Source organism: Salvelinus namaycush, chromosome 35 (genome assembly GCF_016432855.1).
Source record: "Salvelinus namaycush isolate Seneca chromosome 35, SaNama_1.0, whole genome shotgun sequence".
Taxonomy (NCBI): Eukaryota; Metazoa; Chordata; class Actinopteri; order Salmoniformes; family Salmonidae; genus Salvelinus; species Salvelinus namaycush.
Window position 1 is genome coordinate 29827336 of NC_052341.1, and position 128812 is coordinate 29956147.

The 128812-nt window shown below is 42.4% G+C and overlaps 5 protein-coding genes across 5 annotated transcripts; all 5 read right to left on the minus strand.

Moving 5' to 3' along the window:
* Nucleotides 1–6099: 6099 nt before the first annotated feature.
* On the minus strand, nt 6100–31554 carry LOC120029974 (anthrax toxin receptor 1-like). The gene is made up of 18 exons (XM_038975288.1): nt 30908–31554; nt 23097–23168; nt 21274–21345; nt 20967–21048; nt 20830–20860; nt 20639–20712; nt 20468–20536; nt 19352–19432; nt 19053–19113; nt 17756–17854; nt 17240–17309; nt 15782–15860; nt 15145–15240; nt 14752–14790; nt 12406–12504; nt 12048–12215; nt 11769–11849; nt 6100–8696 (listed from the first exon to the last, which is right to left on the minus strand). The coding sequence occupies exons 1-18, from the start codon at nt 31063–31065 to the stop codon at nt 8421–8423; spliced, it is 1707 nt and encodes a 568-aa protein (XP_038831216.1). The 5' UTR covers nt 31066–31554; the 3' UTR covers nt 6100–8420.
* Nucleotides 31555–35940: 4386 nt separating this feature from the next.
* Nucleotides 35941–42811, minus strand: LOC120029679 (retinol-binding protein 3-like). Its single transcript, XM_038974954.1, has 5 exons — nt 40154–42811; nt 37149–37463; nt 36763–36953; nt 36408–36550; nt 35941–36269 (listed from the first exon to the last, which is right to left on the minus strand). Exons 1-5 carry the CDS (start codon nt 42809–42811, stop codon nt 35941–35943), a joined length of 3636 nt encoding a protein of 1211 aa, XP_038830882.1.
* Nucleotides 42812–44758: 1947 nt separating this feature from the next.
* LOC120029820 (growth/differentiation factor 2-like) lies at nt 44759–48521 on the minus strand. Its single transcript, XM_038975106.1, has 2 exons — nt 48035–48521; nt 44759–47857 (listed from the first exon to the last, which is right to left on the minus strand). The coding sequence occupies exons 1-2, from the start codon at nt 48372–48374 to the stop codon at nt 46956–46958; spliced, it is 1242 nt and encodes a 413-aa protein (XP_038831034.1). The 5' UTR covers nt 48375–48521; the 3' UTR covers nt 44759–46955.
* A 3393-nt stretch (nt 48522–51914) lies between these two features.
* Nucleotides 51915–54430, minus strand: LOC120029313 (growth/differentiation factor 10-like). The gene is made up of 3 exons (XM_038974533.1): nt 54122–54430; nt 52531–53435; nt 51915–52301 (listed from the first exon to the last, which is right to left on the minus strand). Exons 1-3 carry the CDS (start codon nt 54378–54380, stop codon nt 52110–52112), a joined length of 1356 nt encoding a protein of 451 aa, XP_038830461.1. The 5' UTR covers nt 54381–54430; the 3' UTR covers nt 51915–52109.
* A 43087-nt stretch (nt 54431–97517) lies between these two features.
* LOC120029680 (tyrosine-protein phosphatase non-receptor type 13-like) lies at nt 97518–128241 on the minus strand. Its single transcript, XM_038974955.1, has 25 exons — nt 128121–128241; nt 127679–127842; nt 126883–127128; nt 126440–126591; nt 126090–126270; nt 125937–126008; nt 125454–125628; nt 125152–125287; nt 124870–125008; nt 123492–123644; nt 120991–121176; nt 116412–116571; nt 113627–113843; nt 111671–111780; nt 111498–111575; nt 111274–111381; nt 110773–110889; nt 110126–110304; nt 109755–109856; nt 108195–108288; nt 107126–107211; nt 101951–102152; nt 101499–101716; nt 100912–100978; nt 97518–97555 (listed from the first exon to the last, which is right to left on the minus strand). The coding sequence occupies exons 1-25, from the start codon at nt 128239–128241 to the stop codon at nt 97518–97520; spliced, it is 3501 nt and encodes a 1166-aa protein (XP_038830883.1).
* Between the last annotated feature and the right edge of the window lie 571 nt (nt 128242–128812).

The following is a 128812-nucleotide window of genomic DNA, read 5'->3' on the forward strand; positions in this document are numbered from 1 at the left end:
CAAGCCTTAGAAAGTTGGTTGCAATTTCAGTTTAATCCACCTGAAAAGACAGAACAAATAATTCAACAAATATTGTGGTTAAACTCAAATATACTAATTGATAAAAAACATATGTTTCTATAAAATATTTTTAAAATGAATAATCTTTGTAAATTACATCATAAATAGAACTGGTGGAGTTATGTCACACATGCAGCTAACACAGACATATGGAAATGTCTGCTCTCCCCAAAATTACAGCCAACTAATTGCAGCAGTACCCCAAAAATGGAAGAGGCAAGTGCAAGGGGAAAAAGTAAGGCCCTGTATTAAAGACCAAAAATTGTTAAAGAAATTGTGATAAATAAAAATGTATACCAGTTTCATTTAAGGACTATATAAATTGCAAAATAGTTGGGAAGAGATTTTCAATATACTGATTTCATGGCACATAGTCTATGAATTGACACGCAAAACGACGCCGGATTCAAAACTTCAAGTTAATATACAAAATTCTTGCAACCAATAGAATGTTATATATATGGGGGATACAATCTTCCCAGCTCTGCAGATCACTTATTTTGGTACTGTCCATATGTAGCTCGTTTTCGGTCACAGGTCCTGGAATGGCTGAAGAATTGCAACATTTACCTAGAACTAACGCTGCAGATAGCAATACTGGGTGATTTGAAAAGTCATAGTCAATCGATCAATAATATAATAATTATTTTAGCAAAAATGTTTATCTTTAATTTACAATCTGTAGAAGCTATGAGAATAGAAAGGTTCAGTACTATTCTGAAGCATCACAGCACAATTGAAAAATATATGGCAAATAGAAATCCAAAATGGATGGTGTTAAGAGATAGATGGGAGAGGTTGAATGGAGCTGAAGGGTGGGACAAATAACAAGATAACCAATGTAAAACATACAGGATCTGTAAAATGTATGTAGCTTTTGAAATTTTGTCAAATAGCACAGTTACAAATAGAAATTAAACTGGATGGACATCAGAAATAGAGGAAGGCCAGGACGAAAAAAACAAAAAAAACAACAACATATAACTATTGTAAAATAGATTGTGTCTGTATAATGTGTATAAGATGTATAATCTGAAGGTAGAAGCCTAAGTGTTATTGTTTATTAGTTTACTCCAATTGGGAGAGGGGTGGTAGGGTTTGCGGGGAATAATAAAAGTATATTTTTAAAAAGTATGTATGTATGTGTATGTGTATGTGTATGTGTATGTGTATGTGTATATATATGTGTATATGTATATATATACAGTTGAAGTCGGAAGTTTACATACACTTAGGTTGGAGTCATTAAAACTCGTTTTTCATCCACTCCACAAATTTCTTGTTCACAAACTATAGTTTTGGCAAGTCGGTTAGGACATCTACTTTGTGCATGACACAAGTAATTTTTCCAAAAAACTGTTTACAGACAGATTATTTCACTTATAATTCACTGGATCACTATTCCAGTGGGTCAGACATACATTAAGTTGACTATGCCTTTTAACAGCTTGGAAAATTCCAGAAAATGATGTCATGGCTTTAGAAGCTTCTGATAGGCTAACTGACATAATTTGAGTCAATTGGAGGTGTACCTGTGGATGTATTTCAAGGCCTACCTTCAAACTCTTTGCTTGACATCATGGGAAAATCAAAAGAAATCAGCCAAGACCTCAGAAAAAAAATGTTGGACCTCCACAAGTCTGGTTTACATTTAACATTTAAGTCATTTAGCAGACGCTCTTATCCATTGTGTCTTCCAACGCCCCTGGGATAATGTACATTTGCTGAAGCATTATGACAACTCAGCGACACAATGGTAGGGATTAAATGAGCTGGGCTTGGGTCATTGATAAGTCATTGTCTTATCATTGTGAAATGCTGCAACCTGGTCTCAGAGCCTTTCGTATTATTCTGTATTTAATTCCGTGTCACTCCAGTTAGTTTGATATGTTACGTTTCGTATGGTATGTATTAATTTGTGGATGTCCATCGGCCGTTTCGTATGATATGTTAGGAATTACAATTTGCATTATATGTTACGCATTTGCAAAACGTATGAAATGTTATGAATTCTAGCTAGGTGGCTAATGTTAGCTAGGTTAGGGGTTAGGGTTAAGTTTAGGAGTTAGGTTAAAGGGTTTAAGGTTAGGGTTATGGGAAGAGTTAGCTATAAGGGTTAAGGTTAGGGTAAGGGATAGCTAAAATGGTTACGATTGGGGGAAGGGTTAGCTAACATGCTAAGTAGTTGCAAAGTAGCTAAAATGTAGTAAATAGTTAAAAAGTTGCTAATTGGCCTCCCGGGTGGCGCAGTGGTCTAGGGCACTGCATCGCAGTGCTAGCTGCGCCACCAGAGTCTCTGGGTTCGCGCCCAGGCTCTGTCGCAGCCGGCCGCGACCGGGAGGTCCGTGGGGCGACGCACAATTGGCCTAGCGTCGTCTGGGTTAGGGAGGGTTTGGCCGGTAGGGATATCCTTGTCTCATCGCGCTCCAGCGACTCCTGTGGCGGGACGGGCGCAGTGCGCGCTAGCCAAGGGGGCCAGGTGCACGGTGTTTCCTCCGACACATTGGTGCGGCTGGCTTCCGGGTTGGAGGTGCGCTGTGTTAAGAAGCAGTGCGGCTTGGTTGGGTTGTGCTTCGGAGGACGCGTGGCTTTCGACCTTCGTCTCTCCCGAGCCCGTACGGGAGTTGTAGCGATGAGACAAGATAGTAATTACTAGCGATTGGATACCATGAAAATTGGGGAGAAAAGGGGATAAAATGTATTTAAAAAAAATAAAAATAAATTTAAAAAAAGTTGCTAATTAGCAAAAATACTAAAGTTGTCAGTGATAAGATTTGGACCAGCAACCTTTGGGTTGCTAGAAGTTTGCATTATACACCCACCCATCCATCCACCCTACTTTTGTGTTTGCCTTAAGTAAACATCTGTCTCATGTAACCATACCAAATCAAATCAAATTGTATTGGCCACATACACATATTTAGCAGATGTTATTGTGGGTGTAGCGAAAAGCTTATGTTCCTAGTTCTAACAGTGCAGTAGTATCTAACAATTCACAACAATATACAAATCTAAAAGTAAAAGAATAGATTGTAACATATCATACTAATTTGAGTGTCCCGGATTAGGGCTGTTGCGGTGACCGTATTACTGCCGCACTGGCTGTCAGGAGTCATGAAGGCCGTCAAATTCCACGTGACTGTTTAGTCATGGTAATTAGGCTTCTCCAAACTCTGATGCTGCTGATGATCATTAGTAGCCTACAAAACTTGCTAACTGCCTGCTACTCAGCACTCTACTGTCCCTCTAATCACTCTGACATCAATGGAAAATCTAATCAAACACTTCATGAGAGCCCATGAGCTCATGTTGCGTAAAATTTCTATAAGCTATGCAATTGCATGAGAAAACAGAGTGATGGCCTCTATTAAAAAGAGGAGGTTCCAATCAGCTTTCTATAAGCTAGGTCTACTATATTTATTTCTCAACTTTCCTAATATTAAGCACATTGTTTATCTTTACAACAGGAGTATAGCCTACCTGGCTGGAATGAAAATGAACCACTGGAAAAGTGTCCTCCATTCGCTATTTAAGTGCATAGATGACATGTATTTTTTCCACTGCCCCTGTTTCGAGACAGGTCCATGATAATGGTCCGTTCTAAATCAAAACACATTTCACAAAGATATTATTTTGTATATGTAAAGACAAGAAGATTAAATCAAGAATAGTCTGATGGGTGACAATATTAGCCTATCACTTGTGAATTATATATTATTACTTGTAAATGATGTCCAGCATCAGGCAAGAAACAATGCCTTTTTTTCCTTCGACTTTTTCCGAATCATAGTCGCACACCTCATGTAGCCTAGCCCATAGGCCTATATGTTTTGATAAGGTTTGTATCACAACTAAACTAGCCAAATAACTTCTTAAAATGAAGCACATTAATATGCTTTACAAGGGGTGTAGAGCTTAACTGGCATACATAAGCAGCGAGGGAGTTTCAAATTTGGGGAAGATCATTTTCACCATAAAAATGCACCTTTATAATAACATGCATAATCGCATTTGCGGTCACTTTTGACAATGGTGTTTTCCCGTTAATGGAACATTCATGCATATTGCCTACTGCCATGTGCACATTGCTGTGCGGTTAATGTGAAGAAATAGCCTAATAGTTTATTAACATTTAAAGTTAAACGTTCTGATCTGTTGCGTGAGCTACATTGTATTTTTGATGCTAGTATTCATTTGGGATCTATCGCTTCCCACAACTGTCCAAGACTATGTTTGGAATATTTATTTATTGCGCAGAATCGAATAGGTAAATTTTTGTACAATGGGGGATAGTAGATTGACATAGGCTAGCGCTTTTGCTGTTCGTTAGGCATACTCATCTTGTTGGGTTATGAAAACTAAATGTGGACAGTTCTTCCAATATCTTCAATATGCACCTCGGAATTGGATAAGGACGCGCTCAGTTGTGTCTCCGATATGTCTGTCTTCACTTGTGGCCTGTGAGAAAAAACGAGTGGGAGGTGCTTCAGAGTGCAGCACTCAGGGAGAAGGGCACAACACAGCACCCTGGGCCAAGGGCTCAACGGCCACTGGCTGCAAAAGGCATGGATCTTTTTTGGGTGCATTACGGCCACACAAAGGGGATGCCGTTGTGAAATGTGAGGCATTATCAAGAGCTTGTCAAATTGTGAATGAGAGACTAGTAAAGTGTGTATAGCTTGCGCAAAAAAAAGCAGAGTTCATGCTTTTCAAGCAACTTTTTTCAAATAATCTCTAGAGTCGTATCATGCAGCCTTAGAATGTATTAAAAATCAAAACATATAGCCCAATGTTTGTAGAACAACTAAATTAAGCATATAGGAGTACCTATTTATTTGTTAATCGCTCAACACAGAATAGCCGCATGTGCGCACTCCCTCAAATGATCCTTTGTATTTTATTCAGCTTTGTTCAATTGTATTCTACATACTATGAAATAATACAAAATAATGCCACGGAATTCTAAGCAATTCTTGTCTGCTAAATTAACTAGTGTAGCCCACATCCATAGCCAGATCAGGACATAACATAAGGACAATTCAGAGTATGCTATTCTGTTCTTCTGAAATAGACTACATTTTCTTCATATCATGCTTCTTTAGACCTATCTCAAAGTCTGCATCAGTGGCTTGTAGGCTATGTGTGGAAGCCAGGAGATACTAAATGTGTTTATGTTCATTAACGTCAATTACCGTGAGACCGACAGTTATTTGCTTGACAATCACCAGCTGGCGAAAATTTGTGACTGCCACAGCCCTATCCCGGATTTACATTTACTATGTTACGTCTAGTCTATGAGACCAGGCTGAGTGACCACAACACCATATCGTGGCAAAGTGGATCATACTGAAGCTGCTGAAAGTGTGTGTGTATGTGTGTGTGCGTGTGCACTTGTGCACGTGTTTGTGTTGTCTCCTATCCAAATGTACTAGGTGGAGCAGCAAAGAAGAAACTCGAACGTGTGAAAAAGGGGTCAGTGAGTGCTCCTTTTACAACACAGAGCCCCTCCTCATTCACATAATATGAAGGCTTGCTGCGTTGAATTGGATTTACGTAGAGTTTGGCACAGTCTGAATATTACCCTAGGTGTTTCATTTGTCTGGGGTGAGATAATATCTGTGCTTACATACAGCATCGTGGTGCATTACGATTCTTGTAACAGTGTAATAAACATAGAGATCCTATTAAATGTAATATTCTAATGACTAATTCTATGGTAATAAAATGTATTGTGCTCACAATGCCCTCAGTAGAAGACATTGTTAAAACAAGTGGCTGGCGTATTGATGGTGTATTAGTAACAAAGTTCTAAATGTGTTTTTCCTCCATGGTGGTGCTGCCCCTGAGCTCCCCTGTCCGTGAGGTGAGGAGGCCAGCTACAGCCACCCTCCAGACGCTAGCCCAGGTGGATAGCTCTCCCTTCCACCCCATCATAGACAGGCTGCTGAAGACCACCGAGGAGCTCACCACTGGCCCAACTCACCTCAGATAGGTCAGACACACACACACACACAAAAACAACCCATTAGTTTCATATAAAAGCTTGAAAGTCAACCTTTATTAATACTGTAAAAAAAAAAAAAAACATGTCAAAAAAGAGAATCTTAAGACGTCTTTCCATACTTGTTTCAGTACTCCCATTAATACATGAAAAACAATGGTTAACATGTAAAAGAATGGTTAACATTTAGCGCAGGGGTGTCAAAAATATGGCCAGCGGGCCATTTTATACTTTAAAATCACAAAAACAAAATCGAAATAGTATAAACATTATAATGGACCAGCGTGCTAATAATCACTGAAATGAAAGCTATACAGAAAGGGAGCGTAGGAAATTCTAAAAACTATGGGTAGAGGACTATTTTTTGCAAATTTCAACGAGGCCCTCCGGACCTCGTTGAAGACCGAATGCGGCCCCTGGGGGCAAAATTAGTTTGACACCCCTCATTTAGCTTCTCAGAGCTTTCTCTCAGGAGAACACAGCCCCACAATGGTCCCGATGATCATTCTGAAGCATAGAGACAAAAACGCACCAGGGACTACATAATAATGAGGTCTATTAACGTTGTTGCTCGCTCCTCTTACTATGCCATTGCTTGAGTGGGATGATGTTCAAATAAAGGGCCATAAATCCAGTCATACAAATGGAGGATGTTCATCATTGTCAAAAAGTAGAACTATATTATTACACTTGGGTGCCATAGAGCTTTATTTGTGTCGTACCAATAAAAACAAACTAAATGCATGCACCTCTCTTAATCATCATCATCATCATCATCATCCTGAACAGCTTTCAGCAGTGCTACACAATATCAAAGGAATATAGTAACACAATGGTATTATAGGTCATAATCGAATGAAGTACATTATACAAAGAGAGTAGAAAAATCTAAGTAGAACAATTCTGAAAGGTACCGTGTGTGATAAGCATATAATAGTATTCCTCAACCTTTGTCTGTACCAAGGACCGGCATGCTATGGACTTCCTCCTTTGAGGGCTTGATTTAAATCAGTGTTGGTTCATGGACACATCACTGAAATGTCATGTGCCTTTTGATACAGGACAGTTGCACTTAGGAGGGCAATAATTCCATGACCTAGTGCCGGATTATAGACCAATGGGGTTGAGAAACACTGCCATATGAAGTTGCGCGAATAGGTGTTTGTTTACATGCACAGGGTCCATCTTTGTCAGTGGACACCTTTGTCGTATTCAAGTACGCTCCTCTAGGTCTTTGGGGTTAATAAATTAGAGATGTGGTGAACTGCCCTGCAGTTGCAATGTGATTGTGATTCAATAAAAAAAAAGGCAAACAATACAATGTATAAAAGTAAAGTACAGTTTTGAGACTGTAAAAAATGGATGAGAGCCAATGACCTGACTTTAGCTGTTTTGTTAGAGGTTCATGATTCAAAAGTGATTTAAAAAACTAACAATATAAAAAATGATGCTATATCTGAACTGCATTCAATGTTGACAGATACCAATATCAACTTAGATAAACCTGGGTTCATCCTTAGAGATAATCACCAACAATTAAAAAAAAAAAAATGCAACATTTTTACGCTAACAAATCTCTTACGCTACGCCTATATATGATTCTCAACTAACTCATTCAGGGGATGTAACAAAAAATATCAAGGTGTTTGTGCGCCTCATTTTCGGCAGACCATGTGCTCCTATCCTGAGAGAGTATACTGTATAAGCAGAAATCTTACGTGTTCAGTCCATATAAAAAGTGTCCCAGTGTCAACTTATGCTTATACGCTTATGGCTTCCGGCAACACTACCAAACGGGAGTAATTAAAATGGGTTTCTTGAACGGAATATGGAATAACCCACATGGGCTAAAACTGGCTTTCTCAGTCTGTGTAAACTTATTTGGACATGAGAAACAAATATTAAACTTAATCACACCAGTGCCATGTTTTGTTGACCCCCTAAAAAAAATTGCCCTTTCAAATCTTCCAATTTACAAAATAGAGATGTAAAAAGATACATCTAAAAATGTACAAAAGGGAGAGATGAAAAAAGCTCCAAATTCTACATCATCTAGATTGGTTTGATAGCAAAATCCAATCCTTGTGGTTGAAAGTAAATCGACTCAGAGATGACTAAAGTTACATAGTCTCACTCTACTGTCGCCTTGCCACTAACGATCATAACATACTCAGTAGGTGATCAAATAATTTCATCCATTGCAGTATGTTTCTTTCTATGACTACATATTTTGCTGTCCAGCAACAAACCATAATGTCTCCTGCTAATTTCACCCCAACTCCAATAAATACTGTGCTTCTTTTCGGGTTGAGGGAGCATCTTTGGCAATGTGGACTATTTCTTTATTGGAGTGGGGTCCCTAATTTGATTTCATGGTCTGCTGTTTGGGCAGGGTGGGGGGCGTGTGGGAGGGGGGGCAGGGAGGACCTGGGGGGGTGCGGGAGGGGGGTGGCCCTGGGGGCAGCTGGGTGACGGGCGGCGCTCGCGGCGGCGGGCTGGTCTGTGGTGGCGGCGCTGTAGTGGGGCTGATCAGGGGACGGTAGTCCGAAGCGGGAGGTGGGCTATGGGCCCGGGGAGGTGCCTTGGCTGCTGCCGCTGCCTCGTCCTTCACCCGGGTGAAGTTGATGCATCGACCCTGAGGGGAAAGAGACAGTAACATCAGATTACACGGGGATCAATGTCCTAAAAGTCAGGAGGTATACAGGACGCCATTAAGCTACAGTAAAGACATAACTCAGATTACATTGTAACCCCCCTCCCTGACATGATCCAGCCCCTCTCCCACGTACAGCACACAGGTGTCTAACTCCCATCTAGGCTAACACCTCTGAGCCCAGCTGACCCCATGGTCATGGGACGGTCACTACCCTTTCTGTCTGTTCCAACCAGGACCAGCTGGCTGGACGGTTACCCATCAGCCTCTGCTGTGACCCCCTTACGCCCTCTTCCCAGTCCAATGTTCTGTTCCAATGTACTGTTGCCAATGAAACTGTGGCTGCTTTCCAAAAACTCCATGTTGTTTATAGCACCATATGGAGAATGAGAGAGAGAAAAATAGATAAAGGGGGGAGAGAGACAGAGGATTGGTAGGGGGAGAGAGACAGAGGATTGGTAGGGGGGAGATCTGAGTTCTTGAGACAAATAAGTTGATTTTGTTGATAAACTTTTGCTCTCTATTCTCATCCACAGCAGCTACATAGTTTAAACCCCCACCAGCCACCACAGTGGCCTCTTACTGTGAACTCTCGTGGTTTATGGCCTAACTCAGACTCATGCCCTTACTGGAAAGACAACCCAGTAAGCCTTTTTCCATCCCCCACGCAGATAGGCAGGCATGGACTTACTAGGGTATACTGTAGGACTGTAGAGGCATTTAACATTATGCAAACACACAAACACTGAGTGACCGCATCGGCAAAAAAATCAAAAACAACCGAGGACACATTCCATTCATCCTGACTTGTAAATTATGCATCAAGGAGAGAAAAAAACAGAAATCCTCTGGTAACCAAACACTGTCTCCTCAAATCCACTCGAAGTCTCTGACATTCCTTCCAGTCAATAACAGGATGAGAACAAGAGAGGGATGTTGAACATAAAATCAAAATAGCCTTTCATTCTCTGCAGACCCTTTGAGAGGTTCATTTCAGCTACCTTTCTGCGAGTACTTCACATTGAACCAGTGTGGTTCGAGACATTGAACCAGAAACTTACAACACAAAGGCAAGACAAAGAATGTCCTTCGAACCTCCTTTTTCCAATGTCTGCCATTAAACCCAGATGTCATAAAACAGACTAGCCAGGGCTGCTTCAGAAGGGTTCGTGTCCCCGCTGATCGAGACGACTCTTGCGGTTGTCTCCGCTGCCTATTACCTCATGCCCTTCGCAGTGCAAACTCTCCATCAGGGGAGACATTAAATCAAAGCCTCTAGTTTAACCTCAAGAGTCAATCTGCTCGAGCACGTGATGTTTTACATAGGAGCTCGCGAAGAAGTCGGAGAGTAGTTGGAGGCAAATAGCTGAGGTCCAAATAGCTGAGGTCCCTAGGACTAGGGCTACACACAGAGGGAGATGACTAAACCAGACTAAGCACGCTAATCATACCCTGTACACTATACTGCACTCAACCTAAACTAAGCAAACAGGGAGAGGGTCTGTGTCCAAAACCAGCACAGAGAATCCCATAGTGGAGTGGGAGAGGAAGATGGAGCGAGGGGTGTGTAGAGAGGGAGAAGACTGACGGAAGGGTCAAAGAGAATGAGAAATAAAAGAGGAACAGATGGTGCCTTTCTGTTTTTCAGTGTCGTGGAGTTACATAGCTACATGAGTCGTATTCAGAGAGGATGCATTGACTAGGGGACATAGCAGCTCCATTGTGGACGGATGAAATCAAAGGAAACTAGGGATTGAACTGTAAAGGCTTTCAGCCAAGGCTTCTCTCAATAGTGCCATTCAGGATACAGGCGTCGTCATAGCAATCTGCATGGTAATAAAATGCAACATAGCAACAGACTGAATATGTCTGTCAGGCATCCAGATCGGACCTTGGCCAAATGGGTCCAATGGAACACACAAGGCCTGTGCATATGCTGTGAACGCCAATATGGCCTGTGTGTGTATGTGTCTGTGTGTGAGAGGGAGAAAGAGAGAGAGGGAGTATGAGTGGGAATGATAAGAGCTGTGTTAGCAGCTAGCATGGCCTAGGGGACAGACATGCTGAAAAGTCAGTAAGACAGTTTAATGGTTCTCCTCAGGTCACAATTTACACAGGAAAGAACTTGCCTGCCTTGTATTCGTTTCCATTCCCCCTAAAAAAAACAAGATTACACCAGTACCAGTAGGCCTGCCTGGGAATTTTTCTGCTCCTTCGTAACAGACCGCAAATTACTTGAGTAGGCGACGCCATTACACGGAAACACTTCCTCTGGAATAAGCAATGCGTCATGTTTAACCTTTTGCACGTGGTGATCGTTAAAAGTTTTCCTGGGTCAAACCCTTTGAACAAAGTATCGACATCTATTTGGCCGGGAGAATTCTTTGAAATTTGAAGGAAGCCAATCATTAGCATAAGCATCATTGTTCCTCTTTGCGGTCGAAAGCTTATTTTCTGTGTTGTTGTTGAGAGCTTATCTGGCAGTACTTCACTTCTTCTCAGTTCATATATTTGGCTGAGAGAACACTCTTTAAAATGTGGAATTCCATTTAAAAAGGGTTATTTTCTGCAAATAACGCATGATTTTAACTGGCACCTGGAGAGGTGCCACCTCAGCAGGCTAGCTGCAGATCTAGAAGGAAAGAAAGGAGAGGGCTATGGGATAAAGAGTCTCATATAGCCCAGCCCTCCAAGTGCATATCTAGAGCAAAAACTACCTTCAACCAACCCCAAGCCAAACTCCAATCTCAGTTTTGATATAAAGGGGCAGTATGGCAGTTCAAACATGTGCCCGATCAGAAAGTAGTTAAAGTCGAGGTTTATAAAACATAAAGAAGATCTGTCTGGAGCGCGTCCACAGCTTTGATTTATTTTCTTTTTATGGCAGCGGCTGATTTGAAGTAGGTTTTTGGGCTCTGCCTTATCATGAATTTTGGCACTGCAGGGGCAGTGTCGGCCACTGCACGGGCATTTTTTTAGGGAAGTGTAGGGCTGTATGATGAGGGATAGGGCTAAGGCTGGGCTCCCATGGTGTTTTAAGGCTTTAGTACTCACATGATCTCCTGGCTGAGGCCGCATGAGAGAAACCTGGTCGTAACCGCGGCGAAACAGGGCCCAAATGGCGTCCAGTTTACCCTGCAAACAAAGGGAGGGAGACATGGCTATAGTGAATACTGTCAAAAATGTTTCCTGTGTAAAGTGTACATGGCCAATATGTAATTTCATACTACACACAGTACCCTATTATACATGTATAGGTAGAGAGGAAGAGAGTGTATAAACTAGTCTGAGAAAGAAAGGTAGAAAGGAAAGAGAAGAAGAGAGTGTTTTTACCTGTATGGGGGTGTACCACTTCCTGTCTGTGGCTGGCTTCCTGTTGTGGGCCTTCTTGGGCTTGGGCTCGTACGGCTCAAACTCCTGCTCTGGCATTTTCACCACCGCGTTCTTGGGCTTCTCCAGCTTAGCCCCCTCCTCGGTTGAACCCTTCCCTCCCCAGCGTACCTGTAGGAGTGGAACAAAGATGGGGTATGACCTACTGTACCTGTGGAAGTGGGCCTACAGTACATACTACACACAGGCGGTGAGGTAGAGTCTAGAATAAAGTTCCAACTCATGTGTTTGTGAGGAAATATGGGAGATAAAGATGGACATTTATTTGGGTGTAACTGTAAAGTGATTAGATCCACCTCACCTCCATTCTTTTGATTCCTCCGACTCCTCTTCCACCATAGTAGGATGCATCCACGGTTGGCCACTTCTTCTTGGGCATGCCATCTTCATCATCTGATTCCTGGCAGACAGAAAAGATGGGAGTAAATAATTTACTTCCAAGCAAGTGTTCGATATGCCTAGGGCTCTATTTTCTGCTGGTGTTAAGTCGGAGCTACTGTCAAAATCACGATCTTAACTTTGACTTGTAAAAGCCAGGGTTCTGCTATTTTCCAACCCTGGCGCGAGGGTTGGTAATTTACCTGTCTTACATTAGCTCGCTTGCGCTAAGGTGGGATGGGTGGAAATATTTTAGGCGTGTCTTTAAAAACGTTCGCTTACGTACCAATTTTAAGCAGAGCTAGTGGTGATATTTCAGATTCACCAAAAGCTGGACTTAGCGATAACACAATTGGTTATAGCATGGGGATGATGATGGGGATGATGTTTTTGCGGTGTTGAGAGGTCTTGGTTTTGCGCCAGACATAGCGTTTTTCTTGATGGCAAAAAAGCTCAATTCTAATCTCATCTGACCAGAGTACCTTCTTCCATATGTTTGGGCAGTCTCCCACATGCCTTTTGGAGAACAATTTAAGCAATGAAAAACAGCAAAAGACAATTATTCCCCCTCCCCCAAACTTTATAGTTGGCACTATGCATTGGGACAGGTAGCATTTTCCTGGCATGTGCCAACCCCGGATTAGTCCATCGGACTGCCAGATGGTGAAGCGTGATTCATCACTCCAGAGAACACGTTTCCACTGCTCCAGTCCAATGGTGGCGAGCTTTACACCACTCCAATCGACGCTTGGCATTGCACATGGTGATCTTAGGCTAGTGTGTGGCTACTCAGCCATGGAAACCCATTTCATGAAGCTCCCGACAAACAGTTCTTGTGCTGACTTTGGTTCCAGAGGCAGTTTGGACCTCGGTAGTGATGGTTGCAAACGAGGACAGACGATTTTTACGCGCTACGCGCTTCAGCACTCGGTGGTCCCGTTCTGTGAGCTTGCGTGGCCTACCACTTTGCGGCTGAGACGCTGTTGCTCCTAGACATTTCCACTTTACAATAACAGCACTTACAGTTGCCCGGTGCAGCTCTAGCAGGGCAGAAATATGACGAACTGAGTTGTCAGAAAGGTGGCATCCTATGACGTTGCCACGTTGAAACGTCACTGAGCTCTTTCTGTAAGGACATTCTACTGCCAATGTTTGTCTATGGAGATTGCATGTTCAATTGTCCATGGCTCGAACATGCAGTGCATTTTCGAAAGGCGAATACAATGTGTGTAGAAAAATATTTCTATGTTAAAGCCAATAAAAAAAACTAGACTGGCTACATGTTTGCTGTAACTAGGCCTATTGTATGGTTATTGTATACTATTTAATACAGTGGATATGACAAGCATCCATGCCTCCTGCCCCAAGAGTCCTTAGGCCTACACACTATGCTCACAGTATGCTCATGGAACGAGAGATGCGATGTATGATATCATGCTTCTGACCCGATCCTAAATGTGTTTTTCCCCCGTTTAATTTGATTATAAACCAAACTTATTGGAAAGATTCCACCGTCCATGAGTTTGTGTTGAGAATGTACATGGCTGGAATGCAATGCAATTCCATCTGCTATTTCTGGGGAAGTTCAAATATGATCTGTGAGATGGTTCCATGATGTTTAGAAAACATTCCAATTGGGAGTATAATGGTGAGCGGACGTTCCCCATTTCTCTTCATATTGGATCTTTGTCCAGTTCCTGTGAAAAGTTTGGATGTGCGTAAAACCCTCCATAGTCTAAGTTGCCTTGTCTGTACAATACTCCCACAGGGAGCAATGATGGCGCCTGTAACTGTTTAGACTATTTAAAACAATTGTTTTATATTTGTATATTTGTATATTTTTGCAAGACTCAAGCTGTTTCCCCTATCCAGCTGTTCCATTCTCCGTGTAGCCTGCTGCTAGAATGGACGGTATCGCTCAAGACGCAACAAAATTGAATATGACATTGTGGATCAAGTTCGGAATTACAACATTTCATGTGTTCCAACATCTAAAGTCCTGCATCACTATATTGAGAGCTTTTCTGTTTCTAAAATGACGTATTTGGGTGTTTTTGGAGCATTTGTTCATGTCCCTGTCCTGTCCTGAGTCCCTGTATTGCACAAGGAGATGAGGAAGTGACTTGCTGGTTGGCCTAAGTCTGTCAAAAAACAAGTGGAATCGCAAAAAAAGTGTCTGGACCCTTTCTATAACATGCCTGCAATTTAACATAAAAAAATAGAGATTTGGTTGTGAAAGAACTAAATGCGCCTTCAAGGGCTGACTTACTGGCTCTGGAGGGGGTGCTGGAGGAGGCTCTTTGATCACCTAGACAGGAAGTTCAGGGTGGAAAGTCACATTAATATTAATTGTTGACAGTAACTAAGTGGTCACATCAGGTGTTCATTATCATTCCCTGGCATTTGTCATTTATCATCTGAATGAACTGCAAAACTGACAAAGAAATTGTTACACACTTTTAAAGTCATATCTAGTATATTCTGGTAACACTCTTACACAAACAATAACAACATCATTTGCATTACATTGAACCAGGTTACTTTTAAAGGGTTATTAAATCATTCAAATGGCAGTTACTCTGCTAAATGGTCTAGTCTATACAGTATAATATAACATGTGGCCCATAATTGCCATCATATTGAACCAATTTTTGATGGTTACCACTGTGCAGCAGAGGGGCCAGAACCACCACATGAACAGCATTGCCATCAACAGGAACAGAACCAGAAGAGTGATGAGAAGAATGGTACCATCAAACTGCCAAGGGAGATAAGAGTCATCGTTAAGACAGGGTTAGGACCCCCAGATACACAGACCAGGAAGACTGATGAGAGATGAGAGAAGTTGAGGAGAGGTCTCAAGATCTAAATAGGGTTCCTATTAGAGCCTATAGATTGTGGATGGGATGTGGTGGTGCTTTTATTTTGTGGGTGAGCGGAGTGCTGGTTAAAATCCCTCTGACGTGGGGGGCTTTTGGGTGGATCATTGCTGAAGCCCCTGTGGTTTGGCTCCAGATAGAACACCAGACAGAGCAGAGAAAGAAAAGAAGAAGAAGGAAACTTACTCAAGCAAAACAGGAGCCCTCTGATTTTTTATTTATTTATTTATTTTAATAAATGCCCCACAACAAGATTAAGAGGAGGAAAAATTAGGCAGAAATGAGAAACTGAAAAAGATTAAAGATAGAACCCCAAAAATAAAAGCAATTCTGGAAATAGGATAATTGTTTCCCAACATAAGACAATTTCTAGTGAGTTTTTGAGTAGTAGTTGTAATGTGATTGGAAGAGCATACTTACACACTCTGTGGTGGTGATGTGCACAGAGCTAGTGATGAACGACAGGCCTTCATTCATGCTCACTTGTAGATAAACAACCCTGAAACACAAAAACACACATGGTTTCAATACAGGATACGCAAATGGAAGCAAATGATGCTAGTTAGGACTTGCTTGGACAAGACAGCTGATTGGCAAAATGGCACCGTTGTACAGTGCCACACAAAAAGAGCTTTGCGCCCAACAAACAAACAGGCTATTATTGCTCGGACGTGTTATTACATGTCTGAGACTAAGTAGGGCATCGGCACTGGCATCAAAGTTGGTTAAACCCTTTGTCAGCCAAGACAAGTTTGACCTTGCCCGGTGAAAAAGAATCGATGCCCATATCACATCTCTTTTTCTTCCTATCTCCAAAAACTACTGCCAGTACCTTTCGCTTCGGGGCGCAAAACAATTCTAGCCAGGAAAACATATCAAACCTCAATGATAAAAAAAAAAAAAACACATTTTGAATTCCACACATTTTTTCTAGGGGTGCAAAGCACGTAGACTGATCAAGAGGGTATGCGAACTAGGCCATTTTTGACTGATAAAGCCTCTTCGGGTTTGACTGTCTGGAGTCGGGTATGTGGTTTAAGTTCATGTGCACGCATACCTCAGTGCCAGCAAACAGCTTCTTATCCCTTAAAGAAGTAACGATCAGAGGAAAAATATGGACAGTTGGACTTGGGCCATGTTCACATTTTGTAGAGATGTGAGTATGTTTGTGCGTGTGTGTGAGGGAAGGGTGATACATTTGACCATCGGGTGCTAACTGCCAAATTACTCTACTGATGAAGAGAAGATGACAGAAGAGGAGAAAAAAATAAGGAAAAAAATATGGCAGAGAGAGAGAGAGAGAGAGAGAGAGAGAGAGAGAGAGAGAGAGAGACAGAGAGAGAGAGAGAGAGAGAGAGAGAGAGAGAGAGACAGAGAGACAGAGGAGTCCCTGTAGCTGGGTGAAGGGAGAGGAGAAGGTAGAAGGCTGGAGGGAGAGGGTAGAGGACAGGAGAGAGGTAAGCAGGGAGGGGAGAAATTAGTGGAATGTGGTGATAAAAAAAAGAGACTCTAAAGTGGTTTGTTGATTTAGAAACGAAGCCAGCTGATGGATGATGGGTGTGTCTGTTGTTAGGATTAAGGGGCAACCTTAACACCGTCCTCATTATGAATACACAGGGCTCTAACCAATGAGGATCTAAACGAGTGCTCATCGTCATATAGAGAGAATAGAGGAGGAGTGGACTGTGGCCCTGACAGGGATCGTAAAGACACCCTAATGCACGGCAGGCTTCTTCTGGGTCTCTCCCTCTGTTAGTGTGTTTGTTTGCGAGGGCTGGAGAGTGATCGGCTAGACATGTGGTTAAGAAGCAACACACTCTCATCCTACAGGGATGGCTTGGAGCATTTTAAAACGGATGTTAAAAAAAAGTTACTCACTGCCCAACTTCATCTATAACCGGAGCTGTACACAGCAGGAACGTGTCTTCGATATCCACAGGCTTCTCATCTGGGGAGAGAGCCCAACACTTTTGTCAGCGGTTTCCTTAAATAACTTAAGTTTCTTCAATCACCTATAGTACTTCATGCATGTTACAGCTGAAAATACACATTAGTGTAAAAACACATGGTAAGCCTACAGTGTTTTAAAGGTAATTATAAACTGGGTGGTTCGAGCCCTGAATGCTGATTGGCTGACAGCCGTGGTATATCAGACCATATACCATGGGTATGACAAAACATTTATTTTTACTGCTCTAATTACGTTGCTAACCAGTTAATAATAGCAATAAGGCACCTTGGGGGTTTGTGGTATATGGCCAATATACCACGGCTAAGGGCTGTATCCAGGCACTCCGCGTTGCGTCATGGATAAGAACAGCCCTTAGCCATGGTATATTGGCCATATACCACACCCCCTCAGGCATTATTGCGTAAATGTAACCAGGTACTCACTAATTGTGAGGGTGTCATTGACTTTAAAGCTGCATAACACCTGCTCTATATTTCTGGCGTGAAGGAAACCATTTCCTCTCACCACCACCTGGAAACTCTCTGGAAATAAAAGACAACAGCTTTAGTGTAGGAAAAATAGTACAGATACATACATACATCATAGGCTATCAGACATTACACAATTATGTTGGATAGCATACAAGATTAGGTAGATTGGCTTGGCAACATTGGTTAAATAATACAGAAAACATACTTAGGAAACATACTGCAGGTCATATGGGACTTGTGTCTCTCGATTGGGAAAAAAGTCATTTATCAAATTGACTTCCATTTGGCAGGCCAGGATAAATTCCATTTAGAGACGCTCTCATAACAAGATCCCCAATACGATATACTCCATTAGCACCAATGGGGATTCCTGTCTGTTGGTGTCATTAGATTGATCAGACTCCTATGCAAGTCAGCTGGTTGGCTTGGCTAGCTAGCTAGTTAGCTATCTGGCTAGCTGTTTTGTTTTGACCGCTGGAGCTTAAGGAAGCAAGCAAGCCCAAAGTAAGAGGACAGCAGAGGTCTGTGTGGAGATGATAGAGGCTTGTTGGGAGGACTACAGGGCTACTCTGATCTGTTGCCGACGTGTAGTGGGTTTTCTGGCGCCCTAAACTCTAGAGGCTGCCGGGGGCATTACTCAGGTGGGTGCTGCATGTTGGTGGTGGTCAAGGAGTAGCTGGCTAGCTACCAACGGAGACCTTGCTGCAGGGTGCCCTGTTCAACGGCTCTAAACCAGTACTTCCTTATTCTGAAAGGACCTGTCTTGACTGACCACGGCTCCTGAGGCTTCTCCCTGGCTGTGACAATGATACTCCCTCCCTCCCTCACGATGACAATAAACTATTTCTAATAAACGATTTCTTCATTTGTTTATTTAGTTATATTTACATATGGACTGAACGCTATAATTCAGCTCTTGACTGCCAATGTTGTACACTATGACTGACAATAAACTAAACCTTAAATATAATAATTCATTAGGCAACAAATTGATAAAAAACGAAGTGAAACAGGGAGGGACTCCCTGAATATGTCCAATAAGAAACGCTTGTTTAAGTTTTCCATTGCATAATGTGTGCTACGTTTTACTACGGTGTGCACTAATGAATACGTGCCAGCTGAGCCCCAGTCAGAGGGAAGGGCACTGGCACCAGCTTGGCCCCTTAATGAAATTAACACAGCACTTAAGCAATGACAGGGAACTAGCATTGACTGGCATTGATCTGCTTTGTTCCTATAGGGACCCCACCTCCTGCACAAACACTGGAGGGCTCTGCAGCTAAAATCTCAATACAGGACTTCTTGATGATCTGGAGAAGGAGAATAAGGAGATGAATTGAGTTTTGTAGGTTAATATTAGCTACAATTAACTCATAGCTTGTCAAGATTCTTTGTCAAAATAAACAGGTAAATCAAATTTGAGACATTCAGTAGCTGTAGATTACAACATCTTTGTGTATTTTGTCTTTTCATCTTTATTTTATCTTTCTTTGAAGGTATGTCTTGTGAAACAGGACTGTCTCTCCTTTCTGTCCAAGGTTTATTTACCGAGTCGATCACTCCTCGCAGGGCTACGAATCCGCCCATCACAGGAAACACATGCTCGATGGTGTCTGCTATGGTGGCCAGCTATAGGAGGAAGGAGAGAGCAGATTTATTTACACAGGCCCAGTGCTTCCTCCTAGCTCACATCTCAGGAACCAGAGAGAGACACATATTATTTACATCATGACCCATTCTCTTCAGCGAAGAGTTCAGTGAACACTTGATTTAAGAATTATATTGTATCTCTATAGTCGTAGAAGAAAGGTGCTATCTAGAATCTGAACGGATTCTTCGGCTGTCCCCATAAGAGAACCCTTTTTGATTCCAGGTAGAACCCTTTTGGGTTCCATATACAACCGTTTCCACAGAGAGTTCTACATGGAACCCAAACGGGCTCTACCTAGAACCAAAAAGGGTTCTACCTGGAACCAAAAAGGTTATCCTATGGGGAATGCTGAAGAAACCTTTTGGAACCCTTTTTTTAAAGAGTGTATGGCTCCATCTTTCTCTACATGCATGACCAGGTTAGGGGGAGAATAACAGTACAATGACTGGCACACTAAGCACAATCAGGTACAATCCTAATGTACAAACGACATTGGACAGATGCCTAAACTACTGTGCCTTGACAGGTATGGTATATACAGGTATGGTATATACAGGTATAGTATATGCAGGTATAGTACAGTATATTATGTCCAGGCATTTTGTGAAAGTCAATCTGGGTGGTAGAATGAGTCATAGGGCCAATCAGGTTTCAAATCCAGTTTCACACTGCATGACTCTGAAACATTCTTCTTAGCTAATATGTTAATCGTTTGCATGCTAGTCAAATCGCCTAATTTCTCTATCACTAACGCGCAGCCTGGGATATAAGTAGCCCTACCAACCTCACAAGCAAGCTCAGGTTCAAGGTAGGTAGATACAATTACAGGATACATAGTCTACAAACGGGTTACTAAAAATGAATAGCACATATTGTAATCATTGTATTGAAAGAATATTGAGTGAGTAGTACTGCATGTAATTATGTACTTTTTGTTTTAATAACAGGTTCCTAAATGTGTTTTCACAGGGGAAGAGGACATGCATCTGTTTCACTGCAAACTAAATCGTTACCTGTGTCTCGTTGAAGTCTTTTACTCCCACACAGTACACCATAGCTCCTAGAGATCGGCTTCTCTCCGCCTGTTTGTTAAAAAAACAAGAATCAACCCCAGAGAACATGTTTTTACATTGTCTTTCCTTTACATCAACAGGAAGGTGAACGCTATAATCCTATTTGAATACCTCCTGTTGTGCAGTGACGAGTTGGTGTTCGTTCAGCTCCCCATCAGTCAAGGCAATGATAACACTTGCTGTTCCTGTAACGGAGAGGTCAATCAATGGTATGACTCGACATTGCAGAAGTACAGAAGAAAATGGAGTGATTTTTTTAAATTTAGGTCTAGATGTAGTGACGGACGTCATTGGATGCTTACCAAAGTTTTCATGGTGTATCTGCTCATTTGCCTGAAAAGAGAAGACAATATTATTCTTATTCATCTGTTTAAAAAAAATGTTTAACAGGTAAATAACGTGTGATAAAGTAAGAACCCAGTCAGAAGAAGATATGTACCCTTTGCAAGCCCAGGTGCATGAAGGTGTCTCCACCTGGTATCTCTCTCTTCAACACATCCAATCCTTTTCTTATCTCCACCCTGACAAACAACACAGACCACAAATCGCGTGTCATTGAAAATGTCCTCGGCTGGTCTTTAAAATGTCCTTGCCGAGTAGAAACAGATCAAAGTGTAGAGGGCTTCATAACTTTCTTCTGTTTCAAAGTCCTCATACACGACAATGGATGAGTCCCAAATGGCACTGTGTTCCCTGTAAAGGGAATAATGTACCATTTGGGGTGCACCCCAACATTTTTTGTGTACCTGTTTTCTGTCAGTGTCATGAGAGTGGTTCCTCTGGATGAGAACACAATAAAGGACATTCTCAACATGGGGCTGTAAAACAACACAAACAACAGGGTTAGATATACTGTACGCTTTTGGCGCCATTTTCCTTTTGTCGAGCGTCAAAGAGGCCATACTATGTCTGAACACAACCGATAAACAAACAACAAACTATAGGGACCACACACTCCAAACCATTTATTTCACTGATTTATTGTGATATGCAAGCATGTGTTTTGACATCAAAAAGTCCCTAGCATGAGAACAACCTTGTCCATCAGAGGAGGTTGGTGGGAAGAGCTATACGAGGACGGGCACATTATAGTGGCTGTAATAAAAAGACATAGAATGGTATCAAACACATCAAACATAAGGAAACCAAGTTTGACTCCAATTGATTCCATTCCGGCCATTACTATGAGCTCCTCCCACCAGCCTCCTCTGATGTCCATACATCTAAGCATAAGTCCAAATTCTCTCGTGTGGTGAGTTCTGTCCTATTGTTTGTGTACGTGCCACGTTAACAAGGGTTCAGGACCCCGTTTCTTCAGACAAATACATACATTGAAGTGAGCATGTTGCGTGCAATACTACAGCACGTTCAAAGTCAATTCCATGGTTTCAGCTGTTGTTTTCGAGACTATGGTAATGATGCAAAACCATGCCGACCAAACTGAGGTAGCAAACTATCTACATTAGATGGCCATATTTGTCTCCCAGCTTGGAACCTCTCGACCTGCCATTATGTTCATGCCATTACAGCGGTGGGATGGTATAAGCAGCATATGCAACAAAATATTTTGCTGTGCGATCTGGAGTTTTAGTTTGGGGGCAGCAGTGCGACTAGAATCAAATCCAAGAAGAAACGTCATGCATAACAATATTTATCCGCAACCCTCCATCACACTGTTCACGACACAAACTGTTCACACTCTTCTTGTTGGCGGAGAGAAATCGCTGCAGGTTTAAAGCTTATTTCCTGCAATTCTATTTGTTTTGCATAGGGGATGGATCCTTTTCTTATTTTTTTTTGCCATTTTCAAGCTAATTTCCTGCAATTGTACACTTTTTTGCCATGTCATATGTGTGTTCATGTGATATTTGAGTGACAAACATTACAACAAAGTCAATGAGCAAAACAAATGTTAGCTGACATGGGCTAGTTGATCTGGACATTTCTGACAAGTTATAAATAGCTCTCTAAGGTCTTCAATGACGGACTTGACAAGAGGAAAACTGCTGACGCATTACCCAATTTACAAATTGCACCTTGTGCATTCTACGATTACAAATTTCAGGAGTAAGTTGAAAGCCGGACTGAGTTCCTTTTTTATGGTGGGACCACTGGTGTAGATCAGCATGTTTGTGCAATGACTACTTAAATGTGATTAGGATCCTCTGGGGAACACTGACCAACACGTTGGTTCCTACCCTTTCATAACTCCTAGCTGGGTTTTTTATTTGTTGTCATGCCAAACAACACAGTCATTCTATTTCTATGATTCCAACAGTTCACCCAAGTGTTTTGGCGTATATTGCAAGTCAAATCACAATTTTGGGTTGAAAAATCTCAATGTGTCTTTTTCAGCCCTACTAATAACCGTGGTAACTTTACCAGTATATGCAAACATCTGGTGGCACAAAAAGAAAGTCAAAGTTAGATCTTCTTCAGGAGATGTACCTGTACTTCAAAAGTAAGTAGGATTCATATAGGCTCCATATAGGCTATATCTCAATCCATTTAAAAATCTATATTTCTTTCAATACATGATATTGAAAATATCTTTCTGATGTTCTCTTACCTGATAAACTTTTCAGCTAGATGCTCCACAAATGAGTAGATTTCTATCCAGTGGTTTTTGACACTGCCAGATCTTAGAAAGAAAGAATAACAGATGAATACTTACATCGTATGAATTACTGTTGTTTAAAACCACACTTCACACATTTCCTACGTTTATCCAACACCTCCTAGTAAAGAAATTGTATGCAAAATATAAAGTGAACACACACAATCCTAGCATAGATATTATTATTAAGCGGACTGGCCTTACAATGTGTCACGGACAACCTCCATTGACGCAAACTAACTCCATGCGTTAGGGAAAAGGAGGAAAGTAGGTTAGGACACATCTGAGGACCAGTCATGACTAATTTAGCAAACTGCCCAGCTCAACTCCCATGGGACTGAGGAAACAACCTCCCTGAGGGACCACGGTGAAGAGCTTCATTTCCTCTCAGACCCACGTGTGAATGGAAGGAAGAGACCTGGCTGGGGGTTGTGGCGGTGACTCGTTACTGAAGGATATAAAACATGGGAAATAAGCTAATTTGTTGAACTGAACCAAACCACAGCCCTGTTAGCGGATGGCTGAAGCAGTAGCTTGAAATAGGACAAAGCTGCTGACGAAGCCGCACATGGATGTCACGTAGTTCTAATCTGGAGCCAGACATAACATTAATTTGTTTCCCAGTTTAGTCTCCGTACTGGTTTCCTGGCGTATATTTTGGTTGTTGTTGTGTAGGATAAGCATACATGATATACTTGGCAGATAGAGAGTTGTGTATATTATTTTCTAAGCTATCTCCCTCCCTTGTTCTTGTTTTTTCCTCCGACAAACTTCCTGTTTGTCCAGCACATCAAGGCATTGCATCCGTCTGAATCAATGCACCCTGTGAGGGCAAGACTTTTCAAACTAAACAAACCTTACCCAAATAAAACTTGTGGGGGGGGGAGTCCAGCTAACGTCTCATTGGATGTTCAACAAATGTGTTGAATAAACAAGTGTTCATCTGACATGGCATGAACACACACAGTTGGATTGGCCCTGACTTGATGGAAGAGACAGTCTGTCGGGGATGCAGTTTGTTTCATTACAAGGGGGAAATACTGCAACTCAAAATGGCTTCTTTCATGTAATGTACAGTCATATAGGGATAGTGTTTCAGTGTTTTTCTAAGACGGGTTAAGCTAAGAACTCCCGCCTTAGATATTTTTTGCATTACGATGGATATTATTTGTGTTGGACAAGAGTGTTCTCTGAGGTACCAGGCAGTCGTGGGATTGGAGCCTGGCTTGCAGTTTCCTCACCTGTATAAACAGCATTAGGAAAGGAAGTGGGCTATTTTCTTGTAAGATCCTCGTTGAAAATGTTTTGTGGTACTTCTTCTTTGATCTAATTTTAATAGACTGAGTCAAACCATTACAGCTCAAAGGTTTGGGTTTTGTTCATGTAAAATGTTTTGGAAGTTGTTAACCCAAGCTTCAACAGCTTTATTGACTAAAATGATTAAGGCCTTGACAACAGGAGTTGGAGATTATATCATAAAATGACTGAGTATTTGTTTCCTTTTCCTAGTGTGTTATACAATTGATAGATCCTCTGACTATACTCATATATATATATATGAGACAGAGAGAGAAAGAGAGAGAGAGAGAGAGAGAGAGAGAGAGAAAGACAGAGAGAGAGAGAGAGAGAGAGAGATCGGGGTAACATTAGGACAACTGGGATAATTAAAGCAACGTGTTGCTTTTTTATTCATGTCATCTGCTGGGGGGGAAGCAGAAAAGATCCTTCAAAGATCTTCAGTCCAGTGCCTTGTCTGTCAGCCCAAACAAGTGACAAGAGGCCAAAATAGATCAGCATCATCAAATTCGAGGGACCGGTGGGGTCGGTGCTCTAACCAACTCCTTTAAAACGGTCCTGGGGAACAACAAGATAACTGATGCTACACGACTTTTAAAGTCCTAACATCGCGGAGACATTAGGCGACCATCTTTCCCTGTCATTTTTTTGTCTTGGCGGTGGTGTGCACACGAAACGATGTGGCACCGCCGGGGGGTCACAAACTATGAGATTCTTCACTTGGTCGTGACGATTCTTGATACCACACTGTCTCGCTAAAACGAGGATGTGATGTGATAGCTGGAACGAGCTGTGGCTCAAAGCAGCTTCATAAACGTTTTCAGTCAAACATTCATGCTTGCCATACAGAGTTGAAATATCTAGCCCAATACATTTGGAATTGAATGACATTGTGTGTAAAGACCTTGTCAGAGATGTAACGATTTGACACTTTGGCAAGTACAAATGCATACCAGTGATGATCATGGCTCCTGCTCGAGAGTATACATTCTGGGTGATGCGATACAATGCATCATCTCACTGGCTCCTTCTCTGGAGAGCTCTCATTGGCTATATAAAAAATAATCTATATAGTTTACCTTTATTTAACTAGGCAAGTCAGTAAAGAACAAATTCTTATTTTCAATGACAGCCTAGGAACTGTCAGTTAACTGCCTTGTTAAGGGGCAGAACAACAGATTTTTACCTTGTCAGCTCAGGGATTTGATCTTGCAACCTTTACAGTTACAAGTCCAACGCTCTAACCACTTGGCTACCTGCTGATCACCGTTCTCAAAGTCTTGTCGTTGCATATCTCACACTACAAGAGCATTGCAGATTTTGTGCCCATCAAACATGTTTGAAAATATCTGGACATCTGGGACTGCTCAAAAATGGGATCGGTAGCCCTGAGATTGCGTCTCTGAGGGCTACTCGGGACGCCCGCGCGCCCCAAGTAGGCAACGACATGGGGATTTTGTCTCCAATCTCAAAAACTTGTCTGGGACAGCTAAATTGGGGCCAAAGCCGCGTGGTGTACACCCAGCTTGACAGGCTATGGTCTTAAGGCCACAAGCAACAACTACGTCTCTAGTTTTCTAGGGCATATTTGATTTGATTGCTTTAGCTCTACCGTTACCAAACACCTCATGGCACTCGGGGAGGCAACATGGACCATTAACATCTAGCAATGCTAAACAGACCATGTCAGGACTGCGCTAGATGTCAGAGAAAGTATTCATTATTTTAAACACATATAAGCCCGGACGACCCAGAGTAAATATATTTTATTTTTTCAATCAAGCCTTTCTTTAGGCTGACTGTGTGAAAACGCACTGCTAGAAGCAGCAAAATGAAGTGAGTCAGGGAGAGAGAGAGAGAGTGTGAGACAAACAGACAGAGAAGGTTCAGTCGGTCTGGGCCAGGGGTCTAGCCTATTACATGTGGGGGAAAAAGCTCCATCAGACCAGGCGCTCAGTAAAGGCGATGGGCTCTGCTCTCACGCGTGTTGAGAGGAAAACCCAACACCATGAAGCTAGTGTCACATTCCAGATGGGCCTGCTGCATGGTAAGAACCACCCCAGTCTGCGACCAATTAACTGACTACGCATAGGGATTTGTACGGAGAACCCACTAACCTACTTTTAGCTTGAGGCCTACTTGCTGTGTACTAGGTAGGCCCCCATCTGCAATCTTTATTTTCTCTGTCCTACTCTCTCTTTTTCTTGGATATTTTGTCTCTCTCTTTCTTTTCAAAATGTTCTCTGGGTGCAATATTTTCTTGTCTAAATAAATGACTGCCATTCAATGACTGCCATTCCTTTAAAATGTCTGTCTCACTCGGGTCCCTCAACACACTCGGAATTCTAGACGGTATGATAACATTTAACAAGGCACTTATTCCTGCAAAACAAATGTGCCAAAAGCTACTTCTAGCACTTTATGGAGACCAAAGCAGCACCATGGTCCTGAATAGATAAAACAGCACATTCCACAATGGGAAGGTTTTGACATACTGTATTTCAATTATTTATAGACTTCAGCTGTAGTCCGGTTGGCTTGGACTTTTAAATTACCATGACTTAACATCCAACTTCAATGTCGGCCTGTAAGGAGAACAAGAATGACGAAGACTTGAAAAGGAGGAGAAAATGGCTGCTATATGCAGCGACCATTGGGAAAACACAAGTGCCAAACATAACTGTTTCCATTTGTCCCTATCGCTTGATCAGAAAACAATGGGTCGTTCCATATGAATTCAATCACTTTCTGATCGCACGCACCCCTTTTGAACAGAACCTTCCATACATGGTAGAAGTGGTCAGAAAGTGACTTTTTGGAACTGAATGCCAAAACATTCTGGAGATAGAGGTGCTCAAAGTTGACCCATTTTGCATACCCAACCCTACCATTAGACCTCCATGTCTTCATCACTGGAAAAGATAAACGGTTGAGTTTGATATCATTTGAAAGCTTACAAACTATTTTAAAATATCTTAAGATTTGTTTTATATAAATGAACAATTATGCAATCTTTTAATCTTCAACAGCAATTATGTAAAAATGTGTAAACTCAGATTTGTCTTATTTTCACATATGTTCTAGTTTAGACCCTCATTTACATAATCTGAGATGTTTGTGTTGTATCTTCCATTGGTTGAGACACAGCATAACTCTTGAATACAGGGTGGGTGTCATTTGATCCATAGAAAGAGAATTAATAGAATGGACCTATACCTTCAGGTCACTGCAATTTAGCTGGTACACCATTTCAATTTCAAATTTAACTTCCAATTACAACCAAAAAGATGGCCGCCGGTCTACACACTGTCGAATGTCAGCTTGAATGGGAATGTCTAATCTAGTATCTATATTTCTATGATTTCAATTGGTTTCCTATGGAAGATTGAAAGTATAATTTAAAACAGATATTCCCACTCAAATGCACATTAAGACTAGCTGTCGCCATTGGCGTCGGCTAATGGGAAACCTAATAAAATACCCCGCAAAATAAAAACATTCTCTGATGTGTGAACATTCAACCATCTTTGTCAATTTTATACACATTTTAGTACATTTATCAAACAAAACATGACTGACACCCACCCTGTATTCAAGAGTACGCCGAGTCTCAACCGATGGTGGGCACAACACAAACAACTCTGATGATGCAAAATAGGGTCTAAGCTACAACATACCGTATATGAGCATGAAAAAAATAAGAGTTTGTGTTTTTACATAATTGGCTTTATAGGTAAAAAAAAAAAAAGATACATTTGTATTTTAAAAACATTTTGGTTCAATAAATTATTGTAACGGCAGTCTACTTCGTCCTCCTCCTCAGACGAGGAGAGGCGAGAAGGATCAGAGGACCAATGTGCAGCGTGGTAATTAGACATAATGAAATTTAATAGACAAAACAAAAACACTATACAAACTGACAAAACACACTAACCGTCACAGTCCTTGCTGGTGCAGACAAAACACAAAGACAGGAAACAACCACCCACAATCCCCAACACAAAACAAGCCACCTATATATGATTCTCAATCAGGGACAACGATTGACAGCTGTCTCTGATTGAGAACCATATCAGGCTGAACATAGAAACAGACGAACTAGACACACAACATAGAATTCCCACCCAGCTCACGTCCTGACCAACACTAAACAAGCAAAACACATAAGAACTCTGGTCAGGACGTTACAATTATAAAATACTTTGACAACCCTCTGTAAGCTTCAAATGATATCATATGGATATCTAATGGTAGGGTTGGGTATGCAAAACGGGTCAAACTTTGAGGACCTCTATCTCCTGAATGTTTTGACATTCAGGTAAAAAATGGTCCCTTTCTGACTACTTCTACCGTGGGTAAACATGCATGGAAGGTTTTGTTCAAATCAAAAGGGCTGAAAGTGATCAAAATCTTATGGAAACCACCCTGATATCTGTGGAAAAAAATCTGCTAGAGCACCAGAGCTTCTAGCATCATGATCTTGTTTCCTATAAACGGTGAATGTCCCATGGGCCAGTGTTTTTGCGTCCTACAAGTGGTAAATGCGGGTGTGCCAGTCACAAGTAGCCTAAGTGAGGACAAGGAAGTTATTTTAGCAGACCAAAGGTACAACTAGGTTGTTTCCCCATACCATCTGATGAGAATTAGCTACAGTGGTAGGTAGGAGTGTGTTTTGAGGATCTTTATTGTGCAGAACATCTGGCATCAGTACCAGTCTGTGGTGATAGAAACATGCCTAAAACAATCCCTTTGTGTTGTGTTCCTTACAAAACAGCAGGATAGGGCCTACCAGTCTGATTCAGCACAAACTCATACCTCTGTAGGCCTATGGTACACCACAACATAGGACAGCTTAAAGTTGGTTCTCTTTGATCCACCATCCATTTGGACCCCGACAATAATGATACATGATATCCACATGGTCCATTTTCCTTTATTCAGTGACCACTTGGCTGGGGGAGATTTTTCCATAAACTAGTCGTGAAGCCTAAAAGGACTAATATTCAAAGAAACTCGAGTCCAAGTTGCTGTAGACTAGTTGTAGCCCTATGCAGCATGACAAGAGGCAGGAGTTTTTTCCCTGACCTGGAGAAAAAAACTATTGGTCCTGTAGAATATACAGTCAATAAGGCACAGAGTTCTTCCATCTCAGGAAAAACTCCAGACCCTAAGCATGACTCAGTAGCCAAGCCACTGTACAGAGGGCTATATCCTGTTAACCTCCATACATCCTGTTAACGTTAATCTTAGGTCTGTGCATCTAATAAACAGCTCAGGCCTGAGGGATGAGGGGATGTCCATAATGAGCATTCGTTTGAAGTCAGGAACCTCAAACAGTGGCACCAACATCCACAACCAGGGCCACAATATATCAAGGTTTAATCATACATCTACTATGAGTTGTGTTTATAAATGACATTCTATCTAAAATATGCTTCAATCTGATCTGATCTATTACATAAAGGCGCTAGGCTTAGGCTATAGCAGGACAGAAAGGTCTCTATAGTCTACTTTTCTCTCCTGAGACAGTGAGAGAGGCCTGCTGCTGGTCTAGCGTAAGATGTTGGAACCACAAAGATTTTTCCTATGTGGGTGGAAAGGAGGAAATGCATGAATTGGTCACTCTATGAAAACTATACTCCTGAATGTTAGTTGTAGGTAGTCATGTACAGACCGTACAGACTGTGTCTTATTCCCCATTCTTTAATGTGAAAAAGTAAGTAGTGGACCTTGTAAAGATACCCGCGGGCATGCACAGACGTGCATCCCCCATTAGGACAGAAGGAATAAAAAAAGATACAGAGAAGTTTATGATCACTTGTACTGCTTATTCAGCTAACGCTTCGAACACACCGACAGCAACTCGCGCAAATTAGTACACAACATCATCTGGATATGTATGCAACAAAAGTTCAACATTCACCCTGTGCTACCGTTTCTGTCAAGCCGTCTACGCACACCGAACGCACTGCAAATGCCTTTGCAACGCTGCAAGGCAAACGCAAGCGTTTCATTGGAAATGAATGTAATTCTGGTGTACCAAAATGCAATGACGATGTCGGTGTGTTCGATACTGCATCACCACGCACACGCACACGCACACACACACTACTGCCTGTTGATTAATAACTTAATGAATTTATCAAGTTAATTTGTGAGCAGCCTATATAGATTATTTATCCCTGCCTTGTGCAAAAAAAGAGAGGTCAGACTATACAGAAACAGCTGTAACAGCTGGAATAAATGATTTACATTACTCATTATTTGTAAGTGCATTAACAGTCTGCAACGTCGTAAAAACACTAAAACGTTTGTATTTTAACTTTTTACTTTACTTAAACAGTGTAGGCTATGCTATTGGCATATGTGTGTAACCAGAGAAGTTTGGCATCTCAATATAACGGTATCTTGGGTTTATTTAGCCTATGCAGTATAATAATGAATATGGCATTTCGATAGTAACTTACTTGTCAAGCACAAAATACAAGTCGAAAGCCCCTTGACATGTACTTTCCTCCTCTTCTTTATCGACTTGCTCTGGTTCAGCATTTACGGATGCTAAAGTGAACATAAAGAATCCAAGGAAAAGTAGGACGAGAGACATTTTCACCAAAAACCTCGCCATTGTTCCCCACGAAAATGTAAATTCCTTCAAAAGCTCAATTGGAAAAAGTCAATGCCGTCTCACATCCCCAAAAGTGTTTGAATTACTTCTCTAGGCAGAGATGCCCATAACAAAACAACACACGGTCAAAGCTGTCGAGATTGTTGTTGCACTCAGTTTCCAAACATTACTGACTGCCTCCCCCCTGGCAATTATTGGATGGGCGATGAGGCCAGAAATACCATAAAGCTTACGGCACTTTGTTCTCCTCGGAAAAAATATAAAATAATTTGTTCAGAGTGATTTTACTATCCGATATAGACATATAATCCTTTCATATTCGTATTTAAAAAAAATATATAGTGTAGTAGGCCTATTTGATAAACAAATACAAATGTTTCATTGCGTTAGAATATATGTGGATAATTCACAAAATGCACGTTTCCTGTCAAATTGTCAAAACGAGTTTTAGTTAAAAAAGCAAAATGGAGACTGGCAATGCAAAGCAATGTTAAGAACTGGGAGCTTGGGACAAACTTGGCTGAAATGAACCAGGTTTCATATTTCTGCTAGGAGAGAAAAAAAAAATCCACCTTGCGCCTCCCTCTCAAGAGGCTAACTTTGGAAAACAGGCATGAAAACAGCCATGGACAAAGAAGTGATGAGCTGAGCATCCACTGATGTAGTTATAGAAAAATCCCATCTGTCTTGAATGTTGTTGTAGCCTAATAACTCAACTTGGCAATACAAATTTAGATTAACCACCGAAATCATTACGTATGCCTACTTTGTATTTATTTGATAAACAAATCTCATTGCTATTTCCTAATTAGGCATGTCATCCTAGCGTGAGCCAACCAACGCCTGGCTAGGCTCGTGCACCAGACAATTTCTCATGAGCCTGAAAGATCAGGCTATAATACACACCGGACCTAACCTTGCGACATATTTATGGCAGATAATTTTTTATCCTTGTCATATGAAGAGAAAAAATGAAGAGAAATGATAGATACAAATGTATCGGTGCTCATTGGCCATTGGACATAAACATTACACAACAAATTGGAAATCGCAAAATGATGAGTGCTTTGGAAGGAATCAGTGACAGTGGCTGTGTGGTCCCACATCTGGGATTAAGGGGCTCTTTTCCAAGTTTAAATGATTAACATTCAACATTGGCCATGCTCAGAACTGCGAAACTTGACTTCAGTGAGTTCAAGACAACTGGGATGTAATATGCCAGGGAGATAGGTATACTGTAGCTAAGAAAGTCATAGTAAGTGTATGTTGTGTAGTAAAATGTTAGTAGCCCATGTGCCTCACCCTAATTATTTGGTCTATTTACCCCTCTTAATTTATCCTACTGTTCTGACTTGGTGGTGCACATGTAGCCATTAACCTGTTTTAGAGAAATGTAATCATCGAATATTGTAAGAGCTTTCATTGTCTGCTTATATGCCCCCTTAATTTATCCTACGGTTCTGTCTTGGTGTACAGGGAGAACACTGTAAGAACGGCCCATGTTCTGAATTCTGTTGCTGTACATTTTAAAAGTGCTAAACAAATAGTTTTATTGTCTACATCTGTCCTAGCTCGCTCATTAATGTCTTAATTGAAATTACTGATTGCCTCTTATCCGCTTGTCGTCCCCTTATGCCATAGTTTGTAAATCTCAATCGTCAGTAGAAACCACATTTGTTTAAGCAAGTCAGCCATATCAGCTATGTTTTTTAAAAAGGCATTAAATGAGACTGAATGGAATGTTTCGCAGCCAGACAAGGCTCCGCTGATAGCCAGGTGTAGCAGTGGTAAGATGTTGGGACTGCTGTTGGGACAGATTTATGTAGGCCATTTGTGGGCACCGTTTGTCACCATTGTAGTGCAAATAATGTGTTGTTTAGGGCTGTGTTGTATAGTGGCTTTGCTGGCATGCATCCCACATCCCACTCGCCACTGAATCTACCTCACCTGTAGTCTCGCATGACCATCCATTCAAGGCTAGCCTACCCATAGCCTAATGCTGGGAAGGGCTGTGGCAAAGGTCAGTATTTTAATTGAGGGCTCTCTACCAGGCAGCCCACCCATTAGGGCGTTAGGGGCAACACCCCACAAAAATATATATACATTAAATAATGGATTATGTTTAAAATTCTCATTAAAGTGTGGTAAATGTGTACATTTTCCTGTTTCCAAAATATATTGTTTAAACCAAGCTGTTCAGTTACTTACTACTCTGCCCCTCAGTGACTGCCAGCAGTAGCCCCGCCTCCGTGGGCACATAGGCCATGCGAACGTTGCTTGGATTGTTTCTTCGGCTATTCGCGCCAGACCAGTAGCGGATTTAGGTATAGGCGACATGGGCAGCCGCCCAATGCGGCATTTTACCGGGGGCGGCACGGGGCACCCGCACAAAAAAAAAACGGAATGGTGACATTTGCGCGATCGGTTTTCTATTGCTCATCTGCACGTCACGTCAATGATATCACGTGTGGGGACTGTGGGTCAATTAACCTTGTCGGAGTGGGCGCCCTGATTCTAGGTACAAGCTAGAACCGCCACTGCGCCAGACTATTTGTGCCAGACGGCAAACTTCTGCACGTGAGACTAGCTCTGCTTTATCAGGTACAGATGGCGCTAAAGCAAAATGCAAATTGTAATGAACTTCTAAATAAATACTCATAACAGTCATGGGCGCCTGGGACCTGATCAACCGTACAACTACATCCAACAATAGTCGAAGAACAGGGGTCTACAATAGCTAGAGTTTGAAAACATGGCATCATATTTCTGTCATGCTGTTCTGTTGACAACTCCAACCACCTCACTCCCCCGGTATTTAGCAAATCAGCTGCCGCCACTGCTCTCTAATTTGACCACTTTGCTGCTTTGCATACTTTTATTTCAGCATATATGCCCACAATGTTAGATGCATAATTGATGTATACTTCTCTAGACAAACAAAGTCAATTTTTTTTGTTCAGGATAAAATCTTACTCACTGTACGTTAGGCTAATTATACTGTTTTCAAACACCAGCAGCCATCCCCCGCATTATCTTTAAGCATTATTCTTCACTAAGTCGTAACCCTTGTTTACTTGCCCTACCAGTTAATTACCACGTTGGAATGAAGTGCCTATATAATTGACATGCAATTACACAGTTAGAATGACATGCAATTGCTGGGACTGTAATGAACACACACCATGCTGATTTGCGCATTCTTATCTTCTCTCAGTTGCCTACTGGAGGTTCTCAGTGTAAATATTGAAGAGCCAAGCAGGTAGGAGCTGTGTGTCCACAGTATTTAAGCCATTGCCAGCAAGCTGAGGCAGGTGCCACATGAGTCAGCTGTAAATCAAAGCTACGCCTCCAGACACAAGCAAAGCAAGCGTTATCAAATGAAAGTGATGACTGCAGGAAAACTGGACCTATGATAACATGTTTTTCTCCATAATATCTCTCAATTCTCCCACACAGCACGCACGCACGCACACACAGCTAAGCTAAAGCTACTGTTTGTGGTCTGTGATCAGCCTCATTAGGAGTAAATCCTAATGGCTGGGACCCCCTGCCCCTCACGCAGCACGTGTTCATGTACAGTTATTCCCTTACTTATTGGATCCTGTTTAATCCTTGTGTTTTGAAAGTACAGGTCTTGCGTCTGCCAAAAGCTGGCCCGCTCACTGGATATCCACTCTCAGTGACCAGTATCTGTGTGCCTCTGAGATGTTACAGCTTAATTTCTGTTAGAAATGAGCTGCACTGCTATCTTCTGGAAAGAGACGAAGGGAGTACGTTGTATTGTATTGTATTGACTGAACCTCCTCTAACAGAATACTAATCGACTATGTTTGTGATAACAGGCCAAGTTGAAACTGTAGGAAGAAATCAGAATGGTTAAGTGTTACTTGAATTGAGAAACTTGCTCTGGGAAGGTCTACAATTCTAATCTGAATGAATAGTTGTACTGAAATGTTTTTGCTGCAGGGCTGAAATATAGTTTATCTCACTGGTCTGTGTAACAATGGGTGGGATTGATTCCATTTGAGGTGTTAGTGTGTTGAATTTAGGAAATCTGGTTGGATTTGTAGTTATTCCATTGTTGGGCAAAACGTGTTTGGTGTTATATAATATAATAAGCTGCTTTGCTTTCTTGATCCACTTCTAACCTCTGATCCACAACATAGATACTTATTCTTGTGTTCCCAATGTCTTTATTGTGTCCCACCATTGGCATTTATGCAACCCAAATTGCCTCACATGGCAAGTCACTATGTATGGACACAACACTTCTTCCCGTACACAGCAAAAAGACCCTGCATCAAATTTGAGAATGCACCCCCAACAGACAGAACAATTTGTTTGTAAAGGTCCTAAAAATGCTACTCGAAAATACATAAGAATATCAGAGGAAAATAAAATATGTTTCAGCATTTGATTCAATGCACCTTTCTAAACTAGTGTCGGCTTTCATGTTCTTGCGCAATTTACAATTCACGTTATTTTGGACAGACAAAAATGGAAGCTGCTTTGACAAATCTTAGCACCCAAGGCCAAGGGCTAGTGGATCAGCAACACACACACATTCGTAGTTTATGAACCACTTCTTTAAGAGTCACATTTCAGTATAGCATTTCTTAAATCCTTCTACAATCACAGTAGTTTTCATAAGTAAAAACTGTAAGTAAAAACCATCACAATCCGGTTCATAATCTCTCACATATTCTTGCAAAATGAGAACACTACAACAGGCTACAGAAAGAGGGCTTAGGTGCAGAGGCGGGCTCCCTAGAGTTGGTCAATGAAGTGTATTGAACTGTACCCTAAATACTTTGCTCCTCTGAGAACATAAGATCTTAAACCCCCTTTGGCTGCCAACTTCCCCGGTCAGGGAGTTCACTTCTTTGCGCCGGCGAAGTGCTTGTTGAGGATGCCCTTGGCAGTGTCCAGGGCTGCCTCGGCTGGCACAGGGATGTGAGGGGCGACCCCAGCCCCCTCCCATGCGGGGCCCTGGGTTGTGTCTGAATGGGTGGTGGGGATGCTCAGGAACACTTCACTCTCGCCCACACGGAAGGTCTCAGGGGGGTGGGAGGCGCCGTTGGTGGTCTCGCCCACGATCATGGCCCGGCCATGCTTCTTCATGATGTAGACGAACTCCTCTGCGGCGCCGGCCGTGGCCCCGCTGGTCAGGATGATCAGGCTCTTCTTGGTGCCGTACCTTGCACCTGAGAAAGAAGACGAGTCATTTTTATCCCTGACATTTTTTTATTCTGCTGACAGCCCACAATTTTATTCTGCTTTATCCAAATTGATAAACTCATTATACAGTAGCCTACACATGATGAAACTGGGAAGTTTATTACCAGTGAGCTCAGGCAGAGACCACAGCTCCTTAGTGGTGCCAGACGGTCTGTCGTACAGTTTGTCCAGCAAGACCTGCTTGTCTGCATCAAAAAAGTAGGAGCAGAAGCCTGCAATGGCAGTGGTGGGTCCGCCCACGTTGTTCCTGCAAAAACAAATTTTCTAACTCAATTCAATATGAAAAATGAACATTTAGGAAATAAAACCTTTCCATATGGTTCAACTGTCCCAATTTACCCCCAACTAAATGGTAAGCCACTCTCTAACTCTGTTCATTTTAGTGAACCTAAATATGTTTCCGGTAGTTGCTATGCTCATAGTTTGAGCTTTGATTTTCACTATGAAGAGAAGTCCTACCTGAGATCAACAATCAGAGCATCGGTGTTAACAACTTTGTTCCACACATGCTCCACGATGATTTGGGCAATGGCCTGAACCTCTTCGAAGTCACCAAACATGTCAAAGCGCAGGTAACCAATGTTGTTCTCAAACAGATCCGTGTGGAATGAGACCTTGATCAGCTCAATAAACATCTCTGGAGATGGGTTCTGAAATCAACATAAATGTCTCAAAAATATTCCCCATAATTGATATGCAATGTTATTCTATTGAAGGTATACTGAATTCAACAGACAATTATTTTAGGCAAATATTCATTTAAAAAAAGTTATCTTGATTCACATAAAAGTATTCTCAATAGCTAAATGTATTACATAGGCTACAATTCAACATTCATTTCTTACCATTGGTGGCAGGGCTGGGATGTTGTGGGTGGTCTTCAGGCATTTGTCTCCGGACAGTGTCATGAGGTCAGCGGAGAGTTTTGCCTCCAGCTCCACCTTTGAAGATATCAAGTTGTAGTCACCGCTCGCTGCCGCCAGCTTCTCTGCAACGTCCGCTCCCACATTCTCAAAGGCGTAGTTGTCGGCCACCAGAGCGCCAGTAGCCTCAAGAATGGCAGGGACCTCGGCACGGAGGTTTATGATCTTAATGGCAGCGGCCAGGGCGTCTTCAGCATCGACCTCAACATCGGGCGTCACGCCGACGACCTCCCAGGACTTCCCCGTGATGGGGTTGATGGACTTAGCCGAGGGCACTGTGACATAGAAGTCGGTGTCCCCAACCTTGATCTTTTCGATTTTCACGGACCCGCCAGCGGTTTTCTCCCCGACGATGGTGGCCCTATTAAGGTTCTTCAGACAATAGGCGACGTCCTCTGCAATTCCCTTGGTGTTTGCACTAGTCAGGATGACAAGAGGCTTTTTTGTTCCGTACCTCTCCCCCAGCAGTGTGGGCATGGACCACATCTCGGTGGTGGTGTCGGTGGGACGGTCGTACACACTGTCGATGTGAATCAGAGGTTCGGCATCAGTGAAATAAGACACAATGTATGGGATGCCCGACAGATCCCCGCTGCCTGTGTAGCGAAGGTCAAAGATCAGAGCGGACGTGGGCAGGATCTTGTTCCAGACCAGCTCTAGGAGGAGGGTGCCAATCTTGTCGGCCAACTCCTCCCCGATGATGTGGTCGATCCTCAGGTAGCCGATGTTGCCCTCCAGGACCTCCAGCTTAATGGAGCTCTGGAGCACACCGATGAGCTGGTCTGGGGGCAGGGGTGGCAAGGCAGGGGCCACCGCTGGGACGTAGTTGGGCTCATGGGAGATGACCAGCCGGGTGTCATTGATGGTGCTCTGGACCCCGCCGGTCAGGATGGAGGCGAGAGTGTCGGGGTCGGGAATGCTGAGGATCTCTGTGTTGCTGCTCGCAGCGTCAATGGCCTCCTGCATGCCAGCCAGTTTCTCCGGGGAGCAGTAGTTGTCCAGGAGAATTTTAGCCATGCTGACAATCAGGTCGGGTGCGAAAGCGCTGTGGACAGCAACATTGCTGAGGACCAGCACCGATGCCAACAAGAGGAGAGACGTTGCCATCTTGGTGGGTTTCTAGATAGCAGTAAACCACAGTAGTAGCCACTCTGCGGTGGAACGTCCGTTTGCAAAGTGGTCCTTGATCAAATGAGACCTTTTTCCTGAAAGGTTTCTGTTAACACACACATAAGAGGATTTTCCTCACAATAAACCTTTAATCTTATTATCTTGAGTGCTTTGGTAAGACAATAACAGGCCAACAATGTAGGTGCAATATATTGCCCAAGATATAGATATATATTTGTTGCTATGCGTGTAAGGTAAGGTTTAACTAGACACAAATATCCGTTGAGATGATGCTTGGTGGAAATATTCACATCATCATAAATGTGTTATACATTTGTGCATATTTTTCATTTGATGAATAAGGCTCACTGATTGTAGATCAGCGTTAATTAAATAGATCAGTGTTTTCTAAATGAATTATTATTTTGTTTCTACCTTAAAATCCGGCCTTCTGTTGGTCAGCTAGTTGATGTGAAATGTAATGTTACCTGGGACTGTATCTTTTGACAAAAGGTCCTTATGCCATACTCATAATCTCTCACTCGTGCTGCACATGATCAATCAGCATTATACTTAGAACATAGAATTTATTATTAAGAACATAGGATTTCAAATAGTCAAGCCATCCACCCCCTCCTCTCTCTTAACGTGCCGTTGGCTGACCCTAAGCATTATGGTCTGTAAATATCACATTGAACTCTAAATAGTTCCGTCTCGGGTAATAATAACTCACAGGTTTATTCAACAGTTTATTCAACAAGTGTTGATTAGAAATGGAATAAAACTTACCAGCAAGCAATAACATTTGCCATATAGTTAGATTCAACCTACTACACCAGTATAAATTAGATAATGGGTGTTCCTCTTTTGAAGCTATATTGGCCTCTATTTGGTCATGACACTATTCGCAATCAGTTGATATTGATGTCATTGATGCTATTACACAGTAGGAGAACTGAGCACAGTAGTTCACTACAGGTTTGTATGGGTAATGCTCCCTCTACTGACTGTCTGAAGACTCTTCTACATTATGGCAATATGATGTTTTACTCGCAACATGACAAATGACATGACTTGACAAATGATAAATGCATTAACAGATTAATATAGAAAGTATGAAGTATTTGCATTAATCAGATGAAATACATGATGATAGTATAATGAAATGAAATGAAATATTAACCCTTTCTCCTCACACATATTTAGGCCAACACAAATGTAGCCCGGGGAGATGAAAGAAAAAAAGACATTTAGATATTCATGAAATATGAACAAGAGGATTTATTTGTACATTTCTCATACAAAATGACGCACGGGGATTTTGGTAAAATTCATCGAAGGCAACTAATTTCATCCCAGACCTGCAACAGTCAAGGATCTGTTTATGAAATTATTTTATAACCATGTCTAAAAAGAAAGCTTTCATAAGGTGCCTTAAGGATTACTAATGTGCAATCTACTATTTAAATACTTTCAATAAGAGAACCAAAATGTAGTCCTGTTTTCTGTCAACCTTATTTTGAAAATATATTTTTTACAAACTTCGGGGTGGTTATGTTATACCACAGATATGTCAGATTTCTGAAAAATAATTATAATAAATAACATTTCTGTAAGAAATCACACACGACAAAAAACATAATTCACAAATACAGGACAAACAAAGTAAACATTTACAGGAAAGTGAAACAATAACATGACCATTATTTCCCTTGATCTCGCTTTAAAAGCCTGGCTGCAATGATTCTCTGTGCAACACTCAGAGCATCCTTAGCCTGGGCAGCAACGTGTGGCTCGACCCCGGAAACACTCCACACTTTCCCAGTAACAGCACTCAAGACCACCTGGTTAGGTATGGAGACATACAGGATACTGTTCCCGATCTGGTAGGTGGCACTGGACAGGGACCCTCCGATGGTCGGCTCCCCGATCACTGTCGCCCTGTTAAGGTCCTTCATGGTCCGCGTGAACGCCTCGGCAGCCGACCCCGTCATGTGACTAGTAAGGATGTAGATGTCCTTGGTGGAGCCGTACCTCTGACCCTGGATTTGAGGCAGGGTCATGACCTCGGTCATGGTGGTTGTGGAGCGATCAAATACGGTGTAGAGGTGCCTCAGGGGCTCAGCATCGAAGAAGTAGGTGCAGAGGAGTGGGATGGCTGTGGAGTAACCACCTGTGTTGTATCTCATGTCGATGATCATTGTGTCCGTGTTCACCAGCTTGCTCCACACCAGTTTAATCAGCTCAGGGCCGATGGCTCTCATCACTTCTATGTCTGCCATCATGTCGAACCTGAAGTAGCCCACGTTCCCGGGCATCACCTCGATCTTGAACAGCGCGTCTATGATGTAACCCACCTCCTCAGCTGTTGGGATTTTTGGCATGTCATGCAGAGTCTCGGGTTCGATGTCGCAGTAGAATACGTGCAGCCGGTGGTCACCTGATGTCTCCTGGAGGTCAGTTGTCAGTTGGGATGCCAGAGACTCGTAGTCCACCACCGATCGATACGAGCCCTCGGCCCATTTGACGAGCAGCACTCTGCTGACCTTGTTGGCGACCTCAGGGATGGCGTAGTGTACTTCCAGGAGCTCCCCCGTCCCCTCCACCAGTGAGCGAACCTCCCTGTGAAACTCTATGATCTCATGGGTGTGGTCAACGGCCTCCTCAGCAAGCACTATGGCGTCGGGGACCACGCCTCCGCCTAGCCAACACTCCCCGTTGTTGTCTATGATGTTTATGAAGGGGACGGTGATGACAATGTCCGTGTCTTCCACCTGGAAGGACTTGGAGTGCATCAGGGTCCCGGATGTGATTTCCCCGATGAGGGTGCCACGGTGCAGAGACTGCATTAGATAAGCAAATTCCTCCCCAGCACCAGCGGTATAGTAACTAGTCAGGATGTACACTCCCCGTTTAGACCCATAGGGTGGGCCTGGGAGGCCGGAAAGCGTGTTGAACTCAGTGGTGGTGTTCTGGATCCTGTCGTATATGGTGAAGAAGTGGAACTGTTGTGACGGGTCTTGGAGGAAGGAGAGCAGGATGCCCATGGAAGCTGAGGACCCACCTGTGTTGTATCGCAGATCGATGATGAGGTTCTCTGTGTCTTTGAGGGGCTCCCAGATTTTTAGGGCAATCTGCTCTCCCAATATGGCCATCACTGACACATCTCCAAACTTGTCAAAGCGGAGATAACCAGTGTTTCCAGTTAAGATGCGTACTTTGAAGACTGTATCCACCAGGTTCGTGAGAAATGCTGGATCGTTTGGTATGTTCTCAGGTTCAAAGTCTTCCTCAATGATAACCGGGGGATCTTGGGTCAGTTTGATCATCAGACGAGGGTCCTCTGACACAGACTGCAGTTCGTAGTTGATTTTATTCGCCAGGTCCTCCTCTGAAATGACAGAAAAGAAATCGGTGGATTCCAGATGTTGAAGGAGAGCCGGTACTCTGTCTGTGAATGAGTAGTACTGCCTGATGATGTCAGAGACACTCTGGACGGCGTTTGGAATGGCACTCCTGACAGCCAGTAGATTTTTGGCATTGGCAACAGCCTCCTTGGCATTGATATTTACAGAGGGAGATACTCCACTCACTTCCCAGCTTTGGCCTGTTATTGGGTTCACTGACCTGGCCACAGGAACTGTGATGTAGAAACCAGAATCTCCTATTCTTATCTTCTGCACTTTCACTGACCCCCCGGCTGACCTCTCTCCAACAATTATAGCCCTGTTCAAATGCTTCAGAGTGTAGGCGATTGCCTCAGCCGCACCCATAGTACGCTTACTGGTTAATACGATGAGGTCTTTTCTCTTTCCATACCTCTCTCCCATGATAGATGACATAGTCCATAGCTCCTTAGTGGTGTTGGAGGGACGATCAAACACAGTGTCAATGTGAATGAGAGGTTCTGGGTCGGAGAAGTAGGAGATGATGAAAGGGACTCCGTCCAGCTCCCCAGCTGTGCTGTAGCGCAGATCAAAGATTAACGAGGAGGCGTGCGTGACTTTGGTCCAGATGTTCTCCCGGAGCAGCGGGCCAAGCTTGGCTGCAGTCTCCTCCCCTATAATCCGGTCGATCCTCAGGTAGCCGACATTGTTCTCAAGGACCTCCAGCTTCACAGAGTTTCTGACCAGCCGGATGAGCTGCTCCATGGGAAGAGATGGGAGAGCCGGCGGCATCACTGGGACAAAGTTTGGCTCGAAGGACACAGTCAGCCGAGGGTCATTGAGTGCACCCTGCACGCCAGCCGTCAGCACAGATGCTAAGGTCTTGCGGTCAGATATTTTGAGGATTTCTCCGCTGTTGATGGCTTGCTGAATGGCCTCCTGCATCCCGACTAGATTCTCAGGGAAGCAGTAGTTGTCGAGGAGAATTTTCGCCATATCCAGCACCAGAGCTGGCTGGAAAGAAGAGCTGGAGTAGAGAACATGGCAAAAAAGCACCAGCAACACTTGTGAGAACCGACCTACTGCCATTATTGTGGAGAATGTTATATTTGATCTGTGTTATCCTGCTTTGTGGTCCATTCATTGAGAGGGACGGTCCTTTGTCAGGAGAGAATGTTTTCACCAGCGGGTTTCGGACAACAACAACGACATAAGAGGCTTCTGTTCTCAATAAACCTTTAATCGTATTATCTGCGGTGCATCCGCCAGACAAGCACAGACAAGAAATTCTCAAATTGGAGATGTTACATCGAAGGTATTATGAAGTAGGTATTTGGGTATGCCAGTACCTTTTCTACTTTTACTGTATTTAATTTGTTGTATTACCGTAAAGAAAGAGGCTTCTGTCTGGATGTATTTAGTTTAAGGCATCAATTCAAATAAAAAACCTTCGCATCCCATATTCTTTATTAGAATTTCTATGAAATGCTCTACCATGTCATACACATTTTCTTGAAAAAAAAGGATGAGATGGAGAAAATAGATTAGAGAAGATTATAGAGGTAAAATACTACCTGATTAGTATGAAAGCCCCATGTGAAACTCACAGTCAGTTATACGGCAGTGTGGTTCGGCCAGGTGGAGATAAGGTTCAGGCTTTATGAGGTCATGTCTGGGGCGAGTGGATGAGATGATTACACAGTTTGTGTTCACGTGTGTACATGTGACAAACTGCCCTGAACACGGGATTTAGGATGAAAACCAAAGATTTAGCAGAAATGATTATAAACATGAACATGGACTACCATTAGTTTGAAAATACTTACAGTATATATTCACCATTTACATTTTTTACTCACTGATTTTAATGACATTTCCACTGTGTTCATTTATGTTGGAATATAATTTAAGGTTGAGTGAGTTCAAAACGGAAATTTAAAGCCATGCTAATACAAGCCTTACAACACTGGGAATTTTTACAACACATAATTACACAACTACATATCATGTAATGCTGCAGTGCAGTATGTACGTTAATCTCACGTTAACTTCTAATACCCAGTCTTACATAAGCCCGTCTGGTGATTCTTTGTGACCAATCAGGACCTGGAATCTCATTTTAAGACTCCACTCCCGGTGCATTGCTCACTGCGTCATTTAAGAGGGCATGTTTGGCACTGATATGGATAGAGGGGAGGTCATCAGGGGGAGGAACTCATTTAGGCAATTGTGGTCTCGGTTAATTAGGCTAAAATCAGACGTCACGTAGTATTTTAATGGAAATGTGGTATATATTATATTTATTTGTTTTTATTGTCAAGCGGTGATGTGTCTACATCCAGACTTTTTCATCCCCTCCTGACAAACATTAGCTTCATTAGGAGGGGACCCATCACCTCTGATTAGAATACATTGATGTGCGTTGACCATCGATAGACATCGCATCATTGTGTCTTTCCCATTATGGCGTTTGTAAGATCACGGGCAGCGCCATTTTGAAGTAGTCCATTTTCTTTTTCTACGAAGGGTGCATAATGCCACCTGGAGTGTGTTGTTTGAACAACTATAAAGCCAAGGTTGGCGCTTTACTGCCACCTGCAGTTATGGAATGTTTGCACAATTCATTGGCTGATCCTTCCTGGTGACCTGGATGGAATTATGTGATCCTTCCTAAACCCATAGGAAGTCCCACACAGTTGACTACTTCAAAATGGTGGAAGTCCTCAATGGTGCTGCCCATGCTAAAATTGACTTTTGAGCACCGGAGTCCTTTATCTACCACTATGGTATTGACTAATGTGTGACCTGTTCACAACTGAAATATGGTCTGGTTTTGATATGTTGGGATCAACATGTACTGAATACTAATACGTGTGTGCAGTATTTGTTTTCAATAACTACAAAGATATTCAAAAGAACAGACAATGAATGAAGGAGTAAGATATATAAGAAACAAATAATACATTCAAACCAATTCCTTACTTTATAGAACAATTATACATTCAAATGAATACACAGTTACAAAAAGAGAGTCAGTTTTAAGTTTTATGAATGTGTTGAGACAACTGTTTATTGTTCACCTGTAGAGTGCGCTCTTTACACATTATTCAATGAAGAACTTCCCCAAAAGTTGAACTTTATAAATGCACATTGAATATTCATATAGTACAACTGCAGCACAGAAATGCACTGTTATGTAATAGTACAACCTTTACCTATAATCCACAATCTCTGACTCTAATATGAAACTAATGAGAACAATCCATATTTAATTCAAAGCAATAATTTAGAAGTCATAATCAGAAATTCCCTGCTATAAAAATACTTCAAAATCTAATTCCATAAAACTTGTAGAGCAAGATAGTCCTCATAGCCAACTAATAAATAAACAACATTATGTACAAACTCTTTAGATATCATGATAATTTTGTTATAGATATCAAACTATAGATGCACACAGACTTAATACAGATGTAGGATCTTAATTTGAGCCAGTTTGCTACAGCAGGAAAATAATCCTGCAGCAACAAGAAATGTGAATTATTATGTGGATTGTATTATAATTATTGCTACATTTTTCGTTCGGGCAAATCAAGTCTGAAATGTCAAAGAGGAAATTACAAACTTTAGAATCCTTTTAAAAACTCAAATACACTACAAGTTTGCATTTCCTGCCGTGCAGGAAAATCCTCAGCAACAAAAGAATGATCAAACTAGAAAAGTGCATTTCCTGAAGAAAATGTGATGTGCATGCTAGCTGGTGAAGGATTGATTGACTGATACAATAGCGTGAACATGTGAATGTTGGTTTGGTGTATCTAGCTTGAACAGTTCAAGAGTTACTGTTGGTAGGTTATTTTATGTAAATGTATGCAAATGTACATAGTTATAGTTAAAAAATAAATAAATAATTGAAGTTAGGATAGCGTGAACATGTGAATGTTTGTTTGGTGCCTATAGCTTGAACAGTTGAGGAGTTACTTTTGGTGAGTTATTTTATGCAAATGTGCGCACATATTTATCGTTATGAACGTTTTTAAGAATTGCAAGTTAGGATAGCCTGAACATCTAAATGTTGCTTCGGTATTTATAGCTTGAACAGTTTAAGACTTACTGTTGGGGAGTTATTTTATTCACATTTATTCAGTCATAGTTGATACATGTGTTAAAGAATTTGAAGTTAGGATAGCCTGAACATGTGAAAGTAGGTTTAGAGTCTCTAGCTTGAATGGCTGAAGAGTTACTGTTGGTTGATTATTTTATGCTATTTTATGCAAATGTTTATATTTATAGTTTATACAAGATTTTCAGAATTTAAAGTTAGGATAGACTGAACATGAGAAAGTTGTTTTGGTGTCTCTAGCTTGAACGGTTCAAGAGTTACTGTTGGTGAGTTATTTTATGCAAATGAATGCACATGTATATAGTTATAATTGATACAAGTTTTTAAGTATCTGAAATTAGGATAGCCCAAACATGTGGACGTTGGTTTGGTGCCTCTAGATGAAATGGTTCAAGAGTTACTGTCAGTGGGTTATTTTATGTCAACGTATGCACATTTATATAGTTATCCTTGATTACGATTTGAAAGAATGTGAAGTTACAATAGCCTGAACATGTGACAGTTGGTTTAGTGTCTCTAACTTGTACTGTTCAAGAGTTACTGTCGGTGAGTTATTTTATGCTAATTTATGCAAATGTTTATCGTTCTAGTTTGATTAAAGTTTTAAAGAATCTGAAATTAGAATAGTCTGGAAATGTGAATGTTGGTTTGGTGTCTCCAGCTTGAACGTTTCAAGAGTTATTGTTGGTGAGTTATTTTATGCTAATGGTGGCCGGTCTGTTGGGGCAGTCTGCACATTGGGACGTTGGTTTCGTGTTAATAGCTTAAGTCGTTTAAGCGTCTGAGAGAACAGAATAAATTAAATAATAATAATAATATGAGTATGTAAGAAATCTAGAGTTGTGTATTGCTTTGCATGCGCCCCTAATTAAGATCCTACATCTGTAGATCCAATTTATGATCTATATTTTTTTCTAAAACCCTAATAATAATAATGATAATGCTCAGAAATAATTTATAAATATTGTATCATAGGCTTTATTGCTATTCTAGACAGACTGTGCATTTGCTGAACATATACTCAATAAAATAACTCAAATGCATCTTACAACAGAACTGTACAGATTTACAGTAAGGGTTAAAGGGGACCACCATGGCTGTTACCTCTCACTACCTACATCCACACTCTGCCACCTTCATCTCCTCGTACGGGTGTCGTATAGTGATGACACCATTCTCCTGGTACATGACCGTGATGGGGTCCAGTTTTGTGGGAACGCAACACGCCATGTTGGCTTTTTTGGGGTTCTTGAGATTGACCAGGGTTTGGATGAGAGCGTGTTTGGAAGGGGTCATGTCGTCAGTCAGGGGGTAGTAACACACCCCTCTACACTCAAAGGCGTCATACTCAGGGGGCGCTACGATCCACTGGTCCCAGCCGATATCTTTGAAGTTGACTCGCATGGAGGTCCGTCGGCAGTAGTTGGTGTCCGCCTGCCTCTTCCGCCTGGGGTGTAAGTCCAAGGGGATCTCATTGTAGTCGGTCCCTTGCCAGTCGCTCCCTGAGAAGAGTGTCTCTTCCTCATGAACTATCATCTCCCTCAGCTCCTTCTTGGCCTCTCTCTTCCTGCTCCCCAGGTCGTCAGAGAAGACGATCAAAGCAGCTGCCGTGTTATCCCTCACACCCACACCCACGCTCACGTCCAAACCTCCGCCTTTGAAAGGCCCACAGTCCCACCTGTCGACTACCACTTCAAACTCACTGGCCCCGCGGTCCGACTTGACCCAATTCTGGATGGCAGTGGTCACTTCAAAAGTTTCCCAAGAGTGATGGGTCCCAATGACCTCTTTCCCATCCACAAGGTGGACAATGGCCTTGTTCCCTTTATACTCCACTTCATAGACCTTTATGGAAGCCCCGATCCCATTGATAGAGGTTGAGGTTGTCCTGTTATCCAGCAGGGTGAACAGCCTGAGTTCTGCCATGGTGACCTCTTCGTGATTTGGGACAGTTACATTGAACAGAAGTCTGTGTTTTGACTTGGTGCCATTTTTTTCAGAGTGACTGACATCTGCAAAATTGGGCAAAAGGCGAACATAGTTTCATATTTGATATCGCTTATTTGTATCAAAAGCCTTAGGTGCACACAGGCTTAATAAGCATACATAATACAGTGTCTATGTATGAAACTGTTGTGATCATTGATAAAATCCCCCCAAATTCATGTTTGACTTGCCTATGTACATACCTTGAACGGTGAAGCTGCGAATTACATCAGAACGAGGCATCGAGGACGCGTCGGAGGCATACTTGTTGTACAGTTCAATCATGAACGGCGGCGGGTATATCTTGCCGTGCTCCTGTGGGACATCGGATAAATTGAGTTTCCTCAGAAACTCTTCCTTCATGGTTCCCAGAAAGCTGTGTAACCTGTCCTCCTCTTCGACCAGGTCCTGCTCGGAAGTCTCAGGGAAGCCCCCGCGATCTTCACTTTGGAGGACATCGTTCAGTGGCTTGCACCGACAGGAGCCCGTGGACACCAGCAAACTCAGACACATCTGGAAGAGGAAACGCCTTGAGCACCGCATCTTCGGATCAGATCCTTCCCAATCGACACGCTTTACCTTCCCAGTTCCCACTATGTATTTAAAACTGACTTTGGGTGACAATCTGTTGAAATTGAGATTCTTCTACGCTAGGGCTATGGTTCTGGGGGTCCGCTCCCATGCTCCAGAGTAAACAGTAGCCTCATGTCAACCAAAATAGTAGCACGGCCATTCTTATCTCGACCATTGATGTCTTGTTTGAGGCTTTGTTATCGTTAGAGGGCTTGAAGTTAATGAAGATTCTGTAAACATTTGCAGACACACTGCGATAATGAGAGAGACGCTGGAAATTGTGGGGCTACTGAAAAACACTTTACTAAATTCTTCCCTCTTGCTTCCCACATGTTGGTCAAAGCTCAGGCCAACGGAAATCAAATTGTATATGTTCGGAAAAGGCAGTGAAATACATATCAGGGTTGGGGAATAACTGATTCACATGTAATCTGAATATTTAAAAAACTGTAACTGTAATGAATTACATTACCAGCTAAAATATTGTAATCAGATTACAGATACTTTTGAAAAACTAGATTATTGCTTCTTGGATTACTACTGAATTTAGAAACGATAAAAATAATTGATGACACCTTTCTGTTTTCTCAATGACATTCTTTTCAGCAATGAAAAAAGGTGCAAGTTTAAGTTTGCTCCATCTGAGCGAGTCTGGGCACAAATCAGAAACCACTATAACGATACAACAAATTCATTTGATGGATCCTTTTTGCCTTATTTGAATGCCTCTTAAGGGGAAAGTAATCTAAAAGTATTCTGATTACGTTACTGAGGTTGGGTAATCCCAAAGTTATATTACCGATTACAATTTTGGACCAGTAACTAGTAATTGTAACGGATTGCATTTAGAAAGTAACCTACCCAACCCTGTACATAGTAAGACTAGTTCATCTTTCAGATACATAAGCAATATAGATATCATACTTGTTCAACAGAGAAAACAGTAACAAATGCACTTTTCAATTTTAGTTACAGGTTAAATTGGTAGCACTGAATGAATCAAGCTGCATCATTCTATGTTGGGTAGAACACCTTCTTCATCACCAGTATGTCATACAGTGGCTAGGATCCAGTGTCGTCGTGGGGGGTACATCAGAGGCAAATGTGTCTGAGGACGTTGGCCTAAGTCAGGGCATTCCTCCCACCCCTCCCAAAAAAACAGAGTAAAGACCATTGAAATATCCTCTGACATACATTTTCCAATGCATTGGAAAATGAAGGGACTTTCTTAACCTGTCTGAAATGAGTAACACATTCCTATCTCCTAAACATTCCCAGAGCAGCCTTTAATTCTAATATTAGCCTATTGACTAAAACTGTAACTATGTAGGATGCTCTTTATGTACCATCATAAGATGATGATACACAAAGAGGACTCGGGCCAACATCATCCTAAAATGATTACAACCACACACAATCGTCCATGTTTTTCATTATACAAACTATACTTTATGTTCTATTCAGTTTATTTCCATTTAAGTTTACAGTCAATCTAGGCAATATTTTTGGCAATTTAAGCACAAACGATAAAAAACGGACATATTCACAATTCAATTAGTTTTTCTCAATCGCTTTGGCTCAATTCTCGAACGAGTTCGAGATCAAATCTCTGAACAATTAGTTTCTTGTTCACACCAGATTTGAATTTCCTTTTCATTTAAGCAAATTGCACGTGTTTTGGCACATGTGTGCAAAAGAATAAGTACAATTGTCTACAATTTGCACAATTACTACATGCACATGGCTGATCATGGCTGATCAAAACTGACGAGTCGATTCTCAGTGAAACTGTCATACTCTTCACAGCTTCTAATCATTCTTTCATCGTGTGAGCCATCACATGCAAAATTATCCATTGAATTATCAAAATCTGAGACATACATGTACATTCCATAAATATCTATGACATGGAATGTTTGTGATATCTGCTAAAGTGGAAAATTACCTGCCAGGCCAACAAGAGTGACAGAATGTCCACCAAGAAGATGGGAACTTGTAGTGTGACGTACTGTGAGGAGGTACAATTGATTGTTTTTTACAGAACTACCGCAGGTTTTTTCATTGTTGTTGTGGGTTTACATTTTTTGTTGTTGCATGGATGTCATTTTGTGTCAAATTTTCTGTTCACTATGTTTGACTTTATATGTAAATATGTAAAAATGGACATGCAAATGTGAATTGTCTGTTTACATGTAACACATTGCTACAAAAATAAATGTACTGTATACATACAAATGTGCATATTCTTTTTCTGTGTACTACGGTATTGTACAGTATTGACTTTTGCCAGTAAACTTTTATCTACTGTTGAGATCGGCATCTAAAAAACTCAGTGTGATACACAATAGCATTCAGCTAGACAAAACTGACATTATTGTATATTATATTAAGCAGTCAGTGTCTACAAAAAAGTAGAACAAAACTGAAATGTGTCTATAACAAACATTTCCAGGGTTGACTGTCATGGTGAGAAAACATCTCAACATTTTGACCAGTACGGCTCACCCGATGACATTTTCTTCTCATTTTGGTGGCATTGGCCAATTCACTGACGCAGTAATTAGGTTTTGAAGCATGAATTAAACATTTTGGGTGAGTTACTACATTTTGCAGACATGCAATAGAGTTGTGATGTCCCATAAAACAGTTGTGACAATTGCACTTACAGTTTAGAGAATGTTAAGACGGTTTCAGAAAATGAGCCAAAGCGATTGGGAAAAACTGTAATGGGGAAATAGAAGTTACATAGCACAGTATTCTCAACACCTTGTGGTAGTTTTACATGAATCAACTGTACATACAGTATGATGTTGAAAATGTTGGATGTAATAATTGTGCACTAGTGGTGTATTGTTTCATCAATAACATCAAAACAATAAATCTTAGGTCCACATCTTCAAATGGCAATTTTGTAACTATTTTCTATTTCAAAACAGCAGGTGGCAGCAATGTGCTGCGTATCTCCCTTTCCTTTGAAAATGATGACAGCGGATCCCTAATTCAAACTAATGCAAACGTTACATTTGATATTCCACAGTGAGTACCTAAAAGATGACCACAGTATGCATACAGTCAGAAAACGATATGGAATTATTTATTAAAATAGTACAATCTCTCATGCATTAACCATTTATTTTAGCAGATTATTTCAAACAACTAGTGAACACTACATAAACGACAGGCAAAGCATAGTTTAAGATTCCATCAATTATTTACAAAAAAGTCCCATTTAGTTGTATTAGTTACAAGATTATTTACAGAGGTTGAGCTTTTGAGTCTGGTGCCGTATGAAGACTTGAGTCCAATAGTCTAAGTGCAGTATATGGCAATAGGGTCCAGTATTTGAGTTACTCTGGAGTCTGGGTATAGATCAAGAGCCAGCTCTGGATGGCTGAAGGCTTGGAACTGACAGTTAGTCATACAGTCCCCAATTCACCTACAGTTGAGCTGCTGAATGACAAAGATAAATTCTGTGTGAATCACACTCATCTGAGGGTCAGACATATCGTTTCTCTGCATCCCACCACCCATAAACCCTTATCTACAATCCACATCTCCCTCCATGGCGGGTTCATCCATTGTAGTCTCATCCAAAGATGTATTTCCTTTTTACTATCCTGACTGAATGTCTCTCCTGCTCCACTCTGTCCGATTCATTGTAATCTGTTTTATGCATTATGCATTGAGGCTCTTTCCCGGGTGGTTCTACCGGCAGCCACAGGTCTCCACAGACATGTTGGGGTAAACCTTCAGCACCATGTTCCGGCTGGGGTCCAGGAAGAGAACACTCAGAGAGCTCATCCTGTCCGGAACACAGCAGGGCTCCGGAATGCCGGGAACGATTCCCACCGCCCTCACAATGCTCTGGATGGTGGCATGGTTCGAGGGCCGGATAACCTGGGAGCCAGAGAGGGAAAGAAGCTGGAGTTGAGAGGGATTCTCTTTCACAAGGAAATATGAGGATGACATCACATTTGTCAGGCATGTATTTAATACAGCATACCCTGTATGCAGTATCATCCGATTAATCAAATCAATTTCAAGCATACTTTCAAGACAATGGAACATTTTATTGACTAAATAAATACTACACGACACACTGAAGTAAAACACGACACCAACTTACCTTTGGAATAGGAAATCTGCAGGTGCCCGCACAGTAGTAGGCATCGAAGGCTTTTGGGGCTAACACCCACTCGCTCCAGCCGATGTCTGCAAAGTCCACTCTCAGGTAGCGTCGCGCGCAGACCCTGGGCTCACTCCACTGTCTCCTGCGAGCCTTTTTCATGGTCCTCTCGTCAAAGCTCAGCACCTGGGGCTTATTCAAGCCGTCACTGCTGTCCTGGCCTTGCTTTCGCCCATCTTTCATTGAGGGCTTAATCTTGGGAACAAAATAAGTGCTCTCCCATAGTTCATGGTTCTTCAGGGTGTGAAACTGGACTTCGGGCAGGTCATTGTTCTGTATTTGGTCCAGGGGGGACACTGCTTCTCTTTTCAGCCTGGAGGCTGGAGGAGATGCATTGGGGGACCGGGTGGGCTCCTCGCCTGAAGGGAAAGGCCCGTACCTCTGCAAGGTCATGGCCACGCTGTTGGGCTCAGATATGGACATGTCGTTGGCATACACCAGGACGTATGGTAGGCTGGCTGGAGAGAGGCGCTCCTGGCTCCTCTGGGGCCTTACCCCAAAGTCAAACTCTGCAGAGATGAGGAGCTCTCCCAGGACGTGGGCCTCTTTGACTACACCGGAGACTTCCCTTGTCTGCCAGGACCCTCTCCTGGGAGGGGGCAGGGTGACGTTGCCCAGCGGGGAGGCAAAGGCAGAGTTCGGGGACGTTCCTCGGAAGAGGAGCTGGGACGGGGGAAGCTGCTGGAGGTGCTGGATGCGACAGGAAGCGTTTCGGGAGCGCCGGCAGATCCAGGGCCGGTGGCGGGGACGCTGGTCCAGGAAGTGGAATGTGGCGGACAGGATGACCTCCGACTCCTGGATGGTTGACAGGTTGAAATGGAACCACACGCTGTTCGCGGAGACTCCTGCAAAGAAAAGAAAGACATGATCATGTGTGTCGACAGCATTTTTAATTCTACACGTTCTTTTCCAACATGTAGCCTACTCTCAACAGCCGTTCTGCAACCGCAATGCCATAAAAGCCACGCATGATTATCTGTGGGTGAAATATCATCACATACAATAGGCTACAGTGCAATCATTATGGCATGATTACACTGATTGCAATACACACGATTTTGACTACCATAAACAATATTCTTAATGTCATCCCTTGACTCCCACTACTGTTTGAAAGATACAAATTGCCTCTGAATAGGTCTCAGCCATATGGAAATGCTTAGGAGAGCACGGAATAGAGTTTTCCGTGTGCCTTTAATAGTGTCTGAGTGAGTGTCATAATAGGCCCTTGTCTAACATCTCATGAATATTAACAGTAGCCCATACTCTCTGATCACAGTGAGCCTATACCCAAACGGTGACAGGGCATAGGGGTGCTTAAATTAAAAAACATACAATAGCCCAACTTAATTATTATTAACTTTTTGCTCTTGCAAAATGATGTTTATGTCACTTTGTATGGTTCCAAGGCTATTCTAGCTGCTGCGTTCGAAGAACCCTGCCTACAGCTGTCAGCAGCCCAACACGTTCATTTTAGGTGTGATATTATAGTGTCATGCAGTACAATATAAACATGTTGGAGAACACTCACCTGGAATAGCTTTAAAACTTCTCACGGTATTTCCGTCTCGATGGCGGTGAGGCTCCTTACTGTACTTTTCATAGAGTTTGAACATATTGATTGAGACCATGTCCCGCGATGCGGTTTCGCGCGCGGAAGACTGATCCGTAGCTTGTTCGATATTGCTGTCGTGCTGCGTCATGTCGGATGGCTCCACGGATGAAATTTTCCCGATACTGGAATTTAAAAATAATAACAAATGCACCAGAGGTAATAACATCTTTGCCATATTTTCGATGCAAAACGCGTTATTCCATCAAGTTAGTTCTTTCTTTAGTATTTGAATGTGACAAAATGTGAGAAAAGTCGTCCACAGTTTGATCTGCAGTGTAATTCCAGGATGCGCTTGATTAGTGTTATCCTTTTACTCATATGTAGATGGGAGTTAAGTGTTTAAAAAAGGTCAATCGTTTGACAGGCACACTTCACAGCTTATAGCTCCACACTTGTTTAATACTACTAGAGAGACCAGGGGATAGCCTACTGCTTTAGCAGTGACAGACGGTGACGCTTTGGAGCGCTCAGCCAACGAGAGGCAAGCCCACAAATCTTCCACATTGTAGAATTAGAATCTACTTTACGCGTAGAGAACAGGCTACTCAGACGAATGGTGCTCGTTTAATAAAGTTAGACCAAAGCTAAATCAATGTCTGCAAGATCCCATATAATGATAATAGTCTACATAACAGAACCGAATATAATAGCATAGTATATGTCAGGGGTCTTCAACCTTTTCTTTCTCAGGTACTAAGGCAAACCAGCGACCCAGGACCCCATCATACGTTAGCAAAAAAAAAAGGTTTTCACATATCATTCAACAGGTGAATGATAATGTCAAAGAGAAGTAATCAACATTTTAAAATTAGTAGATTTGGTATACAGTTTTTAATTATTTTGATCTCCTCACATTATGATTGGAAGAGGATGTGTAAACTCTAACATAGCTTATTAGATAGAAAGGTAATCTGCATGGTTAAAGGCCCAGTACAGTCAAAAACGTGATTTCATGTGTTTTATATATAGTTCCACACTATGAGGTTGGGATAATATTGTGAAATTGTGAAAATTATGATAATGCCCTTTTAGTGTAAGAGCTATTTGAAAATCACCTGCAATTTCAGTCTGTTTTGGTGGGATTGAGTTTTTACCTTCCATGGGGTAAATGACTTAATAGACCAATAAGAAAAAGAGTTCCAAACCTATTGGTCAATAACAGCAAATGTTTCGTTTTCCCTCCCCACTCCCAGATAGTCCTTGCAAAATTCTTGCTTGAGAAATTGCTGTTTGCTAAGAAGCTATTTTTTGTTTTCATTTCAATTGAAAACAATCACAGAAAGGTATTCATTGTTACCCAGAAATGATTTGCTATTGAGGTAAAAACGGATGCACTGGACCTTTAAACACATGGCTAGAAAGTAAGGAACTTGTCTGTCAGCCCTGAATTAAAGACCAACTCCGCCTGTGCCTGGAGTTTAAAGTGCTTTAGAGTTCAGAACATTGCAAGTATGACAACAGGAATTATGATTTAATTGTTGGGTTTTTGCATGTTGATTTTTTTGGCATCTCTTTTTCTTTAATTGAAAAGGTTTCATGGGGCAAATATAAAGCATTTGTTACACTCTAGTCTAAACCTAATTTTGACTGTGTAAACTGTCTATTTCCTTCCCTTTTAGATAACCATAAGCATGATGATCACATAATGACTAGGGTACAGGGCACTCCCTTTGTAGTCCAGAGTTGCATGAAAAATTTATGTTTCGGTGGTTGGCTGATATGTCAAAATATGTCTCTGTTCCTGGTCTCTCCAGCCAACCATGTGATTTTTAAGACATTTTTTAGAGGTACTCTTGTTTTTCTTCCATGTCATTCTTTCATGGCCCCTTGGTCAGAGGGGCCTGCTTGGAGCCTCCTGGGTTTCTGAGGTCTTGATGTCTAGTTAACGGCAAGACAATGCGGACCCTGTGAGAGAGGTGGTGACAGCCTGGCTACTGGGGTCAGTGAGCCATTAAAATACCTTCTACTGGCCCGACGGGAATCACAGGGGCCTTTCACACCACGCTTTACATGTCCCGCAACAGCACTAAAGGCCCCTGCTCCTGAAGCCCATACTAAAGCAATGATTGTCTTAAGCTTATCAGTACATAGCCAAAGCAAGATCGTATCAGCCTCAGCCGCCGGGATGTGAGGAAATCATGGTAGACCCTTCCCATTACCAGAGAGCCACCCATAATTATTTTATATGAGTCAGAGTCCCAATATCAATTGATTACTGTTGTCTCACTCTAAGCTCTTGTGTTCCTTAGTTGGTCATCGTTTCAGACGTAGCCTATCAACAGAGGCAGAGCATTTTCAAATCAGTACAACAGACACTGCACAAGGCCAATGACCCTCACACATAAGACCATTTAAGAAATGCCATCCTATATGACATCATGCATGCATGAATCACCTCTGGTAGAGAGATGAAATAGGGGGAGAGAAGAATATGCTCTCATTCACAGAATATCTGCCTGGGGCGCTCATCAAGGAGTAAAAGACAGCGAGTCCACCATGTTGCTTTTGGCCCGGACACCACTCTCCCCTTGACTTGTTTTCTTACTGCTGGCTTGGACTAAATGACCACTCTGACTGATTTGGTCATGGATGTCCAAGGCCCATGAAAACCCCTCCATTTACCCATCTGATCCCTGCCAAGATGTTCATGTGTGATCACACAGCCCCTCACCAGACTGGGTCCTCTGCCATACCTCCCTCATTGAGACACAGAAAGAGAAGAGTTTACATCAATGTCCTCCTTCTGAGAAAAACAGACAGGAAGACAGACAGCCTCCTCTTCCAGAGAGATATCCGGGAACATCTCCTGCATTTGCATAACAGCACACATAGCCATCAACGCCAACAGAAGATGGAATGTCTCCTGGAAAGGAAATGTTATGACAAATTTATGGCCCAAATCCCAGCAAATTTCTGGATTTACGGGGAAGATGTGATATCCGAGTGGGGTTGGCGTAGTTTATCCTCCCCACTCTCCACCTGGGCTGTTAGCTGACAGAATCATCACATCAGGTTGTATTTCTGCAGGCCTTGTCTCATCCAGCCAGTCCTCTCAGAAATCTTAGTTCTGAATAGAGGCCTGACCCAGTTCCATGACCTGTCAGAGCTCAGTATGAAAAGTGAGTCATTTATCATTGGAGTTCAGACATTTGGGTTGAGTAACAAAGGTAATGAGCTGCTCTCAGCAGTGCGAGCAGCCCTGTGTTATTTCTGCAAAAAAAAAATATATATATTTTCTTCTCCAAGATACAAAATTAGACTTGTTCTCTGACCGCTTAGGAATGTTAGCAAAGTTATCTTTGCCTCAAAGTTATCTTTGCTTTCATTCTTCTCAGGAATAATTGACTGTAGATGGGGGAAATCCCTAAGCACAAAAGGCAGAGAAAGAAACCATACTCTTGAATCAAGATTACAGCCACTCATTAGATGGTTTAATTTCTAAAGCTCATTTTTCTAGTCCCCAAGTTATCTTTATGCCTTGATATACAGTCTGCACTGCAGTATATTTGCCAAAACACAACGAGTACAATAAAACACGAACACTAACACAATTGACCCCATGAACTCTTACCATTGCAACGTCATACTGTACACACAATCATTTGAGATTGAGAAGTTATTATCAAGTGATGATCACTTTCCTGAACATGAACTCATTGCTTTGATTACTTAAAGCATGTTTTAATTGACTTGTTAGTGATTCCTCATGTGAGATGCCTATCTGAAAACAAGCAAGCCTGATGTGTTTGGGCACTTTTGAAAAATGGACCATGATATTGAGTTACAACCATTATTCACATTTGGAAGCTTCTGTTTGGAAGACACGTTGAGTTTGGCTAAGAAACAGCTGCCTGGTCCCTCTTGTTTATGCCTGCGATGAGTCGACGAAAGCACGATTGGTCATAGAGCGTTGTATTCCATCCGCATGGTTATCAATCACTTCAAGGGCTCCCAAACATGAAGGCCATTTTCCCATCATCATTCAGTCGGTGAGACCATTACAATCCACGTTAATGCACCAAACGGACTGATGACTGGCACCGCTCTCTCGCCTCCCGTCCGCACCATTTCTTTCGACTGTCTATAAATCACTCCATAATGCCGTGATTTTGGCCCTGTGCAATTATGATGTGATTTGCCCTTAAGCCCTTTTTTCATGATACAGTATGTCAGTGCTCAGACACACATGCTTCGGATATAGTGTGTAACTTACCAGCCAGTTTAAAAGTTGTGCCTCACTCCTCTCCCCTCCACCCCCTTTTTTCATGAGAGAGAATGGAATTAGCTCGGTGTATTTCAGACACTTTTCTGGCCAAGGATATTGTTTTCCTTGGCCTCACACAGTAAGTCTGCTATTATGGTCCTTTTTCATGTCTATAAATGGATTATTTTCATGGATCCAAACGGGAATGCTTGATTTTAGCCGGGATTTAAGAGGATACTGTACTCTGTTAGGGGCCCGGATTTGCTACCCGTATTCTCGTAGTGCTTTACTTTGATCGATTATTACCGTATTTGCCAAATTGTTCAGAAATGCACCTCCAAAGCTCTGGAGAAAGTAACATTTAGCTGAGGTCTGGTGACCTACAGGGGAGATGAGAAATGTTAGCTTAGTGTAGATATCCTGTTCTTCAGAGAGGGAGAGAGAGGGAATGAAAGAAAGACAAAGAGAGCAATAAATGGAAAGAAAAAGAAAGTTGAAGAGAGACACAGTAAATATAATATGGAACGAATCCGAGGGAAAGAATGAGAGAGAGCACCCACACCAACTATCCAGCAAGCCAGCCAGCCAGCCCAGCCAGGTCACCTTTGATACAAGTCAGTATTCAACGTCCATCCATGTCTGAGGACGTCTGGAAATGACATGGAAACCGGCTACAAGAGGTAAGAGTGAGTGCTGTTACCTTCAAGTAGGTAAGCATCTGCCTCTGGTGCCAAAGGTTGCACATTCGAATCCAGTGATGCTGGATGCTTAACCTTAAGTTTTCGGAGTTGATGCCTAAACTTAACCCAAACTTTAAAAATTCAGAGTTAATGCCTAAACTTGACCTTAAACACTTTGAAATTTGACATTTGGAGCAACTTCAAAATGTGATGTTTGAGAAACATGGATTGAACGTCTAATTCTGACGTTAGACTGTGAGAGCTTGTTGGCCGGCCAGCCAGCTGCAGCCCTGCTCTGCTCTGTGTGCCTGTTACTGACGTGATTTCCCCTCTGACAGCTGTGAGTGCTGGGCCCCCTGCACCAGGGCAGCTTTGATCTCTGCCTCTCTGTCACTCAACGTTAGTTACCCTTCAGGATGGAGACAGTCTCTCTCCCTCTCTCCCAATGCCCCAACTCTCCACACACTGAGCATTCTGCAGCCAGATTCGGCTACTGCTGCAAGTCAATATTTTTGTTAATACCACTGATATCGTTCATGTGATTTGAGTATTGAGTCCATTGGTCATGTAGTTTTTAACTGTATCCCAAGCAGATATGACATACTTAGTGACTCTTTGGAACATGTTTCTTGAATGTGTGACGAAGGTCTGACTGTGTGTTGGGAACACTCATATTTGGGTGCACACTTGTGAGTAGAGTGTCAAGGTACAGTAGCATAATTTGGTGAAAGATGGACCAAAAAGCTTTCAGCTGTGTTTTGCATTGGCTATGGTAAGATAGCCATCCATTGGAACCAACTGGTGTCTTTACTTCTAAGGGAACCAATTAACTCTCAGTCTCAGTGACTCAACCAAAACCTCACATATGTACACACAACAAAACTCTTGTCAACCGGCCAACATTTACTGCACTGGGGCTAATTTCAGGTTTCGTCTGACTTATTTTTCTAATTACAGCCTCCGCAGAGCATGCTCTCGCTACATTGCCAGGAACGATCATCTAGCCCCAATATGAACCTTTGACATCGAATATCTTGAACACATAATGAGCACGGTTGTCTGCTGCGTTCAACAGAAAAATCCCGCACCTCACAAACCACTTTCTTTTAAGTTCCCTGTCTCTCTTTTGGTCTATGTTGAGTGAAGTCAGTCAAAAAAGACACAGCCAAACACCATTCACTCAGATATTCAATTCCACTTCATGAAATTGCCTTGGGTGGTAGGGGACTCAATTGCAATGTGTCATTTCAATTCATTTCAATGTCTTTCATGTCACGAGCAGGAAACAATAAAGTTTGCGAAATGGTTGGCTTCCATTTAGCAACATTTAACTGGACTTCTACGATATATGATTTAACCATCAACATATGTTTACTTCTTCCAATGCGGGGGCCCGCGCTGTAACTGAAGAATGTGTTTTTCAGATCAACCATCAAATGTAACCCTCTTGGTGTGAAAAGCACCTCACAAAAGCGCATAGTGCTTTGACAGCATTGGGGCGGGTGGTTGGGTATTAGGGGGGGGCTATAGATTGTATGGACGGCAGTAATCCCATTGGCTCTGCGACTCAGCAGGGGAAGCATTGCCTGGATTAAAAACGTTGTTGAGAACGTAAAAAAAAAGGTAACCTAGAACAAATATTGTTAGAGAAAGTCCCATGTGAGACAATAAGCCTTCATTGCGTGGCCTCCTCCCACCCATGTCACACTGTATACTTCTGGTGTGACATCATTCACTGTGGGTCGTCCCTTTAGTCCAGGCTCGGACAAAAGAAAATAGGAGATTTTATTATGAATCCGTTAAATATACTTACAGTATATACTTGTGGTAATTTAATTTATTCATCCATACCACGTTTTGTTGCCACTGAAAGACTCTCATACAAGTGGTTGGGGTTACTAAAGAGAGCAGCAGATCTGAAAAGAGAGGAAGGTGTTTATTAGAAGTTTGTCGAAGTTAACAAATGTAAAAAGTTTCAGGCAGTACAAATAAACGAACATGTGGACGTCTACAATATGTAGTACTGCATTTTGTTTTCAAACACGTTACAATTATTACTCGATAATTGATGTTATTATAAACTGTACTGTACCTGGTACCGTAGAGACAATCTGTTCCTGCTTTGACTCAAAGCCCAGCCTCAGAGCTCGATAGTAGTGGAAGCGATTACACAGACTGAAATACATCAGTAGATGGCCCATGACACACACTGTGTGACTCCACGGCACATCTCTCACCAGCGTTCACCTCCAGCGTCTAGACACATTCAACACATTCTCCTTCTACCTGCCTGCACTTCAATGAGGCCTTTTGAATCCGGGGGCCAATAAAAGCACACACACACAGCCAGGTTGGGGAGAAGGGAGAGGGAATGAAGGGGAGGTTGGGGGATCTGGTGGTTGAACTCTGCAGCCTCCGGATATTCAGATCCAGATTCATTGGGTCAGTAAAATACAGTCCTCAACAGGATAAATGGAGCTTCAACCCTCAACAGATATGTTAGATTATCACTACCGGGGGGATAAACCCAGACGACCGGGTTCGAGTTCGCAATGTCAGTGTTTGTAATTCAAACTGCCTGAGTTATGATGAAGCATCTCTGGACTGTTTCCACATGGTTGATTTTCTTTTTCTGTCGGTTGATTTAATGTTGATATGTGATATTTATATTCTTGTGTTTTTGACGTTTTTAGTTATTTCGAGGAACAACAGGGGAACCCACCTGCACCAAAAAAAGAATTGATTCATTTAGTAACCTAGTTTTATCACTGAGATTAGTGTGTGTCCTAATTGCACTATGCGATCAAGTTAATAGATGATACGGGCCAAGCGGAACAATTCTCCATCCCCAGAACGGATCATGCACTGCTTTTTTTCATCATGAAAGTTTTATGCGTGGAAAAATAACACGCTGGAAACCCAAGCGCTCAATTTAGAAAAAAAAGCTAAACAAAAGGCTTCTGTTGTTACTAAATCAACGTTAATTTGCGACTTGGCAGCCCCTACTTTAAGGAAGCCTGTGGTAAAAGGGTATTTCTTTCACATTGCTATCTGATGTCCTGGGTGTATTTTGTGTGATCATCTGGCATGGCTTTGTAGATTTGAAATCAAGCCGGAATTACTTTCTTGAAAGATGTCATTACATACAGTACCAGTCAAAAGTTTGGACACACCTACTCATTCAAGGGTTTGTCTTTATTTGTACCATTTTCTACATTGTACAATTAGTGAAGACATCAAAACTATGAAACAACACATATGGAATCATGTAGTAACCAAAAAAGTGTTAAACAAATCTAAATATATTTTATATTTGAGATTCTTCAAAGTAGTCACCCTTTGCCTGATGACAGCTTTGCACACTCTTGCCATTCTCTCAACCAGCTTCATGAGGTAGTCTCCTGGAATGCATTTCAAATAACAGGTGTGGCTTAATTCGTGGAATTTCTTTCCTTCTTAATGCGTTTGAGCCAAATTTGAGATTTTTTGTTCCAACCGCCGTGTCTTTGTGAGACGCAGAGTAAGTGAACGGATTATCTCCTTATGTGTGGTTCCCACCGTGAAGCATGGAGGAGGAGGTGTGATGGTGTGGGGGTGCTTTGCTGGTGACACTGTCTGTGATTTATTTAGAATTCAAGGCACACTTAACCAGCATGGCTACCACAGTATTCTGCAGCGATACACCATCCCATCTGGTTTGTGCTTAGTGGGACTATCATTTGTTTTCAACAGGACAATGACCCAACAAACCTCCAAGCTGTGTAAGGGCTATTTGACCAAGAAGGAGAGTGATGGAGTGCTGCATCAGATGACCTGGCCTCCACAATCACCCGGCCTCAACCCAATTTAGATGGTTTGGGATGAGTTGGACCGCAGAGTGAAGGAAAAGCATCCAACAAGTGCTCAGCATATGTGGGAACTCCTTCAAGACTGTTGGAAAAACATTCGTCATGAAGGTTGAGAGAATGCCAAGAGTGTGCAAAGCTGTCATCAAGGCAAAGGGTGTCTACTTTGAAGAATCTAATATATGAAATATATTTAGATTTGTTGAACACTTTTTTGGTTACTACATGATTCCATATGTGTTATTTCATAGTTTTTATATATTCACTATTATTCTACAATGTAGAAAATAGTAAAAATAAAGACAAACCCTTGAATGAGTAGGTGTGTCCAAACTTTTGACTGGTACTGTATGTCTAACAGTAGATTTCTGTGTATCCAATTGCAAAAATAACAGTGAAGCATAGTTAAACCTTTGTCTAGCAGTTACTACATCTGAAATTCCGCCTCTGAATCTAAATCTAAGCACAGATCAACTGTTCAGAGAGAGAGGGAGAAAGAGAGAAGGAGAACGAGAGAGGCAGAGGAAAATGGTACGCTTCAAAAGAAAGGCATTCCTGCCTATTCTCTCAGCTTCTAAAATGAAATGAAAAATTCCAGCCCTCGGTGTTGATAAAGACAATGTTTTTCTAAGACTTGCTGTGTTGAGCTGCTTTATGTTTGTCTCTGTGGCAACAGGCCCATTTGAGGCTGTAAGGCTAAGATATTAGAAACAGGCGAAGACCCAGAAACCAGGCCCGTTTAGGGTTTGGAGTGAATACATCATGCAAGCACATCTGACACGGTGTTGATGACTCCATGTGACTTGTTAACTGGTCCTGAACGTCCTGAAAGTCACCTGAGCACTATTACAGGCTATTCCTGTAACTGTGCGTACATGAAACCAGGCCTTGACTTGATACCATGAGCAATCTGAGAGGCACCACATTTGTCATCATTTGGTCTGACATTAATATGTCTAAATGCATCACTGACATGTGTTCCCTGTCTGAACTCTGACCCTGTCTGTGTAGTGTACAATTACTGTATCTTTATGTGTTTTGTGTTTTGTGTGTGTGTGTGTGTGTGTGTGTGTGTGTGTGTGTGTGTGTGTGTGTGTGTGTGTGTGTGTGTGTGTGTGTGTGTGTGTGTGTGTGTGTGTGTGTGTGTGTGTGTGAGAGAGAGAGAGACAGAGTATATAGACAGAGTAAAAGAGAGAGACAGTAGGTGCTATGGGTTTATAGAGTAGTCCAACAGATTGGACAATAGACACAGGATCATATTAGTTCACACTCCACTTCAGAGAGAGCAGACGGCTATGATTTTCTTCGAACCAAACTGCCATTGCCAGAAGGAGGAAATAGGACTTTTCTGGCACATCAGATAATTGACTTATTACTGAGGTACTGTATGTCATGCAACTCAAGATCAAATAAAAACATTGCTGCCTTACATTGTGTCAGCATGCCATCATTGTAACATAAAATCAACATGTGGATTGAAAGTGTTTTCTTGGGAACCAGATAGAGTGTTATTGTTCCATTAGGGCAACATTTGATTTGAAAATCAAACTTATCTTGTACAGTTGGTGTAAATGTGAGCATTCTCAATTCAGTCTGAAAAGGTCCCGCTGGGCACAGATGTCAATTCAACGTCTATTCCACGTTGGTTCAACGTGATTTCGTTCAAGTGACGTGGAAACAACGTTGATTCAACCAGTGTGTGCCCGGTGGGGTGTTCAAATCGACTCAACAACACACACACCATAGCTTATTAGCCTTCCTTCATCAGGTGGTTTCCAAAGGGTTTTTATAGAAGTCTGGATGAAGCCTAAGCAAACGCATGGCTTGTAAAATAAGACCTCAATGTGTGCGTGTTTATGTTTGCTGTGCATGTGTGCTTGAATGTGTGTGCTTGTATATGTAGTTCTTAAGAAAGGAAAACGTTTCCGGCTCTAGACCTGCATTTAATTGAACACTCAACATCATTGGCAAGTGAAACCAAGCCAAACGAAAATGAGCTGCAATTCATAGAATAAAAAATAAAAAAAACTCTGTAATTGATTGAAGCCTGCACTTGATTACATCAAATAATGAGAATTGTTTTATCAACCTTATTTTTTACGAGCAACTGGTAGCTGAACAAATAACTCTCTCGGAGGGTAGGCTCGCTACATGGGCCAACCTCTGGCATAGTGAAATCTGAATAATTACACATTCTTCAAATAGGCACATTCTTCTTTTCTCCTCTCCCCTGCAACTCTTCACGGGGTTCTTAGTGTACAAGAGAACTATCCAGTGCATTTGGAAAGTATACAGAAACCTTGGCTTTTTCCACATTTTGTTACGTTACAGCCTTATTCTATAAATTATTTAATTGTTTTTTTTTCTCATCAATCTACACAAAATTCCCCATAATGACCAAGCAAAAAATAAAAAATAAAGAAAACTGAAATAACACATTTACGTAAGTATTTAGACCCTTTACTAAGTACTTTGTTGAAGCACCTTTGGCAGCGATTACAGAATTATTGAGTATGATGCTACAAGCTTGGCACACCTGTATTTGGGGAGTTTCTTCCATTCTTCTATGCAGATCCTCTCAAGCTCGGTCAGGTTAGGGGCGGCAGGGGGCGGCAGGGTAGCCTAGTGGTTAGAGCGTTGGGCTAGTAACCGAAAGGTTGCAAGTTCAAATCCCCGAGCTGACAAGGTACAAATCTGTCGTTCTGCCCCTGAACAAGGCAGTTAACCCACTGTTCCTAGGCCGTCATTGAAAAATAAGAGTTTGTTCTTAACTGACTTGCCTAGTTAAAAAAAAAAAAAAAAAAAAAGGTTAAATGTAAGTCGCTCTGGATAAGAGCGTCTGCTAAATGACTTAAATGTAAATGTTAGATGGGAAGCGTTGCTGCACAGCTATTTTCAGGTCTCTCCAGAGATGTTCGATCGGGTTCAAGTCCGGGCTCTGGCTGGGCAACTCAAGGACATTCAGAGACTTGGCACGAAGCAACTCCTGCATTGCCTTGGCTGTGTGCTTAGGGTTGTTGTCCTGTTGGAAGGTGAACCTTTGCCCCAGTCTGAGGTCCTGAGGGCTCTGGAGCAGGTTTTCATCAAGGATCTCTCTGTACTTTGCTCTGCTCATCTTTACCTCGATCCTGACTAGTCTCCCAGTCTCTGCCGCTGAAAAACATCCCCACTGCGTAATACTTCCACCTCCATGCTTCACCGTAGGGATGATGATGATTTCCTCCAGACGTGCTGCTTGGCATTCAGGCCACAGAGTTCAATCTTGGTTACATCAGACCAGAGAATCTTGTTTCTCATGGTCTGAGAGTCCTTTAGGTCCCTGTTGGCAAACTCCAAGTGGCTGTCATGTGCCTTTCACTGAGGAGTGGCTGTCTGGCCACTCTACCATAAAGGCCTGATTGGTGGAGTGCTGCAGAGATGGTTGTCTATCTGGAAGGTTCTCTCATCTCCACAGATGAACTCTTGAGGTCTCTCAGTCTATCAGGTACTTGCTCACCTCAATGACCAAGGCCCTTCTCCCCCGATTGCGCACTTTATCTTTATCTTTACTCTTAGGAAGAGTCTTGGTGGATCCAAGACTTCCGTTTAAGAATGATGGATGCCACTGTGTTCTTGGGGACCTTCAATGCTGCAGAAATGTTTTGGTACCCTTCCCCAGATCTGTTCCTCGACACAATCCTGTCTCGAATATCTACAGGCAATTCCTTCGACCTCATGGCTTGGTTGTTGCTGTGACATGCACTGTCAACTGTGGGACCTTATATAGACAGGTGTGTGCCTTTCCAAATCATGTCCAGTGAATTTAATTTACCACAGGTGGACTCCAATCAAGTTGTAGAAACATCTCAAGGATGATCAGTGGAAACAAGATGTACCTGAGCTCAACGTTGAGTCTCATAGCAAATGCTCTGAATAATTTTTTATTTGTAATAAATGTGCAAATATTTATAAAAAACAGTTTTTGCTTCATAATTTGTAAAAAGTCAAGGGGTCTGAATACTTTTACAGTACCTGGTGAAATAATGATTAATAAACAACTCTAAGGGGGGCCCTATAAAATCTGTGATTTCTTTCCCCAAATTATGTTTCATATTTTGCAAAATTATGTATTTTCAGTTTTTTGGGGGGGGGTCTGGAAAAAAGCGAACACAATTAGATTTTTGAGTGTACTTCCCTTTTTAATTTCTTATCTGGCCCTTAAATTGAAGTCTAGCGAGTGAGGAATATGCCATTTTATGCAACAGGTGGGTCTAATCATGAATGCTGACTGGTTAAAACTGCATTCTAGCCGGTGTCTATTCCAAAAGTTACCACCGGATAAATCTATGACGTTAAAATGCCTATTTACTCTGTTCCATCTGACTGCGCAATCCACTGTCTCTTCAGCCCAGCCAGGCACTTCATAAACTTGATCTCCACTATAAAAAGCATCTAGACATTATCTCACATTTCTTTCAGACTAACATTTATTTTTCAACAGCGGAGATTTGTGTAAACCTTGCTATCTGTCTCTCTGACATTTGCAACAATGTTTCAATATTCAAATTCGATCTCCAGCTGTCCCATAGCAATGAACGTGTCAGGAGTTGGGATGAGACAGACAGGCAGGCAACGTCAATATTTACAAGGAAATGTCAATTGAAAAAAGGTAAAAATAAAAGAAAGTGTAGCTAGTTTGCAGTCTTTCTAGCTTCAGTTTGAAGTGACTTGTGTTAGCTATGTTGTTGGCTAGCTCCTCTGAACAACAGTGTCCTGATGAGAGAGCACATTTCCTATGCCAGACAAAATCGCGCCTCATTAGCTCATTGTTCTGGATGTATCCAAATAAATGTCAATAGAAAACAGTTTAAACAAATGCAAATGCAGCGACTTTGCTGTTATTCTGGCTGCACTTTTTGATGTGACTTTAAGTTAGCTGTAGTTGGCTAGCTAGAAAGCAAGGGATAAGAACGTTGCCAGCCAGTACGGCTATGGAACATTTAGAACGAACATCGGGGTCGTGTCCATAGATACAGAACAAAAAGACTGAACGACTGGGTCTATCTCTAGCAACCGAACCGATAGAACGAACGACAATCCGGCTTGGGTAGCAACCCTAGATTTGTATCGAACATCTATGTTGTGGAAGGATGAAATAGTATGAATAAACTCATCAAAATAACATTTTGTATAAAATTATATCAACCATTATTTGAATTTGTTGTTAACCCGTTGTATAAAAGTGATAATGCCCTTGAAGCCGGTGTTTGGAGGATACATTGTTGTTAGCGGTGAGCGGTTTCCTTCCTCTCCGGCAACTGAGTTAGGAAGCATGCCTGTATTTTTGTAGTGACTGGGTGTATTGATAAACCATCCAAAGTGTAATTAATAACTTCACCATGCGCAAAGGTATATTCAATGTCTGCTTTTACCCATCTACCATAGTTGGCCTTCTTTGCGAGGTATTGAAAAACCTATCTGGTCTTTGGTTGAATCTGTGTTTGAAATTCACTGCCCGACTGAGGGACCTTACAGATAATTCTATGTGTGGGGTACAGAGATGAGGTAGTCATTCAAAAATCTGGTTATTGCACACAGAGTGAGTCCATGCAACTTATTATGTGACTTGTTAAAGCAAGTTTTTACTTCTAAACGTATTTAGGCTTGCCATAACAAAGGGGTTGAATACTTATTGACTCAAAACATTTCAGATTTTGAGTTTTTATTAATTTGTAAACATTTTGAAAAACATAATTCTACTTTGACATTATGGGGGATTGTGTGTAGGCCAGTGACAATAAAATCTCAATTTAATCCATTTAAAATTCAGGCTGTAAAACAACAAAATGTGGAAAATGTCAAGGGGTGTGAATACTTTCTGAAGGAACTGTATATATTTTCACACTATGAGGTTGGAATAATACTGTGAAATTGTGAAAATGATAATAATGCCCTTTTAGTGTAAGAACTGTTTGAAACAACTGACTGAAATTTCAACCTGTTTTGGTGGGATGGAGTTTTGGCCTGCCTGGTGACATCACCAGGTGGTAAATTAGTCACTAGACCAATAAGAAAGAGAGGGTTTCAAATCTCTCTGCCAATAACAGCTAATTTTCTGTTTTCAGCTCCCAACTAAGACCACTCCCAGACAGTCCTAGCAAAATTCTTGGTTTCAAAATTGGTCTTTGCTAATAAGATATTTTTGATTATTTTTGACCATTTTAATTGAAAACAATCAATACGGTACTTAGTTCTTACTCAGAAATGATTTGATATTGAGATAAAAATGGATGGTTTGGACCTTTTGGCGAAGTAGAGGGTAAACAAGCCAGATAATTATAAAGTTTCTCAGTTAACTACTTATCTCTTGTCCGCTACACTGTAGACACAACTTTCCACAACAGTATTGTCCACTTTGTGATAACCACAGAAAGAAACCCAGCAACATACATTCATATATTGAAGTAAATGACGGTAATAGAAAGCCTAAACTGTGTTGATTAGCTTTACAGCAGTGCAGTAGTGAGTGTTTGGTATAGTGTGTGGCTGTATAGCTGGAACAGTGGGTCTTTGTTTGCAGACAGAATAGTTCTCCCTATGGGTTCACCACAGGATCCCAGCTCTCACAGGCACAGGGAAACTATACATTGGAGTTCCTGCCCTCCTATGAATGTTTTATTAGCTCGGGGAGTGAGTCTAAAAAACCCACCCTCAACACACACACACACACACACACACACACCGTCTTCAAACTTAATGAGTGGCGCCTGACCGTAGCATCTAATGCTTTAGTTGACTTGTGAGGGTGAGGGAAGGGGCGCGGGAGTTGGATAGGGAGAGGTGTGAATCATGCTTACCTCAAACCCACCACTCTTCATTCATTGACTTAGCTATGTAATTTATGTCAATGGAGGAAGTCATTCGCTCTCACCATGGAAATACATAGTGCTCTCACTGCTATGGAAATACAGTTGATCAAAATGAAACTGTAGGACAAAGAGTTTTTTTCTCCAAAAAGAGGTCTCAAATCCAAGTAATATCCCAGATGCAAGGTTAAGAACTGGAATCTCTTCATTCGTTGGCCTCTGTGCCATGAAGTATGGCTCTTGATCTGTACAGCTTTATGACTTGAGATCTTATTAAAGTGTTATAATTACTTTCCAGAGTGCTCAGCCTGGCCTCAGAGCCATGCGAAACATACATGACGTATTTCTGAGCACCTCCAAGATGTATGATACCTACTAATGGTCTAGTTACTTTAGACAGAGACTAAAGTAGGGAGGTAATTCGGGGAGGATGGGTGGGCATAATCCGCGACCGTCTAGCAATCCCAAGGTTGCATATTAATGTCGCGTCTGGGACAACTGTAGCATTTTAGCTAATCCTTCCCCTAACCCTTATTCTAAACTTAACCCAATTTACCCTACCTGCTACAAATCTTAATTTGACCCTTTTCATCGCAGGAAGAAAATAATCCTGCAGCAGGGGAATTTGAATGTCTGAAGAAATATTTAAAATCGCCACCAGGGGGCAGCTGAAAGAGGTGTTTGTATACAATGCAGTACTGTACCAAGTGGCGTGTATTCATGGATGCCAAGGAAAGCCAGGCTTCCCCCCAAAAATGTGCCAAGAAACATAGAGTTGAAGTCGGAAGTTTACATGCACTTTTGCCAAATACATTTAAACTCAGTTTTTCACAATTACTGACATTTAATCCTAGTAAAAATTCCCTGTCTTAGGTCAGTTAGGATCACCACTTTATTTTAAGAATGTGAAATGTCAGAATAATAGTAGAGAGAATGATTTATTTCAGCTTTTATTTCTTTCATCACATTCCCAGTGGGTCACACTCAATTAGTATTTGGTAGCATTGCCTTTAAATAGTTTAACTTGGGTCAAACGTTTCGGGTAGCCTTCCACAAGCTTCCCACAATAAGTTGGGTGAATTTTGGCCCATTCCTCCTGACAGAGCTGGTGTAACTGAGTCAAGTTTGTAGGCCTCCTTGCTCGCACACACCTTTTCAGTTCTGCCCAAAACATTTCTATAGGATTGAGGTCAGGGCTTTGTGATGGCCACTCCAATACCTTGACTTTGTTGTCCTTAAGCCATTTTGCCACAACTTTGGAAGTATGCTTGGGGTCATTGTCCATTTGGAAGACCCATTTGCGACCAAGCTTTAACTTTCTGACTGATGTCTTGAGATGTTGCTTCAATACATCCACATAATTTTCCTCCCTCATGATGCCATCTATTTTGTGAAGTGCACCAGTACCTCCTGCAGCAAAGCACTACCACAACATGATGCTGCTACCCCCGTGCTTCACGGTTGGGATGGTGTTCTTCGGCTTGCAAGCCTCCCCCTTTTCCTTAAAACATAACGATGGTCATTATGGCCAAACAGTTCTATTTTGGTTTCATCAGACCAGAGGAAATTTCTCCAAAAAGTATGATCTTTGTCCCCATGTGCAGTTGCAAACCATAGTCTGGCTTTTTTATGGTGGTTTTGTAGTAGTGGCTTCTTCCTTGCTGAGCGGCCTTTCAGGTTATGTCGATATGGAACTCGTTTTACTGTGGATATAAATACTTTTGTACCTGATTCCTACAGCATCTTCACATCTTTGCTGTTGTTTTGGGATTGATTTGCACTTTTCGCACCAAAGGACGTTCATCTCTAGGAGACAGAACGCGTCTCCTTCCTGAGCGGTATGACGGCTGCGTGGTCCATGGTGTTCATACTTGTGTACTATTGTTTATACAGATGGACGTGGTACCTTCAGACGTTTGGAAATTGCTCCCAAGGATGAACCAGACTTGTGGAGGTCTACAATTTTTTTTCTGAGGTCTTGGCTGATTTTTTTTGATTTTCCCATGATGTCAAGCAAAGAGGTACTGAGTTTGAAGGTAGCCCTTGAAATACATCCACAGGTACACCTCCAATAGACTCACATGATGTCAATTAGCCCATCAGAAGCTTCTAAAGCCCTGACATAATTTTCTGGAATTTTCCAAGCTGTTTAAAGGCACAGTCAACTCAGTGTATGTTAACTTCTGACCCACTGGAATAGTGATACAGTGAATTATAAGTGAAATAATCTGTCTGGTAACAATTGTTAGGAAAAATTACTTGTGTCATGCACAAAGTAGATGTCCCATCCGACTTGCCAAAACTATAGTTTGTTAACAAGTAATTTGTGGAGTGGTTGAAAAATTAGTTTTAATGACTCCAACCTAAGTGTATGTAAACTTCCAACTTCAACTGTATCACGGTCGCAAGGCATATAAACTAATAGGTTATAAAGAAAACAACCCCACCTGTTTTGAGGCAAAAATCATTTGCAATTTTTTTAAATGCATTATATATGATTTTTTTGGGGGGGTGGGTCTTGTCTGTTTTGCATGTTATTTTGACATTAATACGTGTCACATATCAGTTTGCAAACAATGTAAAAAAAATAAGAATATATAATTGAGTTAATAAATCCGCATACAAATATGGTTCTTGAGTAAGGCAGCTCCGAAATGCAGGTGTTTCAGTGCTAGCTCAGTGCTTTCTGTGTTGGTGGGACAAGCCAGCAGAAAATACGGAGCGTTGCACTGTGATTAGCTCAGTGTCCGGTCAGTCATGGGGACACTACGTCACTGCCAAGCCTAAGGGTAGTCCTAAACAATTCTAACCCTTTGGGTGCTGCTACAGAGTTACATTAGAAGTGCCCATCCAAGAAGGCTCAAGGTCATTGGCACAGATAAAATGACATCAAATCACGTTATATGTACAGTAGCTTTGATTGGACTGATGTCAACATCACACTTTCAAAATCTTAGCTAGCAGTCATCATTGTGAATCAGGTCGACAATCTACTGGCAAATCCTTTTTAATCGTTGTCATATAATTAATAATAATTAAGAGAAATTATACCCCTCTTAATCACGCCTACTGTTCTGACTTGGTGGTGAACATGTAGCCTATAACCTGTTTTAAAGAAATTTAATCATTGAATATTGTAAGAGCTTTCATTGTCTGCTTATATGCCCCATTTATTTATCATACTGTTCTGACTTGGTGTACAGGGAGAACACTATAAGAACAGCCCATGTTCTGAATTCTGTCGCTTTACATTTCAAAAGTGCTAAACAAATAGTTATATTGATTACGTCCGTCCTAGTTCCCTCATTAATGTCTTAATCGAAATTACGGATTGCCTCTTATCCGCTTGTCGTCCCCTTATGCCATAGTTTGTACATCTCAATTGTCATTAGAAACCACATTTGTTTAAGCAAGTCAGCCATATCAGATATGTTTTTTTAAAAGGCATGAATTTTTTGAACTGATTGAACTGTTTCTCTGCCAGACAAGGCTCTGCTGATAGCCAGGTGTAGCAGTGGTAAGATGTTGGGACTGCTGTTGGGACAGCTTTCTGTAGGCCCTAACAGTTTGTGGGCACTGTTTGTCACCGTTATAGTCCAAGTAATGTATTGTTTAGTGTTGTGTTGTGGCTTTGCTGGCATGCATCTCCACCAAGATTTACATGCTAAAATCGCCACTAGTTGTAATAAATTATGGCATTTTTTTCTGGCTTGGATCCTCAGTGATTTTACCCAGGCAACGCTACTGACCGTACATAGATTGTACCTTAGACTGCAGGTCCACTGGGCACCAGTTCAAGTAGCCTATCTAGGCTACGTGCAGGCTACAGCGCGTCCATTGTGCATTCTTATGTGGATTATAATAAATGTACATTTGTCGCGGGTATATGTATTTTTTGTTAGGGCGAATCAGTATTTTTAGATCAATTGTTTTATTATACAGTATGTTCAAAGAATAGGCAGAATACATTTTTGGTGGCTTCATTGCCTGTGTGGTCCAACGGTTGCAGCCGCTGTCAGCATGGGTTCAAATCCGTCCGACTGCACATTGACTCACCCTCCCCCTGTCTTCCTTGTCTTTACAACACTGTTCTCTGCAATAGAAGCTCCAAAATGATGAAAGGAGTGGGACTGCCCAAATAATAAATCATTGGGCAAATAAACAATACAAGGTAGGCTAAATTGATTCATAGAACATGCACAGACCTAGCAAGCAACAATAGATGCTTTGCTAACTGATTCCAACATTGAAAGATAAAATAAACAAAGGAATAAAAACATTAACTCTATATGCTGAGATTCAGGTCTGAGATTTTGAGGTGGAAACTTCAGAGGACTTTTAGGTATTCTACGAAAAATGTCACTTTTGATTCAAGCACTGAATGAGTAGAGGAGTTACACCATCACACTGTTAATTTTTCAATTATTTTAATCCTACATTAGGCCCCAAGTTAATTGCATTTATTTCAATGTTTTCAAGAAGTAAAATAATTTAGCCTGATAACTTACACATCAGGGTCTCAGCTCAACAAAATCGTCTTTGGATAGGGTCAAATGAATAAAGATCGTGACAGCTTTACAAAGTGAAATATTATAGCCACACAATAAAGGCTTTCAATCCACAACAAGGATGACTTCAAATGCCTGAATCAAACTGAAAGTACAGTAGGTTTATGCATAACAGTTTAGCAATGGAATTCTCAGCTACAGTAAATCCCATCCACACCAAAGACCATAACTATATTGACAAATTATACATAGCCTAGCTATAAAACGTGGGTGAGCATCCACACTGGATGAAAGTTTATCGCTTTACAGTAGGCCTACATCTGTCAATCAACTAATGGCCCAAATCAGCTCATCAACTCAGCCAGGGAAACACAAACAGTAGGCTATTAACGGTTCTCAAACCGTTCATTATGCAACGTTATACAACGGGTGGGTCTAATCATGAATGCGGATTTGTTAAAACCGCATTCCAGCTCGTGTCTATTCCAAAAGTTACCACCGGATAAATCTATGACGTTAAAATGCCTATTTACTCTGTTCCATCTGACTGCGCAATCCACTGTCTCTTCAGCCCAGCCAGGCACTTCATAAACTTGATCTCCACTATAAAAAGCACCTAGACATTATCTCACCTTTCTTTAAACCGCGGAGATTTGTATAAAACTTGCTGTCTGTCTCTCCGACATTTGCAACATTGTTTCAATATTCAAATTCGATCTCCAGCTGTCCCATAGTAATGAACGTGTCGGCAGTCGGGACGAGACAGACAGGCAGGCAACGTTTCTCAGCCAGTCGAAATCATGAATCAGCTGGCATCAATTTATGGATATATACAAAGAAATGTCAACTGAAAAAAGGTAAAACTAAACAAAATGCAGCTAGTTTGCAGTCTTTCGAGCTTCAGTTTGAACTGATTGTGTTAGATGTGTTGTTGGCTAGCTCCTGATGAGTTAGCACATTTTCTATGCCAGGTGAAATTGCGCCTCATTAGCTTATTGTTATGGATGTATCCAAATAAATGTCACTAGAAAACAGCTTAAACAAATGCATATGCTGCTACTTTGCTGTTATTCTGGCTGCACTTTTTGACGTGAATGTAAATTAACCGTAGTTGGCTAGCTAGCAAGCAAGGGATAAGAACGTTGCCAGATAGTATGGAAATGGACATTTAGATCAAACGATGCGGTCGCGCCGATAAATACAGAACAAAAAGACTGAACGACTTCATCTCGGGCATAACACCAGTGCCAATATATCCTCCAAACGGCATTATCACTTAAATGGAAAAGCCAACGGGTAGCCTAAAGAATGTATTGGAATATATGCAAATAAGAAGGGGCCTATTGTAACCATTGATGGCACTAGATTATATCCAGCTGATGTCTCGTTAAATCATCAATACACGCTAAATTCCCCTGCACAGCTGATCTCAATTGCAACTATTATTGGTCATCTCATTACCGCTTCCTAAAAGATGATGTTGGTGTTACCTTAGTCCGGAATGCTACGAAATTCTTTCAAGATATGTTCGCTCACTATTTGGTATTATCATCAGAAAAACCGACTAAGGGCGATTTATCTATTTGACAAACGTTCTGTACAATTGAAATAAAGTATTTCCTTGTTTACCCTGGCAAATCTACTATGAATGGAAACTAATGTTGGTGTAGCCTATTGTTATTATTGAATTTGTTTCCTATTTATGTTATCCATTAAATACAACTGTCTTTAAAATAGAAGTGTCTGGTATGGCCATTTCTTAACAAGATCAGGGGTAAAACATCCCTGGACTGGCCATATTTGGAATGTGTATCTAAATCAAGTCAATCTGGGGATTTAGTTATTTGTGCCAGAACAGTACGGGCCTGGATCAAACCCACACCGACATAGTAGGCCTATATGTTCATCCTGAAGGCAGCGATCCTAGACCACCCCAGGCCACGTTTTGAACTCAATTTTAACAGTTCATCTGTAATCTTAGGTTTGCTAGTAAACAATGTGCTCTTTTTCTCTTACATATACTGTAGACCTCAAAAACTCATGGGCTGCGTTTTTTGCGTGTTTTTGTGTTTTTCAAATCAGTCGCTTTCTTTCATGTGCCATTGCGCTCCATTCCATAGGCTACCTCACTATTGTCCATTTACATCTGAGATTATAGACCTATGTGTGTAATTCGTTTTGAAAGGCTACTGTAGGCTATAGTTTAGGTGTAGCCTACTGTACGGCTGGCTGCATTGCGGATCCACTTCACACTTGTATGTTGTAGTGGAGACGGATATCTAACTTGTGTTATTAAGCTATATAAAACACGGTTGTTGATGTGCATGCATGCATTTCAGGTACATTTTTTGTACATTTGAACATTGTTGTAATAGGACATATAGGCCTACAGTAGCAGTAGTACATTCGTGTTCTGTCTGGGGATTTAGCATTTGAGAGAGCGAGAGAGGGAGGATGATTTCAGTAGCTGGCACTAGTCAGAATGCCTCGACTGCCCCAGCTTGGAGAGAAGCAGAACTGCAGGTTTTCAGTGAACGTATCTAAATCACAAGGCTCATTTGAATTTCCTGATGCGCAGAACGTTTTCTGCGGCAAAAGAGTAATCAAAGTAAGATCAGACATCTATCAGTAAATTCACCTAACCTTTGTTGTTTTACTACTCCTAACCTTTTACATAAATGATCCTGACTTTTGTCGTTAGTTCCCCTAACCGCCAGTGTAAATTCTCCCCGTAATTCTCCTTTCTTTCTCAACAACTAACCTGGTCTCTAAGAAATACTTATAATACTATATGTCCTCCAAGATGTATGTTAGTTACATCATCCAATTCGTATGCTATTGTACAACCGGGTAAGACGTACGATACTGCACGTCCTCTAATTTGTATGATATTGTACGACCGCTGTTCCATTCATAATGTAACCTAACGTAATATATCATACTAAATGAAGTGACACAGATTTACGTACATAATAACACGAATTGCCCTGAGACCACGTTGGAGTGCTCATTCAAATAAAACAGTACATTCCCTTTTCTGGTTTGAATTGGAGCTCATTCGTGTACAGGGGATATGCTTGAAGAGCTCTGCAGGTTTCGCTTTGAAGGCCTGCACGTTAATGTGACGGGGGGATTTTCCCTTCAATGGTGACTGTCTGTCTTGTAGCGTGTAGCTCTTGGTGGGATTTTGGTCTCCACTTTGAGTGTTATTCATTTGAGGGGTAAAAACTTAGATTACTACTCAATCTCCTGCTGAGGATTCACTTGCGGCGGCCCATTTATCCAGCGCCTCAGAGCTGTCATAGCTTGGACTACCGTAACGAGCTACAGGAGTCCGAGCTATATTCCTTTCGCCCCCGCAACGAGATTACTCTAGGAACCCTTCCAGAATCTTCTCCTCTCCCATGACAACACCTATCTCCATTCTGCACAAATAGACTTACAGGTTCTGCTCCAAAAATATGGAAGTCTTCATACAGATATTGGACCGTGTTTTTGACAGACTCACGCAAACAAAGTCTGCAGAAGCGTTTGCCAATATCCTGCCTCACATCTTCATTTCAAAGGCACTCTGCAGACGTCGTTGACAATTCTTAACCCAAGGCCTTGCTCTGGGGTTGCATGTCCCAGCACCTGTTTGAAGTGTTTTGGTAGCCAATCAGTGTTTTGTCAGGGGGGCTGCCTTACTCTAATGTCTCTTAATGTCTATCACATTAACCTTAATTGACTGCACATGAAAAAACAAACACGTTGCGAGGCGCTGTTGAGACGGATAAGTCCTGCGGGCAAAGCAAATAAACAAAACATTTTGCAAAAATAGATGTGTTCTGGAGCTGCGGGTCATATGCCGAAGTTTTAATTGCTGTGCACTCAACCTGCTACTGTGTGCAAGATGGAGTGAGTCAAACCCAATGTTGCCATGGGGGCAGACATTTCATCATAATCACTTATGGCATTCAAGTCTGTACCCACAACAACCTGCGGTCAATATAGAGTATTTTCATACTTCGAGCATTGCTCTACACTCTTAGAAAAAAAGGGTTAAAAAAAAAAGGGTTCCATAGGAGAACCGTTTTTGATTCCAGGTAGAACTCTTTTTGGTTCTAGGTAAAACCCTTTTGGGTTCCATGTAGAACCCTCTGTGGAAAGGGTTGTACATGGAACCCCAAAAGTTCTACCTGGAACTAAAAAGGGTTCTACAAAGGGTTCTCCTATGGGTTGTCGATAGCACCTTTTTTTCTAAGAGTGTATGTACAGTATGTGTGTACTCTTTGTGTGCGTGGGTTGCATGTGTATGTATGAGTGTGTTTATTTGTGTACTTGTGTGTGTAAGTGTGGAGTTTGTTGTCGTCTGTATAGTGCAGTTGTCTGGACAGCGAGATCTCTTTTGCTCAGACAAAGGCGCGTCTCGCCCTCTGAGGAGTTGTCTAGGCAAGAGCAGGAATTTGTCCTGGATCACTCTGTCATGCTGTTACACTTCAGACTCAAAACAACTGTACCCATTGAGGATTGACAAGGAAGTGACTCCTTCCATCGAGTCCATCTTTTGAACAACAATAAAAACGATTATTTAAAAGAAATAATTGTTCAGAAAATGATGTTGTATTAATTAAGGTATGTACAGTAGGTATTATTGCTGAAATGGGGACGAAAGTAAGCCACTGAATAGTACGTGTATCAAATCTTAAGATACTGTAGCAGAGCCAAGTTTCTGAAGCTTTAAAGTCTTAAATTACCTTGATTAAAGACCTCAGGTCAACATGCACGCCAACACACACACACACACACACACACACACACACACACACACACACACACACACGACACAAGACACCAAGCTCTTATTTTACAACCTTTAACTAAACAATTGCAAAGCGGAGGTGACATTTTTACAACCTGTTCCGACAGGGAAGCATGCTAATTTCATCTAATTTACTTGTATTCTGCCATTTTCACACTTTATAGAGCTGAAAGTAGTGGGGGGAAAAGTTAGTGTTGTCCTGAGTTCTTTTGATAGCTTTGGAACCGAATCAAGATGATCTACTATTGAATCTTAATCTCTACTGTTGTAGTTTGTTAGGAGGACATACTATCGGACGTAAAGGTAGTATAGTGTTGTGACGCTAAGTTACGGTGACATCCTATGGCACATCTTTTAGTACCTTTCAGGGTATAGTTGCACAGCTGTCCTTTATAAAAACCAATCTCTTCCTCGCTTTACATTATTTGTCCACTCGTCTGTCTATAAAGATCCTGTAACCGGACTCCTCATCCCCTGTTAAATCATCCTTATAACGGTGGACCTCGCTTGCTGCAGGAACACTTCAAGCATGGCTGAGCACCAACACAACAGCTATGGAAGTATAGCTAGGGCCCTGGGTTTTTTCTTAACCACATGACCTGACCAGGAAAAACTCTGGGCCCTAACTATGGTCAATCTCTGTCCTGCCATGATCTTATCATAGCTATAGACTACAGTAGCGTCTCAACCTGGCTCTGAGAGTAAATTAGCCGGCCCGCCCATCCTCTATTAGCTTGACATTCATCAGACTGTTTTGACTTTGGCTCCTCCAACACTAACCATGTAAAATTGAACCAATACGCAATAGTAGAGGCATTTCTGTATTATCTACCAATGGATGAATGCATAATATGTCAGGGTTTACTGATGTTGTCTATCCAGAGTGGACAGGGTTTTGTAGCTACTGGCAACAGCTGTCCCTCTGTGAGTGCAAAGGGTCACATTGGTGCTCCCTTAACCTAAATAGGTGGCCATGACTACTGGATGGGGATTGGTCAACGCACCAAAACAACGTCCAATGGGCCAAATTCTTCAGTGTGGAGTTTCCACTTGGATTCAATATTTCTGTCAAAAATGGAAGTGTTTCTCATATTTCGGGTCTTTCCTGTTTTGGGGCCAGCCATTAGGGCGGGTGGGTGGTTAGCATTGGGGCCTTTAAAGATGGCTGTATGGAACTGGCTGTGCATAAAGCCGTCCTTCATAAGGAATGCTACAGTACACCCTAACAAATGTCCTCCATCAATATGACTTTTGTTACCAAGCCACCAAAGCACAGCTTGTGGAATGGGAGTATGTAATCAGAAGACAAAAACTATTTGGAGCAGTTTTTGTCAAGCAGCGGGGATGTGTCTGTGTTGTGGGAGGTGTGCCAAGGACCAGGGTGTTGGTTCGGGCTGTAGTGGCCCCATGACCACCCATGCTCAGGGAGAGTGTGTGCGTGTGTGTTGCCTGGATAACAACAGCATACAAAGCCCTGTCCTCTCCTGCTGAGCCGCCTGTGCGAGTCAGCTGCTAATGGCCCCATACTGAACATATAAATACCATTCCATAAATGATTAGCCACACCAGCTAATGAATGGCTGTGGCTTCCTCCATAGTAAGAAGGTGGTAACCAAACAATAAACAACATGGTGTTTTATGAACGTCCCCTCTGTGAATCGTTTTTACATGAGCAAAAATGGTGGCTACTACATCAAAATTGTCGGGTTGAAGTGTGTATTTTTCATTCTGTTCGACTGAACGGATGGATACATTTACTGTAACTCTCTCTCTTTCTCACACAACCCCCTTCAATTTCTCCATGCTGGATGTGTCCGAAACGTTGCTCGGAGCCATGAAAATCATTATTCAAAACCAATGTTGAAATGAGTGCAGCCAAAGGGACAACAATACTGACCATAAATGCTGGAAACCCAAAATGACTTGTAAACCCCTCGGATCATAATGTGATCATACTGCGGTGAATATATTACTGTTGACCTTTGGGTTGGACTAGGTACTATCTGTTCAATCTCTCTTCTCCTCCACCATTTTACCAGTGAGAGAAACCACAAGCCTCAGTAATTCATTATATTTCCTATAAGACAATAAAGGCCTATCCTTTTTGACCAACATCAATATGTATTTTCCATAGCTCACATTTTATATCTCTTCACTGGCTAGTGGTTTGGGAGCAGTCACAGACGGAAGTCCAAATACTCCTCAAGGTGCTGTTTCTGTGGAAACAAAAGATCATAACCCGAGCCATCACAACAGGGAAAAAAATGAATTTGTCTGAGGTCTGATTAATGAAATGATGATGAAACTCCACACGGGCACCTGGAGAAGGCACGGAATTCATCATCATGAGAAAAGGACTTGACACATTTCTCCTGAAATGTTAGCAGACTCCACATATCCAGAGGCATTTTTCTCTTGGCAAGGACACATCACCTACAAAGTGAAGCGAAGCTGCAACTGTCATCAAAGCCCGAGGATGGAATCTTAGTTAGCGAGAATAATGGTGTTATTATTACAGTGAGGTAATGGCAGATGGAAGAGAGAGACTGGCCAATGGAAGAGTAACCCTCATATCCCCAGGTCCACGGTCATTGTCACAAGAGCAGTCATGGAAATATACTATTCTATTACTCCTTGCAATTTCGGGAACTATACACGGAGTTCAGAGGACTGCGAGAGTGGGTAATAATTGTGAGTGTTCAAGCCAAGCACTTTGCTGTTAAAAGTAGGAACATTTTTACAACTAGCAGGCGTAGGAAATAGGATTCCGAGTGTAAAACGGACAGACACAGCCGTCTCTCAGTACTCTCTCCTCTTGAGGCTATTATTTGTGTTGTTCTTGGGCTTCTGGAAGCCTCTGGCGCTCCGGGAATAAAAACCCTTTCTCTCAATCTTTGGATAGACACATGACATTGACATGTACTTATTTATCAACAAAACATTTGGTTGCTGCAACTCTTCAAATGAGTAGGTCATAGAAATTCTCCCAGGACCATTCCCATGGAAGAGTAGGCCTGCAGTATATAGCTCCAACAGTTGCAAAAAAAGTGTAAAGTAATCTCCAGGTGCACAATTACCATATGTGATTGCACACGATGGGTGTATTCCTACCACAGTCCAGCCCCGGGATAAACTGAGAAATAGAATCCCATCTTGACAGTTCTCCCTGCACTCTTGGCCCTCCATGGTTAACCACTATTGGCATCTGATGGTTTGTCTTTCTGCTGTGGTAATGCATGAGGCTCCCTGGTCCCAGGCAGATTGACTGTACAGTACTGTACTGTATGGTGCACCCAGCAGACAAGACTCACCAGCACCATCTACTGGTTCATATACAGTGACACTGGATTTTAATTCATGTTTAAAAAAAAAAAGAATCATTGCTTTAAACGTATTCAGGTAATGGCGTTGTTCGTTGAAACTAATATATACAAACTATATATGCACCTGAAGAACAGTGATGGAATTTAAACCATCTCCACCGTCTTGGGGCGGCAGGGTAGCCTAGTGGTTAGAGCGTTGGACTAGTAACCGAAAGGTTGCAAAATTGAATCCCCGAGCTGACATGGTAAAAATCTGCCGTTCTGCCCCTGAAAAAGGCAGTTAACCCACTATTCCTAGGCCGTCATTGAAAATAAGAATTTGTTCTTAACTGACTTGCCTAGTTAAATAAAGGTAAAATAAAACTGTAAACCAGGCAGAGGGATGTGGCCCTTCTGACTAGTGTTGAGAGTGTTAGAATGTATGACCACTTCAAGACAAGAGATAGCTCTGGAGCTCACACATGTACACATACATACTTGTCACAGGCCCAGAACCACACTGCACAGCTGCAGAATCACACTGCACAGGCCCAGAACTAGGGTGTCAGGCCACAGCACTTTCAGAATGTTCCCAACACCAACCCCCAAGGCCCAGATACCCTCTCAGCGAATGTCCACCCAGTTCATAGTCAAGTGTCCTGCCTGTGCAGATTCAGCCACAGTCCAGCTATATTAAGCCTCACTGCAAGTACGCACTTCCAGAACGTTCTCAACGCCAGGTCACAGATAACTTTAACCTCTCTGTGGAAGGCCACCCAGTTCTTGGTGAAGCAACCTACCAGTGCAGCCACAGTCCAGGTACCTAACCAACTGCTGCAGCTGGCTTTCCAAGTCCAGGAGCCTCATATGGCCTCTATTCTGGCTGCCGAAGTGCCTATCTTAATCTAGTTTGCCACATAATGGCTATTTTTTTTACACTTTTGTGTAATGGAAACTTGAGTGATGCCTATTAAGAATTCCACAGTGGTGTAAAATACTTGAAAGTACTTTTTACACAAATATACATTTTCACAAAGTCTGCCGCCTCAGTTTGTATGATGGCAATTTGCATATTCTCCAGAATGTTATGAAGAGTGATCAGATGAATTGCAATTCATTGCAAAGTCCCTCTTTGCCATGCAAATGAACTGAATCCCCAAAAAACATTTCCACTGCATTTCAGCCCTACCACAAAAGGACCAGCTGACATCATGTCAGTGATTCTCTTGTTAACACAGGTGTGAGTGTTGACGAGGACGAGGCTGGAGATCACTCTGTCATGCTGATTGAGTTTGAATAACAGACTTGAAGCTTCAAAAGGAGGGTGGTGCTTGGAATCATTGTTCTTCCTCTGTCAACCATGGTTAGCTACAAGGAAACACGTGCCGTCATCATTGCTTTGCACAAAAAGGGATATGGATATTGCTGCCAGTAAGATTGTACCTAAATAAACCATTTATCGGATCATCAAGAACTTCAAGGAGAGCGGTTCAATTGTTGTGAAGAAGGCTTCAGGGCGCCCAAGAAAGTCCAGCAAGCGCCAGGACCGTCTCCTAAAGTTGATTCAGCTGCGGGATCGCGGCACCACCAGTACAGAGCTTGCTCAGGAATGGCAGCAGGCAGGTGTGAGTGCATCTGCACGCACAGTGAGGCGAAGACTTTTGGAGGATGGCCTGGTGTCAAGAAGGGCAGCAAAGAAGCAACCTCTCCAGGAAAAACATCAAGGACAGACTGATATTCTGCAAAAGGTACAGGGATTGGACTGCTGAGGACTGGGGTGAAGTCATTTTCTCTGATGAATCCCCTTTCCGATTGTTTGGGGCATCCGGAAAAAAGCTTGTCCGGAGAAGACAAGGTGAGCGCTACCATCAGTCCTGTGTCATGCCAACAGTAAAGCATCCTGAGACCATTCTTGTGTGGGGTTGCTTCTCAGCCAAGGGAGTGGGCTCACTCACAATTTTGCCTAAGAACACAGCCATGAAAAAAGATGGTACCAACACATCCTCCGAGAGCAACTTCTCCCAACCACCCAGGAACAGTTTGGTGATGAACAATGACTTTTCCAGCATGATGGAGCACCTTGCCATAAGGCAAAAGTGATAACTAAGTGTCCCGGGGAACAAAACATCTATATTTTGGGTCCATGGCCAGGAAACTCCCCAGACCTTAATCCCATTGAGAACTTGTGGTCAATCCTCAAGAGGCGGGTGGACAAACAAAACCCCACAAATTCTGACAAATTCCAAGCATTGATTATGCAAGAATGGGCTGCCATCAGTCAGGATGTGGCCCAGAAGTTAATTGACAGCATGCCAGAGCGGATTGCAGAGGTCTTGAAAAAGAAGGGTCAACACTGCAAATATTGACTCTTTGCATCAACTTCATGTAATTGTCAATAAAAGCCTTTGACACTTATGAAATGCTTGTAATTATACTTCAGTATTCCATAGTAACATCTGACAAAAATATCTAAAGACACTGAAGCAGGAAACTTTGTGGAAATTAATATTTGTGTTATTCTCAAAACTTTTGGCCACAACTGTACATTCCTTAGTTACGAAATGCTGTGCTTTTTTCTCCAAAAGTCCTAGTTACATTTTGAATGCTTAGCAGGACAGGAAAACGGTCCAATTCACACACTCAAGAGAACATCCCTGGTCATCCCTACTGCCGCTGATCTGGCTATCCGTAAATAAATTAAAACAAGAAAATGGTGCCATCTGGTTTGCTTAAAATAAGGAATTTGAAATGATTTATATGGTTATTTTTTACTTTTGATACTTAAGTCTATTTTGTAAAACCAAATACTTTTAGACATTTATTCAAGTAGTATTTTACTGGGTGACTTTCACCCTTTTCTATTAAAAGGTATCTTTACTTTTACTCAAGTATGAAAATTGGGTCCCTTTTCCACCACTGGAATTCTGTGCATATAGACTTATTCTAATCTCTTAATCTACAGGCCCAGAACCATGTGACTTCTCAGCGGATGGCCACCCAATTCTTGATCCAGCGTCCTGCCAGTTCAAACGCAGACACAGTCCAGCTACACAAGCTCACTGCAATTACGCAGGCGGTATTAGTAATCCACTTCTAAAAATGACTTCACATCTCCAAGCACAAGAGCCTCTGACAGCCTCCACCCTGGAAAATAAAAAGGATTCTGGTTCTGTGTCTGTTTCCTTGAATTCAGAACATGCATCCCTCTCGTGGTATGAAAATCACAGGCTCCTAGAAATCGACAACGCTGAACTGCTACACTGGAGTCCCTTTAGTACGTCCGCTCTAAGGTGGAGGAGGCATAGGCGGTGCTACATGTCCACCATATAGAAAATAAATCTGTCAACTCCGTTGGAGCTTGAAACAAAGCACAGGACTGGGATTTTATTTATATATATTTTTTTGCCAAGACTAAATACAGTTGAAGTCGGAAGTTTACATACACCTTCGCCAAATACATTTATACTCAGTTTTTCTGACATTTAATCCTGACATTTAATCCCAGTAAAAATTCCCTGTTTTAGGTCAGTTAGGATTACCACTTTATTTTAAGAATGTGAAATGTCAGAATAATAGTAGAGAGATTGATTTATTTCAGCTTTTATTTCTTTCATCACATTCCCAGTGGGTCAGAAGTTTACATACACTCAATTAGTATTTGGTAGCATTGCTTTTAAATTGTTTAATTTGGGTCAAACGTTTCGGGTAGCCTTCTACAAGCTTCCCACAATAAGTTGGGTGAATTTCGGCCCATTCCTCCTGACAGAGCTGGTGAAACTGAGTTAGGTTTGTAGGCCTCCTTGCTTGCACACTCTTTTTCAGTTCTGCCCACAAATTGTTGATAGGATTGAGATCAGACCTTTGTGATGGTCATTCCAATACCTTGACTTTGTTGTCCTTAAGCCATTTTGCCACAACTTTGTAAGTATGCTTGGGGTCATTGTTCATTTGGAAGACCCATTTGCGACCAAGCTTTAACTTCCTGACTGATGTCTTGAGATGTTGCTTCATTATATCCACATAATTATCCTCCCTCATGATGCCATCTATTTTGTGAAGTGCACCAGTCCCTCCTGCAGCAAAGCACCCCCGCGCTTCACGGTTGGGATGGTGTTCTTCGGCTTGCAAGCCCCCCCCTTTCCCTCCAAACATAACAATGGCCATTATGGCCAAACAGTTCTATTTTTGTTTCATCAGATCAGAGGACATTTATCCAAAAAGTACAATATTTGTCCCCATGTGCAGTTGCAAACCGTAGTCTGGCTTTTGTTATGGCGGTTTTGGAGCAGTGGCTTCTTCCTTGTTAAGTAGCCTTTCAGGTTATGTCGATATAGGACTCGTTTTACTGTGGATATAGATACTTTTGTACCTGTTTCCTCCAGCATCTTCCCAAGGTCCTTTGCTGTTGTTCTGGGATTGATTTGAACTTTTTGCACAAAGTACGTTCATCTCTAGGAGACAGAACGCTTCTCCTTCCTGAGCGATATGACGGCTGCGTGGTCCCATGGTGTTTATACTTGCGTACTATTGTTTGTACAGATGGATGTGGTACCTTCAGGCGTTTGGAAATTGCTCCCAAGGATGAACCAGACTTGTGGAGGTCTACAATTTTCTTTCTGAGGTCTTGGCTGATTTCTTTTGATTTCGCCATGATATCAAGCAAAGAGGCACTGCGTTTGAAGGTAGGCCTTGAAATACATCCACAGGTACACCTCCAATTGACTCAAATGATGTCAATTATCCCATCAGAAGCTTCAAAAGCCATGACATCATTTTCTGGAATTTTCCAAGCTGTTTAAAGGCACAGTCAACTTAGTGTATGTAAACTTCTGACCCACTGGAATTGTGATCCAGTGAATTATAAGTGAAATAATCTGTCTGTAAACAATTGTTGGAAAAATTAGTTGTGTCATGCACACAGTAGATGTCCTAAACGACTTGCCAAAACTATAGTTTTTTTAACAAGAAATTTGTCGTGTATGTAAAGTGTATGTAAACTTCCGACTTCAACTGTAAATATAAAGCAAATCGTAATGATAAGTACAAAGTTGATTAAACCAAAAAAGTAGGATGAAAACAGAAAATCAAGGTTTGAGACCATGTGAAAATGAGAACATTCCTTTGTGTTCATTTGTCTGTGCTCAGAATATCAAATGGTAAGTAAAGAGACAACATAGCTGGGCATTGTAAATTGCTGGCTGTAATGAAATGTCAAAAAGCAAAACACACATAAACACACATCCCATAAGTCCTGCCTCCATTGCCCCACATCAATAATGATACCTCCTCTATTTACATTGCGAATATCCTGCCAAATACTGCACATCACCACAAACAGTAGAGGAATGCTAACAGTGCATGCATGGACTCTTAACTGTAGACAGTAACTCTATGAGACTGAATCATCTATCACACAGCGCCAGAGGACTTTACAGCAATATGTTATGACTGCCTACATTGATTGGTTGTGAGCAGTTGCTGAGTGGCTTGCTTAGTTGAAATATAGTAGGAGTGTGAATGCACTGCTGACATCTGGTGGATTAGACTTGTGTTGACAGTGATCTATTCACATCCTCTGTCTCCTCTCCAAAGGATGTGGTCCTCATTGTGGCTTTCTGCATGGCTGGATCCAGGTGGAGACAATGTGATCCCGGACGGAGGTCAACTCCGATTAGCCACACTTCCTCTTCTGTAGCTCAAACAGCGGTCTGATACTCACCCATCCGCTCTCATCCATCACTGTTCCGTTAAATGGACGGGACCCATGATTTATAAAGACCAGGATATTTGCCACCCAAAAACAAGCCCCAATGGAAACCGGCATGAATCTTTATGGGTACAAATATAAGTTTATGAGGAGAGATGGACAGACACAGAGCTATAATTTACAGTTCTGGCATGCCCTGCTTCTTGTCCTGGGGGAAGCATTTGAGAAGGAGAGAGGGAGCACTGGAGGAAGGATATAAAGGATTATTTGAGCTCAATGTCATTATCTTACAGTCAAATAAAAGAGGCCCGGACTGAAGCTCTGAGGCGTTGTTAAATTCCTCCAGTGCGTGCCTCTCTTCTCCTGCGAGCTTCTCTGAGGCTCTTGTGTTTCTGATCGGAGGAAAAACAATGTATCTCATTTGAATTTGTTTGTTTGCATTCCGGCTATCTTTGACACGGAAAGGAGGCAGAGACAGAGGCAGAGACAGAGAGCGGCAGACAGCGAGAGAGAGGCAGAGAGAGAGATTGAGAGAGGTCATGTAAAAATGGTGCTGGAGCACTGTGGTCTTGCTGCGTTTCATGCAGGCTGATATTAACGGCTCGGTGTGGAGGTCCACGTTTGTCTGCCAGGGCCCTGGGTGATACTACCCTGCAGAGATGGTATAGAACCTAGAGGGTGAGGTGGAAGAGAGCAGAACCAGTGGATGGTATTGACCAGCTGTGGCCTGCCTGGGAGGGTGAGCGTGCATGTGTTTATCACCCAAATTATAGTGACATGGCATCCACTACTGAGTTGCCATGATTTATGTCTTCTCTCTCCCAGTGGAGGCTGCTGATAGCTCATAATAATGAATGTGTTTAATACCATTCCATTCACTCCATCCCGGCCATTATTATGAGCCATCCTCTCCTTAGCAGCCTCCACTGCGCTCTACATACTGTAAAACGAAAACAGCCACCTTGATTATTTTCCTTTGCACATTTTCTCATATAAACCTGGACCGGTCTGTGAAGATACACACCATATGGTAGCAATGGAGCTCTCCCCATAGAGTTCTCCCCATTAACCCAGTGTTTTAAGGTCCCCATGCAATGCTCTACTGTACTTGGCTTCCTGCGTCGCAGCGAGAGTCAACACAACTCTTACCATCTGATTGCAACTCTATGCTTGTGACTGTGGAAAACAGGCATAATCACAGGAGAGGAAAAGAAAGAGGCCCAACTAAACACTGATTGTGCACTTATGTTGAGTTTTGAGTTACCAGAAGGATGGTTTCCAGGATGTGCCCATCACTGGAGAAGATAGAATTGGCCCCTAACCACTGATACAGGGTCAGATACAATAACCTAATAATAACGTAATGGTTTAAATCTGTGGTAAAGGTCCATTTCTACTTCAAGCCACTTCTCCATGTTTCAATGGCTGTTTCAGGCAATGGCAGCATTTTCACCCTGACTTGAGGCCTGTATTTCAAGGTTTTGACCTCACCTCCAGGACCTCCTGTGTGATGGGAATAACCTCCAGCCTCTAAGGCCCTTTGATCCATTCTGCAGATGTTTCTCCTCAAGAAGAGGAGGTGAGTGAAAATGAAAAACAAGGTGTACAGTATCCAAAAGACTTCACAGATTCCAAGACCTTTACTATTCTTTTTCTGTGGGGGAAGGAAAAGGACTGTGTAAAATATAACTATGAGCTTGAAAACTGGTCTGAAAAATCTTATCGCCAAGTTGGTAAAAAAGAAACCCCTCTGTGGGCCAAAGCCTTTAACACCGAAGTCAGTACAACACAAAAAAGATAATTCAAAGCTGTCACCCTCCTCTCCCCTGTAGCACACCCCATCCCCCAACCAACCACCTACACAATACCGAAACAGGGTCTGCCCTGCACAAAACACCCAGGCTTTTCTTGACTTTGTTTTCGTTTCCTAAAGTGGAGAGACTTATGATGTGGATTTCTGTTATAGGCAGTATTGAATAGCTCTCCTGTGTGTTACTGGGCTGTCACTAGAGGGACCACACACGGAGAACAATGTCAACATGTTAACATTGTATACTACGCCCATTTGTATAGCTTTCTCCCGCCCTTTTTCCTCTCCCGCCTATTCATTGAATTTTACACACTTTCACTGGTCCGTTTTAAACATTATTTGACAGCCCCTCTGATATCATTCTCTTTTTTGTGCTTTTCTGACGCCCTCAAAGCTGGAAGGCTTCAGAAACTTTATGAGTTGGCCGGCTACCTCTCATAATGTACAATTAGCACTGTTTTGATTGTCAGTATCAAGTACGTGGTCAGGATATAATCGCAATTAGGATTTCCTTTTCCACTTGAATAATAACTCGGCATTTGTGATTTCTCACTCACATTCCCTGACGGGTGGCTTTTTCCATGCCGGCGGTATCCGAAGGTGGTGAATTTGAAGTCCTCTCAAAAATAATAGAGTCTACCTTTAAAATCGTGGCACGCCACTTAGCACATTAGCACCGTCACTTTAATTGGGAGTGGGAAGCACATCAGAAGACTCAAGCAGAACACATGAATGGGTGGCAGGATGGCTGGACTGTGCGTCAGAGCTATGGAAAAAGTGAATCTTTCGCAATCTCTCATAATAGAGGGAGAAGGTTTCAGAGCTGCCCGACTGCAACACCACTTCCATGTTTTTTTTCTCTGTTATTCTGGAGGAGCAGCAAGGTTGGCACACTCTGTCATGACTGCTGCTATTTATACACCTGCTGAGGATATACAGTATTAAAAGTAACTGTCCAATGTTTCCAGATTTTTATGAAATATGACCTATAATGAATTACAATATGAGTGAAATCGTTTTCCTTCCAAAAAAGTATAATTAAGTATGCTAAAAAGTAACTTATCTGTATTGGAATGGTGTGAGTGTACCCTACCAACAAAATGGTGTGGGCGTATATAGCGGTCGTTAAAAAATATTCATGCGAGTTGACCACTGATTGGCCAGCTCATCCTCCTCAGGATGACATCATCCTCTATGAGGAAATAGCAAGCATTTTTTTAAAAGTTCTGTTTGAGCTAAAAGTTCGAGGTAGGGTTTTTAAAGTGTTTTTTTCCTTCAATTTATGCTTTGGCCACAAAAACAAGAATAGGATGGGTCAACATTATTTGGGTGTGAGTTAATGGAATATTAACTTTAATGGAATGGAATATTCACTTTAAAAGTGAGATTTTCACTGCACAGTTACTTTAAAAACTCAGCTCTGCAACTTTAGCCTGGATAGAACTCCTGAACCACCACGGGAAACAGACCGAGTAGGAGATTTTGATTTCCATGATCTTGGTGAGAGTCACGTTCAGAACCCTGTCCCAAATGACTTTACCACTTCAATTCACCAAACCCCCTTGGAATCCTATAGCTTTTTTTATGACCATGCAACACTCATTATTAAACTGCCTTTCACTGGCAGTGGCTGTGGATGATGAGGCCTGAATGGAGGACAGTGCAGAGGATTCATCTAACCACAGAGAACACCCAAAAACTCACTGATTGCCTTCTCCTCTGCTCTGGCTCAATGTCAGTGAAAAGAATGGAGGAGAACATCAGTGTCCCAGGTTACCTCTGCTTGAGAGACAGTGAGAAACAGAGTGTGAAAGAGAGGGAGAAAAAGAGATGTAGAGAAAGAGGGGGATATGGGAGAAATGAGTGTCCACTCCACTGACAGTCAGACATCACGGAGAACCAGTGACCTGATCGAGGAGTGTAACACGACTACACTGGGACAGTTATATTGTTCAGGAGAGAGAACAGCGGGCACTCTGTCGAGCAGGCCTGCGTGCCGCCATTGGACGGCTGTAATTAGAAACATTTGGGATCATTTGCAAGGGAACACGAGTCCAAATGGGAACCAGATGGATCAACCTATGGCGGGTTTCACCTGAAATACAGGAACCCTTATTTAGGAGGGGAGGTGAAGGGTTCCTGGTCGGGGGGAGAGGAGTTCATCTCCACCCCCATCCAGACCCCCAAAAGTGGATGGCCCTTTGGCTTGTATCGACTCGGCTCTAAGGGGGGTACACACCGTTCAGTCTACTCTGTGGAGGTCAAAGCCAGTCTGAAGACTGACTGGTGGTGAAGAACATCATACATCATCTTGAAGACACTGTATTTCCAAACACACCTTTGTAGATGTTAAACACATTCATGTACAGTGCCTTGCAAAAGTATTCATCCCCCTTGGCGTTTTTCCTATTTTGTTGCATTACAACCTGTAATTTAAATAGATTTTTATTTGGATTTCATGTAATGGACATTCACAAAATAGTCCAAATTGGTGAAGAGAAATTTTTAAAATAACTTGTTTCAAAAACTTCCCAAAAAATTCAAATCGGTAAAGTGGTGCGTGCATATGTATCCCTTTGCTATGAAGACCCTAAATAAGATCTGGTGCTACCAATTACCTTCAGAAGTCACATAATTAGTTAAATAAAGTCCACCTGTGTGCAATCTAAGTGTCACATGATATGTCACATGATCTCAGTATATACACACACACCTGTTTTGAAAGGCCCCAGAGTCTGCAACACCACAAAGCAAGGGGTACCACCAAGCAAGCGGCATCATGAAGACCAAGGAGCTCTCCAAACAAGTTGTGGAGAAGTACAGATCAGGGTTGGGTTATAAAAAAATATCAGAAACTTTGAACATCCCGCGGAGCACCATTAAATCCATTATTCAAAAATTGAAAGAATATGGCACCACAACAAACCTGCCAAGAGAGGTCCGCCCACCAAAACTCACGGACCAGCCAAGGAGGGCATTAATCAGAGAGGCAACACAGAGACCAAAGATAACCCTGAAGGAGCTGAAAAGCTCCACAGCGGAGATTGGAGTATCTGTCCATAGGACCACTTAAGCCATATACTCCACAGACCTGGGCTTTACTGAAGAGTGGCCAGAAAATAGCCATTGCTTAAAGAAAAAAAATTGCAAACGCTTTTGGTGTTCACCAAAAGGCATGTGGGAGACTCCCCAAACATATGGAAGAAGGTTCTCTGGTCAGATGAGACTAAAATTGAGCTTTTTGGCCGTCAAGGAAAACCCACCACCTCTCAGAACCCCGAGAACACCATCACCACAGTGAAGCATGGTGGTGGCAGCATCATGCTGTGGGGATGTTTTTCATTGGCAGGGACTGGAACCTGGTCAGAATTGAAGGAATGATGGATGGCGTTAAATACAGGGAAATTCTTGAGGGAAACCTGTTTCAGTCTTCCAGAGATTTGAGACTGGGACGGAGGTTCACCTTCCAGCAGGACAATGACCCTTAGCATACTGCTAAAGCAACAATCGAGTGGTTTAAGGGGAAACATTTAAATGTCTTGGAATGGCCTAGTTAAAGCCCAGATCTCAATCCAATTGAGAATCTGTGGTATGACTTAAAGATTGCTGTACACCAGCGGAACCCATCCAACTTGAAGGAGCTGGAGTAGTATTGCCTTGAAGAATGGGCAAGAATCCCAGTGGCTACTTTTGGGGGGGGGGGGGTGAATAGTTATGCACGCTCAAGTTCAGTTTTTTTGTCTTATTTCTTGTTTGTTTCACAAGAAAAAATATTTTGCATCGTCAAAGTGGTAGGCATATTGTGTAAATCAAATGACACAAACCCTCCAAAAATCAACTTTAATTCAGGCAACAAAATAGGAAAAATGCCAAGGGGGTTAATACTTTTGCAAGCCACTGTATCTCCCGTCGGGTTAACTTGGGGGTTCTCCAGTTACGAAAACACACTCACAAAGGCAAGACCACTGATGATATTCAGAAGAGTTTAAGACTGTAGAATTCACAAACAAGAACAGAATCGAATGTCACTATTTCTTGTCCCATTGACAGGTGTGTTCTTTACGCTTGTGTCACAGCAAAACCTCCACATGGTTGAGTTGCTACTAATTTAGGGTGATGTCACTGAGTAGCCTTCCCATCATGTAGTGTGGCTATAAGGCCCCATGTCAGAATCAGTGTGATCCTACAGTAGGTTTATGACTAAACAGAGGTAGGAGTTCATTAAAACGATCAATGTATCATCAGTCAGATGTAAAGTTTATTACAGATGTTTTCATGTGCTTTCCGGGGGTGTCGTCACTTTGCACCAGATTAAATTCGGTAGCTCCGTCTGTGAAGAGAGAGGCAAAGATCAATCACAAACAAAAACTCTATATTTGATATCAAGTATCCCCTAACCATCACTTATAGGCAAAACTACTTCTTAGTGAGAAATATTTGGAAGACTTTCTCCAACCAACCTGGCTTTGAGGCACAGGAGGGATGATATAGGGAAAGCGACTGTGGAAGGGGATTCTTTTAAGCCCTATGCTGCCTCCCAGTGGACAATACCTTCATGGGTTAAATAATAAGTACATTTCTTACCTTTTTCTTTGATTATGCACTGCATTTGTGGCGCCTTCTGTATGAGATCATCCTACAGGCTATATTCTATACTGTTAATATATAATGTTAAATTGTCCAGAAGGATAAGAGGGCAACACTATAGGTCCTGCAGCCCTGTGCATATGTTAAAATCTCAGATCCATTTAACGAGTACGCTTTAAATGCACGCGTGAATTGGTAGCTGTACTACCAGGCAGAGAAAGACTGAGATCACTCTGTAAGAGCTCTGTTCTGTTTGACCTGAAATGAATGTGATGCATTGCCCTAAGTACAGGACTTCACCTGATCTCCACTCACAAACACTATTAGGGGGATATACTGAACTGTACAGGACAGAACATTGAGGTGTTATTTAAAGCAGGACTGTGGTTAAGTACTGTTTCTTTAAATCAGGTCTCCCTATGTGACCATAGTGCTTCAACCGTGTACCCTTTCTATCTTTGTACGCGTTATATCCTGTCTGTCTTTCTGTGCCACTGACACAGAAGTGAAACCAAATCTGCATCAGGCAAAACCATACAGTTCACAAAACCACGGTTAATAAATTCCCCTGACCTTCAATCCACTTGAGCTTGTGTAACAGTGCTCTCCTTGTTGTCAGTGGTTAACACTGTAGAACTCCACTGCCCCAGTCCAACCACATCTTCCCTTACGGAAAGACCACATTAATTTAACGTGAACATGAAGTGTTCCAAAAACACATTTTCATCTTTTGGGAAGCTAATGTGATAACGTGTGACAACAAGTAAAGCAACATATGATAACATGAAACTACACGTGGTTTTTCTGTAAGGGTTTCGCCTCTCCTGGTACTCAAAATAATCGAGGAAAAGAGAAAGGGCCATTGACTTGATCTGAATATACAGTACCAGTCAAAAGTTTGGACACACCTACTCATTCAAGGGTTTTTTACCGTTTTCTACATTGTAGAATAATAGTGAAGACATCAAAACTATGAAATGAGACATATGGAATCATGTAGTAACCAAAGAAAAGTGCTAAACAAATAAAAATATTTATTATATTTGAGATTCCTCAAAGTAGCCACCCTTTGACTTGATGACAAGCTTTGCACACTCTTGGCATTCTCTCAACCAGCTTCATGAGGTAGTCACCTGGAACAAATTTCAAATAATAGGTGTGCCTTTTTAAAAGTTAATTTAAATGCATTTGAGCCAATCAGTTGTGTTGTGACAAGGTAGGGGTGATATACAGAAGATAGCCCTATTTGGTAAAAGACCAAGTCCATATTATGGCAAGAGCAGCTTAAATAAGCAAAGAGAAATGACAGTCCATCATTACTTTAAGACATGAAGGTCAGTCAATGCAGAACATTTCAAGAACTTTGAACGTTTCTTCAAGTGCAGTCGCAAAAACCATCAAGCGCTATGATGAAACTGGCTGTCATGAGGACTGCCACAGGAAAGGAAGACCCAGAGTTACCTCTGCTGCAGAGGATAAGTTAATTAGAGTTAACTGCACCTCAGATTGCAGCCCAAATAAATGCTTCACAGAGTTCAAGTAACAGGCACATCAACATCAACTGTCCAGAGGAGACTGCGTGAATCAGGCCTTCATACAGTAGTTGAATTGCTACAAAGAAACCACTACTAAATGACACCAATAATAATAAGAAACTTGCTTGGGCCAAGAAACACAAGCAATGGACATTAGATCGATGGAAATCTGACCTTTGGTCAAATTTTAAATGTTTGGTTCCAACCGCCGTGTCTTTGTGAGACACAGAGTAAGTGAATGGATTATCTCTGCATGTGTAGTTGCCACATGGAGGAGGAGGTGTGATGGTGTGGTGGTGTTTTGCTGGTGACACTGTCAGTGATTTATTCAGAGTTCAAGGCACACTTAACCAGCATGGCTACCACAGCATTCTGTAGCGATACACCATCTGGTTTGCGCTAAGTGGGACGATCATTTGTTTTTCAACAGGACAATGACCCAACACACCCCCAGGCTGTGTAAGGCCTATTTGACCAAGAAGGAGAGTGATGGAGTGCAGCATCAGATGACCTGGCCTCCACAATCACCTGACCTCAACCCAATTGAGATGGTTTGGGATGAGTTGGACCGCAGAGTGAAGGAAAAGCAGCCAACAAGTGCTCAGCATATGTGGGAACTCCTTCAAGACTGTTGGAAAAGCATTCAAGGTAAAACTGGTTGAGAGAATGCCAAGAGTGTGCAAAGCTGTCATCAACGGGTGGCTACTTAACAGAATTTTAAAAAAGTAATCTATTTAGATGTTTTAAACACTTTTTTGGTTACTACATGATTCCATATGTGTTATTTCATAGCTGTGATGTCTTCACTATTATTCTACAATGTAAAACATAGTAAAAATAAAGAAAAACCCTTGAATGAGTAGGTGTGTCCAAACTTTTGACTGGTACTGTATATATACACACAGGTACCCCCTGTATATAGCCTCACTACTGTTGTTTTACTGTTGCTCTTTAACTACTTGTTATTTTTCTATTTTCTTATTTTTTCTTAAAACTGCATTGTTGGTTAAGGGCTTGTAAGTAAGCATTTCACTGTAAGGTCTACACATGTTGTATTCGGCGCATGTGACAAATAAAATTTGATTTGAACTAACTACTACTTACCTAAATAAAAAGAGATTTCCATCATTTAGCATTTTCATCACTTCACGAGTTGCCCTAAGCAGCGCCTCCTGCTTAACACAGTTGGTTCTTGTCTGCCGGGGGACTCACGCAACACCTCTGACTCATAGAATGCAGTGATGCTGAAAATGCAAATTTCACAATTATTCAGGTCAAATTTTTGCAGTCTTTAAACGGACTCTGACATTATGAGGTATCTTGAGATATGTCTTGCAGTGCTGGTACTGACCGTCTCCACCTGTCCTGCTCTTTTCTCTGGACAGATCTCCACGTGTCCTGCTCCTTGAAGAGCTCCTGTCTGTCTCTCAAGAAGTATAACCCTTGTATAACTTCCTTTGGTGCTCACGTACTGTGATGTTACATCACTCAGGTGCTAAGCAATGTTTCAATGGGAGGCAGAATTCCTTGGAAGAGATACAAATGGAAGGAAAAGGAAGAAAAAAATACATGCAGTTTGATATTAGGAATAAAAAGGCAACTTTATTAAAGAGGCAGCGCAGTCAAAAACAGGGGTTTCCAGTGTTTTCCAGTATACAATGCCTTCGGAAAGTATTCAGACCCCTTGACTTTTTCCACATTTTGTTACCTTAAAGCCTTATTCCAAATTTGATTAAATTGTTTTTTCCCCCCTCATCAATCTTCACCCAAAACCCCATAATGAAAAAGCAAAAACAGGTTTAGAATTCTTTGCTAATTTATAAAAAACATAAATATCACATTTACATAAGTATTCAGACCCTTTACTCAGTACTTTGTTGAAGCACCTTTGGCAGCGATTACAGCATCGAGTCTTCTTGGGTATGACACTACAAGCTTGGCACATCTGTATTTGGGGAGTTTCTCCCATTCTTCTCTGCAGATCCTCTCAAGCTCTATCGGGTTGGATGGGGAGCGTTGCTGCACAGCTATTTTCAGGTCTCTCCTGAGATGTTCGATCGGGTTCAAGTCCCGGCTTTGGCTGGGACACTCAAGGACATTCAGAGACTTATCCAGAAGCCACTCCTGCGTTGTCTTGGCTGTGTGCCTTCACCCCAGTCTGAGGTCCAGAGCGCTCTGGAGCAGGTTTTCATCAAGGATCTCTCTGTACTTTGCACCGTTCATCTTTGCCTCAATCCTGACTAGTCTCCCAGTCCCTGCTGCTGAAAAACATTCCCACAGCATGATGCTGCAACCACCATGCTTCACCGTAGTGATAGTGCCAGGTTTCCTCCAGACGTGACGCTTGACATTCAGGCCAAAGAGTTCTATCTTGGTTTCATCAGACCAGAGAATCTTGTTTCTCATGGTCTGCCTTTTGGCAAACTCCAAGCGGGCTGTCATGTGCCTTTTACTGAGGAGTGGCTTCCGTCTGGCCACTCTACCATAAAGGCGTCATTGGTGGATTGCTGCAGAGATGGTTGTCCTTCCGGAAGGTTCTCCCATTTCCACAGAGGAAGTCTAGAGCTCTGTCAGAGTGACCATCAGTTCTTGGTCATCTCCCTGACCAAGGCCCTTCTGCCCCGTTTGCTCAGTTTGGCAGGGCGGCCAGCTCTAGGAAGTCTTGGTGGTTCCAAACTTCTGCCATTTAAGAATGATGGAGGCCACTGTGTTCTTGGGGATATTCAATGCTGTAGATATTTTTGGGTACCCTTCCCCAGATCTGTGCCTCGACACAATCCTGTATCGGAGCTCTACGGAAAATTCCTTCGACCTCATGGCTTGGTTCTTGCTCTGACATGCACTGTCAACTATGGGACCTTATATAGACAGGTGTGTGCCTTTCAGAATAATGTCCAATATATTGAATTTACCACAGGTGGACTCCAATCAAGTTGTAGAAATGTCTTAAGCAAAATCAATGGAAACAGGATACACCTGAGCTCAATTTCGAGTCTCATAGAAAATGGTTTGAATACTTATGTGAAAAAGGTATCTGTTTTTTATATTTAATACATTTGCAAACATTTCTAAAAACCTGTTTTTGCTTCGTCGTTATGGGGGTATTGTGGGTAGATTGCAGAGGATTTGTTTTTGTTTAATCCATTTTAGAATAAGGCTGTAACTTAACAAAATGTGTAAAAAGTCAAGGGGGTCTGAATATTTTCTGAAGGCACTGTATACAGGTAACTGACAACATAATGGAAACAATTACTTTTTGTAATACAAAGTTTATTGAAAGCAGGTGCTTCCACACAGGTGTGGTTCCTGAGTTAATTAAGCAATTAACATCCCATGCTTAGGGTCATGTATACCGAACAGAAATATAAACACAACATGCAAAGCGTTACTCCCGTTTTTCATGAGCTGAAATAAAAGATCCCAGAAATGTTCCATAAACACAAAAAGCTTATTTCTCTCAAATTGTATGCACAAATGTATGCATATCCCTGTTAGTGAGCATTTCTCCTTTGCCAAGATCCTCTTTTCAAGATCCTGATTAAACAGCATGATCATTACACAGGTGACCTTGTGCTGGGGAAAACAAAATGCCACTAAAATGTGCAGTTTTGTCACACAACACAATGCCACAGATGTCTCAAGTTTGGAGGGAGCGTGCAATTGACATGCTGACTGCAGGAATGCCCAACAGAGCTGTTGCCAGATAATTGAATGTTCATTTATCTACCATAAGCCACCTCCAATGTAGTTTTTAGAGGAATTTGGCAGTACACCCAACCAGCCTCACAACCGCAGACCCCGTGCTACCACACCAGACCAGGACCTCCACATCCAGATTTTTCACTTGTAGGATCGTCGGAGGAGGGGGGGGGGCTGGGAAGTATTTCTGTCTGTAATAAGCCCTTTTGTGAGAAACGTATTCTGATTGGCTCTGGGTCTGCCTGGCTCCCAAGTGGGTGGGCCTATGCCCTCCAAGGCCCACCCATGGCTGTGAGGCTGCCCAGTCATGTGAAATCCATAGGTTAGGGCCTAATGAATTTACTTCAATTGACTGATTTCCTTCTATGAACTGTAACTCAGTAAAATCCTTGAAATTGTTGCATGTTGCGTTTATATTTTTGTTCAGTATATAAAAATGCTGGTGCGGCCATTATTTTGGCTACCATGGCTAAGCCCCCATAGGATGACAATGCCCCCATCCACACGGCACAAGTGGTCCCTGAATGGTTTGATGAGCATGAAAACGATGTAAATCATATGCTATGGCCATCTTAATCACCAGATCTAAACCCAATTGAACACTTATGGGAGATTCTGGAGCAGTGCCCGAGATAGCGTTTTCCAACACCATCAACAAAACTATGGAATGTTGTCACGTCCTTCCAGTAGAGTTCCCTACACTTTTAGATTCTATACCAAGGTGCATTGATGCTGTGTTGGCTCATGGTGGCCTAACGCCCTATTAAGACACTTCATGTTGGTGTTTCCTTTATTTTGGCAGTTACCTGTATATTCCCACACTATGAGTTTGGAATAATACTGTGAAATTGTGAAAATGATGACAATACCCATTTTAGGTAAGAGCTGTTTGCAAAGACTGCCTGACATTTCAGCTTGTTTTGCATGGGTGGCGTTTTGTAAAAGTTAGACCAATCACAAAGAATTCTTGCTTGAGAACGAGCTTTTTGCAACAAAAATCTATTTTTGTTTGTTATTGACCATTTTAATTAAAAACAGTCACAGTAAGCTAAATTGTTACCCAGAAATGATTTGATATTGCAATAAAACAACTGCATTGAAAGATAAAAATGTTCTTATGAACGCAAAAAATTGCAGAAACATTAATTGGATTGTTGTCTGCCCTGTCCGGATGTGTATTTACCTGGAGCAGGACGGCACAGAGACAACCGGACTTCAGGAGGAGAGCCTCTCAGCAGCATTACCACCCTCTACAGGCCATAGAGAGAACAGTCACTCACTGTCATCTACAGCCAGGCAATTAAGTCATTATGGGAAAGATAGACCAGAGATGGACTAAGGAGCTGGCCACTGAGAAGGGCTTTGTACACTGCACGTTCTTAGATCTTCACTTATTAATCCCATCCGTGTGTTAATGAGGTACACTGAATCTAAGTACTCTTGGATTCACCACAATACGATTGAATGTTATTAACTAAGTTATTGTCTCCCAATTGGCTTGATGTAACACATATATATTTTTATCAGAAGATAAATGGTCATAATGCAAGATAATGATCAGAGATAATGGTGATAAAGAGCTATTGAATAAACCAATCACATTGAGTGAAACAAAACCCCTCTATCTCACACTAAATTGTCACAATTATCGGTCTTCCTATGCTCAGATTAACACAAACCCACCCACCCCCATATACAGTATTCTAACTCACAGTTGTAGCTACAATTGTACAGTCGTATTATGTCACACCGGTCTACGTCAATATTTACCTGGTAGGACAATCCCTTCAGCGGTTCTCCATTAACTGCCAGGATGACGTCTCCCTCCTGGATCCGCCCACTCTCCTCCGCTGGCTGGCCAGGGAAAAGCTTCTTGATCCGGACAAGACTACTGCTTGAGTCTCCTTTTGAGGGGTTGAGCTCAGGGACCAGGAAGCTGAAGCCCAAGCCATTCTGGCTCTTCTTCAAGGTCACCTCCAGAGTGTTATCTGTAGGGTGGAGGGGTTAGGGGATTGAAGTGTGTCAGAGTTCACCTTGGAGGCTTGGACGGTGGATCCAGGACTGAGTTTGGGAAACCCTGCTCTAAAGGACGGATTAGAAATCATGCAACGTCACCCAGTGTAAACTCATGGACAATGATAACCCTGCTTCAGAGGTCAATCCCTCGAAGCACCAGTGTTATCCTTACACTAAAGCTTCCTCGTCAATGATATTTCCCTTACTGTCAGACACAAAACTGTAGTCCTTGGGCCTGACGAAGAAGGGGGTGATGATGGCGGGGCAGCTGTTGTTCCTCATCTGGGTGATGTCCAAGTGGGCACTCCGAGGGGACAGGCTGCGCCCCAGGAGACTGCGCCCTGTGTCTGGGCTCGGAGACACCCTGGGCAGGGCCATGTTCTCCCTCTCCAAGACCATGGTCACCACCTAGGACAGGAAAGGGTTAAATGAAGACAAACATTGTGATACGCCAGCCCAACGGGGGCTGATGAACTTTCATGTGCCTTCATTTCAAACGTATATGTGGTAAGTAAATATGAATACAAATGTTAAATTATGAGCCTAGTTTAGCCAAGGAGAAAGCACTGAGCTATACAGGGATAAAGACAGGATCCTTCCTGGCTAGCCATGATTGACCATGCTAACTGCTTGCTATGCATTTAAATGTGAATTCTTAAAGAGATGGGTGGGTCTATGGCTTAAGAGGGTGTGAACGATGCTGAATGGGTGTAAACAAAGAAGAGCTCTCTCGCACTCAACAAAATCTTTCAAAGTCATTCTCTCCTACTTGTCTCCTAACTGGGAAAACAAGTTTATAAATGTTTAAAGCAGCATAATTTCCCCATGCTTCTTCCAATCACAGATATACCATTTGAGTCCGATTTTTCCGACATAAGCCCCCGTTGGGATGGGCTGTCACAAATGCTTCTTATTCGTCTTGACCTTGTAGAGACCTTAACTAGGGTAGGGGGCAGCATTCGGAATTTTGGATGAAAAGCGTGCCCAAATTAAACTGCCTGCTACTCAGGCCCAGAAGCTAGGATATGCATATAATTAGTAGATTTGGATAGAAAACACTCTAAAGTTTCCAAAACCGTTAAAATGATGTATGTGAGTATAACAGAACTGATATGAAAATCCAACCAGGAAGTACTATTATTTTGAAAGGCCGTTTCCCCATTGAAAGCCTATCCACCATACAAAGACTTAGGACCCAGTTCACAATCTCTATGGCTTCCTCTACATATGGCCAGTCTTTAGGCATTGTTTCAGGCTTTTACTCTGAAAAATTAGGGAGATACAGCACTTTCAATGAGTGGACAGTGTGAAATTTCCAGACAAAAGTCATGCGCGTGATCTTGTTTCTCCTTTTCTATTGACAAAGCTTTTGTCCGGTTGAAATATTATTGATTATTAATGACAAAAACAACCTGAGAATTGATTTTAAACATCGTTTGACATGTTTCTACTAACTTTTATTGTACTTTTTTGACTTTTCGTCTTGATGTTGAGAGCGCGCATTGTGCCTTTGGATTTCTGAACTAAACGCACCAACAAAACGGAGGTTTTTGGACATAAAGAGGGACATTATCAAACAAAACAAACATTTATTGTCTAACATGGAGACCTGGGAGTGCCACCAGATGAAGATCATCAAAGGTAAGTGATTCATTTTAAAGCTATTTCTGACTTTTGTGACACCTCTCCTTGGTTGGAAAATGGCTGTATGGTTTTTGTGGCTAGACGCTGACCTAACATAATCGCGTGCTGTGCTTTTGCCGAAAAGCCTTTTTGAAATCTGACACAGCGGTTGCATTAAGGAGAAGTTTATCTTTAATCGTATGTTAAACACTTGTATCTTTCATCAATGTTTATGATGAGTATTTCTGTAATTTGATGTGGCTCTCTGCATTTTCACCGGATGTTTGTTTGAGACAATGATTACTGTACATAACGCGCCAATTTCAACTGAGGTTTTTGGACATAAAGATTAACTTTATCGAACAAAACACACATTTATTGTGTAACATGAAGTCCAGTGAGTGCCATCTGATAAAGATCATCGAAGGTTAGTGATTCATTTAATTGCTATTTCTGACTTTTGTGAGCCCTCTCCTTGGCTGGAAAATGGCTGTATGGTTTTCTGTGACTAGGCGCTGACCTAACATAATCGCATGGTGTGCTTTCTCCGTAAAGCCTTTTTGAAATCGGACACTGTGGTTGGATTTACAAGAAGTTTATCTTTAAAATGGTGTATAAAACTTGTATGTTTGAGGAATTTTAATTATGGGATTTCTGTTGTTTTGAATTTGGCGCCCTGCAATTTCACTGGCTGTTGTCGAGGTGGGATGCTACCGTCCCACTTATACCAGAGAGGTTAACACCTAGCGACCTCGTCAGGAGGTTCGAACCTCTTGGCGTAACAGTTAAGATGTTGGCTTGACAGCTGCTGTACCTGGGTTCGAGTACCGGTCGGGGCTACTGCATTTGTTACATTGGTGTCAGAAGTGGGATTGCTATACACCCAAGCCTTGACAAGATGGATGACACAGTGAAGCAGCTGGCGAAGACGACTGGGCAAGAAGAAGAGGAGAAGCTGAGCACTCTGCTCAAGGAGCTGAGCCTCAGCGGGAAGTGGCCCCCCCGCACCCCACCCACATGGATGAGGGGGAAGGAGGATGAGCGGAGCCTGGGAGGAACAGACAAGTTGCCCACGGATCCTACACTGGAGGGTTCATACCTGGACAGCCTGCTCCAAGCCAGTGGAGGTTTTCTGCTTCACCACACCCCATAGTGCCACCTGGAGGAAGGTGCGGTGTCTCGTTGTCCTGCACAGTGACATGGAGACAGACGTGGACCAGATGGTGGTGGTCCAAGGAATGGAGATGCCCACACGGACGCTGAAGGTGGCCCGCTACAGGGGAGTGGAGTTTTGGGAACCCTACCTAGCCCAGTTTCAGCTAGCTGCGTGGCAAAATGGTTGGGCTGAAGAGGAAATGGCTGTGCAGCTTTTCCCAGGCCTTACAGGCCCTACTAGACCTCAGCTCTACAGATATTCGTTATTACGCCAGACAAGGCTACCCCCAGTTTGCCACTGCTGATCAGAAGAAACAGGCCTTACATGCCTTCCTCTGGAAGGCTCCAACAGCATGTTCGCCTGGCTGCCCCTGCCACACTGTCTAAGGCCGCAGGAAGAAGCAGAAAGAGTGGAAAACATCTTGAGCCCAAAGAGTTGGGTTATCCCAAGGACACTGTGGGTAGAAACTGAGGTGGAGACCAAGAGTGACTCAGATGAGGTGGTCTGCAAAGCCAATGAGGCGCACCGGCAGTGGACTCTACGACGGTCCACTTAGAGAGGTCAACGCCAGCCTGAGATTATCTGTTTCCGCTGTGGACAGAAAGGCCACATCGCTCGCCACCCCACCTCATCCCTTGCCCGCCCCTGAGTCGACGGAAAACGCCAGGGGGGTGATGAAATGAGGGGAGCATCATCCCAGTCCCCTGACCCCTTGTTGAGCGGAACATCAAGTTGGTTGTTTGGGTCAGACGCAGGGCCTCTACTTTCCATGCAGCATCAGCAGTGAGGCCTGCCAGGTGTTGATTGACACCGGTTCCACTATATCCCTTGTTCCGCCTGTTGTTCTTCCAGACACAGTGGCCCCTTCATCAAGCTATCCAACAGCCCCTGTAGTCCTTGTCAAGAAGGATGGCTCATAGCGCTTTGGTGCAGACTACAGGCAGCTGAACTATGTGACCAGGAAGGATTCCTATCCCCTCCCCATCACAGGGTCACTGTGGTTCAGTTCCCTTGATCTCCGCAGCAGTTATTGGCAAGTGGAGCTTGTCCTTGAAGCCAGGCCAAAGACCGCCTTCTCGATTGGACAAGGACTGTGGCAGTTTACTGTGATACCCTTTGGGCTCTGCAATGCTCCGCCAACCTTCAAGCGTCTTATGGAGCAAATGCTGGCCACAATCCCCCGCAACAAGTGTGTGGTCTACCTGGATGACCTCTGTTTGCATGCAGCAAGCTTCCAGGGATCTCTGGCGAATCTGCGTGAGGTTCCACTTGCCATCCGGCAGGCAGGATTCGAGCTCCACCCCAAGAAGTGTCACCTACTTCAGCGGTAGGTCAAGTTCCTAAGCCAAGTCATTGGGGCAGACTGAGTCGCAACTGACCCAGCCAAGGTGGTGTCGGTTCAGCACTGGAGTTGAGAAGCTTTGTTGGCCTAGCTTATTACTACCAGAGGTTCATCAATGACTTTACAACAGTAGCCAGCCCTCTACACCGCCTTACAAACAAGGACCAGCGGTTCAACTGGGATGAGAACTGCGCTGCTGCATTCGCTGAACTGCGGGAGGCCCTTACCAAGGCTCCAGTCCTGGGATACCCCAACGTCCAGCACCCATTCATCATGGACAAAGATGCAAGGTATGTGGGCATTGAGGCTGTTCTTTTGTAGGAGGGGCTGGATGGGTAACAGGTGGTGGCCTTCTACAGTCGGAACCTCAACCGTGCCGAGCTTAACTATTGTGTCACCCGGTGAGAGTTGTTGGCTGTGGTCAACTCTACCTCTACGGGATCCAGTTCCTCCTTTGTACTGACCAAGCCTCAATCACCGGGCTCATCAACTTCCAAGAGCCACAGGTCTAGGTGACTCATTGGACCGAAGAGCTACAGGAGTGAGAATACCAGATGCAGCACCGGGCTGGTCGTCTCCACACAAACGCTGATGCATTGTCTTTCCGGCCGTGTGAAGAGGAAGACTGCATGCACTGCCCACACTTGAAACAAAAAGATGCTCTCCTGCCCACAGTGGTGGAAATTCAGGCAGCAGACAGGAGCTCAGTACCCTTGGAGACCTGGAATGACCAAGACCTGAAGGTGTCCCGATATTGGCAACTGTTCGGGGCTGGTTGGAGACAGAGTCTCACCTCTGTGCTCCAAAGCCAAGGCCTACTATTCACAGTGAGACAACCTTGCCATTCATATGGGTTGCTGTTTCGAAGATGGAGGGAACCAACACACAACTCGGTGGTGTGGCAGCAGCTGAAGCCTTGTTCTATGCGTGCCCATGCCCTCAGAGCTGTCCATGGGTTGGTGGGGGACGTCCACTTCAGGCTTACAAAGACCTTCCAACGCCTCCGAGGGAAACTCTACTGAGCTGGCTGCCGTCAAAACACGGAACAGTATGTGCATGCCTGGACCAACTGGACAGTCACCATTTTGTTACAATATACATACACATTGCGTAAGACAAAATGGCACATAATCAGAACACATGTTAAAATGTTAGTGTTTACTCTTATATTTTTTATACACAGTTCAGTTGAAGGCCAATGCAGAAGCAAAGCTTTGTTGCCCTGTCCTGGTTGCAGCTGAGATATTGATGTTCCTTTACCTCTCCTGTTTTCGCCAGACATTCCACAGCCTGCTGATGTGTGAACCCTTGAAACCTGATGCCATCCACTTCCAGCAGTCTGTCACCTGTTAGATGTGCACAAACACATGCACACACACTTGTGATTCATCATCTCGCTCTAATCTATACTGAACAAAAATATAAACGCAACATGCAACAATTTCAAAGATTTTACTGAGTTACAGTTAATTTGAGGAAATCAGTCAATTGAAATAAATTAACTAGGCCATAATCTATGGATTTCACATGACTGGGAATACAGATATGCATCTGTTGGTCAATGATACCTTACAAAAAATGGGCCTCTGGATCTTGTCACGGTATCTCTGTGCATTCAAATTGCCATCGATAAAATGCAATTGTGTTCTTTGTCCGTAGCTTATGCCTGCCCATACCATAACCCCACCGCCACCATGGGGCACTCTGTTCACAACATTGACATCAGCAAACCGCTCGCCCACTCGATGCCATACATGTGGTCTGCGGTTGTGAGGCCGGTTGGACGCACTGCCAAATTCTCTAAAACAACGTTGGAGGTGGCTTATGGTAGAGAAATTAACATTCAATTCTCTGGCAACAGCTCTGGTGGACATTCCTGCAGTCAGCATACCAATTGCACTCTCCCTCAATACTTGAGACATCTGTGGCATTGTGTTGTGAGAAAAACTTGCACATTTTAGAGTGGCTTTTTAGTGTCCCCAGCACAAGGTGCACCTGTGTAATGATCGTGATGTTTAATCAACTTCTTGATATGCCACACCTGTCAGGTGGATAGATTATTTTGGCAAAGGAGAAATGCTCACTAACAGGGATGTAAACAAATTGGTGCACAAAATTGGAGAGAAATACCCTTTTTGTGCGTATGTATTTAAAAAAAAATATCAGCTCATGAAACAGGTGACCAACACTTTACATTTTGTGTTTATATTTTTGTTCAGTGTAAATTCAATTTGTGCAGCAATAATCCAGTGTAATGCTCTCCTAGTGTCATTATTATTCCAGGTGCTTCACTGTAACATAATATAGCTTGTTCAGGATTATACTGCACCTGACTGGATGCGGCCATCTTGCTCAGCAGCCCCTCCACAGACTAGGCTTTTGATGAAGACACCGCCATGACGCAGGTCTGTGGTCACACCACCCTGACAAACCAGAAACACAAGGGTATTTTCCAACAACATAACAGTCTCTGTGGAAATGTAAGTTTATCAATATACGCCATCCATAACATTTGCATGTCTGACTAATTGCTGAAGCAGTAATGTAATTTTTGTATTATATTTTTGTATTTTATTTTCCTACTTTGGTGATAACTACTTTATTGAGGAAAATGTACTTACTATGCCAGTGATATGTAGTTGTCCCACCTGGCTATCTTAAGATAAATGCACTAACTGTAAGTCGCTCTGGATAAGAGTGTCTGCTAAATGACAAAAATGTAATGACAATGTACCATAAAGGGTTAACTCCTCATATTTTGTTCATATCAATAGTCCCCACACTCAGGCTGCTACTGTAAGTGAGAGGGATGATTAAAAGGAATAATGTATGTTTATCAAGTTACAAGATCTTACACTCTGTTTCTCACACCAAGGAGGTAAAAAAAACAGAATGTCTGCCAACAGACACACCAGGCGTGTGGTGTGGTGTGCTCTCATCCCTGGTCCACCTTCACATCATCCGAATTCCGGCCAGGCATAATGAGAAGACACCAACAAAAAGTCAGTATCCTTGTTCACATAGCACAGATCAACCGCCAATCAGCGTCATTAAAATACTCCAGACCACAAAATGGCAGTTGATTTCTTAAGCTATGTTTGGCTTGTGCCTGCTGTAGATAGCTAATGTTAGCTAACCAGCAAGCTGCACTAATGTTGTTGCTAACTAGCCACAATTTGTAGTAAGCCCAATAGCCATATGGCCACAACTAGATAACTAGCAACATTATGATTACATCACAATGCATTATGCAGCTTGGTGGATTACACCGGGAAAAGTGCCCTCTTATCCTTTTTCTTGCCACTCCTGTCGGCTCCCCCACGTGGAGATTCGGGCTCTTTGACTGGCTCAAAGTCAAGTGTCTGCCACTGACGAACAGGGCGATTCCACTAGTAGAAACTGCAGGTTCGTCGGTACCAGGTCGGTAGGCAGTAGGTACATGTGCATCTTTTGTTCTAGCAAGAGAAGGAACGACCTCCTAAGTCTCTCTCACAACAGCTTGCACCTGCCTTGTGAGTGGTGAGTAACTCACGTAGCCTGTTGAGGTTGACCTGTCACAGGCTGTTAGGTAACGGGTCGGGGTCTCACACACACACACACACACACCTGGGCTTTTCTGTAGGCTACTGTAATGTCCAGTAGGCAGGCAGGTTCCAAGCTGCAGGCCCTCCCTCTCCAGGGTGATTAGCCCCAGGGGTCTGAAGGATTACCCAGAGACAGCTAACTTCCTGTCCAGAGAGGTGTGGTCAACTCATCTGTACACCCCATAGACTTAAATACAGGAGGTCCATCCCTCTCCCGCCTACCAGGAAATACACCCTTTGCCTATAACTCTGGCGTTGTCCTAGGGAGTTAGGTGTGAAACAGCAGGGTTGGTGAGTTAACTCACAGCGATACTGATCCCTAACCCTCCTCCAGCATTCTTCTTTAGCTCCACAGAGATCTCATCACCCCTGAAGCAGTTCATGGAAGGAGCCCTGATGCAGCCATCCTGAAAAATGTATAGGGGATAAGAGTTAATGATTAATGGTGCAATTCACGAGAACAGCTGTATTGTATTGAATTTTTGTATTCTTTCATCAGATTTAAATGGACATTATGTAGAGTTGATTGCTAAATGTTCGTTGTCTTGTTTGTGTACAAAATCTAAACGATCGTCGATCACACAAAAGGCTTCACTGTTCCTGAATGTAAGCACGTGCGGTATGTACAGTATTGTCCCTAACATGGAGAAGATGATGGTCAGTAGCCATGGGTTACCTGAGCATTGAGGATGCGTACGTCAGGGAGTTGCAGCCTACTGCCAGTCTTTGGCGTCAACATGACAGACACGATCTCATCCAGGTCGTACTCCCCAGAGTGTACATCAGTCATCAAAGTGGTCTGGGACTCGTAGTTCTTCAATAGCGGAGATCTCACGTTGTTGGGTGTCAAGGAAACTGTAAAGAAAAAAAAAAAGAAATAACGATTGAATTATCAACTAATATCGAAAGTCATTGAAACCTCTGGCCACGTACAGTATGCATCAGAGGAAGCTGGTGGGAGGAGCTGTAGGAGGATGGGCTAATTTTAATGGCTGGAATGGAATAAATGGAACGGAGTCAAACATGTGACGTGTTTGATACCGTTTCAGTTACTTCATTCCAGCCCGTCCTTCTATAGCTCCTTCCACCAGCATCCTCTGGTGGTATGTACTGTAGTGAAGTTCTACAGAGGACAAACAATTCAAATTCCAGTAGCTTAAGCATTTTGGGGTTCTAACTAGTGTCTAGCTGAAAAGCCAACAAGTTTCACGTCTACTTCAAAAACACAGTTTATTACTAAACCAGCTGTGAACAGAGCAGAGACACACACACACACACACACACACACACACACACACACACACACACACACACACACAGTACCTTTGGGCTGGGACACAATGAGTGCGACCTCCCGTGGGCTGTTCTGCATGACCTCTGCAGCCTCACTGAAGGTCATGCCCTCCAGACTGGTGTGGTTCAGAGAGATCAGACGCCCACCTGAGGGAGAACATCACCGTAACATTTCATATATCAGGTTCCACTTTTATATTTCATTGAAATATGACTTATCTTGTTGTTGGTGTCCACTTAGTCCTGGCCCAGAATCAACCGTTAGCCCCTATCTAATTCATTCAGATTTGTAAACATCATTAAAGCAGGGGATAAGACAAGGGACTGGGGGTTGTCTCTAGACAAGGCCCCTAGTCTTTGTTAATTAACCAGCAGAGTGTCAACAGACAGAGCTCACATAAGAGCTTAGAAAGCCTATAAACCCGGCATTCAAGGCTGTTATCCACAAGTTTTGTGTAGCCAGACCAGACGTCATAATCCGGTGTGAGTTTTGTGAGGAGAAGCCTGGGGGGAAAAAGCCTGATCACCGACCTGGTCTGATGCGGCCATCTTTATCCGCTGGTCCTCCCGGCACGATGGATGCTATGAAGATACCCAGGTCGTACTTCCCCACCGTGTCTTCTCCAACTATTACAATACCTGAACAAATAAAAAGGATTTCCTTTTAACGATGACTTTTCATTGTAGTGCTAATCTAAAACATGTCCTTTAATGTATATATACACACGACTCAATGCTGTTAACGGTGTACTCACCTACGCCGAGCTTTGGGTCTCTCTTTAAGGACACACAAATGACTTCTCTCTCTGGTATGACACTCTTTGTTGGGGTATCTATTGAACACAACAAAGAACATCTATTGACTGAAGTACCACAGCTACCTGTTATCAAAATACATCGACCACAGCGCCTCATTAGAAACCTGTACGCCATCTCTTCGGTTGATAATGATAGGCTACTATGGCGGTTGCTAGGATGTCTTCCTCGCGGTGCACGGCTTTGGAAGGCTTCCGGGAACGTCGACTCTTGATCCTGTCCCTGATTCAACAGTGTTATGAGGTTTTAATTTTCTTGGGAGCTGATAATCGAGCCATACCTCTGGCTGCTGAAGACATGGAGGGTGCCTCAGACCCACACTTCCCAGACCCACGAGACAGGGCTGGTGACAAGTTCCCAGACAATGGTCTCCCTATGCTGGAAATGATACAGGGAGAAATGACTTACAAACATTCGACGAAAGACATACAGTGGCAAGAAAAAGTATGTGAACCCATTGGAATTACCTGGATTTCTGCATAGATTGGTCATAAAATTTTATTTGATCTTCATCTAAGTCACAACAATAGACAAACACAATGTGCTTAAACACACAAATTATTTTATTTTCTTCTCTATATTGAATACACGATTTAAACATTCACAGTGTAGGTTGGAAAATGTGAACCCCTAGACTAATGACTTTTCCAAAAGCTAATTGGAGTCAGGAGTCAGCTAACCTAGAGTCCAATCAATGAGACAAGATTGGAGATGTTGGATCAGAGCTGCCCTGCCCATAAAAAAACTCACAAAATTTGAGTTTGCTATTCACAAGAAGCATTGAACAATACCTCAAACAAAAGAGATCTCAGAAGAACTAAGATTTAGAATTGTTGACTTGCATAAAGCTGGAAAGGGTTACAAAGGTATCTCTAAAAGCCTTGATGTTTATCAGTCCACGGTAAGACAAATTGTTTATAAATGGAGAAAGTTCAGCACTGTTGCTACTCTACCTAGGAGTGGCCGTTCTGCAACGATGACTGCAAGAGCACAGCGCAGAATGCTCAATGAGGTTAAGAAGAATCCCAGAATGTCAGCTAAAGACTTACAGAAATCTCTGGAACATGCTAACATCTGTTGACGAGTCTACGATACGTAAAACACTAAACAAGAATAGTGTTCATTAGAGGACACCACAGAAGAAGCTCATGCTGTCCAAAAAAAACATTGCTGCACGTTCGAAGTTTGCAAAAGTGCACCTGAAAAAAAATTCTGTGGACAGATGAAACTACAGTTGAGTTGTTTGGAAGGAACACACAACTCTATGTGTGGAGAAAAAAAAGGGACAGCACACCAACATCAAAGACTCATCCCAACTGTAAAGTATGGTGGAGGGAGCATCATGGTTTGGGGCTGCTTTGCTGCCTCAGGGCCTGGACAGCTTGCTATCAGATAGATTTCCCAAGTTTATCAAGACATTTTGCAGGAGAATATACGGCTATCTGTCTGCCAATTGAAGCTCAACAGGACATCACCCAGAAGTTGGGTGACGCAACAGGACAACAGGAAAATACACCTTCTGGAGTGGCTCAGTCAGAGTCCTGACCTCGACCCGATTGAGATGCTGTTGCATGACCTCAAGAGAGTAGTTCACACCAGACATCGCAAGAATATTGCTGAATTGAAACCGTTTTGTAAAGAGGAATGGTCCAAAAGTCCTCCTGACCACTGTGCAGGTCTGATCCGCAACTACAGAAAACCTTTGGTTGAGGTTATTGCTGCCAAAGGAGGGTCAACCAGTTATTAAATCCAAGGGTTCACTTTTCCCACCCTGCACTGTGAATGTTTACACGGTGTGTTCAAAAAAGACATGAAAACGTATAATTGTTTGTGTGTTATTAGTTAAAACAGACAGTGTTTGTCTATTGTTATGATTTAAACGAAGATCAGATCAAATTTTATGACCAATTTATGCAGAAATCCAGCTAATTCCAAAGGGTTCACATACTTTTTCTTGCCACTGTATAAAGGTACTTAAAAGACGCAAGAAATTAAAGAAAAAGGTATGTACAGTATATAGAAAGAAATAATACAGGGAAGGTAACTTCATGCTCTCCATCACTCCTACCCCTGCTCGTGGAGGACACGCTGCTGTTTGATCCGCGCCTCGATCTTGGCGGCAATGTCATCACACAGTTTGGTCATGGAGTCGTCCTGCGGTGTGGTGGGACCACTGTCTGTCCGTATGGTCTCAGAGACAGAGCGCCGGCTCATCTGGCTGTTCATCTGGCTATGGCTGTTCTGAGCTGTTTGACACACTGCCGCATACTGCACTATGCTGTCCTCTGGAAAGAGAAAGGGATCTTCAGTTCAAATCATGGGTGGTCAAAAGTGGCTACAGTGAAATCAAGATGGGTGTAAATGTAGATCTAATAAGTGTGCAAATTACTCTAATACAGTGGGGCAAAAAAGTATTTAGTCAGCCACCAATTGTGCAAGTTCTCCCACTTAAAAAGATGAGAGAGGCCTGTAATTTTCATCATAGGTACACTTCAACTATGACAGACAAAATGAGGGAAAAAACCCAGAAAATCACATTGTAGGATTTTTTATGAATTTATTTGCAAATTATGGTGGAAAATAAGTATTTGGTCAATAACAAAAGTTTATCTCAATACTTTGTTATATACCCTTTGTTGGCAATGACAGAGGTCAAACGTTTTCTGTAAGTCTTCACAAGGTTTTCACACACTGTTGCTGGTATTTTGGCCCATTCCTCCATGCAGATCTCCTCTAGAGCAGTGATGTTTTGGGGCTGTTGCTGGGCAACACGGACTTTCAACTCCCTCCAAAGATTTTCTATGGGGTTGAGATCTGGAGACTGGCTAGGCCACTCCAGGACCTTGAAATGCTTCTTACGAAGCCACTCCTTCGTTGCCCGGGCGGTGTGTTTGGGATCATTGTCATGCTGAAAGACCCAGCCACGTTTCATCTTCAATGCCCTTGCTGATGGAAGGAGGTTTTCACTCAAAATCTCACGATACATGGCCCCATTCATTCTTTCCTTTACACGGATCAGTTGTCCTGGTCCCTTTGCAGAAAAACAGCCCCAAAGCATGATGTTTCCACCCCCATGCTTCACAGTAGGTATGGTGTTCTTTGGATGCAACTCAGCATTTTTTGTCCTCCAAACACGACGAGTTGAGTTTTTACCAAAAAGTTATATTTTGGTTTCATCTGACCATATGACATTCTCCCAATCTTCTTCTGGATCATCCAAATGCTCTCTAGCAAACTTCAGACGGCCCTGGACATGTACTGGCTTAAGCAGGGGGACATGTCTGGCACTGCAGGATTTGAGTCCCTGGCGGCGTAGTGTGTTACTGATGGTAGGCTTTGTTACTTTGGTCCCAGCTCTCTGCAGGTCATTCACTAGGTCCCCCCGTGTGGTTCTGGGATTTTTGCTCACCGTTCTTGTGATCATTTTGACCTCACGGGGTGAGATCTTGCGTGGAGCCCCAGATCGAGGGAGATTATCAGTGGTCTTATATGTCTTCCATTTCCTAATAATTGCTCCCACAGTTGATTTCTTCAAACCAAGCTGCTTACCTATTGCAGATTCAGTCTTCCCAGCCTGGTGCAGGTCTACAATTTTGTTTCTGGTGTCCTTTGACAGCTCTTTGGTCTTGGCCATAGTGGAGTTTGGAGTGTGACTGTTTGAGGTTGTGGACAGGTGTCTTTTATACTGATAACAAGTTCAAACAGGTGCCATTAATACAGGTAACGAGTGGAGGACAGAGGAGCCTCTTAAAGAAGAAGTTACAGGTCTGTGAGAGCCAGAAATCTTGCTTGTTTGTAGGTGACCAAATACTTATTTTCCACCATTATTTGCAATAAATTCATTAAAAATCCTACAATGTGATTTTCTGGATTTTTTTTCCTCATTTTGTCTGTCATAGTTGAAGTGTACCTATGATGAAAATTATAGGCCTCTCCCATCTTTTTAAGTGGGAGAACTTGCACAATTGGTGGCTGACTAAATACTTTTTTGCCCCACTGTAACTGTACTATAAATCACAAGATGTCCCTGTTTGGCCTATCATTGAGCCCACATGGTACAATAGCAGGATATACACTGAGTGGACAAAACATTAGGAACAGCTTACTAATATTGAGTTGCACCTCTCTTTTGCCCTCAGAACAGCCTCAATTCGTCGGGGCATGCACTCCACGAGGTCCCGAAAGCGTTCCACAGGGATGCTGGCCCATGTTGACTCCAACGCTTCCCACAGTCGTGTCAAGTTGGCTGGATGTCCTTTGGGTGGTGGACCATTCTTGATACACACAGGAAACTGTTGAGCGTGTAAAACCCAGCAGCGCTGCGGTTCTTGATGACTCAAACTGTTGCGCATGACGCCAACTACCATACATACTCCGTTCAAAGGCACATAGATCTTTTGTCTTGCCAATTCACCCTCTGAATGGCACACTTACACAATCCATCTCTCAATTGTCTCAAGGCTTAAAAATCCTTCTTTAATCTGCCCCCTCCCCTTCATCTACACTGATTGAAGTGGATTTAACAAGTGAATCAATAATGGATCATAGTTTTTACCTGGATTCCCCTATTCAGTCTATGTCATGGAAAGAGTAGATGTCCCTAATGTTTTGTACACTCAGTGTATAGCTTGCTAGCTGTATGGCTGAAGAGTCTGGCAAAAAGTCAGGCTAAGATTCACCAAGAGCAGGACACAAACTGTATAAAATCAGAACAAGCTGTCTCTGGCATAGTATTAACAGGAATGTAGTAGTAGTAGTGGTTATGGATGGGGCCAGGAGTTTTTCTTGACTGTTACCAAACCAGGAAAGTCTTTTGGCCCCAAGATAGTTAGGATGGCATGAAAGGTTCTGACCTGAGGCCAGACTGTGACTGAGCTGGCGAGAGTTCATCTCATTGTGAAACTTGTGCTGGGCAGAGCAAAGGTTGCAGAGGTACGTGGCCGTCTTGGTTCTCTCTGTGACTAAGGTGTGCTTTTTCTTGCTCCCTCTGCTCTCGATGACAAATTTACGGTGCTGTGGTAGGACATAGAGGACGGGTTAAGGCATTTACAGACATAACAAGCCAACAAAACAACAGCGACAAAATCTTTATATTCAACTACACTGAACAAAAATAAACGCAACATGTTTCCTCTAAGCTCCGCACCCGGCGTGCAGTAGCCCCTATACTGCCTCCCGGAAGAACTATCAGCCCAGGGAGAGAAGCATGAGATTGAACTCAACTTTCAAGAGTTTTCCCTGTTAACACTATCAACGTTTCTCTTGACTGTGGCAATTGCTATCGAATTAACGCAATATTAGCCACTTTCAATGCAACATACTGAAACAAAACCAACTATGCACGAGATTTTGTTGTTGGCAGAACGCATTGGAGTAGGATTCTATTGAGAACAACCCAGCCCTTACTCTACAAAGACCGGCAGCATAACCAATCAGAGTTGCAGTAGGCCTATATGTAAATAGACCATTACCATATATGGATCTGTGCCATTTACATTGAACTGGACCGTGTTTACAGCTGTGGTCGTGAGTAGATGCGCTTGTTTTGAGATCAAAGCAAGAGCTGCATGAAGCCACTTGTGCACATTTTCTTCATACAATCCATCCGGAAAGTATTCAGACCTCTTCCCTTTTTACACATTTTGTTACGTTACAGCCTTATTCTCAAATGGATTAAATGAAACAATTACTCATCAATCTACACACAATACCCCACACTGACAAGTGAAGTACAGCTGAAGTCGAAAGTTTACATAGTGTCTCCTGACCCCTCCTGTCTCAGCCTCCAGTATTTATGCTACAGTAGTTTATGTCGGGGGGCTAGGGTCAGTCTGTTATATCTGGAGTATTTCCCCTGTCTTATCCGGTGTCCTGTGTGAAATGAAGTATGCTCTCTCTAATTCTCTTTCTTTTTTTCTCTCTCTCGGAGCACCTGAGCCCTAGGGCCATGCCTCAGGACTACCTGGCATGATGACTCCTTGTTGTCCCCAGTCCACCTGGCCGTGCTGCTGCTCCAGTTTCAACTGTTCTGCCTGCGGCTATGGAACCCTGACCTGTTCACTGTCATTACTATTATTTGACCATGCTGGTCATTCATGAACATTTGAACATCTTGGCCATGTTCTGTTATAATCTCCACCCCGGCACAGCCAGAAGAGGACTGGTTCCTCTCTAGGTTTCTTCCTAGGTTTTGGGCTTTCTAGGGAGTTTTTCCTAGCCACCGTGCTTCTACACCTGCATTGCTTGCTGTTTGGGGTTTAAGACTGGGTTTCTGTACAGCACTTTGATATATCAGCTGATGTAAGAAGGGCTATATAAATACATTTGATTTGACATACACTTAGGTTGGAGTCATTAAAACTCGTTTTTCAACCACTCCACACATTTTTGATTTTGTAAAGTGGTTTCTTGCATCAAACAACACAACAACATTTTAGGTAACCTCCTTGTCTGAAGGACAAGTGGATAAACAGGTTAATGTCATGTCATGCATGTCTCATGGAATGTTGGCCTACATTGAACACCACACATTGGCTGCTACTGTTGGCTGAATGATAGAACAGCTATTTTCTACATTGTTTTTGATGGTAGGCCACTCTGGTAGACCTACATTATGATCAAATAGCCACAGTAGGCTACTTTGCCACTGTTAAAAGTGTAACATAAAGCGGGTACAGCCTCAGCGTTCACAGTAAACTTTTTTTGGAAGTTGCACAGAATTTTCACAATGTTAAAATTTCAGCAGACCTGAAATATGCTCAGTCCGGAAAAAAAATGTGTTTATATCCCTGTTAGTGAGCATTTCTCCTTTGCCAAGATAATCCATCCACCTGACAGGTGTGGCATATCAAGAAGCTAAACAGCAGGATCATTACACAGGTGCACCTTGTGCTGGGGACAATAAAAGGCCACTAAAATGTGCAGTTTTGTCACACAACACAATGCCACAGATTTTAATATATATATATATATTTTCATTTCACCTTTATTTAACCATGTAGGCCAGTTGAGAACAAGTTCTCATTTACAACCTGGCCAAGATAAAGCAAAGTAGTGCGACACAAACACAGAGTTATACATGGGATAAACAAACATACAGTCAATAACACAATATAAAGTCTATATACAGTGTGTGCAAATGTAGTAAGATTAGGGAGGTAAGGCAATAAATAGGCCATAGTGACGAAATAATTACAATTTCACAATTAAACACGAGTGATAGATGTGCAGAAGATGAATGTGCAAGTAGAGATACTGGGGTGCAAAGGAGTAAAAAATAAATAACAATATGGGGATGAGGTATTGAGTGGGCTATTTACAGATGGGCTGTGTACAGGTGCAATGACGGGTAAGCTCCTCTGACAGCTGATGCTTAAAGTTATTGAGGAAGATATAAGACTCCAGCTTCAGTGTTTTTTGCAATTCGTTCCAGTCATTGGCAGCAGAGAACTGGAAGGAAAGGCGGCCAAAGGAGGAGTTGACATTGGGGATGAACAGTGAAATATACCTGCTGGAGCGCGTGCTACGGGTGGGTGCTGCTATGGTGACCAGTGAGCTGAGATAAGGCGAGGCTTTACCTAGCAAAGACTTATAGATGACCTGGAGCCAGTGGGTTTGGCGACGAATATGAAGCGAGGGCTAGCCAACAAGAGCATACAGGTCACAGTGGTGGGTAGTATATGTGGCTTTGATGACAAAACGGATGGCACTGTGATAGACTAGACTACATCCAAATTGCTGAGTAGAGTGTTAGAGGCTATTTTGTAAATGACATCAGTTTTAGTCAGTTTTACTAGGGTATGTTTGGCAGCATGAGTAAAGGATGCTTTGTTGCGAAATAGGAAGCCAATTCTAGATTTAATTTTGGATTGGAGATGCTTAATGTGAGTCTGGAAGGAGAGTTTACAGTCTAACCAGACACCTAGGTATTTGTAGTTGTCCACATATTCTAAGTCAGAACCGTCCAGAGTAGTGATGCTAGACGGGCGGGCGGGTGCGGGCAGCGATCGGCTGAAGAGAATGCATTTAGTTTTACTAGCATTTAAGAGCAGTTGGAAGTCACGGAAGGAGTGTTGTATGGAATTGAAGCTCGTCTGGAGGTTTGTTAGCACAGTGTCCAAAGAAGGGCTAGAAGTATACAGAATGGTATCATCTGCATAGAGGTGGATCAGAGAATCACCAGCAGCTAGAGCGACATCATTGATATATACCGAGAAAAGAGTCGGCCCGAGAATTGAACCCTGTGGCACTCCCATGGAGACTGCCAGAGGTCCGGACAACAGGCCCTCCGATTTGACACACTGAACTCTATCTGAGAAGTAGTTGGTGAACCAGGCGAGGCAGTCATTTGAGAAACCAAGGCTGTTGAGTCTGCCGATAAGAGTGCGGTGATTGACAGAGTCAAAAGCCTTGGCCAGGTCGATGGAAACGGCTGCACAGTATTGTCTTTTATCGATGGCGGTTATGACATCGTTTAGGACCTTGAGCGTAGCTGAGGTGCACCCTTTACCAGCTCAGAAACCAGATTTCATAGCGGAGAAGGTACGTTGGGATTCGAAATGGTCGGTGATCTGTATGTACGTTGGGATTCGAAATGGTCGGTGATCTGCTTGTTAACTTGGCTTTCGAAAACTTTAGAAAGGCAGGGTAGGATAGATATAGGTCTGTAACAGTTTTGGGCTCCCCCTTTGAAGAGGGGGATGACTGCGGCAGCTTTCCAATCTTTAGGGATCTCAGACGATACGATTATGGTATGGGCAGGCATAAGCTACGGACAACGAACACAATTGCATTTTATTGACGGCAATTTGAATGCACAGAGATACCGTGAGGCCCATTGTCGTGCCATTCATCCACCGCTATCACCTAATGTTTCAGCATGATAATGCACAGCCCCGTATCGCAAGGATCTGTACACAATTCCTGGAAGTTGAAAATGTCCCAGTTCTTCCATGTCTTGCATACTCACCAGATATGTCAACCATTGAGCATGTTTGGGATGCTCTGGATCGATGTGTATGAAATTGTGTTCCAGTTCCCGCTAATATACAGCAACTTCGCACAGCCATTGAAGAGGAGTAGGACAACATTCCATAGACCACAATCAACAGCCTGATCAACCTTGCGAAGGAGATGTGTTTTCTGATCCACGCCCCTACCTTTTTTTAAGTATATGTGATCAACAGATGCATATCTTTATTCCCAGTCATGTGAAATCTATAGATTAGGGCCTAATTAATGAATTTAAATTGACTGATTTCCTTATGTGAACTGTAGCTCAGTAAAACGTTTCAAATTGCTGCGTTTATATTTTTGCTCAGTATATTCAGTAAACGTTCACTTTCAACATTCCTCATTTCCCTTCAATAAAGTGCAACACCAACGGGGGAAAAAAACTGTGTTTGCATTATCATAAAGATGCATGATACTCACAGAGGAGGAAATACTGGCCGTTTCCCGCCAGTGGAATGTCTGACTCGTGGAGCGGGAGCCATCTTTAACCTCATACACTATGACTCCTTTGGCACACACTCCTAAGATCAGCTCTCCGATGACTGGCTTCTTCTCGCGACCCACGCGGTAGAACAGAACGCCATACTCAGGAAGCTGCTGGGTGGCCTGGGAGGAAGTAAGATGTTAGACGTTAGAACGGCCGACGTGCAAGCTTCCCGCACGGACTAAGAATACGAGCCAGATGTGTATGTAATATACAGTATTACCATATGTTTGCCTTTAATGCACTGTGCAGGTGCCACAGTCTTTTAGTGTTATGATTCAAATATTAGTCCACATATTAGTAGTATGGAATTAATTAGACTGACATAACTGTTTTATATATAGATATATATGCACACGACAGTTCAAAAAGTCCATTAAAATAACATCAAATTGATCAGAAATACAGTGTAGACATTGTTAATGTTGTAAATGACTATTGTAGCTGGAAACGGCCGATTTTTTAAAATGGAATATCTACATAGGCGTACAGAGGCCTATTATCAGCAACCATCACTCCTGTGTTCCAATGGCACGTTGTGTTAGCTAATCCAAGTTTATCATTTTAAAAGGCTAAATGATCATTAGAAAACCCCTTTGAAATTATGTTAGCACAGATGAAAACGGTTGTTCTGATTAAAGAAGCAATAAAGCTGGCCTTTTTTAGACTAGTTGAGTATCTGGAGCATCGGCATTTGTGGGTTCGATTACAGGCTCAAAATGACCAGAAACAAAGACCTTTCTTCTGGAACTCGTCAGTCTATTCTTGTTCTGAGAAATGACAGCTATTCCATGTGAGAAATTGCCAGGAAACTGAAGATCTCGTACAACGCTGTGTACTACTCCCTTAATAGAACAGCGCAAACTAGCTCTAACCAGAATAGAAAGAGGAGTGGGAGGCCCCGGTGCACAACTGAGCAAGAGGACAAGTACATTAGTGTCTAGTTTGAGAAACAGATGGCTCACAAGTCCTTAACTGGCAGCTTCATTAAATAGTACCCATTGGACACTGCTCCAGAGTCGAATGGCGGTGAGCTTTACACCACTCCAGCCTACGCTTGGTATTGTGCATGGTGATCTTAGGCTTGTGCGCAGCTGCTCAGCCATGGAAACCCATTTCACGGAGCTCCTTAACAGTTATTGTGCTGACGTTGCTTCCAGAGGCAATTTGGAACTAGGTAGTGAGTGTTGCAACTGAGGACAGGCGATATTCATGTGCACCACACATCAGCGGTCTGGTTCTGAGAGCTTGTGTGGCCTACCACTTCGTGGCTGAGCCATTGTTGCTTCGAGATGTTTCCACTTCACAATAACAGCACTTACAATTTACTGGAGCATCTCTAGCAGGGTATATATTTGACGAACTGACATGTTGGAAACGTGGCATCCTTTGACGGTGCCACGCTGAAAGTCACTGAGCTATTAAGTAAGGCCATTCTCCTGCCTGTTTTTGTCTATGGAGATTGCATGGCCGTGTGCTCGATTTTATACAATTGTCAGCAACGGGTGTGCCTGAAATAGCAGAATCCACTAATTTGAAGGTGTGTCAACGTTCTTTTGTATATATAGTGTATGTATACAGTGCATTCAGAAAGTATTCAGTCCCCTTGACCTTTTCCACATTTTAAGTTACAGCCTTATTCTAAAATTGATTCAATTGTTTTTTTCTATCAACCTACACACAATACCCCATAATGACAAAGCAAAAAAAAAAATGGAAATATCACATTTACATAAGTATTCAGACCCTTAACTCAGTACTTTGTTGAAGCACCTTTGGCAGCAATTACAGCCTCTAGTCTTCTTGGGTATGACGCTACAAGCTTGACACACATGTATTTGAGTTTCTCCCATTCTTCTCTTCTCTCTCAAGCTCTGTCAGGTTGGATGGGGAGCGTCACTGCACAGCTCTTTTCAGGTCTCTCCAGATATGTTAGATCGGATTCAAGTCCGGGCTCTGGCTGGGCCACTCAAGGACATTCAGAGACTTGTACCGAAGCCACTCCTGCATTGTCTTGGCTGAGTGCTTAGGGTCGTTGTCCTTTTGGAAGGTGAACCAGTTTGAGGCCCTGAGTGATTTGGACTAAGTTTTCATCAACGATCTCTCTGTACTTTGCTACGTTCATCTTTCCATTGATCCTGACTAGTCTCCCAGTCCTTGCCACAGAAAAACATCTCCACAGCATAATGCTGCCACCACCATGCTTCACCATAGTGATGGTGCCAGGTTTCCTCCAGACGAGACCTTTGGCATTCAGGCCAAAGAGTTCAATCTTGGTTGTAACATAACAAAATGTGGAAAAAGTCAAAGGGTCTGAATACTTGCCGAATGCACTGTATATACTCGTTATATATATACACTCTTATTAAGGATTAAAATAGGGCAAAAAAAATGTGGTTCCATAACTCTATGGAGTGTTTTTATTGGCTCATGTTACCTTTAGGAACTCAAGTTCGGACTCGTCGGTACTCATCGTGGAGTTATTGGCATGTAACCGTAGTAACTCCTCCTTTAGGTAAGGCAAGGCTCTTTTTTCCATGACGCTCTTGGCAACGTACTGGTCTGGTCGATAGTAGTTCCTCCCATAAACCTTTGGGAAATATCAGATAAAAGTTTGTCATCACTCAACTATAACATTTCTAGAGCTAATATTACAAAATATTTGCCATGGATAGGCATTTAAAATTATTTTACAATTCAAATAATATGACATTTTTATGACAGTCAAAATTTGTAATAATAATAATACGTATTTTTTTTGCTCTCGACCAATCAGAATGACGCAAATGCACATGGCAGAGGTAAACAGCGAACATTCTGCTTTTCTCCGGTAGTTTGACTAAAAGCAACAGTGAAAGAGAAGTCCGATTTCCCATGATTCTCTTACAAAAGGGTTTTCTGGAGTGTTTTGCATTGATCCGTGTCATACCGATCATGTCAGGGCAGCCTGGAGTTCTAAATGTGCAGAAGTAGCACAGGAGGAGCTCAACACACCCTTACAAAAAGCATTCAAAAGTTTGTTTTATTAAATTCAGAATTTTAAATATCATGGTATATCCTTTAGGTAAAAATGGCAACAAAAAAAAAATTACACATTTTTTTTTTTGACAGCTTTTTCATTGCTAACCTCTGAAAGTCTAAGCATTTGGGGGGGGGGGGGGGGGGGGGGTCTACTAAGCTAACATATGGAATTGTTTTAGGTTGGTAATATTATGGATTTTAATTGTTTGATAAAATATTGAATTAGGCCTTTATTACTGTAGCCCATATAAACACATTGAATACCACATTCATAAATGGCAAAAGAAAACAGTAAAAAAAATAATACATCATAAGGAGAAAAACCCCCGAATACAGACACTTGTGCGGGTCGTAGAGCAAAACGGGGAACACCATTCTGATCGTGAAAGTCTACTCTTTCCATATAGTGGTTATTAGGCACATTCTGATGCTACAGACGTTTTCCTGAGAAGACAGATTGTCTGGATGTGTCCTGGGCTGATAAACAGCACTGTAGCCTGCCACTTTCCACCGCAGATGCGGAAGGCCGAAATAGGCGGATGTGGTGAATTGAGACGGGGCCCATCCTGCAGCTATCGCTAGCTTAAACTGAAGGATTTTGATGGGGATTTTTTTTATTATACTCATTAATTATTCTACAATATAGATAATAGTAAAAATAAAGAAAAACCCTTGAATGAGTAGGTGTGTCCAAACTTTTGACTGGTACTGTAAGTATGCAGTAAAATCCACCTAGACCTTGACAATCAGGTGACTATACAGGATATATAACGCAAATAAAATGTCTAAAATACCTCAGGCATGCAGTCTCCATACTCTGCTTGGAGAGCCAAGGCACCCAGATATAGGCCTGTCTCTTCATGGCAGGCCAACCTGTCCTCCAGTATATCCTTCCTCAGCTGTAGGTAGTACTGGTGACGAGTCAGTTTGTGCCTGCCAAAAAACGCCAGTCACACACAATATGCTTCCATAGAGAAAGCAGTGGGCAATCTGCATTATTGCCTGACCTCTATGAATTCCATAGGTCGACCTTGAATACAATACACTGTAAGCATGAGTGGATGTGAGGTACTTACAAAAGGAGAGAGATGTCGTGGACAAAGAATTTCACCCTGAAGAAAAGGACAAACGTGGAGGTAGGCACTTTCTTCCAACTGTCGGGGGCGACCTTGGATATCTTTGTGTCATTTTCCAGGAAGAAAAACTCATGATCTAAAACCGAGAGATAAAAAGAAGAGTGACATTTTTAAACACGTGAACCATTTAAAGACAACTTTTAGCTTTTTCATTACTGTAGTTCGAGCACAGCCATACATGACCCAACAAAACACCTCAATGAACTGTTTCCAGTAAACGACATACAATATTTGTGCATTACCATCAATGTAAGCAAGGCCAAAGTAGAAGTGTTCCACCAGATTGGAGTGGGCGACAATCATATCAAAGACATCCCCTCCTCCTGACTTGACGTCACACTTGACCAGGATGCTCTGTCCGTTTGGCATGACCACACTCAGTTCCCTCATAGTGGAGGGAGACTTCCCTTTCTTTGACTGGATTAAGAGACAGAAAGATAGTGATTCACGTAAAGACCGACTGATGACAGTTGGGGTGATGATAAAAGGCATTTGATGTAGCTCTTGATTTTTATTTTATTTAACCTTTATTTAACTAGGCAAGTCAGTTAAGTACAAAATTCTTATTTACAATGACGGCCCACCCCGGCCAAACCCGGGCCAATTGTGCGCCGCCCTATGGGACTCCCGATCACAGCCGGATGTGATGCAGCCTGGATAAGAAGAGGTGGTGAGGCCTGACCTGAGCAGGCCAGACTACTGGTCGATGATAAAGTCATAATTACCACAATGGATCCGGGCAGCTCCAAGACAACCAGAGGCGCGTCTAACTTCCTAATGAACTCAGGACCCATGTCCTGCAGAAATAAAGAGGGAAACATTACGAACTACTAAAAATGTCAACCCAATATGTCACATGACTCACTATGATATCATACCTTGGCTTTCTTTTCATTAAGACTGACCGTGGACTCGTTTAGATATGTGTAAAGTACAGGTTTGACGCTGCCACGGCGAAAGCCATCCAGGTAAGGGCTACAGGGGCTACGTGACTGATAGCTGCAGTAACTCTCTCGGTGACGTGACCCTTGGGGAATTCTGGGAGAAAATAAAAAGACAAGATTACAGGGATGAAATTCTTTAATTTATTGTCCATAGACAGTTGGGTGAACTATCCCTTTAAAAAAAAAACTATACTTGTAAAGCTGATAATATGTGTATTCCCGGGTCAAAATGTGCCTTTTTGTTGTTTGAAAGGCGACAGCTAGGTTCTTACCCTCTGCTGAGCTCAGCTTGGAACGTTGGGGTGCTTCTGTTTCTCAGCGCCCAGGTGGAGTTGTGGTACGAGGCACTTCCTGAGAGACTGTGAAGCCTCTCTCTGACCATCTGACTCCGGTCAGTAAGTTGAGGACCAATCTCAGCCATGGACACATGATCAACCTAGAAAACACAATTGAATGACAGCTGCTGAATTAGATAAGTTGCACTGACCTATCCTTAAAAATAACCATGGTCTCAAATCAATATGATCTCAATTGAAACCCAGCTGTAGATTGTAGCCAAGATAGAGTTGCAGCCAGTATTGTCACAATATGGAATAGAGGCCAATTTATTTCTAGGAAATTTGACCCTATAATGTCAGTGTGCTGGTCAGCACATGGAGTGTAGAGTGACAGCTATACTGACTACAGGTGCATTGCCTAAACCAAAAAGGGAATGTGGGTGACTCACAGAGTCCCTGAAGACATCTTGTACTAGCTGTCTGATGAGCTTCTCTGGTGGGGGCAGTTGAGCAGCCTTGATGTGCTGTTCACAGGTCTCCAGCACGGTCACAAGATCTGCTCGTCTGTGGACCGTGTCCTCACACATACTCAGCAAGAGGTTGTTCAGGTCGTCACTCAGCTGAATGGGCTGGTTTTGAGGTAGTTGATAATCAACGGACCAGAAGAGGGTCATTCCTAGGGAATATACAATCATCTGAAGAAAACAAAGAGAGAAACAAGGCAACAGTAAACATGTCGGTCATTCGGTGCTAGAGGAGTAGCGTTTTAAGTGTTTTTCACAAAATTCTAAATCCATCATGGGCGGACCTCATGGGTCCGTGAGGCAAATGTGTTCCTTGTAAGGAGAGGGACCTATGTACCGAATTTCATGATTTTAGGTCAAACGGGGTGTGGGCGTGACCTTTCAAAGTTTGCATTTTCAATCGCATGTTATCTGGTCAATCAGTATAATTTTGTAAACCGTAAGACGCATCATTCACCCAAGGTTCGTCAAAATCGGGCTCGTGCTGTCTGAGACACTGCGTGTGACGAACGTACAAACTAACTGACAGAGACAGATCCACAGGACGAATGAGTAAAATCTTTCCTGAGGAATTCATGCAAAACCGAAAGTCGAGAGCCAAAACAGTGGTGAGATGTCAAGCCAACGGAGACCATAGGAGTTGGCCATATAGTACAGACGGATATGAAATCAGATTAGCAGTGTGATGCGATGACATTGAGATCAGGGGTTTATTGAGCACCTTCTCCGAGGCCGTCCTGTTGGAGGCAGCGTGCCCCTCCTGTACCTCTGGAGCAGTGAAGGAACCAAGGTTCTCTGACCGGGGACAGCTCTTAAAAGCAAGGTTCCCAGTGGCTGACAGCAGCATTGAGCCAGGGCTCAGTACACTGCACATGTTACCAGGACCTGTCGAGAGGACAAAATACAAACTATTAGAAGTAGAGCACGATATTGTGTTGCCTATCCTTCCCATTCATCTCGGGTTTGAGGCCTATTTCTTCTAATGCATAAAGATGCATATACAAAAACACGTCATGGGGTATGAAGTCAGCTCAGCATAATGGAGGTCTGCAAACATCTGACACATGTTTTGACAGGGTGTGAACAATCTCTTTTAAGGTCAAAAGATCCTGCCGGTGTGTATTATCATGGGTGAGGAAAAGCATATAAATATGTCCAGGTACCTTTGTGAGAGATTTCCATTAAGGCCTCGGCGGTGCCCAGTAGCAGACACCATACCTCATCCTCCTCCAGAGGTGACCCCCGGGCCTCCAGCACCTCCGCCAGGGTCACGAACGTGCCCATCCTGGGGGGGGGGGGGGGGGGGACACAGCCATGTGTAGATACAGTCATATTATCTAAATCATTTTTGGAATATCTGCCTCAAAACGCTGTAATAGCGAAACATAAGCAATACATGTTGTTTCATCATAGACTCTGTGGCAAAAATATGCGAAGCCGTTATTTGGATTACAATGAAAACTGTTGAACCCAAGAAACTTGATTGTTTCCATAAATCATTGAAAAGTGTCCACACAACCATATTATCTAATTGCTTAAATCATTACCACAAAGTGATATTTTTCTTTGACAAGATAGAGATATTAGGAGAACAGTAAATTTGGTCCATTTAGACAAGTAGCTATAGATGATTATCTACAATGAGTGAGGTGATTGATTGGACTAAAGGGCTCATACAAAGCAATACAGACCCCCCCCCCCTTCAATAGCCACCTGTCCATTTCCCCCCTCTCCCGCTCTCACACATGCACACCGGGCTGTCACACGATGAGCTTCCAGTTTGCCATGTAATAGGCTTTCGCAGAGCCTGGAGGATTTGCTCTGATATGGCTACTCTCTGTGCCTTTCATTTTTC

Excerpts from the sequence above, each read along its gene's own strand:
- LOC120029820 (XM_038975106.1), bottom strand. The coding sequence starts at position 48,374 with ATGCGGTGCTCAAGGCGTTTCCTCTTCCAGATGTGTCTGAGTTTGCTG. Across the intron at positions 47,858-48,034 it reads TCGCAGCTTCACCGTTCAAG|ATGTCAGTCACTCTGAAAAA; the intron begins GTATGTACATAG and ends CCAATTTTGCAG.
- LOC120029679 (XM_038974954.1), bottom strand. The coding sequence starts at position 42,811 with ATGGCAGTAGGTCGGTTCTCACAAGTGTTGCTGGTGCTTTTTTGCCAT. Across the intron at positions 37,464-40,153 it reads TGAGTGCTGTTACTGGGAAA|TCCTGGGAGGTCGTCGGCGT; the intron begins GTGTGGAGTGTT and ends ATCACGGGGAAG. Across the intron at positions 36,551-36,762 it reads GCTCTGATTGTTGATCTCAG|GAACAACGTGGGCGGACCCA; the intron begins GTAGGACTTCTC and ends TTGTTTTTGCAG.
- LOC120029313 (XM_038974533.1), bottom strand. The coding sequence starts at position 54,380 with ATGGCAAAGATGTTATTACCTCTGGTGCATTTGTTATTATTTTTAAAT. Across the intron at positions 53,436-54,121 it reads AAGTTTTAAAGCTATTCCAG|GAGTCTCCGCGAACAGCGTG; the intron begins GTGAGTGTTCTC and ends TTTTCTTTGCAG. Across the intron at positions 52,302-52,530 it reads GCAGATTTCCTATTCCAAAG|GTTATCCGGCCCTCGAACCA; the intron begins GTAAGTTGGTGT and ends TCTGGCTCCCAG.
- LOC120029974 (XM_038975288.1), bottom strand. The coding sequence starts at position 31,065 with ATGGCGAGGTTTTTGGTGAAAATGTCTCTCGTCCTACTTTTCCTTGGA. Across the intron at positions 21,049-21,273 it reads ATGACACTGACAGAAAACAG|GGTGGAGATAAGAAAAGGAT; the intron begins GTACACAAAAAA and ends GTTGTTTGTCAG. Across the intron at positions 17,310-17,755 it reads CAATGACACCCTCACAATTA|ATGAGAAGCCTGTGGATATC; the intron begins GTGAGTACCTGG and ends CTCTCTCCCCAG.
- LOC120029680 (XM_038974955.1), bottom strand. The coding sequence starts at position 128,241 with ATGGGCACGTTCGTGACCCTGGCGGAGGTGCTGGAGGCCCGGGGGTCA. Across the intron at positions 126,592-126,882 it reads AAGATGTCTTCAGGGACTCT|GTTGATCATGTGTCCATGGC; the intron begins GTGAGTCACCCA and ends TGTGTTTTCTAG. Across the intron at positions 102,153-107,125 it reads GTCTGGCGAAAACAGGAGAG|GTGGTGACCATGGTCTTGGA; the intron begins GTAAAGGAACAT and ends TTCCTGTCCTAG.